At 35.9% G+C, this 144179-nt stretch overlaps 13 protein-coding genes across 13 annotated transcripts; 7 read left to right on the top strand and 6 right to left on the bottom strand.

Annotated features, from left to right (window-relative positions):
• Positions 1–4160: 4160 nt before the first annotated feature.
• K441DRAFT_554176 (uncharacterized protein) lies at positions 4161–4412 on the top strand (the record flags this gene model as incomplete). Its single annotated transcript, XM_067643217.1, has 2 exons — positions 4161–4268; positions 4302–4412. Coding segments are annotated over 2 exons (219 nt in total), but the record flags the coding sequence as incomplete, so codon positions are not given.
• A 70225-nt stretch (positions 4413–74637) lies between these two features.
• Positions 74638–74874, bottom strand: K441DRAFT_554812 (uncharacterized protein; the record flags this gene model as incomplete). The annotated part of the gene is given in 2 exon segments (XM_067643248.1): positions 74638–74775; positions 74794–74874. Coding segments are annotated over 2 exon segments (219 nt in total), but the record flags the coding sequence as incomplete, so codon positions are not given.
• A 3873-nt stretch (positions 74875–78747) lies between these two features.
• K441DRAFT_608429 (uncharacterized protein) lies at positions 78748–81049 on the top strand (the record flags this gene model as incomplete). Its single annotated transcript, XM_067645469.1, is given in 2 exon segments — positions 78748–80131; positions 80148–81049. The coding sequence occupies 2 exon segments, from the start codon at positions 78748–78750 to the stop codon at positions 81047–81049; spliced, it is 2286 nt and encodes a 761-aa protein (XP_067505393.1).
• A 21792-nt stretch (positions 81050–102841) lies between these two features.
• On the top strand, positions 102842–107522 carry K441DRAFT_554305 (Clavaminate synthase-like protein; the record flags this gene model as incomplete). Its single annotated transcript, XM_067643223.1, has 5 exons — positions 102842–103088; positions 103145–103385; positions 106685–106760; positions 106812–106975; positions 107024–107522. The coding sequence occupies 5 exons, from the start codon at positions 102842–102844 to the stop codon at positions 107520–107522; spliced, it is 1227 nt and encodes a 408-aa protein (XP_067505392.1).
• A 165-nt stretch (positions 107523–107687) lies between these two features.
• Positions 107688–108426, bottom strand: K441DRAFT_608423 (uncharacterized protein; the record flags this gene model as incomplete). The annotated part of the gene is made up of 2 exons (XM_067645468.1): positions 107688–108131; positions 108207–108426. 2 exons carry the CDS (start codon positions 108424–108426, stop codon positions 107719–107721), a joined length of 633 nt encoding a protein of 210 aa, XP_067505391.1. The 3' UTR covers positions 107688–107718.
• Positions 108427–108778: 352 nt separating this feature from the next.
• Positions 108779–110769, bottom strand: K441DRAFT_61762 (uncharacterized protein). The gene is made up of 5 exons (XM_067645806.1): positions 110260–110769; positions 109859–110208; positions 109428–109796; positions 109161–109368; positions 108779–109091 (listed from the first exon to the last, which is right to left on the bottom strand). The coding sequence occupies exons 1-5, from the start codon at positions 110306–110308 to the stop codon at positions 109000–109002; spliced, it is 1068 nt and encodes a 355-aa protein (XP_067505390.1). The 5' UTR covers positions 110309–110769; the 3' UTR covers positions 108779–108999.
• A 1255-nt stretch (positions 110770–112024) lies between these two features.
• Positions 112025–115167, top strand: K441DRAFT_657878 (MFS general substrate transporter). The gene is made up of 12 exons (XM_067648255.1): positions 112025–112463; positions 112518–112573; positions 112628–112707; positions 112985–113067; positions 113133–113230; positions 113281–113401; positions 113452–113848; positions 113914–114127; positions 114183–114290; positions 114343–114485; positions 114536–114641; positions 114691–115167. Exons 1-12 carry the CDS (start codon positions 112282–112284, stop codon positions 114795–114797), a joined length of 1695 nt encoding a protein of 564 aa, XP_067505389.1. The 5' UTR covers positions 112025–112281; the 3' UTR covers positions 114798–115167.
• Positions 115168–115523: 356 nt separating this feature from the next.
• K441DRAFT_61694 (acyl-CoA N-acyltransferase) lies at positions 115524–116817 on the top strand. The gene is made up of 3 exons (XM_067645773.1): positions 115524–115550; positions 115750–116205; positions 116307–116817. The coding sequence occupies exons 2-3, from the start codon at positions 115872–115874 to the stop codon at positions 116717–116719; spliced, it is 747 nt and encodes a 248-aa protein (XP_067505388.1). The 5' UTR covers positions 115524–115550; positions 115750–115871; the 3' UTR covers positions 116720–116817.
• A 97-nt stretch (positions 116818–116914) lies between these two features.
• K441DRAFT_695332 (uncharacterized protein) lies at positions 116915–117851 on the bottom strand (the record flags this gene model as incomplete). Its single annotated transcript, XM_067652803.1, has 3 exons — positions 117553–117851; positions 117312–117498; positions 116915–117261 (listed from the first exon to the last, which is right to left on the bottom strand). Exons 1-3 carry the CDS (start codon positions 117661–117663, stop codon positions 116915–116917), a joined length of 645 nt encoding a protein of 214 aa, XP_067505387.1. The 5' UTR covers positions 117664–117851.
• Positions 117852–121093: 3242 nt separating this feature from the next.
• On the bottom strand, positions 121094–121706 carry K441DRAFT_61687 (uncharacterized protein). Its single transcript, XM_067645765.1, has one exon. The coding sequence runs from the start codon at positions 121638–121640 to the stop codon at positions 121323–121325; it is 318 nt and encodes a 105-aa protein (XP_067505386.1). The 5' UTR covers positions 121641–121706; the 3' UTR covers positions 121094–121322.
• A 9545-nt stretch (positions 121707–131251) lies between these two features.
• On the top strand, positions 131252–134285 carry K441DRAFT_704722 (uncharacterized protein; the record flags this gene model as incomplete). Its single annotated transcript, XM_067653547.1, has 5 exons — positions 131252–131344; positions 131512–131529; positions 132660–132819; positions 132888–133321; positions 133391–134285. The coding sequence occupies 5 exons, from the start codon at positions 131252–131254 to the stop codon at positions 134060–134062; spliced, it is 1377 nt and encodes a 458-aa protein (XP_067505385.1). The 3' UTR covers positions 134063–134285.
• Positions 134286–134617: 332 nt separating this feature from the next.
• Positions 134618–137001, top strand: K441DRAFT_657872 (uncharacterized protein). The gene is made up of 5 exons (XM_067648254.1): positions 134618–135218; positions 135276–136169; positions 136221–136386; positions 136446–136562; positions 136610–137001. The coding sequence occupies exons 1-5, from the start codon at positions 134706–134708 to the stop codon at positions 136720–136722; spliced, it is 1803 nt and encodes a 600-aa protein (XP_067505384.1). The 5' UTR covers positions 134618–134705; the 3' UTR covers positions 136723–137001.
• A 321-nt stretch (positions 137002–137322) lies between these two features.
• On the bottom strand, positions 137323–137976 carry K441DRAFT_686260 (uncharacterized protein; the record flags this gene model as incomplete). The annotated part of the gene is made up of 2 exons (XM_067651976.1): positions 137323–137694; positions 137803–137976. The coding sequence occupies 2 exons, from the start codon at positions 137974–137976 to the stop codon at positions 137323–137325; spliced, it is 546 nt and encodes a 181-aa protein (XP_067505383.1).
• Between the last annotated feature and the right edge of the window lie 6203 nt (positions 137977–144179).

Raw genomic sequence — 144179 nt, 5'->3', positions numbered from 1 at the left:
TAGGAAGCTATATACAGCACGTCTTGTTTTCTACGGCTAGTAGATAATAGGGTCTATTTTAGCTGCCGCTTTTACGCTATATAAGGACTTTAGAGTTAAGTGGGAGGTTGTATACTAAGGTTGTATTAGGTCCGTTACGGTAGTATAGGGCGTTATTAACAGTTTGTTTGGCCCGTAGCTTAACTATCTCGGCTATTACCTTCCGTATTACAGCTGCTCGTTCCGTAATAGATGGGGTAGGAGGGCCTAGGTTGTTTATTTTTAGGTAAGCTCTATAAACTAAAAGGGTGGGTACTAGTCCGTTAGGGCTAGCGGTGTCGTTAATAGCTTTTACGGCTATCTGTAGAGCCAGTTCCTTTTAAATGTCCTTATATTTGTCTATAATAATCTAGTAAGCTCTTTATAGGGCTGAGTAAGCTCGCTTAATAAGCCTAATAGACCAATATGCCTTAACTAGGACAGCTTTTATTAATATAGCCATGGCCGTAGTATACTGCTAGAATTCCTTACTGATAAAGTTCCTACTGGCGTTGTGGGTAATATATTTAGGGGGTCCAACGTATATATTAATCTAGTAAGTCTATAAAATATCCTAAGTATGTTTTGCGGATATATTTTACAGCTAACGGGCGGCTTAATAGCGGGTTGCCTCGTTAATTATATATAATACTAGGCTGCCGTTAATGTATATAATGTCTACGTACACTAAGTGGTTGAAATTAAGGTCTTTATAAAGAGTAAACTTAAATCGGCCTGGGGAACGTCCGTATTTCTAGCAGAAGGAGTAGTATTTAGTTAGGTGGTTAACTGCCTTCCTATTAACGTTGTTATGTCTAGAGCGTTTAAGGACTCTATATAGCTTTTTAGCTAATAAGTAGCCGAAACGGCGGTGCAGGCGGTGGATTTCCGTACTGGTAAGGTAGCACGGGTTATAGTCGAAAGATTCCTAAATGTAGGTCCGTAAAGTCTCTCCCTATATAAGGAACGGGAGTCTAAATTGTTATGTAATTAGTAAGGTAATATACTTACTTTCTAGGGTAGTTATAGAGCCAATTAGGGTGTCCGTAATATTATTGTAGTATACCTATAACCTGTCTATATCTATAAGACAGAGTAGGAAGGGGGTGTCCGCTTTTACTACGTGGAAGTTAACTAGGCTAATTAAAGTCTTAACTTTAACTAATCTAATTAATACGGTTAAGCCAATGCCGAATTAGACGTTTACGGCCCTAGTTTACGTAATATTAATGTCCGTATTGTTATTTATAGTAGTCCTATATACGAGGTATTATCCGTAGCCTACGGTAGACTTCTTAAAGGCACCTGTGTTAATTATAACACCGTAGAATTCCTTAGGGGTATAGCGCTCTGTGGTAATATATGCAAATAGGTCCTGCTTATAATCTATAACGTCCGTAATAGGGGTGCTTATAGAATGGTTTTTGGGCGCAACTAAATATATAAAGGAATGGTCGGCTAATATAGTTATAATATTGAAGGCTTAGCTGTCTGTAAAAGGTCTAAAAATGGTTAAGAATGTCTCTAAGGTCTTTTATTCCTAAGCGTTTAAGTTAAAGTTAATTATAAGGGCTTCTATTAACTTATTAGGGGGCTCTTCTACTTCCTTTCCTTTGTATTCTAAAATAAACTAGTTAATATAGCTATTAAGTCTCTTCCTAGACTTGTTACGTTCTTCCTAGATATACCTTATAGACTAATATCCTTCCTTACCGCACACGAAGCACTTCTAGCTGGTTCGTCTATGGGGGTATATTTTCGTGCGGGGGTTGCTATAGGGATTACGGGTAAGACTTAGTTGGTATAGGTGCTGCTGGCGGTAGCGGCGGTCCGTAAAGTAGACGTTTAAGTCTATTTATGGATATTAAATATCCGTAATAAAGGCTTAAGTGCTGCCTGGTGGGTTTAAGACTTTGTATATTATAATAGAGGAGCGTAAATTATTAATAAGGCCAGCTAAGGTATCTATAGGCTTATAGTAGGCATACTTATAGGGCTCTACTTCCTGGCAGGCTATAATAAGTTTATTGTACAGGAAGTCGTCTGTTTAAAGCTTAACGTTAAGGCCGTACTATAGGTGCCGGAGGTCTTTAATAAGAATTTGCAGGCACTCTATAGTCGATTTTTTAGTGTTCTTGTCAATTATGGTCCGTAGCTTAGTTGCATTCTATTAGGTAAGGATATTACGCTTATATTCCGGTCCTTTAAAATAGTTACGGGTAGCTTTATATAGCTTATTAAAGGGAACACTAAGGGGGTTGCTCTTAAGGTTAGTATAATAGTGGTTAAGTGCTAGGCCGCGCAGTATGGTAGAGTAGGCTTAGCTGAATTTCTGTTTAGGAATATTAGCCTTCTGGCAGAGGTCCGTAAAGATAGTTAGTTTGAAGTTAAAATTGTTATTTTTACCGCTATACTTGGATTCGTCGGTGTAGAGCTTAGCTAGGTTAGCTAGCTCCTTGCCGTAGGTCTTTACTTAGGTAGTTTACGGATTTATAACTTAGGTAACGGAAGGGGTTTGGTCCATATTTTGGTTTATAGGGGTATTATAGTCCGTGATTTAGGTTACAGTGGTATTATAGTCTATAACTTAAGTATTAGGTATACTTTGGCCAGTAAGATCAATTCTAATACCACTTAGGTTTGTGGAACGAATTTAGTTAAATGGGTTAGCTATAAGGCTAGAGATTCTATTAAGTTTAAAGGAGGTAAAGAGGTCGCTGGTTTTAATGTGATCTAAGATCTACTCTTTAGTTCATTCCGTTTAGTCCTCCTTATATAGTATATCGTATAGAGACCGTGTAATAGTAACTCGTTTATCCCTTTTAACCTATACGCCTTAGTAACGTAAAAGGGTTTATAGGTTACGGATAGCAGTAGGGTTATAAGCCTTAAAAATAGCTTCCGTAAAGTCCGTAAAGTCTTCCTTATATTGCTCCTACAGGTCGTTATTTATAAGCTTAAAATGTCCGTATTTAAGGATTTTGTATTTAATATAGTTGTTAACGTTAGTTATAAACATAAGGTCGACTCCTTAGCTCCATTTCTCTTAACCTTTATTAATCTGCTTGCTTGTGTCTGCTATACTATATAGTATAGTACGTAGCGGGTAGAAAAGGTCTTGTAGTAGTCTGTAAAAGCGGTTAGCGGGTCTATAGTAGTTCGCGAGAGGGTAGGGGGTTCCGTAAAGGTCTATATTCGCGTTTATAAACTTCTAGTAAACCGTACTAAGACTTAAATAAGTATACAGAGTTGGTAATAGGTCTGTAATCCCCGACTTCCAACCTTCTAGCAGGTTGTACTAGGAGTTTAAATAGGTGGTCGCTGTCGTATATCGCTTAGGGGGAGGTATTAAGTAATTGCTGATCTGTGCGCGCTTACTAATTAGTGTTTGTACTAATTTAGTGGCACGAGTGAGTTAGATCTAGGGGCATGAAATACGTATAGTATTATATGCTCGTTTAGATAATAATGACTATTGATTATATAAAGCAGACTACGTGGTCTATATACTAATACACCTCCCCTCTAATTAGTTTGTACTTTATAAGTGCACCAAACGCGTAAGCGAGTGGTTAGTACACTAAACGCGTAAACGCGTACCTAGTATACCGAACACGTAAGCACGCAGTTGGTATAATAGGTGCTATAATTATATAGTAGTGTTTAATATACTTCTACCTTACTAACTATATAACTATAAGATTAAGATTTAGTAGATTAAGGAAAACACCCTTAGCTTTAGCCCCCTTTATAAGCAGTTTATTACTAAATTATAAGCTATAAAGTAGTATCTTATTAATAACCTAAATAAGGGCTTTATTAAGCCTAGCTAAGCCCCTTTTACCTTACCTATTCTCTTTATTAAAAAGCTAAATAAAGGACTCCGCTTCTATATTAATTACTATAAGCTAAATAATATAACCTATAAGGACCGCTATCCACTACCCCTACTTAATAAAACTCTAGCTTAAATAAGTAGAGCTAAGGTTTTTATAAAGCTTAATATTTGCTAAGCCTTCTACTAAATTAGAATAAACCCTAGGTTTAAGAATCTTATTATATTTTAGACCTATTACAGAATATATAAATATAAGGTACTCCCTTTTAGACTAACTAATAGACTAGCTATATACTAGCGGTATATAAATAATATACTTTTTAACTACCTTAATAACTTCTATATAGCCTATTTAAATAATATTATAATCTACTTTAAGAATAAGCTAAAATATAAGGAGTATATCTATAAAGTCCTGTAATAGCTTTATAAGGCTAGCCTCTAGGTTAATATTAAGAAGTTAGAGTTTAGTGTTAAGCGTATAAAGTACCTAGGTTTTATTATTAGTATAAATAGAACTAAAGCCAGCCTAGAGAAAACGGCTATAATTAACTAGTAGGCACCCCTACGGACTATAAAGGGGTATAATTATTTTTAGGTTTTTATATCTTCTACTAATACTTTATTAAAAACTATAGTAAAATTATCCGGCCTTTTAACCGTTTTACTAAAAAAGACCAGCCTTTTTACTTTAATGCTATATATAGGCAGGCCTTTAATAGGCTTAAAAAACAGTTAGTATCGGCTCCCCTACTTACCTATTTTAACCTAAAACGGCCCTTAGTACTAAAAACTAATACCTTAAACGGCGTAATAGCTAGTAATTTTTTCTAAAAGTAACTGGATAGAGAATAGCACCCTATTATATATTATTTAAAGACTATAATAAATGCTAAGCTAAACTACTATATCTATAATAAAGAAATGCTAGCTATTATCTCTAGCTTTTAGCACTAGTGTATATAGCTAGAGGGGACCCCTAAGCCTATTAAGGTAGTTTTAAATTATAAGGCCCTAGAATACTTTATAGTAACTAAGGCCCTTATAGCCTAATAGGTACGCTAAGTAGATATCCTATCTTAGTTTAACTTCTTAATTATATATAGACTAGGCACTATAAACTATATAAACGCTCTTATAATGCGTAAATAAAACCTAGATAACTAGATGGCTATAAAGATCTTATTATAGACCTAGACGCTATTATAACTAAAATACCTTAACCCTTAAATATAAGTAGTATAACGGAACCTTATAGTAAGTACTATGATAGGCTTGTTAATAGGCTAGGTATATAGTTAATGCAAATTAAAGTTAACAACGTAATAATAACTAGTGGAGTAGTTGCCTAATAGATTAACTCTAATTATATTCTAAGAATTACTATAAGGAAGAAACTACCTAGGTAGGGACTAAGGGTCCTTAAATACACAACCGTACTCCTATAAAATCCTTCTTATATATAACGTATATATGCTCTATCTACTCTATTATAGATTATATAAATCTTATAGATTATCTAAATCTTATTATATAACCTTAGTTACTATTTTTTGTTATATAGCTCTATTAACTGTATTTTAGACTATACTTATATTAACTAACTAGCTTCTTCTAACTCTTCCCTAAGTAGTCGTAATATTATACTTAAAGCGTCCGTAATACTATCTCCCTTCTTTTTATCTTTATCCTTAAAGATTTTAAATATCTCTAAGTCGTTTACTAGAGATATAATATCCGTTTAATTAATTTGGTTAATATCGTTACTTATTATACCTAAAGCCATTTCTTCTTCTTTAACCGTTTATTATATTCGCACTATCGCTATAATATTATCTCTTAGTAAGATTATACTATCTCTATATTTTTGCTATTTAAAAGAGGGGTTAGTTTATATTATATTAGTAAACCCATCTTTATAATAACCGTCCTTTTACTTAAAGTATACTAAAGCAAATATTCGTTTGTCCTATAACGTTCGCTTTATTTCTAACGCTAAATATATATAACTTATTACTCTTAATAGTTGTCTAGTTCCCTAATTAATTTATCTTAGGGTTTTATATTTAATCTGCTATTACACGGCTAGATAATAAACTATCTATTACCCTAGTAGAGTTGCGCCGTTCTTGCGACACTAAGTAGGAGGCTGCTAATGCTTAGCAACGGGCCCTTAAGTCTTGTCTTACGGCGTCTACTTAGCTAATTTATCTTAAGAAGGTTTGTAAAAAGGTTTATTTTAAGGAGTAGAAACTTATAGAATAAGGTTTATAAAAACTTAGTAATAAAAAAACGGACCCTCTTTTAACTAAGAAGGAAATAGATTTAAGTAATTTAGTAACTACTCTTCCTAGGTCCCCCTTAGGTGACTTATTTTTTAATAATCCTTTTTTATTAATACTACCTAACCTAATTTCTTCTAATACTTCTGTACCTTTTTTATAGCGTTCTTTAGGTTCTTTAGTAGTTTTTAGGTAGTCTTATTATAGCCTATCTACTTTACCTTATATTATATTTTATTATTAATATCCTTATAACTAATAATTCTTAAAACTTACTATTTGTCTTCCTTTTATCCTCTATATATATCTACCTTATAGATTAGTAGTTTAGTATTCCTATATACTAGCTCTAGCATTATAATATACTATATAAGGTAGATTTTTATTTTAGCTAATAGGTTTAACTTAAACGTAACCGGTAAAATCCTTTATTTAATTTTAAAAGGTCCTAGTCTAATATAGTCTAACTTCTTACTTAGCCGTTAACTTTTAAAATTTTTATATAGTAGCTATACTTTATCTCCCTCCTTAAGATCTAGTTCCTTAGATCTCTTAGCATTATAGTACCTTTTTATTCTTTATTATACTGTTTTTACTAACTCTATAAGGTCTGCATAAAGATTTATTAGTATTTTTATTTTTTCTTTAGCTATACTACTTATCTTCTTTACTTAGTATAGCGATAGTAATGTCCTTAGCTTATACCTATAATTTGCCTTAAATAGTAATATACCTATCCCTTCTTATAGTGTTATATTATATATAAACTATATAACTAATAATAATAATACCTAATTATTCTATACGTAATTAATATAATGCCTTAGATACTACTTTAGTATCTAATTTAATCTTTTTATTTAACCGTCTATTTGCGGATAATATGCGGTAAAAGTTACTACTTTAACTCCTTATTCCGCTAAAAATACCTCTTAAAATACTACTATAAATCTTAGATCTCTATCTAATATAATTTTACTTAATACTCCGTATCTTATAAACACTTCTTTAATATAGATTCTAGCGACATCTTCTACTAATATTTCTTCTATATATGCTATAAAGTATCCTTACTTTAGAAGCTTATCTACTATTACTAAAATCGTGTTATAATCTTATCTAGTAATAGGGTCTCTTAATTTTAGTAGCTTTATAATAAAGTCCTATAATATAACCTCCTATAGTCTCTTTGGTATTTTAATAGGTTATAGCCCTCCGTACGGCTTATACCTTATTAGTTTATTTCTTTAGTAATCTAGATATTCTTTTATAACTTTTTACGCTAAGCCCTAGATTTCATTAATAATATACTCCTCTTAAAGTCTTATTACTAAGCCTATAGCTCTATTATATCCTTAAGTTATTCCCTTATAGAAATCTTCTATAAATTGCTTCGCTATGCTTCTTAGGATATACTTTACCTCTCTATACTTATATAGTATTTCTTCTCTTAAATATTCTAACTATTCTTTTAGTTATACCTTAAAGATCCTTTATATCTAAAAGCTTTCTAATAAATTATAAACTCTATCTAGTTTTTCTTAAGTTATTATAATCTTTAGATAATTATATCTAATTAGTCTATTTATATTTTTTTCGCAGTAAAGCCCCTAATGGCTTTTTATTATTTTATAGTTTAGCCTTTTAACTTAAAGTATCTGCTTATATATTACCTATTCCCTTAGTATACTAAATCTTAAAATAGTATTTTATAAGCATCTCTACCTATCTAACCTATCTTTAATTAAGTTCCTTTATTATTAGGAATCCTATTAGGTTTTTATAATCTATCTTAACTATAAATAGTTTCTTTATACCTTATAAGAATGCTCTCTATTTTTTTAATACTATAACTATACCTAATAACTCCTTATTATAGATGTTATAGTTTAACTCTAGTAGTATCCTCTTCTAACTATAGTATACTACTAGGTGCTATCTATCTTAATATTTTTATATAAAGTACGCCCCTAGTATAAAGTCTAATATATCTATTTCTATAACTATTTTTAATCCTAGTTAATAGATTTTAAGAATTAGCTCCTAGGTAAATAACTCTTTAATCTTCTTAAATAATTTTCGCTAGTTTTTTTCTATACCTATGGTTTTTTTTTGTTAGTCGCGTAAATAGTTTAATATCCTTTAACTATTACGCTATAAACCTCCTATAGTAATTGCAGAACCCTAAGAATAATCTTAGCTATATAATATTCTTTAGTTTTTACTAATTTACTATAGCCTTAATCTTCTTTAAATTTATACTAAGTTGGCCTAGTTTAATAATATAATGGAACCTTGTAGTAAGAACTACGATAGGCTCGTTATTAGGCTAGGTGTATAGGTGATGTAAATTAAAGTTAACAACGTAATAATAACTGGTGGAGTGGTTGCCTAATAGATTAACTCTAATTATATTCTAAGAATTACTATAAGGAAGGAACTATCTAGGTAGGGACTAAGGGTCCTTAAATACACAACCGTACTCCTATAAAATCCTTCTTATACGTAATATACGTGCGCTCTATCTACTCTGTTATAGATCCTACGGATTGTATAGATTATATAGATTACATTATATGACCTTAGCTACTATTCCTTGTTACATAGTTCTATCGGCTCTATTCTAGACCGTGCCTAAATTAACTAACTAGCTTCTTCTAACTTTTCCTTAAGTAGTCGTAATATTGTACTTAAAGCGTCCGTAATACTATCTCCCTCCTTTTTATCTTCGTCCTTAAAGATTCTAAGCATCTCTAGGTTATTTATTAGAGGTGTAATATCCGTCTAATTAATTTAGTTAATATTATTACTTATTATACCTAAAGCAATTTCTTCTTCCTTAACTGCTTGTCATATTTGCACTATTACTGCGATATTATCCCTTTGTGAGATTATACCGTCTCCATGTTCTCGCTGTTTAAAAAAGGGGTTAGTTTATGTTATATTGGTGAACCCATCTTCGCGATAACCGTTCTCTTACTTAGAGTGCACTAAAGCGAATATTCGTTCGTCCTGTAACGTTTACTCTATCTCTAATACTAAATATACGCGACCTATTACTCTTAATAGTCGTCTAGTTCCCTAATTAATTTATCTTAGGGTCTTGTGTTTAATCTACTGCTATATAGCTAGATAATAAACTATCTGTTACTTTTACTAAATTACGCTGTTTTTAGGATGCTAAACGGGAGGCTGCCAATGCTTAGTAACGGGCCCTTAAGTCTTATCTTGCGGCGTCCGCTCAGTTAATCCGTCTTAAGAAGGTTTATAAGAAGGTCCGTTCTAAGGAGTAGAAACTTATAGAATAAGGTTTATAGAAACTTAGTAATGAAAGAACGGATTTTCTTCTAATAGAGAAGGAAATAGATCTAAGTAATTTAGTAACTGCTCTTCTTAGGTCCCCCTTAGGTAACTCATTCTTTAGCGATCCTTTTTTATTAATACTGCCTAACCTAATCTCTTCTAATACTCCTATACCTTTCCTATAGCGTTTTTTAAATTCTCTAGTGGTTTCTAGGTAGTCTTAGTATAGCCTATCTACTTTACCTTATATTATATTTTATCGTTGACGTTCTTATAGCTAACGATCCTTAAAACTTACTATTTGTTTTCTTTTTGCCCTCTATATATGTCTGCTTTATAGACCGGTGGCTTAATATTCCTATATACTAGCTCTAGTATTACAATATACTATATAGGGTAGATCTTTATTTTAACTAGTAGGTTTAACTTAAATATAACCGGTGAAATCCTTTCTATAATTTCAAAAGGTCCTAGTCTAATATAGTCTAACTTCTTACTTAGTTATTAACTCTTAAAATTTTTATATAGTAGCTATACTTTATCTCCCTCCTTAAGATCTAGTCCCTTAGATCTCTTAGCATTATAGTAGTTTTTTATTTTTTCTTATACTTTCTTTACTAATTCCATAAGGTCTATATAGAGATTTATTAATATCTTTATTCTTTCTTTAGCTGTACTACTCGTTTTCTTCACTTATTATAGCGATAGCAATATCCTCGGCTTATATCCGTAATTCGCCTTAAATAGTAATATGCCTATTCCTTTTTAAGGTGTTATATTATATGCGAACTATATAACTAGTAATAGCATAACCTAATTATTCTATACGTAATTAATATAGTGCCTTAGATACTGCTCTAGTGTCTAATTTAATCTTTTTATTTAACTATCTGTCTGCGGATAATATACGGTAGAAGTTGCTGCTTAAACTCCTTACTCTGCTAAGAATACTTCCTAGAATACTGCTATAAATCTTAGATCTCTATTTAATATAATTTTGCTTAGTGCTCTATGCCTTATAAATACTTCTTTAATATAAATTCTAGCGATATCTTCTACCGATATTCCTTCTGTATACGCTATAAAGTATCCCCACTTTATAAGCTTATCTACTATCACTAAAATCGCGTCGTAATCTTGTCCGGTAATAGGATCTCTTAACTTTAATAACTTAATAATAAAGTCCCATAATATGACTTCCCATAGTCTCTCTAGTATTTTAATAGGTTGTAGCCCTCCATATAGCTTATACCTCGTTAGTTTATTCCTTTAGCAATCTAAATATTCTTTTATAACTTTTCGCGCTAAGCCCTAGATTCCATTAATAATATACTCCTCTTAGAGTCTTAACACTAAGCCCATGGCCCTATTATGTTCTTAAGTTAATCCCTTATAGAACTCTTTTATAAATTGCTCTGTTATGCTTTTTAGGATATATATTGCTTCTTAACTCTTATATATATCCATCTATAGATCTTCTAGTTATGCTTCTAGAATTCTTTATGCCTAAAAGCTTTTTAATATCTTATAAACTTTATCTGGCTCCTCTTAAGTTACTATAATTTTTGGATAATTATACCTAATTAATCCGTCTATATCTTTTTGCAGTAAAGCCCCTAATGGCTTTTCGTTATTTTATAGTTTAGCTTTTTAACTTAGAGCATCTGCTTATATATTGTCTATACCCTTAATATACTAAATCTTAAAATAGTATTCCGTAAGTATCTCTACCCATCTAACCTATTTTTAGTTAAGTTCCTTTATTATTAGGAATCCTATTAGGTTCTTATAATCTATCTTAACTATAAATAGTTTTTCTATACCTTATAAGAATGCTCTTTATTTCTTTAGTGCTATAACTATACCTAACAACTCCTTATTATAAATGTTATAGTTTAACTCTAGTAGTGTTATCTTCCGACTATAATATGCCACTAGGTGCTATCTATCTTAATATCTCTATATAAAGTACGCCCCTAGTATATAGTCTAATGCATTTATTTCTATAACCGTCTCTAGTCTTAGTTAATAGATCTTAAGAACTAGCTCTTAGGTAAACAACTCTTTAATTTTCTTAAAAAGTTCTCTTTATTCCTCTCCCTATACCTATAGTTCCTCTTTCTTTATTAATCGTATAAATAGTTTAATATTCTTTAACCATTACGCTATAAACCTTTTATAGTAATTATAAAACCCTAGAAATAATCTTAACTATATAACGTTCTCTAGTTCTTACTAATTTACTATAGCCTTAATCTTCTTTAAATCTATACTAAGTTAGCCTAGTTTAATAATAAATCCTATAAAATTGGTCTTCCTAGTAAAGAACTCGCATTTCTTAATTGCTACTAACATCTGTTCTTCTTATAGTCTCCTTAAAACCCATTTAATATATTCCCCGTATTCTTCCTTAGTTATTAAGTAGATAATAATATTATTAAGGTATACCATAATAAATTTATCTAAGTATTCTTCTAATATATTATTAATACGCTTCTAAAACGTCGTTAGTACATTTATAAGCCTAAATTGTATAACTAATAGTTTATATAGTCCTTCCTTTAACCTAAAGGCTGCCTTCTATTTNTTNCCTTCCTTAATNCTAATCTAATNGTACGCCTATNTTAGATCTATCTTTATAAAGATTTATATATTACCTATCCTATCTTAGATTTCGCTAATTAAGGGTAAAGGATATCTATCCTTCCTAGTAATACTGTTTAACTATCTATAGTTAATATATAGCCTTAGTTTGCTATTTTTCTTTAGTACAAATAGTACTGGATAACCCACTAATAATTACAATAGTCTAATGTATCCTTTTTATAGATTTTCCTAAATAAACTCTTTTAATACTCTACCTTCTTCTTTAATAAGCTTATAGATTAAAAAGAACTTTAGACTTATTCCTAGTTCCAATTCTATTTTATAGTCCCATGCTATATATTTTAACAGCTTTTTACTTTCTGGTAACCATAGTTTCTTACTATACTTATGGTATCTTTTTGGTATATAACTTAGTCCTTTCTCTGTTTCTTTATAGGTTACTCCTACTTAGTACTATACTATCTTAGCTTATTATTATATCTTGCGGCGTTAAATATCCTTAATATCGACCTAACCTATAACCTAATCGATCTTTAGATTATATTCCTATAACTAAGGCATTCCTAATACTGCCTTATTATTCCCTAATAGTAATATATTAAAAGACATCTTAATTTATCTCCCTTTAATAGTTAACTAAATAGGTCCTATTTTAAGATTAATAATCCCTCCTCTATAGGTTATTAGATCTCCTAAAATTGTAACTAATAGGTAAGGTTCCTTCTTTTGCCTATAAGGTAATCCCATTCTTTTAACTACTACTAGCGAGATATAGTTCCTTATTACTCCACTATCTATTAATGCCTTAAACTGTTAATCTTACTACTTAACTTATAAATTTAGGTGTTGTCCTTAAATTCCTTTAAGGGTCTAAGGCTCTACTACTAGCTCCCTCTAGTCCTATAGGCCTCTACTTTTCCTAACTATTAGCTACTTAATCCTGTTTATACTTAGTCCAACTTAGGCTAATACTTAGTTTACTTTTTATCCTTAATATACTATAGATACGTATTCTTTAGGTATTCCCACCATTATCATCCATCTAAGTATTCTTCCGTAAGGAATCTCCCTGGTTAAAGTATTAAATCTCCTTTCTCTTAGACTTCTGCTAGATGCCATCTGTGTATATATTTAGCATTTCTATACTATTACTTGTCTATTATCTAGTACATCCTTATAGGGTATTTCCGATTCTTTTCTTTCGGATTCTTATATATCTCGTATATATTGTCTATACACGCAATCCATAATAACGTGTGGTGTGCTAGGTGCTTTGGGTTAACTCTTAACTCGTCCTTATCCTTAAGTTTAAACCTTTATCGTGCTAATTTAAACGTTATAACTTTATTCGCAGGTACTAAGATACGTCTCTCGCTTCTTTAGTCCTCTAAACATTCCTCTAGATCCTTTAATGTTATAATTAAGGCTCCTTTAATGTAACTTATAGCCTTTTCTGTAATTAGGTGGTCCTAAATAACTTTTTTATCTAACTATATATAGAAAATTTCCTATTTATCGTTATGCCTTTGCCTATACTACTTTTGGTATAGCTACTAGAGTGTATACGGCTTGTTTATAAGGAAGTATCTTCTTATTACTGCATCGTAACAGCCTTTAGTATGTCATTCCTTAAACCTAGTAAGAATCCCTAAATCCTCTTCGTTTTCTAGTTTAGTAAGCCACTTAGCCCTTAGTATGCCTATTCCCGGCCTATTAGTAATTCTTTATACTAGTACTCTATCCCTTATACGTCCCACTATACTAGATCTCTTATCTAGTTTCTGTTCTTACTATACAATAATTCTTTATCTAAATTTTTCTATAGTTTCCTTCAGTTTGCGTCTTGCGCCCTAATCCTTAAAGTCTTCTTACTTCTTAATCTTATTATTAACTTTTCAATTTTTAGTCTAAACACTATATTCTACTAGTAAGTCCTCTAGGTCTATATATCTATCTCCTAGTCTAGTTACTATTTATACTATAGATTCTCTAATCTATAAAAAGGCTCTTTACTTCTTCTTTATAGGTGTCCTTATTTATTCTTCGAATTTTTAGTCCCTTAGATTCTTTAATCTTAAGCTTACTTCTAACTTAAGCTTTACTCTAGCCTTAGTCCAACTAGGCTTACTTAGTGTTCTTATCTTATCTTAAGAGTCTTAAATCTTACTTATCTTATCTTAAGAATCTTATACCTATAGGAAACTCTATCCCGAGCTTATTTGTATATCCTTAAACTAAGCTACTACTCTACTCCATCGGTTTTTATTTATTATAGGTCCTTAAGCATACCTTATCTCGTCTTAAGAATCTTAGTCGTCTCTTATCTTATCTTAAGAATCTTAAGCCTTTAGCCTTTTGCCTTTATCGAGTGCCGAAGTAGTTCACTGTCCTACTTTTCTTACGTCTTATAAAGCGATAGACATCATGTCTAGTAGGGTCTTAATCCCTACTAATATTCCCTGCTTTATAGTAGAATTATCCTCTGCCTCTAGTATAATATCTTTAATAGCTACATGTTCCTAGTAAACCGCTTCTATTGCCTTATCGTTACAAAATATTTTACCTGCGTTAAATTTATTGTCCTTAATATCCGATCTACGAACTAGTTTATTAGTTCCTCTATACTATGTAGATTTTAGCTCCTATAGCCAATAGCTTACGCCATACTTAGCGTCTTTATAAATTTGGTATGCGTTATTATAACAAAACGTAAAACTTTTAATTAAACACTCTTTTGTTCCTCGCAGTATACTATTATCCCTCTATATATATATATCTTCTACTAGTCGGGTTCCCTTTATTATATAGTAACTCTAACTATCTTTATAATCCCTCGCGAAATAACCTTATTTCCTATAATTTATATAAGCTCCATCTTTAAACCATTAACTTTGCTATAGAGTCCGCCTAAACGTCTTCTGCTACTAAGATCCCTAATTTAGCCTTTACTCCTTAGTCTTATAATTACTAAATCCTTAACCTTTAAATTTCTATAGTTTTTTACTCCATCTCTTATAGGCTTCTTTGGTACTACTTAGGTCCATTAGCTCTACGCTATACCATATTTTCTAATTTAGCCTTTATCGTTGCGTATTCTGCGCCTTATATAACTATAAAACTCTATCCTAACCTCTTTTAGTCTGTTCCCTTTAGTAGATCCTATTATTAATCTTTATTACTTAATCTATTAGTTCCCTTAGGGTATCCGCATCTTCTATTAGAATAATCACGTCCTAGACTTTAGCCTTAAGTCTCTACTTATACTATGCTATAAGCGCCCTATTATTTCACTCTACTTATATTGCTAGCGTCTAGAACTACGTTATATACTTAATTGCTAAGGTCCGCTATGTAATATCTTAGAGTTTTCTTTCCGCTATAGTTATTAATTCCAGGTCTCCAAATATTTGCGTAAGTTACTCTATAAACCCTTCCTAGCTTAAGAATATAAATCGCACATCTTGGTTAGTAGTCGTTATTCCGTTTATTTATATTTTTATAAAATAAGGTTTAAACTACTCTAGTGCTCTTCCTAACAAAAATAATCCTATATAGGCTATTCAATCTATAGGTGTTAGTAGCTTAGCTCCTTCCTATAAAACCTTAAAGTGCATTTGCGTAAGGAATCCCTTAAGCTTTAATTTTTCTCCTAAAAATCTTTTAATTAATAGTAACTTAACCTTTACTGCTCTAATCCCGTTAACCCTTTCCTCTAACACTGCATTATTAGCTATTAATTGGTTAATTACCTCTTATAACTGTCCAACCGTCACAGGTTGCTGTAAGTTAGTATCTGCTATACTAGTGTCACCTAACCTTAAAGTAGTTGCCGCCGTTAATAGCGTTATGGTGGCTGCTTTTAGTAGTATATTATTCAACTTTTTATATTTAATACTGTAACTAGGTAGTAATTATATAACGGAACCTTATAGTAAGAACTACAATGGGCTTATTATTGGGCTAGGTGTATAGGTAATATAAATTAAAGTTAACAACGTAATAACAACTGGTAGAGTAGTTGCCCAATAGATTAACTCTAATTATATTCTAAGAATTACTATAAGGAAGGAACTATCTAGGTAGGGACTAAGGGTCCTTAAATACACAACCGTACTCTTATAAAATCCTTCTTATACGTAATATACGTGCGCTCTATTTACTTTGTTATAGATTCTACGGATTATATAGATTATATAGATTATATTATATAACCTCAGCTACTATTCCTCATCACATAGTTCTATCGGCTCCATTCTAGACCGTGCCTAAATTAACCAACTAGCTTCTTCTGACTCTTCCTTAAGTAGTTATAACATTGTACTTAAAGCGTCCGTAACAAATAATAAATTTAATAAAATTGGTCTTTCTAATAAAGAACTCGCATTTCTTAATTACGACTAGCATTTATTCTTCTTATAGTCTCTTTAAGACCTATTTAATATACTCTCTATATTTTTCCTTGGTTATTAAGTAAATAATAATATTATTAAAATATGCTATAATAAATTTATCTAAGTATTCTCCTAATATATTATTAATACGCTTTTAAAATATTATTAGTGCGTTTATAAGCCTAAATTGCATAACTAATGGTTTATATAGTCCTTCCTTTAACCTAAAGACTGCCTTTTACTTATTGCCTTCCTTAATTCTAATCTAATAGTACGCCTATCTTAGATCTATCTTTATAAAGATTTACGTATTACCTATCCTCTCTAGTAATGCTGTTTAACTATCTATAGTTAATATACAGCCTTAGTTTACTATTTTTCTTTAGTATAAATAGTACTAGATAACCTACTAATAACTATAATAGTCTAATATATCCCTTTTATAAGTTTTTCTAAATAAACTCTTTTAATTCTTTACCTTCTTTTTTAGTAAGCTTATAGATTAGAAAGAACCTTAAACTTATTTCTAGTTCTAATTCTATTTTATAGTCCTATACTCTATACTCTAATAGCTTTTTACTTTCTGGTAACTATAGTTTCTTACTATACTTATAGTATCTCTTTAGTATATAGCTTAATCCCTTTTCTATTTCCTTATTAGTTGCTCCTATTTAGTACTTTACTAGCTTAGCTTAATATTATATCTTATATTATTAAGTATCTCTAATATTAACCTAACCTATAATCTAGTTAATCCTTAGATTATATTTCTATAACTAAGGCATTCCTAATACTACCTTATTATTTCCTAATAGTAATATATTAAAAGACATCTTAATTTATCTTCCTTTAATAGTTAACTAGATAGGTCCTATTTTAAGGTTAATAATACTCCCTCTATAGGCTATTAGATCTCCTAAAATTGTTACTAATAGGTAAAAATATTCCTTTTTCCTATGTAGTAATCCTATTCTTTTAACTGCTATTAGTAAGATATAGTTCCTTATTACTCTACTATTTATTAATACTTTAAACCATTAATCTTACTATTTAACTTATAAATTTAGGTGTTATCCTTAAATTCCTTTAAGGGTTTAAGGCTCTATTACTAGTTCCCTCTAATTTTATAGGCCTCTACTTTTCCTAACTATTAGCTACTTAATCCTATTTATACTTAGTCTACTTTTAGCTAATACTTAGTTTACTTTTTATCTTTAATATACTATAGATATATATTCTTTAGGCATTTCTACTACTACTATTTATTTAGGCATTTTTCCGTAAGGAATCTTCCTAGCTAAAGTATTAAGTCCCCTTAGCTTATACTTTTACTAGGTGCCAACTATATATATACTTAGTATTTCTATATTTTATCTTATCTAGTGCCTAATATATCCTTATTAGGTACTTCTAGTTTTTATCCTTAGGTACTCTATGCATATTATATATATTATCTACGTATATAACCTATACCAGTATATAAGATACTTAGTGTCTTAGGTTAACTCTTAGCTTATTTTTATTCTTAAGTTTAAACCTTTCTTATATTAATCTAAGTGTTATAACTTTACTTACAGATACTAAAATTTACCTCTAGCTTCTTTAATCCTCTAATTACTCCTCTAGATCTTTTAACGTTATAATTAAAGCTCCTTTAATATAACTTATAGCCTTTTCTATAATCGGGTGGTCTTAAATAACTTTTTTATTTAGCTATATATAGAAATCTTCCCACTTATTATTATATCGTTGCCTATACTACTTTTAGTACAGCTCCTTAAGCGTATATAGCTTATCTAAAAGGAAGTATCTTCTTATTACTATGTTATAATAGCCCTTTATATATTATTCTTTAAACCTAGTTAAAATTTCTAGATCCTCTTTTTATTCCAATTTAATAAGCTACTTAGCTCTTAGTGTGCCTATTTTAGGCCTATTAGTAATTCTTTATATAGATACTCTATCCCTTATACGTCCTAGTATACTAAATCTCTTATCTAGTTTTTAATTTTGCTATAAGGTAATTTTTACCCTAAACTCCTCTATAATTTCTTTCTTTTCGTCTTATAAGTAGGTCCTTAAAGTCTTCTTACTTCTTAATCCCTTTAATAGCCCTTATTTATACGTTAAAATCTTAGTCCTATAGGATTTTTAATCCTAAGCTTGCTTCCTTTTTAAGCTTTACTCCTACCTTAGTCCAACTAGGTTTAGGTATTCTTATCTTATCTTAAAAGTCTTAAATCTTACTTATCTTATCTTAAGAATCTTATATCTATAAGAAACTCTATCCTAAGCTTATTTATATATTTTTAAACTAAGCTATTACCTTACTCTATCGGTTTCTATCTATTATAGGTCCTTAGGTATACCTTATCTTATCTTAAGAATTTTAGTCGTCTTTTATTTCGTCTTAAGAATTATAAGCCTTTAGCCTTTTGCCTTTATTAAGCGATAAATTAGCACTAGTAGTTATCTACTTACTTAATCTCTATAAAATACTCTTCCTTTTATCTTATAAAGCAATAGATACCGTATCTAACGGTGTTATAATTTCTATTACTAAGCCTTACTCTATAGCGGTCTTAGTCTCTACTTCTAATATAACTTCTTTAAGGTTTATACACTTCTAGTAAGCTGCCCTTATTACCTCGTCGTCTGTAAATGTTTCGCCTATATTAAACTCGTCGTCTTTAATGTCCAATCTACGTAATAGTTCGTTAGTTCCCCTATATTCTAAGGATTTTAGCTCCTATAGCTAATAGCTTATACTATATTTAGCGTCTTTATAAATTCGGCATATGTTATTATAATAAAACGCAAAACTTTTAATTAAACATTCCCCTGTTCCTTATAGTATACTATTATCCCTCTATATATATATATATCTTCTACCAGTCTAGTTCCCTTTATTATATAGTAACTCTAGCCATCCTTATAATCCCTTATAAAGTAACCCTATTTTTTGCAATTTATATAAGCTCTATTTTTAAACTACTAACTTTACTATAAAGTCCGCCTAAACATCTTCTGCTGCTAAGATCCCTAGTTTAGCCTCTACTTCTTAGTCCTATAATTACTAAATCCTTAATTTCTAGGTTTTTATAGTTTTTTACTCCATCTCTTATAGGCTTCTTTAGTACTACTTAGGTCCATTAGCTCTGCGCTATACTATAGTTTCTAATTTAGCTTTAGTTATTATGTACTCTGCGTCTTATATAACTATAAAACCCTATCTTAACCTTTCTTAGCCTATTCCCTTTAGTAGATCTAATTATTAATCTTAATTACTTAATCTATTAACTTCTATAAGGTGTCCGTATCTTCTATTAGGATAATTACGTCCTAAACTTTAGCCTCAAGTCCCTATTTATACTATACTATAAACGCCTTATTATTTTACTTAACTTATATAGCTAACGTCTAGAACTACGTTATATACTTAATTACTAAGGTTTATTACATAATATTTTAAAGTTTTCTTTCTGCTATAGTTACTGCCTTTAGGTCTCCAAATATTTATATAAGTCGCTCTATAAACTTTTCTTAGCTTAGAAATATAAACCATACCTCCTAGTTAGTAGTTGTTATTCTATTAGCTTATATTTCTATAAGATAAGGCTTAAACTACTTAAGTGCCCTTTTTAATAGGAATAGCCCCGTATATGCTATTCGATTTATAGGTATTAGTAGCTTTACCCCTTCCCATATAACTTTAAAGTGCATTTATATAAGAAATCCTTTAAGCTTTAATCTTTCTCCTAAGTATCTCTTAATTAATAGTAGCTTAATCTTTACTGCTTCTATCCTATTAACCCTTTCTTCCAGCGCCACATTATTTATTATTAGTTAGTTAACTATCTCTTATAATTATCTAACCGTTATAGGTTGCTATAAGTTAGTATCTGCTATATTAGTGTCACCTCCTAACCTTAAAGTAGTTGCCGCCGTTAATGGCGTTATAATGGCTACTTTTAGTGGCATATTATTTAACTTTCTATATTTAATACCATAACTAGGTAGTAATTATATAATGGAACCTTATAGCAAATACTATAATAGGCTTATTAATAGGCTAGGTATATAGGTAATATAAATTAAAGTTAACAACGTAATAATAACTAGTGGAGTAATTGCCTAATAAATTAACTTTAATTATATTCTAAGAATTACTATAAGGAAGGAACTATCTAGGTAAGGACTAAAGGTCCTTAAATATATAACCGTACTCCTATAAAATCCTTCTTATACGTAATATACGTATGCTCTATTTACTCTATTACGGATTATATAGATCCTATAGATTATCTAGATCTTATTATGTAACTTTAGTTACCATTCTTCGTTATATAGCTCTATTGGCTCCATTTTAGACCATACTTGTATTAACCAACTAGCTTCTTTTAACTCTTCCCCAAGTAGTTATAACATTGTACTTAAAGCGTCTGTAATAAGTAGAACTAAGTACAGACTCTTTAAGCGCTAAGATATATCCTATTAACTCCTCTAAATTTAACCTTATTAATAAACTACTATAAGCTAACTAAACAACCCCCTCTCTATAGGAGTACCGCGAAAAGGCAAAGAATATTACTAGCCTATAGTCCCTTAAAAATGGACTACTTAAGCACTACGAACGGCTAGTAGTAGCTAAGGAATAAAACTTATAGACCTAGCTTATTACCAAAGCTTATGCCTAGGTCTCTATAGCTTACCCTAGAAAAAATAAGACCTATAAGATTATTAGTAACCGCTACTATTAGCCTAGAATAGTTATAAATATTAACCGCTATATACGGAACTGTAACAACTAGTATAGATCTATAATTCCATGAGATAAAACCCTAGGACTATTAAAGCTACTCCTAATACTAGAACGCCCCCAGTAGTATACCTCTATAGACTTCTATAAACTACCTATAGACTATTATAGATACGATATAGTTATAATCCTAGTGAACTGCTTTAGTAAGCGCCTGTTTTTAATCCCCTATTATAAGAATATTAATACTAAAGAGGCGGCCTAACTATATATCTACTACGTTTACCAAATCTATGGACTACTAGATACTATTATATCTAATTATAGGCCGTAATTTATATTAGCTTTCTAGAATAAGTTTACCTAAATCTTAGGTATTAAGCTAAAGCTTTTTATAGTATGCCACCCCTAGATAAATAGTTAGATAGAAATTATACATTAATACTTAGACTAAAGACTTTAGCCCTTTATTAACTACTTCTAAGATAACTAGGCTAGACTATTACCTATAATAGACTACGCCTAAGCAACCCTACCCTATAACTTTATAGGATTTGCTCCTATCTAACTAGAAATAGGCTACTTACCCTATATAAGCTTTAACTAGGAAAAACTAAAAGGACCCTAGGCTATACGCGAGAAACTATCTTATAAGAAAGCCTAGTAATGCGCTAAGCGCTTAAAATAAGCCTAGATGGTAGCCCGTATAAATCTAAAAAGGGCCTAAAATTAATATAATAGTAGGCGAATAAGTGTAGGTAAGAGCCTAACTTTACTATAGGAGATATAGTCTAGGTTATAATAAAGAACTAGAAAATAGAATGACCTAGCTATAAGCTAGACTATTAAATAGCAGGACTATATAAGGTTTTTAAGAAAATAAGTAACTTATACAAAGTAAAGCTCCTATATTTAATTAAGGTTTACCCTATTTTCTTTCTAGATAAGCTATAAAAAGCTATAAATAACCTATTACCTAGATAAATAAATAAACCTCTACTAACAATTTAAGTTAAGGGCGATAATAAATAGGAAATTAAAGAAATACTAGCCTGTAAGCTTATAAGGGGAATATTAAAATATTGTGTTAGTTAGAAAGAATATAACTTAAACCCTACTTAGTACCCTATATAGAACTTTATAGGTAGCCCCTATAAGCTTTAGGAGTTTTATAGCTATTACCCTAATAAACCCAAACCCCTAAAGTACCTTAATAAATAAATAGAGTGCTAAAATAGCGAAGATAATAAGCTGCCTATTAAGTATAAAGATAAGAACACCCTACGGATATATAAAGCCTAAGGGCAGGCTTTTTTAGAGGGGGGAGTAATATTACGGCGCTGGTGGAAACTGGTAGATTATAGCTAGTAAGTATTAGTAGATTATAGCGGATAATTATAAACAGTTTTAGACAGTTTTAAATAATTGCCGTTATATAACTAGAGGATTATATATAACGTCAAGCGGCGCCGCCCTCTGTCTCCCTTTCTTTCTCTAGCTTTAGATTCTCGTTTATAGACAATCTAATTGTATAGGCTTACGCGACCCTTTTGCCGTACTTGTACCTTAATTAACTAAGTCGCTAACATAGGAAAAGTATAAGAGTATTAGAAGAAAATAGATTAGGTAATATTAAGAAGGAGCTAAAAATAATGGAATTAATTAAAGGTAATAGATAAGCTAAATTATTTAAGGGATCTACCACTAGCGTATAAATTATTTCCACCTCTTCTTAATTAGAATCCTTTTTAGCCTCTTTAGCTTTAAGCTTAGCTAAACCTTATTTAGTAAGACGCAACTTCTTTAAGTATACTTTTTTATAAACCTTTAAGAGATAGGTTAATTAAGTATAGGTATTTAACTAAGCCTTTAGAGCCTAAGATGCTTTATTAAAGCGACGTTAAACCTTAATAAGGGCTAGAGATAGTTTACTCTTTAGTTTTTTAGCCGCTTTTAATATATAAAACCCTATACTAAATTAAATAAGGTATAAGATAATTATAGAAAATTATAAGACGTATATACTTAGCGTTAGAAATAGATTAAATATTATAGGATAATTATATATTCGCTTGCGTATACTTAGTATAAAAAAATTAGTAATTAGATGGAGCCGCGATTATAATATATACTAACTTCTTCTCTATATAGCGAGAATAAGATAGTATAACTTTATTAAGTAAAAGAATTATAGTTATTAGCTAGTTATAATAATTAAATACTAAGGATCTAATAGGAGGTATTAGAAATAATAAGGATTATTAAATTAAAGACGGGGATACTATACCTTTAATAAATAACTTAAAAATAGAAGATATTTTTAAAGATAAAGATAAAAAGGAGGGGGATAGTATTACGGACCTTATATTAGTAGTAATAGCACTACTAAGGAGAGATATAAATAGGTTAGTTAAAATAGTATAAAAGGCGCTAAAACTAATTAAGCTATAAAATAAGAGGTAGCTAAGTTATAGGGCGAATTATATTATAAGTTTAGAATATAGGAACGTGGGAATATAGTAACGTAATATACTAACATACTAACGTACTAATATACTTAGCATATTTCTTAGGCGTAGTATTATATAGTTAAAGGACCTTAATCTCTACCTAAATAGTTCTCTTCTTTATAATAAATCTTAGAATATAATTAGAGTTAATCTATTAGGCCTACTTTACTAGTTATATTTATATTATTAACTTAACTTATACCTATATACCTAGCCTATTAATAAGTCTACTGCAGTATTTCCTATAAGGCTTTATTATAGTAGAATTACCTACCCTATCGCACTAATACACTTAATAATTATAACTTATTTACAATTTCCTAGTTATATAGTTCTAGGCTAGCTAGCGTAATTAGTTCCTATAATAGCTTATATAGTTATAATAATACCTATTTAAAAGCCGGTTTTATTAAAATTCTAAATATCCTTATTTAGAATTCTATATTATATCTCCATATCCTATATATGTTTAAACTAGGCCCAAATCAGTATAGGATCTTCGCATTTAGTACGCTAGTAGTTGTATTTTCTGTTAAATTTGGCCTACTAATTATAATTAATATAATTACCTAAGGTAAAAACAGGTAGGAATAGAATAAAGCTTTTATGTTAAGAAAGTTATTTATTAATTATCCTACTATAGTCGGCGCTAACTAAAAAGCGCTAAGTCAGCTGTTTTATATATAAAAAACGTCCGTATAGGCTCTCTTTAAAAAAGTTAATATATATGTGCCTTTGCGTCACCGTATATATTAACTAGAGTTCTACTCTAATTACTATTTACTTATATTTACACCTACTTACCTAATTAGGATATTAGTATATAATTAATATAATTAATATAATTAATTAGAATTATATACGGTGGTTTTATAATAATTAAAATTAATAGACTAATTACGATTATATTAATTATATACATCTCTGCTAGGCGGCATACTATATTAATCTATTTATAAGGGTTATTTTAGCCCTTAGCTGCATTGCCTAAGGGCTCTTAGGGGTCGCCAAGGCTAGCCTTCGGCTAGCCCTTAGCACCTCCTTATAAGCACCTTAGGCTTACAGCCCTTCCCTCCTTATTAGTTCGTCTCTCTCCATACAAGGCTATTGCCTACTCTTTACTATATCGTCCTCTTCCATCAACTCCCTATGTAACTCATGCTCGGCTTACCTACTCCCTACTATACACTCTAGCAATACTGCCTTATATTTAAACCGATCCTATACCCTTATAAATAGTAGCCTATAGTAAGCCGAGGGCTTCGCCCTTAAGCAATTTTATAATCCTCCATTTTTACCTAAAACGATCGCGTTTACTATAACATAGTAGGTACACTAGTAGACGCCTGGCAGATCGTATCCGTATAACGGTATTAGAATACGGATTAGGTCCTCTACCTTTACCTAAGACGATCGCGTATACTGCAAAGCAGCTATACTAGCAAGACGTCTAGCAGATCGTATTTGCTTATAGTAGTAGATACGGATTAAAAGATAAGGGAGACGGTAGCTACCTAGCCAAGAGTTAGGGGCTATCCGAATCGTATACAATTATCTCTTAACGCGATTGGTATACCTGTATACAATTAGCAGTGCAGCGGTGTAGCTCTACCCTAACGGCAACCTAAAGGCAATTTAATTGCTATTTAAAAGCTTTCTAGCAAAAGTTAAGGGGGATTCTACGCGATTAAGCTTGTAAATACTTAATAGGCTAACTACGGTTTACTTATAACAGAGGTCCCACTAATAAAGATTAGAAGGTTAAACATCCTTAAAGAGATATAGCTACCCTAGAGGCTATCTAATTGCTATTTAATGGCTATCCAAAGAACTAACGGCTAGTTTTTAAAGCTATAGCTACTACCCTCTCTTCCAGATTAAATGTAATTAAGGGCTACTGCCTAATTAGCTAAAGAGCTGCCGAGACTAAACTATAGGCGGTTGTCTTTTATTAAGCTACAGCTTACCTCAAAAGCTTTGGCTTAGAGATCCTATATAATCTCATAAGCTACTGCTTACTTTAAGAGCTACGGCTTATTAAGATCGTAGGTGGTCTCGCAAGCTACAGCTTGCTTTAAGAGCTACGGCTTAAAAATTATACGCGATTATCTTTCTATAAGGTTTCGGTCGCTCTAAGAGCTCTAGCTTATATTAAGAGCTACAGCTTGCCTAAGAGAATGGCGGCGGCTTAAAGATCCTACGTAATCAACCTAGAGACTCTGGTTATTAGCTAAGGGGCTACCAAGACTTAACTATACGGTTGTCTCTTCCTAAGCTACTACTTAGACTTGCTAATACAACTCCGTTATAACAGTGTAATTCAGAAAAAAGAAAACACGCGTATAGCTATTTGGCCATCACTTTCTTATAAAAACTGGTTATGCGGGCGGGGGAAGGCAATTAAGACGTCAAAGACGCATAAAAGAGCTATAGCTTGCCCAAAAGATATAGCAGCAGCTTAAAGATCCTACGCAATTATCTTTGTAAAGCTTTGGTTGCTCTAAGAGCTCCAGCTTACTTTAAAAGCTTATAAGATCCTATTGCGGTTAAATGCCGACATCTCTCCGAACCCCTTCCGAGACGAGCCCTTTATAATCTCCCGCTACTATAAGGTAATAAAGGGGGCTAACCGAAAAAAAGGGGGGGGGAATATAAGAGATATTCTTGCGGCTATTAGCCATAGAGCTATTAAGACTTAATCGCAGGCGATTGTCTCCAAGACTGATCGTATACAATTAAGTCTTACCCCACTAGTAGACGCTCTTTTCCTACCTAAAATAGGCCCTTTTTCCCACTGAGTTTTAGCCATAGGTTAAGGTTTTTATTAAGGCTGCTTAGCTTTCTATTCCCTATTTTCCTATATAAGCAAGGCTTTGGCACTGCTTACCTTTTTATATATAGAAATTAATTCATTTGGGTATATAGGCTGGGGGCTAGCCCTAACAAAGGGGGGGGCAATGTAAGGGTTATTTTGGCCCTTACTTGGCTGCATCGCCTAGGGGCTCTTAGGGGTCGCCAAGGCTAGCTTTCGGCTAGCTCTTAGCACCTCCTTATTAGTTCGTCTCTCTCCGTACAAGGCTATTGCCTACTCTTTACTATATCGTCCTCTTCTATTAACTCTCTATATAACTTATGCTTGGCTTACCTGCTCCCTACTATATACCCTAGCAATACTACCTTACACTATTAATATAATCCACTGCTTAAGGCTTTTTTTCTTAGGTAGCTGTTAGACGGCGATTTAATATAATAAAACCGCGTTTTAGCTAGATACCCTTAATGCGTCACTATGCTATCGTTCTAGCTACGCTATATATACTAGTGGCCTTCTAAAAACTTGGAAATTTGCTCTACTTATAGGTATTAATAGATAGAAGAAGTCTGCCCTCTTAAAATCGAGAGTTCTGTTATTATGGTGTAGCTATTAAGGTTATAGTTATATAGTACGGCGCGTGTTTTGTATACTTGGCGAGGTAGCCTATATATATATATATTAGCTATATACTTACCAAGTACGTTATAAGGTAGTAATCTCTATACTACTTAACTAACTAAATAAACTAAAAAGGTAAGTATAAGGGATTTTTTATTTATATACTTAGGCTAGCCCGTAGCACCTCCTTATAAGCTCTTTAGGCTTATAGCCCTCCTTTCCTTCTTATTAGTCCGTCTCTATACTAGGGTATTACTATACCTACTCTTTACCATATTGTCCTCTTCTATTAACTCTTTTATAACCTATACCTAGCTTATTTACTCCCTACTATATACTTAGGTAATATACCTTTTAGTAAGCAAGTATCTAATATACTAGTTAGGTACGCTGTATAAAATAATATATAAACTTAGTAATACGTTACCTAATACTATTAATTAATTCAGTACTATTTTTAAGGGTATAGGTATTATAGGTAGATAGATTAACCTTATTAAAGTTAGTAACTACGCGTTATAGAAAGCTAGTCGGGCTGCTAAAATCGGGCTCAATACCTATACGATGTGACTTAGCCTATAGACCCGCTAGTCTATTAGCGACTTAGTTAATTAAGGCATAAGTATAGCAAATAGGACGTATACAAACCTATAAAATTGGATTGTTTATTAATAAAGACCTAAGCTGGAGAAAGGAAAGGAAAAGAGAAGAAAACTAGCGCCGATTATAGATTTATACAATTCTTTAGTTATATAATTATAACTATTTACCTTTTTAGCTATCTTTCACCAGTACTATAATATAGTTTTTGGATTTAGTAGGGTGTATGGGTAAGAGCTAATGGCTATTAAGACGTTTTAAGTAGTAAAGGTTTTTATATAGAGCTATAAGATCTTAAAAGCTACTACTAACAGTACCCCTTTATAGTTAACAACTACTAGCTCTTATCCTAAGCCTATCTATACATAATCCTTATAAATATAAGTTAAATTTAATAACCCCTAATCCCCTAAGCGAAGATATTAATAACCCCTTATAATTAATAAATAAATAAGTATATATACCTCTTCCTAACTTAAAGCGATACGCGTCTACGGAGTATATAACGACTTATTATTAATTATACTATACTACCTAGTAGCTTAGATAACGGCTATATGGTTTTTCTTATCTCCTCTTTATAGACTAATCTCCTTTAAAAAAGGCTTAGTAACTAGGGCCTAAGAGTAAAAGATACCTAGAATATATAATATCCCACTCGCGTTTTAGTATTGCAGTTATAGGTAAATCCCCTTTATGTCTTTAATAAGCTCTAAAAGAGAATAGGGGATAGATAATAGTAATTTATAGCAGATAGTATATAATAGAAGACGGTTAAAATATAGAAAAATACTAGTATTAGTAATTAACGGCTAGGCCTAGTTAGGACGTAATAAACCCTAGCTCTAAATAAGTTTTAAAAAAAAGGGTATAGTAATTACTAAGGAGATTTAATATCTAACGGAGATCTGGAAGTAGTTAATACGGCACTAGTAGATTGCCGGCAAATTGCTATTATATAATGGCAAAGTGCGGTTATATAACCAGAGGATTATATATAACTTCAAACGGTACTTCTATTTTTCCCCTTTTCTTTCTTTAGCTTTAGATCCTCGTTTATAGACAGTTTAGTTATATAGGCTTACGTGAACCTTTTGCCGTACTCGTGCCTTAATTAAATAAGTCGCTAATATTATCTAAAGCTTATCTACTCTTCTTTCTAAGAAGGAACTTAAATATATCTACGGACTATAAATAGGGACAAAACATAGAAGTAGACCTAAAGACTATTACTAAAACTTAAAGAACAGAATAGAACTAAAATAATAGAAAAGAATAATAAGATCTATAGAATATATATAGACTAGAGCCCCTATAGAATCCTACTAGAAGTTACTCTAATAATTACCGTAGAATCTTGCGAAACTCATTGAACGCTAGTAAGGGTAGTCGCGGCATCTAGCCATATTTGGAAGGCGGTCAGATTCTGCCTATATCAATATTAGGACCGTCAACCCCTTTATTAAATGCGTCTTATTAAATGCGTCTTATTAAATGCGTCTTATTAAATACGTCTTATTAAATGCTTTAAATGCCTCTCTAAATCCAGCGGCTATACTATATTTGGCTTATTCTTATATTTAGCATCTTCCTACTTAAGACGCTTAATAAGAACCTTCTTTGCTCTAGAAACTATAAGGCCTCGTTGCTTGCAAAGGTCCTTTAGCTGCTTAACTAACAGTATTCTGTAGTTATTCCTTGGTAGATATTCTTCCTATTTAAGGATAAATTTATTAACTATATCGCCTACTACTAATAGCTCCTTAAAATCCTCTTCTTGTTTAATTACTGGATCTTCCTGTGCCTTCTATCTAGTAAAATTAATATCTAAGCTTAATATATCCTTAATTCGGATAAGATAATCCCAACTACTATTAGCATAGATACTGATTCCACACTTAATAAAGGCCTTGCTTATAAGGTCTGCTTTCTAACTAAGCTTTTGTGCTGTAGCAGCAACTACATATGTAGTTATTACCCGCCGATCTAACACAGTTTATTTAGTAATATCTCCTTTAGACAGACCCTTAAGATACTCCTTAGTAGCCTCTCGTAGCCAGCCTTTAAAAGGCTTATTAACTGTAGTATCAAGTGGCTGTAGAAGGCTTGTATAGCCGCTTAGAATTAGCGCTGTAGTAATATAGCTATTGCGTAGCTTCTATAGAATTGCTTATATCTTATGGAATAAGGCAACATCCATAATAAGAAGATTATTAAGCCTATTAAGCCTATTAAGTAATGGGCAGAGTTCTTTAGTAATCCACTTATCAAACAGCTCTTTATTATTGTAAGCTGTTTTATTATAGGTGACTGTAACTTCCTTACTGTAGCGGTGGCCCTCCTACTTATAAATTTGTCTAGAGGGGCTAGCAGTACCGTAAAAGATAAGCTTCGGCCGTATTCTTTATATACTATTTATAAAGATATAAAGAATAAGTGTTGCTTGCCTCTTATTCCACCCACTCCGATTACTTTTACTAGAAATAGTTTTTGCTCTATAGAAATTATAGGTATAGCCATCTAGATATTTAAATGGGATTGGGGTCTCATTAAGGTTAAGAATAGTTGATAAATCAAAGCAATTTGGATGCATTATTTGGTGTAGTAATTGAGGCCCATAAGGTTGTGAATTCCGGCGAATAAACCGTAAGAAGGAGTTAATAACTTTGATATATTCTTCTGGAAGCTTTAAGGCTTGTTTAGTAACCCTCCGCCGTAAAATTCCATATCTCTTTATAAAATTGTTGAACCAGCTATATAAGAACATAAATAACTGTCCATAGTCTAGGTAATAGCGCTAAAAGAGCTCTCTTAATATTTGTTGGAACTAGCTCCGCTAAATAAGCTGGCTAGCTAATCTGCATGCACAGAATGTATTAAATAACTCTTGCTCTATTTCTGGCCATTAGCAGGTCCAACCTTATCTAGGTAGAGCTCTACTCCTAGCCTTTAACTCTACAATTTTATCCCTTTGTCGCCACTAGCCTTTTATTATTGGTTCCGGTATCTTCCAGTAGGCTAACGCCTCGGCAGCAGTAGGAGGGCAATAGACAGTGCCGTCAGGTAATTCGGTTTCAGCTTTAGTGCAGCTAGCTCGTACTTAACGTCTCTAATTATCCTTAACTTAATGGTAAATAAGGAATAGAAGAACTTATATTTTACGCTTGCGGGAATAGCTTCGCTGGATACGGGATATAGGCTTATGTTGCTTGTAGGGACGGGCTTCTAATGGCGTAGGTTTTGGCCCAGGGCGCTTCTTCGGGGGCGGAGCATGTTAGATATTACCGCTGATTTCTTGGAGAGGCATTTAAAGAATTTAATAAGACGCATTTAATATAGGGGTTAAATAAGTTCGTAAGAAGCCCTGAGACAGGCCTTCGGTTTATTGATATAGGCAGAATCTGACCGCCTTCCAAATATGGCTAGATGCCGCGACCACCCTTGCTAGCGTTCGATGAGTTTCGCAAGATTCTACGGTATACTACTATGCTAAGAAATATAGCAGCCGGTAAAGCAGCTGCGAAACCCTTAAATACCTCTAATAGTAAAACAGCAACTAACTTAGACTCCTAGGTAGAGCTTATAGCAGCTAATACCAAAATTAAATAACTTTAAGAGCTGCTTAAAGCTAGAGAACCCCCTATACCTAGTAAAAAGTTATTAGATACCTAGAGACTTACTATAATCCTTAAGGCTCTAGCCTAACGTATAGCATTAGCATTATTGCGGTCCGTAAAGGTTATAAACCCTTTATTGCTTACTAATAGAACCAATCCTATATTTAATAATTGGAAGCTTTAATTATAGGATAAGCTCGAAGTTAATGCGGACTACTTCCCTACTACTTAAGCTAAAATGGCCTACGTTTTTAGCCGTACCGGCGGAGATATATAAATGCATTTACGTCTATAATACGCACAGGACTTAGTAAATCCCTTCCTCTCTAGAGAAGAGATAATTAACTACCAATCTTCTATCTATAAGGACCTCTTTAAGGTATAAAACGCCCGCCCTAATTATAAAAGCCTAAATACAAAAACAATGGAGACCTTTTTAGTCTTTTAGACCCACTTTTTATACCTAGCTGGCTAAGCTTAAATTTCCTAGAAAGATCTAATACTAGACCTATTTAATAAGCTTACCCTAGACCTATAGCAAGCTATACTACCGGTTTTTACTACTATATAGACGCTAAAGAAACTTATAGACTAGCCCTTAGCTATTAACTAAAGCCTCTATTAAATTAAGGTATAAGCTAAACAGTATAAAGCCTAAAACTCTCTAAACTAAACCATTATAAAAACGGCCTATAGTACCCTAGTATAATTAGTAACTCTTATAGCACCTACTATACAGCTCGCCATTAATTTAATAGCTAGCTATACGGCCAGTCCTACTATAGGTCCGGTATATACTCGGCTTATATAGCGACCCCTAAAAATAGGCTCTTAGCGATTAAGGAGCTTACTTCTTATATGGTTAGAAAGGCTACTATATAAAGGACTGCCTAATAAATATAAAAATAGATAAGGTCTTATTAATCTAAGGGTATATATAACCAACTACTGACACTATACTAAGACACAAGGTTGCAGCCTAGAAGGCAGCATTAATACTACCCTTATATATCTCGCATACCTTATATATAGCTTAAATAAGTTATAAATTAAGTTATAGACCCTACGGTCAGAACTCTATATTTGTGTATCTATTTCACCTGATTTCTATAGATTTAGAATTAAGTTATTTATTTAATTCTCCTATACTGCAAAGCTTATAGTTATAAGCCCAGATTGCACTACCTGCTAAGCAATTAATCTATTACCTTATTTAAGATGTTACTACTTCTATTACCTTTGCAAGTATCTTAAGCTTCTTTACCTATTAAATAAACGGACGATTAACCCTAGTTAATGGCCGTATAACTAACTAATAAATAAACGGATGAATTAAATTAAGAGTTCGGAACGTTAAAATAAGGTTTTCGCTAAACCACTAATTAGACCCTACCTAACCCTATAAATTCTAAAAATAACAATCACTAATAAATTAAAAATTAACGTTATCCTTAACTAGCCATCTGATTGGATTTAATGGTTCTTTATTATCTAAGATACAGCTAAAACTAATAAGGTATAGCAGTATTTCGACCTATCTAAAAAGAAAGATAAGCTTTTAAAGCTAGAACTACCGCATTAACCTATACTAGCGGACGTACTTCCTAATGCTATATTAATAGCTTAACTGGACTAAATTAAGCTTACTGCCTATAATTAGCTCTATGCTAAATATAAGGATAACCTCTAAGTATATTAGAAACAAGAACAGGCTATAAGGGACATTAGTAACTATATTATTTAATTAACATCGGTAGCCTACCTTCCACTTATTAACGACCTTAACACGGTACACAAACGGCTTCAAGTATTAAAGACTACACTTGCCCCTACCTCCTTAGGTTAAAAGCATGACGTCCTTAATCAATATATGGTTTTAAGAGCCTATAATAAAAAGCAGAGTATTAATAAATGGTTAAACAACTAGCAGAACGTCTACAAGCTTGTAGAGCAATTAGAGCTACCGGATGTGCAGGGATTTAGGCCACACTATGATTTTATTTAAGTAATTAAACCCATCTCTTCTAGTTTTGTAGGGGTACTAGAAGTAGACCTTAGTAGGAAAAAACAGAAGGATAAAAACGCCCTATTTATTATCAATCTTATTAAGGAATTTAAGGAGTACTACCATATATAGCAAGTATCCTCTACCTCTACTGCTAATAGCTCTGCATTTATAACCCTATAAGGCAACTCCAATTCCAATTTAAAATGGTATAAGGAATACGTATACGGCCTCGTATATTAATTCGGCGACTGCTACTATATTACTAAGCAGAAGCGCCCTTAAGGATAAAAGCCAAACCTAGACGTCTAAAAGGAAGTAGATAAAAAGATCTTATCTATACCTTGGATTAAACACATCGTTAATTAAATCTAGAAAAGCGTAAAAGAAGAATAGGGAGTAAGGAAGAATATAGAATCTATAATTAATTTTAACTCTAAAACCCTACCTTCTACAACACCGACTAGCTATACTGCCGTGTTTAGTACTGGTTAAATACTATTTAAACTCTAGAACACCTGGATACTTAACCCTAGCGTAGATACACACGTCTGCAATAATAAGGAAGACTTTACCTTTTTATACCTAGTAGCAGAAGACGACTACCTAATTGCTAGCGGAAATTTTAAAAAGATTTAAGCATACGGAACAGTAACTATTACTATTAACACACCTACCGGGAAGTTAAAAATAAAGCTATCCTATATAGCACTAGCACCTACCTTTTTTACAAATATTGTAGCACTCTTAAGAGCTACTAATGATAATATTCATTTTAACTTAGGACGAAATTTGCTATACTATCTAGCTACTAAAGAAACAGTCTGCTATGCAAAACAACTAGGGGGCCACTAGGCACTAATGCACAGACAGGCTACCCTAGATTTAACAATTTAATCGACCTTCTTAACAAGAAGACATTAACTAAGCAGAATAGCCTATAAACTAGTCGGAGCTATAGCTACAAAATGGTATAAAATACTTGGCTATGTAGGACCTAATACTATTAAGCAGCTTCCTAAGCACGTTAATAGCGCAGAGCTCGAAGAGCTAATTAACGAACAAGCACCGCTTAAAGTCGAATATAAAGTTTGCTTATTAGAAAAGCATACGTAGCAGATCTCTTAAAGACAAGAATATAAATTTCCAGCCACTTAACCATTTAAACGGCTCGCATTTAATATTATTAGCCTTAGAGAACCAAGCTATAACGGCGATAGATATATTATGTATTTCTATTACACGTATTCTAAATTTTATTTTATTTTTATATCTAAGAACAAGGATAAAGCTACCGTCCTACCTACTATTTATAAGACATATTAATTAATTAAATTATAATTCTATTAAGACGTTATCTTTTTCTAACGCAATAATAAACAAGCTTTTAAATAGACGGGAGACACCTTATAGATATAGTGCGCAGACAAAGGCATTACCTTTGAATATTAAGCACCGTATACTAAAGAACAAAATAGTAGAGCTAAATAATCTAGACGAACCCTTATAGAACGATTAAGGGCTATATAGCTGGAAGCGTCCTTACCCCCGTCTCTAGGACCAGAAGCCTTCCTTACTGCTAGCTACACACTTAATTAAACCCCAAATAAGCAACTAAGGTAGAAAACTCCGTATAAGATCGCCTACGGCAAGACGCTATCTCTTACCTATATATATGTATACGGTTATAAGACCTATACGCTAGATAAAAGAGCTAAAAGGGGAGACAAGCTAGCTCCTTATATATTAATTGGACACCTAGTCGGCTATAATTTAACTAATATCTACTATATTTAGATTCTAAGTCTCTATAAGGTTACCCAAACTAGAGATATTATATTTAACAAGACCTCGTTTTATAACCCTAAGGGTTAAGATATTAACTACTTACTAAGGGAAGTATTAGAAGATACCCTTTAGATAATTAGTCTACTAGAACCTCTCTATAAGGATAAATCTAGGGATAAATCTATTCTATATAGACCTACCTTAAATACAGATTAAACAACTATACCTAAATTAAACGATTCGGCAGAGTCTCCTATAAAGGGTACTAAGCAGTTACTAACTCCTAGTAAAACGGTATCTCTAGATTTACTAGCAACAAACACTACACCGGAAAGACTTTATGACGATATCCTAGATATAATTAAAGCAATTCCTACCTAGTTAAGCTCTCTAGAACTATCTAATAAAGTAACTAATATAACTTTATAAGCTAATGAAGTCTCAGCTAAACCTTCTGCCGATCTTGTCCTACTAAAAGAATTAAAACAAATTTAACGTTAAGCGTATATAACAGCACTAGTCAATCTATCTACCCTATTTAGTTACTACGCTGGATTTGCTATAGGACTAGTAAAGGACATCGACCAAACTAGATCCTTATCTCTATATCGGGACAATCTTCTTCCTAAACTAAAGAACCTTAAGGAGCTAAGAAAGCATCTATTAACTACTAGCTTCTAAAAGGCTATAGAAAAAGAATACAACAACCTAAAACGCCGAGGGATATTTAAAACTGTACTAAAAGCAGAAGTATACAACGAGTAGATCCTTTTACTAAAATAGGTCTTTAAATATAAGCTTAATAGCAACGGCTACTTACAAAAGCTTAAAGCTTAACTGTGTGTCCGTGGAGACCTATAGATTACCAAAGAAGAGACCTATACAGCAACCCTAGCTGCTTAAATATTCCGTGCCCTTATGGCTATAGCAGCCGTATTTAATTTAGAAATTTAATAGTATAACGCCGTAAACGCATTTATAAATGCTAAGCTTAGTAAACCAGTATACTGCTACTACCTAGAAGGATTTAATTAAAATGGATATATCTTAGAGCTACTTATAGCGCTATACGGACTAAAAATATTACCGCTACTGTGGTATAGAGAGCTTACTAGTACCCTAGCCGAATTTGGATTAAAACCTATCCTAGGTACTAACTGCCTATTTACCAATAGATGACTTATTATCTTCTTCTACGTAGATAATATTACCGCTCTATTTACTAAAGAGGACCTCCTAAAACTGGAAGAGTTTAAAACCAAGCTACTACATTAATACGAGATCTGTGCACTAGGAGACCTATAGTAGTTCCTAGGAATTTAAATTAAGCAAGATTAAGTAAGTAGAAAGCTCTAGCTCTGCTAAAACTCTTATATTAAAAAGATAGCCAAACGATTTAATATTTAACTAGGCAAATTTCCTAAGTTACTACTTCCTACTAAAGAACTAATTCCATCTAACTAGCAGACGAGCCCTTAAAGGACACTAGCCTACTAGTAGCGGGTTAGTTCTCTTACACGCCTAGCTATATTTAGAAGACCTAATATTATAAAGACGCATTTTAAGCTAGCTAAATTCCTTACTAATCTAAATTAGGGACACCTTAACGCAGCGAACTAAGCTATTACCTACTGCCTCGGAATAAAATCTATAGCTATTAAATACTTAAGGGAAGCTTTTAGAGCATACGTCTACTTTAGAGACCCTAAAGAAGAAGATATTACCTTTTATAGAGCATCTAATACAGCATTTATAGACTATAAAGAGACTAGACGGAGCTCTTAAGGATACCTATTTATACTATTTAGAGGGCTAATTAATTAGAAGGCGACCCTATAGTAATTAGTAACTTATTCGGCTACTAAAGTAAAACTTCTCTCCCTATCTACTGCTGCTGTTAAAATTATCTAGTGGTAACAATTCTTTAAGGCAATGTAACGGCGCTATCGTACATTACCTACCAAATTCTGCCATATTCTGCCGACCTGCGATTGGCCCGCCCAAAGCTAGCGCCTTAGCGGCTTACCCTATATATTTGTTCACATCGGTCTTAGTAACCCCTTTTCCTTCTCTTTAGCTTAGTATCTTCGTAATATAGCATTCTATAAGCTTTGGTTTAGAAGCATTTATATAAGCCGTAATATTATACTAAGCTCTCCCTATATTGCCTAGGAAGGCCTTAATAATATCCCACCCTAAAAGAAAAAACTTTGTCTGTAATGACGCGTCAACACGCTATACTTAGACACTAAAACAACTCTATATTACCTGGGAAGGCCTAAATAATATTTTACCTTATAAGCTAAATAGGACTAGACCTATACCCCCGGAATTAAAACTAAAGTATATATACTAATAAACTCTAGGAAGCTAATAATGGCACCTAAAGTAAGCTTATTTAAGAGAGTTGCCTCTGCCTAAGAGGAACCTAAGATCCAATTAGGATTAGAAATTGAAGATAATAATAACATTATAGACGTACGTAAGTAGATTTGCGCCCTTATAGCTAGCTAGAAAGCTAATTGTCTTAAAGTAAGGAATATATAAGAGACTCTATAAAAGATCCTAGAAAGCCTTATAGCCCTATAAAATAGCCCGGCTTCCCCTTCTTAAAGCCTTAACTAATATACTTACTCTATTAAATGCGATATACTAGGGAGTATAGATATAATAATAAAGTAAGTAAAGTCTGTTAAGCTCCCTAACCCCTAACTACTATCTGACAGAATAGACCCTACCTTTAAGAATTAGAGGATTTAAGTATGAGGGAAGCTCCGTGTTAACTATAACTATTTCCTTTCTAAAGAAGTTAAAATACTCTACCTTTTTAGTCGAACTACTAGGGACGCCTAACGGCACCTTTAAGCCAAGTTTGAGGATAATTCCCCTATCTGATTTATATCTGTTAACGAGATAATACGGCACCTAGCGGCTATTTATATTAACCTAAATAAAGTATAGGACGCCTAGTATAATTATAATCGCCTAATAATAAAACCGAACTAAACCTTTGCTAAATTCTAGACTTAATTCCTACACCTTATAGGAGAAGGCTAGGTTCCCCTTAAGAACTACTAATTAGACTTATATAATAAGCTAATAATTCGGCTATAAGAGAAGATTGCTATAACCTTAAACGGCCTTTTAACGTATTATAGACTTATAACTTATTACCTATTATTAGATTTAAAACTAAAGCAAATTAACGCCCGCCCTAATTGGCAGAAGTAATCCCGGAATAATTAAAACTTATTAGCTATACTTATAGGAGCTAGAGTAGGAAGATAAGCTATAACTGCCCTTATACTAAAAGCGGTTATATTTACGCACTGGCGGGCCTTGCCTAACTAGCTACGTACTACACCCCTAACTAGTACTTATTGTAATACCCTAATTAACCCTACCTCGGCCACTTACTATAACTATAATAAGGAGGGTTACTTTGCCTTATCTTGCCTAGAGCTAAAGGATATAGGCAATATTAAGGAAATAGAGGAAGGAGAAATGTCCAATAAGTTAGGAAAAGAAGAGCCCTAGGGAAAGACTCCCCCCTAGGGTACCCTATTAATCTTAAAAAGATTAATTTTAGTTAGTTAATGGGTAAAAAGCATTTTACCATTCTATATATAGTATCTTAAAATAAATATAGAGTAAATATAACTGCCCTTATTAATACTAGAGTAAATAGCTTTGCCTTTATAAATACTGCCTATGCAAATAATATTGCCAAATTTCTAAATATAGAAACTATCCGACTAGAGAAGCCTATTTAGGTAAAAGGTTATAACAGCTAAGCTAGTTAGCCGGTTACCTACATTTTAAAGTTATATATTACTTTTAATGGATAACGCTAATATAGTATCCCTTTTTATATCCTAGACCTAGTGTCCTATAATATAATCCTTAGATAAAAATATATATCCTATTTTAATATTTGGCTAAATATATAATAAAGATAGTTTATCTAGCCGGAGGATAAACTAAAGTTGCCCTCTTTTATTAGGGAAATTTAAACTAACCGTAAGGTACTAGCCGTAAGGGCTAACCCTATTTACTAATAGGATGTCCAGGCCTATAACCTAGCCTTTACTTAAGAAGACGCCTACTACAAAGCTAGAAAGAACTCTATACTAATAAAGATACTCTCCTAAAGCATTATATTTAAAGAAGACTCTATATATAGAAGCGGGATAGATAGTAACATAGATAATATCTAAATCGCGTAGATTTAACCGGTATGGAAAAGAACGTATTAATAGGATATAAGGGATAACCTTTAAAAGATGCAATAGGAGCTAAAAGGAGTAATAATAATACTAATACCCTAGAAGTATATAAAGTTATATACGCCCCTATTATTATATAACCCCCCTACCGTAAATATTACTATAATTAGCGTAGTAGTATTCTACTTTAATATATACTAGAAGGATAATAAGGTCTTTATAATAAGCCTATATAAAATTAACCAAATCACTAATAATAGGGAGAAAGAGCTAGCTAAGGAGACCGACGAGGAACTAGTTAAATGCCTTTTTCCTACTATTTATACAAATTACAAGGATATATTCTTAAAGGCGACTTTAGATAAATTACCCCCTTACTAGATATATAATTATAAGATTTAATTAAAAGCTAATAACTCGCTAAGTTATAGCCCCCTCTACTAATAATTAACGGATAAGCTAAAAGTAATAAAGTAGTACTTAATTAATAACTTAGATAAAGGGTTTATTAGCTAAGTTAAGCCCCTTTTACTTCTCCTATTCTATTTATAAAAAAGCCTAATAAAGGCCTTTACTTTTATATTAACTATTAGAAACTAAACGCTATTACTTAAAAGAATTAGTATCCTATTTCTTTAATTAATAAGACCTTTATATATCTAAGCTAGGTAAAGATTTTTACTAAACTTAATATCCGCTAAGCTTTTTACCGAATTAGAATAGACCCCGTATTTAAAGATTTAACAATATTTTATACCCGTTATAGTTCCTATAAATATAAAGTTTTTCCTTTTAGACTAATAAACGGACCGGCTATATACTAAAGGTATATAAATAACGTTCTTTTTGATTACCTTAATAAGTTCTATACAGCATACCTAGACGACATTTCTATATACTCGGATAATAAACTTAAGTATTAAGTTTATATTAAAAAGGTCTTAGAGAGACTATAAAACGCGGGCTTATAAGTTAATATTAAGAAATATAAGTTTAGGGTAAAACGTATAAAATACCTCGGGTTTATTATAACTATAAAAGGAATTAAGGTTAACCCTAAGAAGGTAAAGATAATCTGTAACTAGAAGCCCCCTTATATAGTAAAAGGAATCTAATCCTTTTTTAGTTTTTATAACTTCTATCACTAGTTTATCCGCGACTACGGAATTATAGCAAAACCTCTTATATAACTAATTAGGAAGGATACGCTTTTTATCTTTAATAATAGCTATATAGAGGCCTTTAAAGAGATAAAGGATTGGCTTATTTCTTCCCTAATTCTTTATTACTATAACCTAGACCTTAAATTAATACTAGAAACGGACGCCTCTAATAAGGTCGTAGCGGGAATCCTATTATAGTTACATCTAGACGGTAAATAGTACCCTATTACTTTCTTTTTAAAAATAATGGACTTAGCTAAGTGTAACTATAAAGTATATAATAAAGAAATGCTAGCTATTATTTAATTACTCTCTTAATAGCGTGTAGAGCTTAAAGGTACAAACTTCTAGATTAGGATATATATAGATTATAAAGCCCTAGAGTACTTTATAACTATTAAGCAGCTTATTAGATAATAAGCCTAGTAGGCTAAAATACTCTCCTAATTCTTCTTTACAATTATATATTATTCTAGTAAGTAAAACTTTAAGGCTAATACCTTAACCCAAAGAGAATAAGATATAAAACCTTAGGATAAGCTAAAGACCTAATATTAAACACGCGCCCTCCTCTATTTAGAATAGCTTAACTTACGGATCCTTAAGGAGCTAGACTCTTAGTAAAATAAGCTAGTACTAATAGAGGAGTCCTTAGATAAGCTAATAGGGCTAATTAACCACCTCCTAACTGTAAACCGTACGGCTAATACCCTAAGGGCCCTCCGCGAATAAGCCGTAAAGGGAAACCCCAATTTTAAAATAGAGGAAGGATTGCCTCTATACTAGGAGCAGCTTATAGTCCCTAACGTTAATAATCTATGGACTAAACTAATCCGTAAAGCTTATTGCTAAGTCTCTATAGTACACCCTAGTAAGAATAAGACCCGTAAAATTATTAACTGCTGCTACTATTAGCTAAGAATAGTTATAGATATTAATTAATATATATAGAACTGCGAAGACTGCTAGAGAGCTATAATCCTATAGGATAAGACCCTAGGATTACTTAAGTTACTCCCGATATTAGAGCGCCCTTAGTAGTATATTTTTATAGACTTTTATAAACTACCTAGGGACCGTAACGGATATAATATAGTTATAGTTAACCGCTTTAGTAAACGCCTATTTTTAATTCCCTGTTATAAGAATATTAATACTAAAGAGGTAGCCCGGCTATATATCTATTATGTCTACTAAATCTATAAACTACTAGATACTATTATGTCTAATTATAGGCTATAGTTTATATTGGTCTTCTGGAATAAGTTTACCTAGATTTTAGGTATTAAGCTAAAGCTTTCTACGGCTTATTACCCCTAGATAAATGGTTAGACGGAGATTATAAATTAGTACCTGGACTAGAGGCTTAGGCCCTTTATTAACTATTTCTAGGATAACTAGTCTAAACTACTACCCTTAATAGACTACGCGCAAGTAACCCTACCCTATAACTCTATAGGGTTTGCCCTAATTTAGCTAGAAATAGGATACTTACCCTATATAAGCTTTAACTGGAAAAGGCTAGAAGAACCCTAAACTATATAAGAGAAGCTATCCTATGCTAAGGCCTAATAGTACGCTAAATAATTAAAGGAAGCCTAAATGGTAGCCTGTAAGAACCTAAAAAAAGCTTAAAGGTTAATAGAACAGTAGGCAAATAAATACCGTTAAGAGCCTAATTTTATCTCTAGTAATATGGTCTAGGTTATAATAAGAAATTAAAAAACCAAATAACCTAGCTATAAGCTAGACTGCTAGATAGTAGGACTGTATAAGGTTCTAAAGAAGATAGGTAACTTATATAAGATAAAGCTCCCAGATTTAATTAGGGTTTACCTTATTTTCTTACTAGATAAGTTATAGAAAGCTATAAATAACCTATTACCTAAATAAAAGAACAAGCCTCCCCTACTAGTTTAAGTAAACGGTAATAATGAATAGGAGGTTAATAAAATACTGGCCTATAAGATAGTATGGGGAATACTAAAATACTATATTAAATAGAAGGGCTATAATCCTAACCTAACCTAGTACCCTATATAGAACTTTATAGGCTGCCCCTAGAAGCTTAAAGAGTTTTATAATTAATACTCTAATATGCCTAAACCCCTAAAGTACCTAGATAAATAGATAAAATGCTAGTATAATAAAGATAATAAGTTACCGGAAGAATATAGGGATAAAAACGCCCTAAAGCCCTAATATAGCTATCTGCCAAATTTTGCTATATTCTGCCGTTTTTTGCAAGTACTATAAAATTTTAGATATCTAGGAACTTTAACCGGCGGTTAAAGTTATCTAATTAGTTAGATCTGTGCTAAGACTTTTAGCGGCTACTCTTTCTAGCCTAGTGCTTTTACTTAGCCTATAATTGCCTTTTATACTTAGTCTGGACGTACTTATATCCCCTTTTATTTCCTTATCTTATATTTTATAATCCTATATTTATAAGCCTAGTACTACCCTATTTCTAACTAAGCCTAAGGGCAGGCTTTTTTTTAAAGAGGGGGGTAATGTAATGGCGCTATTGCACGTTACCTGCTAAATTCTGCTATATTCTGCTAACCTATAATTGGCCCGCCTAAAGCTAGCGCCTTGGCGGCTTACTTTATATATTAATTTACATCAGTCCTAGTGACCCCTTTTCCTTCTCTTTAGCTTAGTATCTTCGTAATATAGCATTCTATAAGCTTTGGTTTAGAAGCATTTATACGAGCCATAATAGGCAATTGGCTTTAATTTAGAATGCGAATTTACCTTACTATGCGACAATATGTAGACTATACGCCTACTTAGACAGGACACACTAAAACTTAACACAAAGCTTCAATATATCGACGTCTATTAGCACTGGCTTAGACAGGAAGTCTAAGACAAAAAGATTAACGTATAATGGGTTCCTATAGATAAAATGCCTGCTAACGGCCTTACTAAAATCTTACCTTATTAAAAGCACAAAGTATAGATACAGCGGCTGAATCTGGTAGATATTCAACATTAGATTAACTAAATCTATTCGCAATATCCGTTATAGTTACCCTATCCTTTTACTACTCCTAAATTATATCTAAATTTCCTATTTTAGTATAGTCTCTGCCTTCATTTTTGTTTTCTACAGCTTTAACTACACCGTTAAATCTAGGGGGGTGTATAACCGACTACCGACACTATGCTGAGACACAAGGTTGTAGCCTGGAAGGTAGCATTAATACTACCCTTATATATCTCGCATACCTTATATATAGCTTAAATAAGTTATGGATTAAGTTATAGACCCTACGGCTAGGACTCTACATTTGTGTATATATTTCACCTAATTTCCATAGATTTAGAATTAAGTCGTTTACTTAATTCTCCTATACTGCAAAGCTTATAGGATAGCATAAAGTTAAAAAAAAAAAAGAGGAACCCTAGAGAAAGACTCCTTTTTAGGGTTAAAAGGGATTAATATATTATATATTAATCTAGGTTAGCTAGTTAGTAGAAGAAGCTACACTATCTCTTATACTTTATTCCGTAATAAATATTAAGTTTTAACCTCTGCTTTAGCTAACTCTAGAGTAAATACCTTTACTTTAATAAACACCTATTATATTGTAAAGCTAGCCAACTTTTTAAATATATCTATTAAAGAACTACCTAAACTAATTCCTATTTATAGGTATAATGGATAAATAGGGCTATTTATTATAACTATCTTGCGAATTTACCTCTATATTAATAGATAAAGGTAATATAATATCCCCTTTCTTACTACGGACCTAAAAAGCTACAATATAATTTTAGGGAGAAAATAGCTAACCTATTTAGGCCGATAGCTTAACATATAGAGTAGACGGCTTATCTAGCCTAAAACTCTACCCCAAACTCCTTCCTTTATAAAAGAAATTAGTATTATAATAGAAAATCTTATACGGCCCTAGGTTAATACTATTTATTAGGCTAATACTATATATAGGGACCAGGCCTTTAAGGAAAATATATAGCTTAACCTATAATAAATCTATATACTATACCGCCCCCAGACTATATATACTACGCTACCCGCGCTAAAGACTTAGAAAGTTAGTAGTAACCTAGCTAAGCCCCTTATAGAAAACTTAGGACCTATATAGCTATAAAGGAAAGTTAGGGATATTAGACGTTATACGGAACTAATAGATAAGAAGGATAACTTACGGAAAATAGAATATAAGCTAAAAAAGACTATAAACTCTATATTACAAAATACGGCCTAATAAAAGTTTGTAGAAAAACCTACGGACCTCTTACTAGTTAATATCTGCTATATTAGCGCTATAGTATTCTACTTAAACTTAGTCTAACCTAATCCTATTACCTTTACTACTAGCTTATATAAAATTAATTAAATAATTAAAGAAAAGAAAAGTAAGCTTAGTGGAGTAAAGAATAAACTTATAGATAAAGAGTTAGTAGAGCAAAAACTGCCCTATTAGTGCTTAGAGCTTAAGGGAGTATTCTTTAAAGTAGTATCTAATATACTCTTACCTTACCAACTATATAACCATAAGATTAAAATCAAGCCAGATAAGGAAACTACCCTCAGCTATAGCCCCCTTTATTAGCAGTCTACTACTAAATTATAAGCCACTAAATAGTACCTTATTAATAACCTAAATAAGGGCTTTATTAAGCCTAGCTAAGTCTCTTTCGCCTTACTAATTCTCTTTATTAAAAAGCTAAATGGAGGACTTTCCTTCTATATTAACTACTATAAGCTAAATAATATAATCCGTAAAGACCGTTATCTCCTACCCCTACTTAAGAATATATTAGCCTAAATAAGTAGAGCTAAAGTTTTTATAAAGCTTAATATCCAATAGGCCTTCTACTAAATTAAGATAAATCCCAGATCTAAGGACCTTACTATATTTTAGACCTATTATAAATTATATAAATATAAAGTACTCTTTTTTAGACTAACTAACGGACCGGCTATATATTAGCGGTATATAAATAATATACTCTTTAACTACCTTAATAACTTCTATATAGCTTACCTAGATAATATTATAATTTATTTTAAGAATAAGCTTAAATATAAGAAACATATCCGTAAAATTTTATAACGGCTCCGTAAGGCTAGGCTCTAGGTTAATATTAAAAAGTTAAAGTTTAGCGTTAAGCGTATAAAATACTTAAATTTTATTATTAATATAAACGGAATCAAAGCCAACCTAAAAAAACGGTAGTAATTAACTAATAGGAACCCCATGGACTGTAAAGGAAGTGCAATTATTTTTAGGCTTTTGTAACTTTTACTAATACTTTATTAAGAACTATAGTAGGATTACCTAACCTCTTAACCGCCTTACTAGAAAGAACTAGCCCTTTAATTTTAATGCCGTATATAGGAAGGCTTTTAACAAGCTTAAAGAACGGCTAATTTTAGCCTCCTTGCTCGCCTATTTCCGCCTAAAATGACCTTTAATACTAGAAACCAATGCCCCAAATAGTACTATAGCTAGCGCCTTTTCCTAGAAGTAACCGGACGGAAAATAGCACCCTATTATATACTATTTAAAGACTATAGTAAATACTAAGCTAAATTACCCTATATATAATAAAGAAATACTAGCTATTATTTTTAGCTTTTAGTACTAGCGTATATAGCTAAAGGGGGCTCCTAAGCCTATCTAGGTAGTTTTAAATCATAAGGCCCTAAAATACTTTATAATAACTAAGGCCCTTATAGCTTAGTAAGTACGCTAGATAGATATTCTATCCTAGTTTAATTTCCTAATTATATATAGGCTAGACGCTACTAACTATGTAGACGCTCTTATAAGACGTAAATAGGACCTAAATAACTAAATAGCCGCGAAGATCTTATTATAGACCTAGATGCTACTATAACTAGAGTACCTTAACCCTTAGATATAGGAAGAGCTAAGTACTAAATCTTTAAGCGCTAAGATATATTCTATTAACCCTATAGAATTTAACCTAATTAGTAAACTACTATAAGTAAACCGTACAGCCCCTTCTCTATAGGAGTCCCGCAAAAAGGTAAAGGATATTACTAGTATATAGTCTCTTAAAAGTAGACTACTTAAATACTGGGAACGGCTGGTAGTAGTAGACGAATAGAACTTATAGACTTAGCTTATTACTAAAGCATATACCTAGGTCTCTACGGCTTACCCTAAAAAAATAAGACCTGTAAGATTATTAATAACCGCTATTATTAGCCTGGAATAGTTATAGATATTAACCGTTATATACAGAATTATAATAACTATTATAGGTCTATAATTTCACGAGATAAAACCCTAGGACTATTAAAGCTACTTTTAATACTAAAACGCCCCTAGCAGTATATCTTTATAGACTTTTATAAACTACTAGTAGACCGTAATAAGTACGATATAGTTATAGTCCTAGTTAACTGTTTTAGTAAATGCCCTTTTTTAATTCCCTATTACAAGAATATTGATGCTAAAAAGGCAGCCTAACTATATATCTACTATATCTATTAAATTTATGGACTACTAGATACTATTATATCTAACTATAAGCCGCAGTTTATATCGGCTTTCTAAAATAAGTTTATCTAGATTTTGGGAATTAGGCTAAAGCTTTCTATAGCGTACTACCCCTAAATAGATAGCTAGACGGAGATTATAAATTAATACTTAGACCAGAGACTTCGGCCCTTTATTAACTACTTTTAGAATAACTAGGGTAAACTGCTACCCCTAATAAACTATACCTAGGCAACTCTACCCTATAACTCTATAGAATTTATACCTATCTAACTAGAAATAGGGTATTTACCCTAAATAAGCTTTAACTAGGATAAGCTAGAAGAACTATAGACTATACGTAAGAAACTATCTTATAAGAAAGCCTGGTAGTATACTAAGCGCTTAAAAAAAGCCTAGACGGTAGCCTATCTCTTGGCCCGTCAGCGTCCAACGAGTAAGTGGTCCGTGCGCGAACACCAGTTTTGAAATAACGCGTGCACCTACCTATTATAATGCAAAATACAGTTCTGCAGGAAAGATAAATGCTAGTACTTTATATCGAGCGACTTAACTCCTAAAACCAGGCGCGTATATTAAATTACTACAAAACCAAGGCCCTATATCCCCTGGTACAGGCGTTAAATCTAGTACAATTGATTGGCTAGTTCTTATCAATAACCGTTAGACGCGAATTGACGGGCCAAGGGATACTAATCTAAAAAAGGCCTAAAGATTAATAAAATAGTAGGTAAATAAATATAGGCGTAAGCCTAACTTTACTATAGGTAATATAGTCTAGGTTATAATAAAGAACTAAAAGATAGAACGACCTAGTTATAAGCTAGACTATTAGATAGCAGAACTATATAGGGTTCTTAAGAGAATAGGCAACTTATATAGGGTAAAGCTCTTAAATTTAATTAAGGTTTACCCTTTTTTTTTTTACCGGATAAGCTATAAAAGGCCATAAACGATTTATTACCTAGATAAAAGAATAAACCTTCCCTACTAATTTAAGTTAATAACAACAATAAATAGGAAATCAAAGAAGTACTAGCCTATAAACTAGTAAGGAAAACGCTAAAGTACTATATTAGTTAAAAAGGCTATAACCTAGATCCTACCTAGTACCCTATATAGAACTTTATTAGCAGTCCCTATAAGCTTTAAAAATTCTATAGCTATTACCCTAATAAATTAGGACCTCTAAAGTACCTAGATAAGTAAATAGAGTACTAATATAGCAAAGATAATAAGCTACTAAAAGAATATAAAGATAAGAACGCCCTATAGGTATAATATAGATATATAAAGCCTAAGGGCAGGCTTTTACAGAAGGGGTGGTAATATTATAGCACTAGCAGATTGCCGGCAAATTGCCGTTACGTAATAGTAAAGTGTGGTTACGTGACCGGAGGATTGTATATAACTTTAAGCGGTGCTTCTGTTCTTCCCTTTCCTTTCTTTAGCTTTAGATCCTCGTTTATAGACAATCCAATCGTATAGGCTTGTGCGACCCTTTTGCCGTGCTCATGCCTCGATTGACTAAGTCGCTAACAGTAGTTACTAAACTGCGTATAAAAGCGGTTAAACCGAGGTTTTTTTATCCTACTAAGACGGCTTATAGGGTTTTTCTCTCCCTAATACTAGAGACCTTTTTTCCTGTATAAGATATAGTTTTCCCCTATATGCGGAGAAATCTACGTGGGCCTAAATGGGATCTGTAGTATATTATAAAGCCAGTTAATAAGCTTAATAAAATAAGCGAAAGTCCCTTAGACTAAGGAATTAACCCTCTATTTAAAATAGTTTAGTAGACGTTAAATTATCTGCAAAACAAATAGGGGGTACCAATCCCTTAGTCTGAGCCGGTTGCCCCACTTTAGGCAGTAGCATAGCCCTTATATCCGATACCCCAAATCCTAAAAGGTATCGCACATCGCATCCTTAGGTCTTTTGTGGTTATAGGTCGGCTAGGCCACACTAAAGGGTGGGTCTACCATAAGCGCTAATGCACAATCCCTGTACGGGGCAGCCTTAGCTAAAAATATAAGATTACGTAGTCAACCGAGCCCAAATTGCTCATCCTACTATATAACTTACCTCCCGGCTCTAAAACAGAACCAACTATTATGGGTAACTAGTTATAACGTATTTATAACGTGTTTGGAATATATTCTAATTTAAATAAATCTATCTAATAATTACTAGCTACTGGATTTCTCTAGTAATAATAAAAATAAGTTTAAAATTAATTCGGAAGATAGTGTTCTTAGGTTAAAAGATTATATACTAGAAGAGAGTTAAACACAGCCGTAAGATTAGATTAAGGTAAGTTTTTAATATATTCTAAATACGTTCTGGTCTAGTTCTAAACATATTTAGCCTAAAGTTCCTTATATTACATTTCTTACTAAGGCATCTACTAATCCTCTTACTATACTTATAATTAAGGATTGTTTAAGCCTTTTAGAGTACCTATAGACGCTAAATAAAGGTTATACTTACTGTATTAACTTAAGAGGCATAGATACATAAAAAGCTATATAGGTAAGTTAATAAAAATCTAAATTATACTCTAACTATATTTATAACTAGTTTATAATATGTTTAGATCTAATACAGAACTAGATAAGTGTATACTCCTAAGCCTATAATATCCGCTCTCTTAAATGCAAGAGGTAAAAAATATATAATGTGTTATTTAGGAGTAAAATAATGCGAATATCTTTAGAATTCGTTATAATCTTTAAAATATACTATAGTTTCTAAAGAGACGTAGGGTCTAATATAGAGAGAGCGGGTAGCCCTAGATAGAAGTAACCCGGATATTTATAAATATAATATAAATAGGTACGGAACTGGTTCCAAATTTATTTAGTACTTAAGTTAATATATATAAGCTTGTTTTTAGCAGCCTAAAGATAATTTTAAGCTAGAAATGTATATAGCTCTTAAATAGAGGCTTATATACTAACAATTAAGCAATAAAGATACTCTATATATAATTACCTTACCTAAATATATTTAGAACCCAACCAAATTACGTTTAGAACTAATTATATTAGGATATTGCTAATATTTGGCACTTATTTCTTACCTATATATAGGCTACTATAGAAATATATTTAGAGTACTTCTAAAAAGTATTACTAGCGAATAAGAAATATAATACTGCGTATTTAATATCTCTTATTTAACTAGGTAATATAGGTAATAAAGTAACGGAGTAATGCGGAGTTATTAAATTAAATCTCTATAGAAGGGTAGACTGTGGTAAGAAAAATATAACCTACTTAAAACGCGTTCTAACTACGTTTATAATATATCTATAACGTATTCCTAGGAATTAACTACCCCTAGGGACTAGGGAAACTTATCCATTAGAACTGCAAGGTTACTTTTTACGTTTTTATTCTAGATAACTTAGAAGAAACTCCTTATATTTATTTTACCTTATATAGGGTATATAGTTATATACTACCCCCCCTAAATAAACCGCCTCTAGAGATACTAAATAAGGTAATTAAGTTAGTTCGTTAAATGCGTAATCTAGATCTTACCCTTAGTAAATATATTCTGAACTAATTACGAATAAATACCTAACGTTTTTATAGGAAAGTTTCTTTAAAGTCCTACCCTTAAATAGTTTTGCATGGAGTATAGAAAGGCCTTTTTAGCATAGATCTATATAAGCTTTATTACTATAAATTGTATTACTAGATTAATTTAAAAAAAGAAGCTTATTTTATACCTAGAAGGAAAAGGACTAGTAGGGGTAGTATATAAGTTTGATTAAAAGTATTAAAATCCTAAAATAGTATATAAATATATTACGAACGCGTTTTAATAGGCTTGCTAATATATTATAGGCTTATATCTAATAGATCTATAATAATTAAAATGGAGTTATAATAATCTGCTTTCTATAAGAGTAAGCTAAGATCTTCTTAGCCTAAACTATATTTAAAGTTAATATATCTTTTAAACGTATCGTTAAAAGAAATATAAACGAGATTATATTCGCTATTTAGCTTAAAGAGTATAGTAAAAGTATTATTATATAATATAAACCCGTTTGGAACGCGATACTAATATATTCTAATAGTTTTTACGCTTATACGTATTATTACTAATACGGAAATAAGGCGTATTTACTAATTATACTTTAAGCGAGTCTTTTAATTACTTTCTAAATATCTTTAAAAGCAGATTCGTTAGAAATATATTTATGGTAATAAGGGAGGCTTTAAAGCTGTTATATCTAATATAGATAGTAAGTAAATGGCTAGTAGGATACCTAGAACGCAATTAAAACGCCTTCCTAACGTGTTATAAAAGGGTTTAGGCGGTATCTACAGTATATTAATCCTTAGAGGCGCGATTAGATATAGCATTTTAGGAAAACACTAGTTTTCTACTAAGTATACTTCCTATAAAGTATCTTAAGAGCCGCGGGTAACTATAAAACGGCCTACTCTGTATATAAACGGATAAAAGCTCTTCTTATATATAGGAGCCAGTTAGAATATAAAGAACTCTATAATTTACTAATTGGTAAGCTATTCTAAACCCATTTATAATGCGTTTAGAAGGTATTAATAGTATAGTATACAAATTCTAATTAGTTGCTAACTGGGCAAGATATAAGAGATACTTAGTTATCGCCTTAGGGTTAAATAAGTACTGCTCTCTAATTAATCACGAGCTATTTAATAGATTAAGACACTATATAAATGCAGTAGAATAAATAGCAAATAAATTATATGCATTTAGTATACGTTGGTTTCTTCTTTTTGCTATTATAAGGTATTAATACGTTCCTAACCCGTTTATAATATACTTATATTATATTTAGCGCACAAAAACTAGATTAATGGGACGTTAATTAGTATTTTGCTTAGAGCTAGTTTGGAATATAATATATATAAAGAAATATATTAATATTGGCCTAGTATACAAACTATATGGGTAGAGAGAGTATGTATTTATTATTGTCGGGAATGAGGCAATTTGCCATTACGTACGGCAAACTGCCGTCACGTGATGGCAAGTTGCCATCACGTGTCGCCGCGGCACTAGCGTGGCGAGGAGCCTTAAGCTCCTTGCCCTTCCTCATTCTAATTAAAAAGCTTTATTAACCAACATCACTGTAACCTACTCGAGTAGTTATTATTAGTGAGTTACCCTATGTGACTAATACTGATTAGTAGTTAAATATATAGTCAACTATAGAGCAGCTAGGTCTTCGAATAGAAGAGACAGTCTTATATAGGGGTGCTATATGCGCTTATATGGAATGGATCCTAGCAATACTATACTACCTTAGACTTACGGAAAACTAGTAACAGAAGTGTTATTAAGTACTAGAAGATACCAAGTTACGTCTATTATATAGAATAACCGCGTTTATAAAGATTTGGTCGAGTACTTTAGGTTAAAAGTGTTACTAAACCTAAGGTCCTAAGTTAACGTCCAAAACGCGTTAAATAATATCTTAAATTGCCTACCTCTTAACAGCAAACCTATGAGATCCTATAAAACCGAAAATCCTACCTACCTTTAATGTACGACACCCCATTAATTCTATATCTACTATGGCGTTAACCTACCTAAAGAAGTATAAGGAAGATATTAACCTAAAGATATAGAATAAAGCTATAATTAACCTTACAAACGCTAATAAACAAGACTTAAATAGATTTTTATTATACCGTATAGTATATTATAAGGATAGTAAATATAATAATACCGCGCTATGGGAATGTATAAAGGAGGACTTTATTAGATAGATAAAGGAAATATAGGCCCCTATAAACAAGGATATTATATAGGACTTTTATAACTTCCTTTAGGAGAATAAAGTATTTGTCCCTAAGGATGGGGGTACTATTAGAGATAATATTTAGGAGCAGGTTCTTAACGTAAAAGAAGAGCACGAATAGACTATATAAGAGATTAAGCACTAACTACGCACTATAAGGAAGTTTAACTTATAATGGAATCTAAGTAATATACTATAAGAGACGCGTTCTAATTCCATTACTCTAGGCATAAGTTCTTCCGTTCTATATCTATCGCCTCTACCTCTATCTTTAGTTCCCTAGAATCCACTAATTTAACCTATAACTTTAACTACTACCTCTTAACATAAGTAAGTATAAGATCCCCTTGCTTCGCGATCTACTAACCTTTAGACTCTACTAACCAGACCTACATCCTTACTATAGCCTACAATGTAACTCCTACCTCCTCTATCTTAATCTTAAATCAGAGGTAGTTTAAAATTGCTTATAGAGCTTGCGAAGCTCTATTCGGATTAGGAGAAGAAGTTTAGTAGGGAATTATACGATGTTCTTAATTTAAAACTATATATCTTCTATAACTATTACTAGAAGGTAGAAATAGAGTCTAATTAATACTATAACGCCTATTTTGTTATACTTAAGGGCTAAGCTAGTACCTTCTATTATAATCATTTAGTAGGAAAAGGATATAATTTTAACCGCATAATATATAAGTTAAGATGCCACTTTAAAATAGAAGAGAATAAGTAGCAGTATATATCAGAATGGAGAGAGACTACCTTTCTAAGGATTATTGCTATAAACCTAGGTGTCCCTCGGCTTAATTATCTTTAAAAGCTCTTTAATTAACTTTAGATGATTTAGTATAGTTTATCTAAATTATATTAAGAGGACTTTAGCCTATATAATTAAGTTATTAGCGTATATTAAGGTGTTAAAGAATATAACCTTACTCTCTTTAATCCTGCAAATACTTATAAAGGAGTATATACTTAATTAAGATCTTTTATTAGCACCGCTTTACGCTCTTAAAAAGTATAGTAATTTAACGCCTAACTTTAACCTACTTTAATTAACCCGCCCGACTAATATAATTATAACTGGACTAATTAAATATATAGTGGCCGGGGTAGGTAATATGGTAGAGGGTATAATTAATAATTATAAGGTAAAGGTAGAGGTCCTTATAGAGGTTTATTTTAAAGTAATTACTAAAAGAAGTACTACGTTTATAAGAAACCAAATTGCTAGTTAACTAGGCATTCTCTTAATAAACGAAAGGAGGTATATAATAAGTTCCGCCAAAGTATAAAAAATATTAAAAATTGTAAAGTTACTATAGCCTACTTTTAAAGCTTTCTGGTTTAATATAAAGGCGTAAAAGATCTTAAGGGTAAGGTTAATGAGGCTAAATAGCTCCTTATGGATATAGAAATTAAGGAGTATTTACTTAACTAATACTTTACTAAGTATAGTAAGGTAGATGGTATATAAACCGTTACTATTCTTAATAACTAATCTACGCTCCATTTTACTATAAAGTTAGATATCTTTAATAAGCTAAGGGAGAGTTCCGCGTTCTCCTTTAATAATAGATACTTAGCGAACATCTTTTATGGTATTATACTAGATACTAAAGCCGTAGGAGTATCTATAGTAGGAAAACCTTAAGTTCAAGCCCTTTAGTAGCTTAATAGCTCTGTTTAGATTAACTATTTAACGGCAGGCTAATACATAATTTATTTTAGCAAGGGTACTTATAACGTGGCCCGCCTCCACGTCGCCATACGGCTAAAAAGACTGAGAGTGCTTGCGAACTTGTCGCAAGCGCGGCGGGACCTAATATATATACTCTTACAGTACTGCGATCTTTATTAGCACAATTAGGGTCTAAACCCCCTTAGGGTATATCACCTTTTACGTCGTTCCTACGAACACCCTATTTCTATTTTGCATTAGAGATATAGATAAATTAGGCGTTAAGCTTAATAACCTTAAGAATGTACTTATTTAGGGAGATAATTAGGTGCCTATTATACGTAAATAGGGTCACCCCTAGTTACTCCTTTATTAACTAGAAAAGAGTATTACTTAAAGCCATTTAACTAAGTTAGAGTTACGTTAACTATACCGTTATTTTGGCTACCCATCCGTTTACTAATTGCTTAGGGTTCTTTAGCGGGTAGGCTATAAAGTTAAGGTTAAGGCAATTAAGTATCTTATAAAGTACTATTATTAATACTAAATAAACTAGAAGTCCCCTAGCCGATTTAAGTTTACCCTTAAAGATAACTATAACTTTAACTTCTATATTATTGTTAACGTTATATATCTTAGCGGCAAGCCAGTACTCTAAGTTATTAACTTCTTAACCTCCTTCTAAGCCGTATAATTTTTAAAGGATATATTAGCTAGGAATGTATAGGATACCCTTTAATTATACTAGATTAATATCTACCTAGAATCCCCTAATTAAATCGTCTATAATATAGGAAAGAACTTCTTATTTATAGAGTTTTAATAATAGATAAAGGCAATGGCAATTAAGGTTAAGGAAGTCCCTATTAAGGCATATAATAGTATTAGAAAAGTAAAACGCTATTACGCGCTATTACGCTATGTATATAAGATTATCTCTTTAAAACTAGAGGACGCTAGTAAAAAACTTACCTTATAAATAGCTGTTAAAGCTATTAATAATTCCGCTGGCCCGGATAGACTTATACCTATATTACTAGTCTTTAGCGCCTACCCTTAAATAACTAACGATTCTCTACTATCTCCCTCCATTATATAATAAGCTAAGGCTATTTATAAGGTAACAAAAAAGGTATAACGTCTTTACGCTATACGCTAGGTTAACGATGTACTAGGAATAAGAAATGGCCTAAATACCTTAACTACGCTTAATCTGCTACTTTAGTCTAAGGTACGCGTATAGCGTAAAAAGGGAGGNTAGTTAGGCCNANATTAACTNATTATAATTAATNNTTAAACTTATACTATTTANATGCCTTATANACCNACTTAATTCNATTTAACTNTTATTAAGCCTTACTATAAAGATAATAGTTCTAAGCCTTTACAGGATACTATAGAAGATACCCTAAAGGAGAGCTATAATTAACGTGCTTTAGAAGGCGACCACAATCCTAATATAATTGTAGTAGATACGCTATAACTATAACGCGGTAGAGGTCGCCCAAAGGGATCACGAAATCGCTAATATCTTATTAATTTCAAAAAGCAATTTATTACCGCTATTAAGAATAGAGTTAAGCTATTAATGGCCTTTATAACAGCTAAGGAGAAGGCTAACTTTAAACTTACAAAATAGCTTTAAAAGGAAGGTCGTATTATAACTCTAGGAGCTCCTTTCTAAGCATCTAATAAGTAGGAGATTAATAGTCTCATTATAAGAGGGGTCTTTAAATTTAAGAAGTATAACCCTACTAAGTTTAATAAAGTTCGCATCTTTAAGTTAAGAATAGTTAATGAGATTAAACGTAAAGCTACTAACGCCCTATTTAAGAAATTAAGGCTTATTATTTAAGGCTATAACGATAATAGTAAGGAGGTAATTCTTATACAATCTCCTACGATTTAACGAGCTAGTTAGCGAGTTATTATTATACTAGCTCCCTCCCTAATAAAGAATAGAATAGTAGTCTATTTATAAGATATTACTTAGGCCTATACCTAATTAGAGACGCACCTTTAGCGCTTAATATTAGCATACCTTTTAGAGCAAATTTGCTACTAATACTCTAAAGATATAATTATAGTTATGCTTAAGCTATTATATAGAATTGCAGAGGTAGGAACTTACTAGTGGGCTACCTACAGCAAGCACTATAAAGAGAAGCTTTTGATAACTACTTCTATATTTAATCTATACTTCCTTATTATAACTACGGGAACTTTATTTAGAATTGTTGGCATATAAACTAACGATATAATTATCTTAGGAGATAACCGATTCTTAGCTCTTAAAGAAGACGAGCTAGTAAAGGCAAATCTTATAGTAAAGCTAAAGGAAAAGCTTAATTTAATAATACCATTACTCTTTAATGGATGTGTCCTCTCCCTAAACGAGGATTTTATTACTTTATGCTAGAAGGGTTAAGGTAAAAAGATTAATATTATTAACGTTAATTCTCTAAAATAAGGATACGTAGAGTAACGCGCTTATAGAGTTTATATCGCTTCTATCTATTAACCTAAGGCTTTATTTAATCTCTCTGTTGCCGCTTAACACTAAAAACTAACTAAGGATAACGTCCTTGCCCTAAATAAGCGTCTCTTTTAGTAAATAAACCATCTTGACCGGGGACTACTCTATGTGCCTATTAATCTTCCTACTACCAAGCTCTTTGTATTTGTTAATAGATTATTTATAAATAATAAAGATTTTAGCTCCAAGCTAGGATATAAGATTATTATTATAAACGAATTTACTAGAGAGAATAACTTTATAATTTATAGCAATCTTATCCATTAGAGCTTAACTAAGAGTAAGCGCGTTACTTAAAGCGTTCTAGCGTTAGAGATATATAGAATGGTTAGCGGAGTTAATATAGTAATTGCAATTGGAACTACCCTAAAGATAATTATAGATTGACTCGAACTTTTTGTTATCCCTATAATTGTATGTACCGACTTATACTCCCTCTATAAGTGCTTAGTTAAGCTTAGTACTATAAAGAAAAAGCGCCTTATAATTGATATTATGGCACTTCGTTAATCCTATAAATAGCGAGAACTCTTTAAGATTTAATAGATTAACGGTTAAGATAACCTAGTAGATATAATAATGAAGGCAAACCCAAATAAGGCTCTAGAAATGTTTATTAATATAAATACTTTACGTATATAAGTTAAAGGTTAGGTTAAAAGGGAGTAAGAGTATAACGCTCTATAGACCCTAATTTTAACCAGCTAATTAGGATTTTCTATACCCGGTATAGAAAATCGCTATTAGCTTGCTTATAGCTAGCGCCTTAGCGGCCCTGACGGCCCTAATATAATGTCTACCCACGACTCCTTAGCAAGAAAGCATTACGTACTAAGAGGCAAATTTTGGGACAGCAAGACTTATATTACAATAGTAATAGTAAGTAAGGAGGATTTATATTTATTATGATAGTTAAGTAGTATTTATATATAGAGGGCAACTATAAAAGAAGAGTTGCTAGTGTCGGGAATAAGGCAATTTGCCGTTACGTACGGTAAACTGCCTTACGTAATAGCAAGTTGCCATTATGTGTTGCCGCGGCACTAGCGTGGCGAGGAGCCTTAAGCTCCTCGCCCTTCCTTATTCTAATTAAAAAGCTTTATTAACCAATATCACTATAACCTACTCGAGTAGTCGTTATTGGTGAGTCACCCTGTGTGACTAATAATTATAAACCTCTTCTAAACTGGTTCCTAACACGTTTAGAATAAAAACATTAATAACTTTAAGAGGAATTAGAGTAGGCCGCTACTAATAATAGCGGGGATAATATTTTATTTTGTGCATTATTATTAGGTATAGTAAGGTTATAATCTAGTTCTGCTTAATGTTTAAGGGGGCCAAGATCTAGATCTATATTGTGTTTTAGGTTATCCTCTATAGCATCTAAGGAATTATAAGGTATATTTATATTCTAATATATACGTAACCGGTTACTAATACGTTCTAGGCGTATTAGCACTAGTCTCTTATAGTTACTAAAGCGTTAGGCCTTAAGTAATAACTAGGATATTTAGGAAAGACGCTAAAGGCTTAAACTTTATAAAATGGAGATTAAATTAGAGGTAAAGGAGCTAGAGAATATGGAAAAAAGAATTTAACTAGAGGTAATAAAGGCTCGTATATAAAAATAAGTATACTAAATATAAAATACGTTCTAAATATATTTCTATTATATTCCTATTAAAATATACTTATATTTAGGCCTTTTCTTATACTTGTTTAATTATATAATGTCTAATACTATATATAATACTATATACATAGCCTCTAGACTATAGCGCTATAGTTCTATATATATATATATATATATATATCTATTTTAAGCAACTTAATATATATCTATTTTAAGCAACTTAATATATATCTATTTTAAGCAACTTAATATATATTAGTAATTATATATTAATAATTTATAAATCTTTTAATTAGGAATTTATAGTTATTTAATAAAATACTAAGATACTAATAACTATTAAATAGTAAAAAAATAAAAAAAAGACTATAAGAAATGTTAATACCTCTTTATTCTATTTAATAAAAATCTATTATTTTACTTTTTACTATTTACTATTTATATATTTAAGCCTTATTTATATATATAAATAGAGTTACCTATAGAAAGTTATTAGTTAATACTTAATTTAAAATATATTAAATAAAATAATAAGTTTTATATTAACTAATTTTATAATAAATTTTATATATTATTTAAATAACTATTTTCAAAAAAAATTTATAATTATTATATTAGCTTAAAATTTATATACTTTAAAAAATTAGTAATATTTATTTAAAATTATATAATACAATATAATTTAGAAGGGGTTTTTTAACTATATAATTATACTATTTTTAAAAATAAAGATTTTTATTTTATTAGAATTTAAGTAATAATTAATTTATAATTAATTTATTATAATTATAAAATATATAAAGGGAGTTATTAAAAAGAGCTAAAGTTAGTAAAATTTAATAGATATTATAATTTAACTAATGACTTTTATTTTCGCTACTTAATGTATTATAAACACGTTCTAAAGTGGTATAGAACCCTATTAAAATTTAAGTCTAAATTCCATCTATAAAATTCTATTTATAACGTATTATAAATATATTATAAACTAGATTTTAGGTTATCTATAGAAATATAGCTGCTGTAATATCCTCCTCCCTAATTCTAGTAGGTTTAGCAGCCTTTTTCTTTATAGCCTTTAAACCTTTTAAACCTGACTTCTTTAAACCCTTTTTAGAAGTCTTAGTAGGAGCTAGAGTAGGAGTTTTAGTATTATCTAACCTATTATTAAGGAAGCAGCTTTAATTAAGATAACCCTTAAATAAGTAAGCTGTAATAAATTTAGAATATATTCTTAACTGGTTTAAAACGGGTTCTAAATTAACTTATAATTAGAAGTTGTATCTAAACACTTAGTATATAGAACCTTAGCACCTAAATCTTTAAGCAGAGTAACTATTCTAGGAAAGTTGTACTAGGAAATAAATTAGAATATATTATAAATATATTAGGAATATCTTACTTCGCCTTTTTAAGGCCTACTTTTAAATCTAATAGGTATAACTTTCTTTTAAACGGGAGCTGTTAATTATAGGGCAGTAGTCTTAGAAGGGTGGCTAGGGGGAGCCAGGGTAGGGGTATAGGGGGGTTAGGTAGAAGTAGAGCGGCCTAGACTAGTGGGATTATATTTAAAAGCGGTTCCTAATATGTTTTAATTATATATAGCTATAATCGTAGAATAGAATGCTATAATAGGTTAGTAACTAGTTATAAATATATTAAGAACACGTTTAGAATATATACCTATTATTTCTTCTTACTTCTTAATAGAAGGAGCTCCTCCCTTTTTAACATTCTTAGTTTTAATACTATGTTTCTTTATATAGTTTCTAAGGGCGCTACAGTCTCTAACCTTTTTCTAAATGCGTTATAAATATATTAGTAATATATTACAAACCTAATATACTTATCTACTTACCCTATATAGTACCGGATTCTCTAGATTAGGCGAGATATTATACTAATAGAAAACCTCCCCCATAGTTAAATCTACCTTATTATCGCGCTAGTATTATATTAGGAATATGTTCTAAATATATTTAGAACTACTTACTATAATAAAAGTATTAACTCCCTTAGGGAGCCTCTCTATTTCTAGGTAGGCTTTATAGGTAGCCTAAACCGTTAAAATATATTTAGAATGGGTTACAGATAGCTTATATAGCTCTTTAAAGTGCTAGACATTGTGTTTTAAATAGATTTTAAATAGATTTAATAGATTTATAATAGAAGGTAAGGTAGAAGATAAGGTTAAAGTAAGAGAGGGAAGGTTAGATTTAGTGTAGTAGGCGGAGGTTTCGCTTATTAGGCCGACTTTTTAGCGTAGTCTAGCTAACCTATATGCACCTAATGTATAATCCCTATACGGGGCAGCCCTAGCTTAAAATACTAAGTTATATAGTTAACCAAGCCTAAATTACTTATTTTACCACACAACTTACCTCCTAATTAAAATTAATTATTATAAGTAACTGGTTATAATATATTTAGAACGTATTTAGAACATATTTAGAATATATTTAGAATATATTTATATATAATTACAGCACCTGTACCGACCGCGTACTCACGCATTCGGTATACCAGGTACGCGTTTACGCGTTTAATGCACTAACCACTCGCTTACGCGTCTAGTGCACTTCTAAAGCACTGACTAATTAGGGGGGAGGCGTATCAGTATATAGACTACGTAGTTTGCTTTATACAATTGATAGTTACCACTATCCTAAAGAGCATACGATACTATACGTATTTCGTGCCCCGGGATATAACTCACTTATACTATTAAATTAGTACGAACACTAATCAGTAAGCGCGCACAGATTAGCAATCACTTAATACCTCCCCCGAGCGATATATACGACAGCAACCACCTATTTAAACTCCTAGTATGACCTACTAAAAGGTCAAAAGTCAGGGATTACGGACTATTACCAACTCTGTATACTTATTTAAGTCTTAGTACGGTTTACTAAAAGTTATAAACGCGAATATAAACCTTTACAGAACCCCCTATTCTTAACCCCCTTAAACCCCAAACCTCTTCGGACCTTACGGAAACCCCTTACCCTTCTATAAACCGTTACGGACCCGTTAATCGCCTTTACGGACTACTATAAGACCCCTTAAACTGTTATAGACCCGCTAATCGATTTTACGGACCGTTATAAGACCTCCTCCACCTGCTATAAGCTACTATAACCCGCCATAGCTTATATAGATATACAACACTATATAATATAGCAGATATAAGTAAGTAAATCAGCAAAGGTTAAAAGAAGTAGAGCTAAGGAGTCGACCTTACGTCTATAGACGACGTTAACGACTATATTAATTTCAAAATCCTTAAATACGGATACTATAAGCTTTTAAACGACAACCTATAGAAGTAATATAAGGAAGACTTTACGGACTTTACGGAAGCTATTCTTAAGACTTATAACCCTACTACTATCCGTAACCTACGAACCCTTTTATATTACCAAGGTATATAAGTTAAAAAGAATAAATAAGTTACTATTACACAGTCCTTATACAATATAATATAGGAGGAGGACTAAACGGAATAGACTAAAGAGAAAATCCTAGACTAGGTTAAAGCCACTAATAACCTCTCTGCTTCTCCTAAACTTAATAGCATTATTAGCCTTATACCTAACCTACTTAACCAAATTCGTCCTATAAACCTAAGCGATTTTAGAATTAATTTTACGGGCTAAAGCACACCTAGTACCTAAGTTACGGACTATAATACCCCCGTAAACTAAAATACGGACCAAAACCCTTCTATTAATAAAGCCACAGATCTATAACCTGCCTAAGTTATAGATCCGCAAGCCATATATTTATAAACCATATATCCGCAAGCCATATATCCGCAAGCTATAGATCCGTAAGTTATAGATCTATAACGTACCTAAGTAAAGACCTACGGTAAGGAACTAGCTAACCTAGCTAAGCTCTATACCAACAAATTTAAGTATAGCGGTAAAAACGACAATTTTAACTTTAAACTAACTATCTTTACGGACCTTTGCCAAAAGGCTAATATTCCTAAATAAGAGTTTAGCTAAGCCTACTCTACTATACTGCGCGGCCTAGTACTTAACCACTACTACACTAACCTTAAGAGCAACCCCCTTAGTGTTCCCTTTAATAAGCTATATAAAGCTACCCGTAACTACTTTAAAGGACTAAAATATAAGTATAATATCCTTACCTAATGGAATGCGACTAAGCTACGGACCGTAATTAACAAGAACACTAAAAAATCGACTATAGAGTGCCTGCAAATTCTCATTAAAGACCTCTAGCACCTATAGCACGGCCTTAACGCTAAACTTTAAACAAACGACTTCCTGTATAACAAACTTATTACAGCCTACTAAGAAATAGAGCCCTATAAGTACGCCTATTATAAGCCTACAGACACCTTAGCTAGCCTTATTAATAATCTACGCTCCTCTATTATAATGTATAAAGTCTTAAACCCACCAGGCAGCACTTAAGCCTTTATTACAGATATTTAATATCCGTAAACAGACTTAGACGTCTACTTTACGGACCGCCGCTACCGCTAGCAGTACCCGCACCGACTAGGCCCTACCCGCAACCCCTATAATAACTCCCGTATAAAAACATACCCCCGTAAACAGACTAGCCAGAAGTGCTTCGTATGCGGTAAGGAAGGATATTAGTTTATAAGGCATACCTAGGAAGAACATAATAAGTCTAGGAAGAGACTTAATAGCCATATTAGCCTGTTCATTTTGGAATATAAAGGAGAGGAAGTAGAAGAGCCCCTTAATAAGTTAATAGAAGCCCTTATAATTAACTTTAACTTAAACGCTTAAAAATAAGAGACCTTAGAGATATTCCTAACCACTTTTAAACCTTTTACGGATAGCCAAGCCTTTAATATCACAACTATATTAGCCAACCGTTCCTTTATACACTCAGTTACGCCCAAAAACCATTCTATAAGTACCTCTGTTATAAACGTTACAGATTATAAGCAGGACTCATTTGCATATATTACCACAAAACACTATACCCCTAAGAAATTCTACAGTGTTATAATTAACATAGGTACCTCTAAGAAGTCTACTATAGGCTATAAACAATACCTCGTATATAGGACCACCATAAATAACAATACGGATATTAATATTACGCAAACTGGGGCCGTAACCATCTAATTCGGCATTAGCTTAACTATATTAATCGGATTAGTAGCAGTTAAGACTCCAATTAGCCTAATTAACTTCCATGTAGTAAAAGCGGACACCCCTTTCCTACTCTGCCTTATAGATATAAACAGGTTATAGGTATACTATAATAACGTTACGGACACCCTAATTAGCCCTACAACTACCCTAGGAAGTAAGCATATTACCCTACCAATTATATAACAATTTAGACACCCGTTCCTTATATAGGGAGAGACCTTACGGACGTACATTTAGAAATCTTTTAACTATAACCCGTGCTACCTCACCAGTACGGAAATCCACCGCCTATACCGCCGTTTCAGCTACCTATTAGCTAAAAAGCTATATAGAGTCCTTAAACGCTCTAGACATAACAACGTTAATAGGAAGGCAATTAACCACCTAACTAAATACTACTCCTACTGCTAGAAATACGGACGTTCTCCAAGCCAATTTAAGTTTACCCTTTATAAGGATCTTAACTTTAACTACTTAGTGTATGTAGACATTATATACATTAACGGCAGCCTAGTACTATATATAATTAATAAGGCAACCCATTATCAAGCCGCCTGTTAGTTATAAAATATATCTATAAAGCACACCTAGGATATTTTACGGACCTACTAGATCGATATATACGTTAGACCCCTACAGTATATTACCCACGACGCTAATAGGAACTTTATTAGCAAGGAATTCCAGTAGTATGCTACGGCCATAGCTATATCAACAAAAGCCGTTCTAGTTAAGGCGCATTAGTCTATTAGGCTTATTAAGTGAGCTTACCTAGCCTTATAGAGAGCTTACCAGATTATTACGGATAAATGTAAGGACATCTAAAAGGAACTAGCTCTACAGATGGCCGTAAAAGCCGTTAATAACACCGCTAGCCCTAACGGACTAGTACCTACCCTCTTAGTCTATGGAGCCTACCCAAGGATAAGCAAACTAGATCCTCCTACCCCATCTATTATAGAACAAGCAGCCGCAATATAGAAGGCAATAGCCGAGATAGTTAAGCTACGGGCCAAACAAACTGTTAATAACGCCCTACACTACCGCAACGGACCTAATACAACCCCAGTACACGACCTCCCGCTTAACTCTAAAGTCCTTATATAGCGTAAAAGCGGCAATTAGAATGGACCTTATCGCCTACTAGCTATAGAAAACGAGACGTGCTGCGTATAACTCCCTAGTGGGCCAACTAGCTTTAGAAGCACGTCCGTAAAACCCTACTTTCGGCCCAAAGACAACCATAATATTAAGCCAGACGAACTGGAAACACCTATTAAACCAGATAAACCGGAAGCACCCGCCAAACTAGATAGACTAGAAGTACCCCTACCTTTAAATAAACTAGAAGCACCTATACCTACTACAAAAGTCCCCTATAAACCTACCGTAAAACGTGGTTAAGAACGCCCCTAAAAGCACCCTATAACTAAAAACCCTATAACAGAGAATTACCTAACCTCCGCAGGAATATCCGCAAGGCAATCTCCGCCTGTGGATATATTAGTTCTAGTATAGGAAACCCCGTTTACGGACTTACAATATAAAGAAATTAACAGACTACTTAAAAAGGGTGTCTTTGCGATTATAATAGAAAGAGATATTCCGTAAGGCGCCCGTATATTTAACTTACGCTTTATTAACAAAATTAAGCACCCTAGTACTAATAAAGCTTTTAAAAAGTTAAGGCTTATTATATAAGCCTATAACGACTAGAGAAAAGACTTAGTCCTTATATAATCGCCTATAATTTAATGGGTTAGCCAACGGATTATACTTGCACTTACGCCTAGACTATAGCAAACTAGACCTATAGCCCTTTACTTATGGGACATCTTACAAGCCTACGTGCAGTCTAATACCTACCTAAGTAGGGATATCTTTATACGACCACCGCTCGAGCTTAATCTATAACTAGGAATAATTTTATAGGTTATAAAACCTCTTTACGGAGTACCAGAAGCCAGAAACCATTGGTTTAAGATATACTACTAATACCACGTTAGTAAACTCAAAATGGAACAGTTAACCTACAACCCCTACCTCCTATACACCCCATTAAACGGCCTTAGTATTATTAGACTCCAAATAGATAATACTCTCTTTTTAGCGGACTAGACTTTTACGGACGCTAAAGAGACTAAACTCCAAAAAGCTAAGTTCCTAGTAAAGCCGTAAGAGCAGTTAACTAAGTAAACTCCAATTAAGTTTAACGGAGGCTTAATTATACAAAAGGGCAATTTAATCTAGCTAACTTAAAACGCCAAGCTTAAAACCTAAAGCCTGTTATAGCAAAGCCTACAGACCTTACTAGTTCTTGCGAAGAGACCTATAAGACCGTAAATATAAAGGACTAATACGCTATATAGCGTGCAAGAGGCGCCTATATTGCTATAGTCTGCTAACCCAAATCTGCCTACAACTTATCCTTTACGGCCCAGGCAACAGACCTATAAGAAGAAAATGTCAAGTAGCTTAATAAGCGCATTTAGTAGCAAATTAACAATATAATAAGGGGACTTACCTTTATACCACTAGACCTAAACTCCCTTAGCCTACTAGTATTTATAGACGCCTCCTTTACCAATAACAAAGACCTATTATTACAAATTGGCTTTATAATTGTACTTACAAACCGCAATTAGGACGCAAATATACTGCACTAGTCTTTAATTAAGTGCAAACGAGTAACCTAAAGTGTACTAGCTTCTAAACTATATACACTAGCCTATAGCTTTAATATAGCAGCCGCAATTAAATTAACGGTCTAGAAGATTCTATAACTGGAGCAGTTACCCCTAGTTTTATACACTAATTTAAAGTCCCTCTATAACTGCCTAGTCAAACTAGGTATAATATAAGAGAAGAGGCTTATAGTCGACCTAATATGCTTACGTTAGGCCTATAAACAACGCGAGATTACAGAGGTTAAATAGATCAGCGGCGGAAACAACCTAGCAGACGCCATGACTAAGGTAAAGCTGTGTTAAGCCCTTAAGACCCTAATTAACACAAATAGGCTTAACCTAAAAGTTATTGTTGGTATCACCCGGGGGGGTACTGCAATTGCAATATAAGGTAACAGGTTCTTAATTCATTCGTATCTTTCCTTCGCAGAGGATTGTAAGGATCGCAGTGCCTAAATAGGGGGGGGTTAATGAGTCACCATAAGGATGACTAATTAGGGACACACAACTACGCAACCTGTCCATACATTCCAATATATACATTCCAACACTAGCGACATTTACAAAAAGGGAAAGAAGGTAAGAAAGTATAAAGGAGAAGTATATAGGTCAACAGGTACTTAGGGCAGGAATCGCGGATATCTTGGGTGTTGTAGGCGTTGCGGATATTATTACGGATATTGCGGATATTGTTACGGATATTGCGGATATCGCTACGGATATTACGGATATTGCGGATATCGTGAATATTGCGGAAGGTGTTGTAGGAGTATCTAAGTATCTATAGTCCTATCCGTCGTCGTTGAAATAATAGTTGAGGAAGTCGATATTAAGAGTAAGGTTCTTAGATTTCGTACTACTAGGTTCCGTACCACCAGGTTCTATACTACTAGTAAGGCTATGGGCAAAGGCATTATTGTTTATAGACATAACCATATTCTTAGCGGTTTCAATTAGTATTGGTCCATTTAAAGTCATAAAGTGTTTAACACCATAGTCGTCGTAGAAGAAATTGCCGCTAGTAATAGTTGGAACTATATCCTTATTAAAGTCGTCGTTGATATCATTGTCCGTGAGGTACTGGTAGACATATCTCTTAAATCCTTCTCTTGCTTTATCACGTTCTTCCTTAGTATACTTAGTTAACTAATAGTCTCCTTTCTTACACATGAAGCACGTCCTAGTATTATTGCCGTAACAATTATTTAATAAACTTGGTTGGGATATTGGTCGGTAGTAGCGACGGTTAGTAAAGAACACATCCGTAGGCTGTTCTGTAGGCTATAAGAACACATTAGTAGGTTGTCCTATAGTACCATTAATCTTCTCATAAGTAACGATTGATGATTGTAGGCTGTTTATAAGGCCAGTAAGTGTGGTAGGCGGGTTTAAGCAAGCTGCCTAGCAAGTAGCGACGTCTTAACAAGCGACGATGAGCTTATTATATAGGAAATCGTTATTACGGAGGTTAGCGTTAAGACCATACTGTAAATGACGGAGGTCGTTAAGCAGTAGCTGTAGGCAGTCCTCTGTAGACTTGCCCTCGCTCTTTATCATTACTGTCTTAAAAGTTATAGCGTTCCACTTTATCAGAACTCCACGCTTGTATTCTAGTCCTTTAAAGTAGTTGCGTATAGCGTTACAGATGCTATTAAAGGTGGTATAGGTTGCCTTATTCTTATAGTAGAAGTCAAAAGTAATACCACGTAGCATTATCGGAAAGCCTTTAATCTTTACCTCTTGCGGTATACCAACTCTGTCACAAAGGTCGTTAAAAATTGTAAGCTTACGGTCGAAGTTATCATCCTCTCTACTGTATTTGCTTTCCTCTATATACATCTTTACCAGGGTTACTAAGTCTCTGCTGTAGTTAATAGTGGCTATAACTTTTATAGAAGGAGCTGCGGCGTTCGTAGGGGAAGCTGTAACATTTATAGAGAGAGCCGTGGCGTTTATAGGGGGAGCCGTGACGTTCGTTAGGGGAGCCGTGACGTTCGTAGGTAAGGGGGGCTCGGCCATAGGGAGGTTATTTAAGACAGCTGGGGTTAGGGTAGGTGACGTTAAGGGGGTTAATAAACGTAATTTAAGACGGCGGTTAATAACGTACGAATTAAAGGGTCCTTCATTATTAATATATAGCTTAATTTCTTTATCTAACCATTCCGTAGGGTCGTCCTCGTGGGTGACATCGTACAGTGCTTATAGTACTAACTTGCTCTTTTTGTCAAAGACCTATACTCTATTACATCAGAGTAGTTGTTTAAGTTCCTTAATTACGGACCTGTAAGCGTCCTTAAATGTCTATACCTTAAAATTGTTAAAGTCCTCTTAGTATAATTCCTATAAGCTTTTGTCCTTAAAGTTACGCTTAGTATACTCATTAATTTTAAAGTTAATGTAGTTAGTAATATCTTTTACGGTAGTCTTATTGGTTAGGGTAATCCCGTTACCCCAGTCCGGACATTAAATTCCTGTATCGGACATAATTAACTAGTATAGATTGTGGTGTTCGTAGCTTGTAAAGGCCGTAGGAAGGAAGGGGATACGCTAGCGTTTAGGGCGTGCTGTTGACGTGATTTTCGACATGGCAGATCTGCAAGGTAGCAGACGGTGTCGGGATTATAGGTAGGTGGGTGCTGCTGACGCTGCTAGGTTACTATGGTGTACTAGCGCTCAGTAAAGAGGTCGTACTGGGTATTAATTTGCGTGGTGGACGCGAACCGGACGAAGCCTTAGTAGGAGCTAGTTCTTTAAGTTCCCAGGGCCTTGGTAGGAAGGGTTCTCCTTATTAAGTGGTTAATTTGCGTAATGGACGCGAACCGAATGAAGCCTTGGTAGGAGTCGGTTCTTTGAGTTCCCAGGGCCTTGGTAGGAAGGGTTCTCCTTAGTAAACGCGACGAGATCGACGGGCCTTAGTAGGAGCGATCGCGTGTTGTCTCTCGAGTAGTTGTTTTGCGTAATGGACGCGAACCNAACGAAGCCTTGGTAGGAGTCGGTTCTTTAAGTTCCCAGGGCCTTNGTAGGAAGGGTTCTCCTTAGCAAACGCGACGAGATCGACGGGCCTTNGTAGGAGCGATCGCGTGTTGTCTCTCTTCGTAATAACACCTAGCTGATCTGTAATATCAACTGATCAGTGTCGGTATCACCCGGGGGGGTACTGCAATTGCAATATAAGGTAACAGGTTCTTTGATTTATTCGTGTCTTTTCTTCGCAGAGGATTGTAAGGATCGCAGTGCCTAAATAGGGGGGGGTTGATGAGTCACCATAAGGATGACTAATTAGGGACACACAACTACGCAACCTGTCCATACATTCCAATATATACATTCCAACAGTTATAGAATGGGTAAAACGGGACTAATAGAGCACCTACGGTACGTCTACGGCCCGTTGGAAGGCCGTACGGCTTGTTATACGGTATAGGTAGAAAACAGTAGAAAGCTACGGTGGAACTTGGTGGACTTACGTAACCTACCAAATTTTATAGGGTAGTTGAATTAACTAATTACAATTTTCTATCCCCGGGATAGAAAATCGCCATTAGCTCGCTTAGCACTAGCGCCTTAGCGGCCCTTAAGATCTAACTTATAACCAGTTTAGAGCACCGTCTAGAAGGCAGTCTAGATAGCACCTTAGGGGGAGATTTCCTATATACTTCCTTCGCATCTTATAGTTCTATTTCTTATATATTTCTTCTATATTTTATAGTTCTATTAAAGCAATTACGGAGGCTATATATAGGTGGTTTCATTTTTTAAGTACCGCTAGTGTATAATTATAGCACCTATACCAACCGCGTGCTTACGCGTTCGGTATACCAGGTACGCGTTTACGCGTTTAATACACTAACCACTTGCTTACGCGTTTAGTGCACTTATAAAGCAATAACTAATTAGGGGGAGGCGCATTAGTATATAGACCACGTAGTCTGCTTTATATAATTAACAAGTCACCATTATCCAAAAGAGCATACGATATTATACGTATTTCGTGCCCCTGGATCTAACTCACTCGTGCTATTAAGTTAGTACGAACAATTTAGAATATATTTAGAACGTATTTAGAACATATTTAGAATATATTTAGAATATATTTAATATATATTCTAATTTAAATAATTTTTTAAACCTATAAAATAGTATCTTAGAGTTAAATATAGCTATAAAATTTAATTAAATTTTTAATATATTTTAATCTAATTTTAGGTACTTTTTAATTTAGTTTTAAATATATATAATCTAAAGTTCTTTTATTATATTTATAACTAAAAATTATTTAAACTCTTTAGGTACTAAATAAAAGTTATATTTATTATATTTATTTAAAAAGTATATATAAATAAGTTTATAATATTTAAATATAATATAAACTAGCTAAATATATATTCCTAAGCTAATAATACTAGTTCTTTAAATATAAAGGGCAAAAAATAAAAATTTATAAATACCCTTAAATTTTTTAAATTTTTTTTAAAAAATATAAGGTCTAATATAAAGTAAGTAAATAGCATGGTTTAAATCAGCTAGACTATACTAAAAGGTTAGCCTACTATAAGCGCTAATATATAATCCCTATATAGGGTAGCTTTAACTTAATATAAAGTTATATAGTTAACTAAGCCTAAATCGCTTATTCTACTATATAACTTACTTCTTAATTAAAATTAATTATTATAAATAACTAGCTAGAATATGTTTAGAATATATTTACTATATATTCTAATTTAAAATACTTCCTTTTAGTAATAATTAAAATTAAAAAAATTTAAGCTATAAAATAGTATATTAGAGTTAAATATAGCTATAAAAGTAAATTAAGTTCCTAATATATTNTAATNTANTTNNAANNNNATTCTAATCTAGTTNTAATNTANTTCTAATNTAGTTCTAATCTAGTTCTAATTTAGTTTTAAATATATTCTAATNTATTTTTAAATATATATAATTTAAAGTTCCTTTTATTATATTTATAATTAAGAATTATTTAAGCTCTTTAGGTACTAAATAAAAGTTATATTTATTATATTAATTTAATAAGTATAAATATATATATTTAAGCTAATAATATTAGTTTTTTTAAATATAAAGGGTAAAAAATATTATAAATACCCTTAGAATTTATAATAGTTTTTATAAAATATAAAATCTAATATAAAGAGAGTAAATAGCTTTTAATAAAAGTAAAATAGTTTTAATATATATATATATTGTCACGGGACAGGGGCAGTGGCTATAAAGCGTATGTATTTAAGGAGTCTACAAGACGTTACGCGATCGATCGTAAGGGTCGAGGGCGTAAGGAGGTGATATACCTACGCGTAGCTGATATAAGCTGTACGCGAGGTGTATGCAAGAGCACGGGGCTCTCCTATAGAGGCCCCTACGGTAGGGTTCTGTAATACTACTCCCCCTTTTATAGAGGCGGAGCTCTAGTAACGCTATGGTTACTATATATATATAAAAGGGACACTTAAGGTATAAAAAAGAAGAAAAGGGGGGTATTGCTAAAGGCTTAAAACAACGTTATATAATAGGGCTTAGCATCTAAAAATCTAACTAATTAGATAACTTTAACCGCCGGTCGAAGTTCCTAGACATCTTAACAATATTCCAGTCACGTAATCGCACTTTACCGTAATCTAACGGCAATCTAACGGCAATTTGCCCTTATGTAGTAATGTATAACGGTTTAACTCTATAAGGGTTCCTATAGAGGATTAGGTATAAAGTCTCTGCTTAGGCCCAGTTTTTGTGGGTTCGCGTAGTAAAAGTTACTAATTAGATCCTTTATATTTTCGAAGTCTTCCTATAATTGCTATTCTGGCTAATCTATATTAAATCCTGTATATATAGCTCTGTAGTAGGGCCGTTATCCTCTGCCTTTGCTAAAGTATTTAGAGTTAATAATTTGTTTAACGGTCTACTCTTTATAGTTCTCGTCTTCGTTCTCGTCTCGGATTAGTACTAGTAGGGGTTTAGGCTATATCTGCCCTGGTAAGGGGTTAGGCTAATAGAGGTGTAGTAGCTATAGGTAAAATACGGGCTATATCCCACGGGTGGCTAGGGTAGGCGGGAGTTCTAGCTTATATACGGCTCCCCTATTAATAACTTATTTAATTAAATAGGGGCCAAGGTTCTTATAATTAAGTGACTTTATAGGCCTTTACGTAGAGATATTGCGTGTATTTAGCTATACCTAGTTGCCAACACATATCTCCGGTGGTGGCATTTTATAATAGTCGGCGAAGTAGGCCTACTTTGCTTAAGCCTAGGCCATTTCTCCCTTATAGTAGTTGAGTAGATTTTTTATACGGTTTGCATGCTAGTCGGTAAGTAATATCTTAAGGCGTTTTCTATATGGCAGTTTCTTATTAATAGGTTCTAGTAGCTCTATACCGGATTAGGGGTAATAACCTTTATTCGCGAAGAATGGGGTAAGTCCTATAGTGGTTAAGACGTAGTTATTCACTATAAATTCACCTAGTAGGAGGTAATCTACCTAGTTATCTTAACTATAGGCAACTACCTGTCGTAGGTATGCTTTTATACTAGCATTAGCGTTTTCCGGTTACCTAGTAGTTTTATAGTAGAAGGATATAGATATCTTAACGGAGATGCTAAGGCGTTAGCAGATTCGTCTCTATATATTAGAGTTAAATTATATGCCTCGGTCGGACGTAATCGAGTTAAGTAACCTATGTAGTCGGTAAACTTCGCGGAAAAAGGCGTTAGTAACGTTGCTAACGGCTACGCCTTTAGTTAGGACGTAGTGGCGCTCTTTTATAAGTTGGTATATTATTATAAGGATGTTCTTATAGGTACGGCCGTATCGTTTATAGGGTGGTAGGTTAATAACGAAATCTATGGCGATATCTGCCCATCGTTATATAGGTACTAGTAGAGGGTGTAGTAGTCCTTAGTACTTTGTATTAAAGGCCTTAGTGCGCTTATAACTATAGTAGGCGCCTATAAAGCGTTTAACTAAGTCTATTATTTTTAGCCAGAAGTAGTATCGGCTAAGAAGCTTATAGGTTCCTTCTTTACCTAGGTAGCCGCTTAATCGGAGGTCGTAGGCCATTTAGATTAGTTACTGTTGTAGATTTTCTAAGTTAGGGATAAATAGGCGGCCTCTATAATAGAGCCTGTTCTCTTTTACTTCTAAAGCTGCTATATTAATCTGGCCTAAGCTTTAGAGGTTAATAGGTAGTGTATGGGCGCTAGCGGTCTTTACGGTAATAAGTTAATGCAGTAATAGGTTAACAGAGGCGTTATATGCCGTAGTAATAAGCTTGTTAATTTCGGGAGGTAACTTTAGTTCTATAGTATAAAGCTAGGGTACGGTTAGCTCTATTATAGGTAGTATACCTAGGGCCAAATTTCGTGCTTTTAGGATTGTCTATTATTGGAACTAATTATAGGGGTTATCTTTAGACTAAGGAAGGTCTTGCGAGCGGCGTGTTAGGCTATTAGGTTTAGTACCTTATACTCCTAGTTTATATATAATTTTGAAGTTAAAACTAGAGAGAAACTTGTTCTAACGTGCTTAGTATCAGTTTAGCTACTTTATAGTTATAAAGTACTTAAGGTTGCGATGGTCCGTAAGGACTTTAGTTAGCTAGTTAGGCTCTACTAAGGAGAGTTCTAGTTAGAATTCTTTAAATGCTTATACAATTGTAAGGAGTTCTTTATTATAGATCTTATAGTTACACTCTTATAGTATAAGCTTAGACGAGTAGAATACGACTAGGTAAAGGAGGCCGTTATCGCCTATCTAGGAGAGGACGCCTACGTTAACGTAGTCTGAGGAGTCGGTTTTAAGGTAGAGTTGTCGTCCTAGTATAAAGTGAGCTAGGATAGGTGCTTTAGTAAAGACATTTTTAAGGTCTTGGAACGCCTTCTCGCATTTAGGCGTCTAGGTAAAGCGTAGGTGCGTTTTTCTTCCTTTTATAAAAAGGCCCTTTATTCGCATTATTACTATAAGTGGTGCTACTACGCCTAAGAAGTTATATATAAATTTCTAATAGAAGTTGGCGAAACTAAGGAAGGCTTATACGTCCTTAATGCAGTTAAGGGCTTACTATTTAGTAATTATATATACCTTCTTAGGGTCCATACGGACACCCTTAATAATGACAATTAGTCTAAGGTATTTTACTTCTGTGACTAAAAATTTGTATTTCTTTAAATTAATATAAAGTCCTACGTCCCTAAGGCGCTATAGGACCTTTTAAACGTATTCGGTATGCTTAGAGGGGTTATTGCTATAAATAAGTATGTCGTCTAGGTACGCAGAGTAGAAGTTATTAAAGTAGTCCTATAAGGCGTTATTAATATAGCTTTAGAAGGTGCCTGGGCCGTTATATACACTAAAGGGTATAACGGTATATTTAAATTGGCTAAAGCGTAATGCGAATACGGTTTTCTATTTATTACCTTCCCGTATTTAGAGATAGTTAAAGGCGGCGATAATGTTAAGCTTAGTATAGATTTTAGCTTAACTAAGCCGCTTAAGGGTCTCACGTATAAGCGGTACTAGGTATTAGTTTTTAATTGTAATAGCGTTAAGTCCTCTATAGTTAACGTAGAATTAAATACCTCCTCCTAGCTTCTTAGTAAGAAGAATAGGGGCGGCTGCTGGTGATATGCTAGGACGAATAAATCCTTTATTAAGGTGCTCGTTAATATACTTTTTTATAACTAGAAGTTCGTCTTTTAATATTAAGTAGGGTCTCTTATAAGGTGGCATTTTTCCTTATTTAATATTAATGGTATAGTTATTAGGTTAATATGGGGGGAGTATATCTACGCTCTTTTGTAAGCATATATCGGTAAAGTTATAGTACCTCTTAGGGAGGAGCTTATAGAGTTCTTCGTTGGTAAGTCCTTTTTTAAGCTTTATAAACTTCTTAAAGTCTAAAGGTAAAAGTCTATAGAGTTCCGTAGGGGCGTCGTTTTCTAAAAGGTTAACTATATCTATCCTATTACTGTAGATGACGTAGTCCTATTCTTTATTAAGCTTATATAGTTATAATTAAGAAGCTATAGCAACGGTTTAGCCTTTCTTATATACTATACGGTAGAAGGCCGGGGCACTTATATAGTAGTAGTTAGTTATAGGTGGGATAATAAGGGGTTCCTTAGGTTAATATCCTAGGGAGTAAATAGAGGCGGCTAGGCTATGCCCTAGGCAAGTCTCTTTGCAGTATTTAGAGTTAAAGGTTACTTCTCTCTTCTTCTAGTTAATGGCGGGGTTGTATTATTTAAGCTAGTTTATTCCGAGGATAATAGGGTAGTTAGTAAGTAGTATAATATAGGCCCAGAGTTCTTCCTGGTGCCTATTTATATCTAGGTAGAGTTATACCATGTAGGTAATCTTCTGTGCGGTATAATTACTATTAGCGAGTTATAGGGCGCGGGCTTTGGTAAGGGGTAAGGTAAGTAGGTTATAAGTGCGTATAAATTAGGTATCTATAAATTTATTAGTAGCTCTACAATTAATTATAGAACGGCTTTTATATTATCTTTTGGCAGTAGTTCCTATTACAGGTAAAACTATCTATTTCCGTCTATTTATCTTTATAGAGTTATCTATTAAGTAAGCCGATATATAGATCCCTCTATTATTAGGGCGTCCTAACCTATAACTTAGGGCTAGGACTTGGCGTTTTCCGTTTCTATATCCGACTCTACTGCTATTACTACGTCTTTATTTTATACAGTAATGGTATATAGCAACGTATTTAGTATTTAGGGTATTAGGTTAGGTGTTAGGCGGCGGCTACTAAACCTAGCTATTAGGCAGTTTAGGTTATCGCGATAATAGCCTTCTTAATAGTATCTATAGCAGTATCCTAGTTTCTAGAGTAGCTTACGCTCTCTATCTAGGAGTTTTTAGGAAGGTTAGTATAGAGAAATTAATATTGGTTCTGGTAGTACTTAAGGTAATAAGCGTTGGTGGCTTAGTATATATGGGTTTAGTAGGCCTAGGGGGCTTCTGTAGAGAGGTCTTTAGGTAAGAGTTAGTAGTAGCAATCTAATTTAGTCATTGTTTAATCTTCCGTAGAGCTGTTACTATATTATAAACATCGTTGTAATTATAGCTGGCGGCTGCGTAACTAAGGCAATAAGTAACTTTTTTAAGGAGGTCCTCTTAGTCTTTAGTATTGTCTTAGGTAAGGGCTCCGGTGTATTCCTAGAATTTAATATAGAATTTATTAAATAATTCAGTAGGGCTTATCTTTAGGGCATGTAGTTTAGCTTAGTTAGTGGCTAGTAGGTTATAGTCGCGGTATATTAGGTTAAGATTATTAAGGACTTCTTAGTAGGACTGCTACTTCTAGGGGCTACTAGTCTCCTATTAGGCAAAGAGTCTATTAAATAGTATACCCTTTATTTGCCTAATAATATAGCCGATCTTAATGTCTTCTATAGGAAAAAGGCAAGCGCTTTAAGTTAGTTTCTTATGGATTTATATCTTTTAGTGGCTGTATTCCTTACGGTCTCCCTAGAAGACTAGGGGATTAAGGTAGTATATATTAAACCCTACGGTAGCAGTTTAGGTCTAATTATTATAGCTTTTATTATCGCTACTTTGGTAGGGGTTCCTATTAGGTAAAGCTGCTTAGCGCTAGCCCTCCGTTAAGTATTAAGTAGGTAAAGTTACTAGGGGCGTAGAGACTTAGGTGGCGTTATATATAGTAGAGAGGTATCTAGCGTTATTACGAATATGCTTATTAAGCTAAGATTATAGGTATTTAATTATGCCTTCTCTTTTAGTGACTATAGCAATTAGTGCAATCTTAGCCTTCTTTAACTATTGGATGTCGCGTTTAGACACGCGGAGGTTATCTTCGGTTTCTTAACGTGTGTTATTAGCGAGCGCCTTACAAGCTTATAGGTCTTAGATAATATCGCGATCTTAGGTAGTATGTATCTCGGCTTGTATAAGCTTTAGGTGGTAGTTCTATAGAAGGCGGTAGTATTTATTGGGGTCTCGTGCTACTATTTTTGCAAACGTCTCGGCGTCTTATATTTCGATTTTAATAGGTAGTAGCCCTTCTATTTGCTTGTCCGTAGTTATATAGTTAATAAAAGATAAGATATTATTAGTGTCCGTCTCCTTAGGGGTTAAGGCTAGGGCTAATAAATTAAATTCTCCTGGGATTAATTGGCGTCGTAGGTTAAGTATAGGTATTAGATTATTCTTTAGGTTTAATATAGTAGCTAATAAGGGATATTGTCTTACTATCGTGGGTTCCTTAGAAGTATAAAGTAAGGTAATTTATAGACACGTTGCTTTTAGCAGTGCCTATAGTATTACAGAGACATAGAATTGGTTATAGGCTGAGCGTTAGTAGTAAAAAAGGCGCAACGTAATGTTATAGGACGGGGGCAGTGACTATAAAGCGTATGTATTCGAGGAGTTTATAAGACGTTGCGCGATCGATTGTAAGGGTCGAGGGCGTAAGGAGGTAATATACCTACGTGTAGCTGACATAAGCTGTACGCGAGGTGTACGCGAGAGCATGGGGCTCTCCTATAGAGGCCCCTGCGGTGGGGTTCCGTGATATATATATTATTATTATTATTAAAAGTAATAAAAGCTAGTATATAATAATAAGTATATAAAATATATTTATATTTATATTTAAGCNTTATTTATATATATATAGATATATAGTTTTTAGTTATAATAAAGTAGCTTAAACTACTAAAATTATATTTAATAATAATTCTTAATATATTTTAATTATATATAGCTAGAATAGGTTTATAACTAGTTATAAATATATTCTAAACGTATTAGAAACATATTTTAAATATATTAGAAAAAACTTATTATTTATCTTTATAGGATTTTATTTTAGTTTAGATAGGCTTTATAAATAGCTTAAACTATTAAAATTACTATAAACTAAGCTATAAATAGCTTATATAGCTCTTTAAGGTAATAATTATTATATAAAAAATATTTTTATAATAGATTTAAGATAGATATATAAGAAAAGATAGGGTGGATGGTAGGGTCAGGTTGGGAGGGGAAGGGTGGGGTTTGGTGTGGCGGGCGGAGGTTTCGCCTATCGGGCCGACCTTTTAGCGTGGTCTGGCCGACCTGTACGCACAGGCCTTTTAAGGACCTCAGATATTGAGTCGATTGCCGCTCCCTCCCGCTAACCGCCTTTACTATATGGCGCTGCAAGTCAGCACCGGCTACGGCTCACTCCTTGCCGGAGGTCTTGGAGCAGGCGATATGGCAACCATCTATTCATTAGGCCGTCGTGTTGGAAATTGGTGGACCGCCTCTTCTGGCGATGAAGAGTTCCTCCGTCTCCTTGACGAGGACGAATCGAATTTGCTAGCACGACGTGGCGTTCTGGACGCGGCGCGCTTCAACAAGACCTGGAATAGCTGTATGACATTGCTCGCAAACGGCAAGAAGATGAACATAGAGGGTGAGCAAGCGCAAAAGGCCCTTGGCCAACTCTCACGCTTCACTGCATGTATGGTGTGCATAATTGCTTCTCTTGATGCATTTGCCGAATTCACTGCTGTCCGAACAATGCTTAGGAAACTGTTGTTAGAGCTACTTAAGACGACAGAGCATGGTGAGGACCTGCTAGCTTCAGAACTTTCGAATAGGATCAACGCCTGGCGTTCTGCTGCCTGTATTCGCGGCATCTATAAGCAGGTCCGGGAGGTCCGACTGTCGCTAGTCAAATCCAAGAGGATCCTCAGTGGCACAATCCCTCTGCGAGATACAAAAGAAGTAGTGGATTTCCTATACTGGCTGCTTGCAGAAAATACGACTCAATTTTACACATCATGTTCAGATCTGGCAGGCATAGCGCATTGTCTTTCACAAACTGGATTCGATCTACTCAGTGTGGACGGCCTCGGCTATCCCACAGAAACGTCTTGCCGATTGGTATACGATGTTTCCCAGGCCCTAAAACCCCAAAACTACTTAACGCACCAAGAGGACTGGTTCGTCAACAATCCTCGGGGCCTCTGTACCACCGTTTCCCTCATTCACCCAGAGGAGTCAATGAGTGTGTTCCCAATAGGCCAGGATGTGGCTTACCGCTGCCGATATGCGTGGAAGAGAGGATGTCATGCTGCGCAAGCAGTAAGGTTACATCTGACAAAGAAGGAATCCGATGATGAACTCATAAATTCGGAACTTAGGTACGCGGCGGTAGATCGGGGAGAAATATATGATCGGATCGATGATGGCATCTTCCAGTTGGCCTCGGCCTTCGGCTTTGTGCTAAACAAAGAGCTGTGTGACGCCTTACAACAGGTGCTTGGGGATGAGCCTGCAGGAATCGCGGACTGGCTGTTGGAACAGACTGCTTCAACGAAATCTGAGAACAGCCTAAATGCCCTGAAAAGCCCCATTCAGGCCAGTGCAGAAAATATCAATGCGTTCACGGTCTTCCAAGCTTTCCTTATGGGCTATTACTACGATGTGTGTCTCCGCCTAGTGGATACTAGCAAACTAGAGTTGCAGATTGTGGACGGCGCCTGGGGCTTCCGCTCCCTCCAATTTCTTGTTGATATGAGAGCACGGGGTGCTAAAGCCGCAAGAACGAAAGAAGGGATCCCCAGACGAGTCATGTTCGAGCTCCTCTGCTCCTCTGCTCTGCTCTAAACGTGTTACAGTCGAGAATGTCGGTCGAGGTCGCGATTGCATCGGTATTGTGGGGAAACGAACTCTGCTATGCAACAGCCTTCTGAATCCTTGCTCTAGGCCCGACGAGGTCGGTCAATTCGTGCTCCTCGATATTGACGTTGGGAGTATTCCGACAGATATTCATGGCCTGATCCGTCCCGGTGTGCCACAACAGCCTCATCCCACGACTTTAGCCCGAAATTCTATGGCTTCGATGATAGAAACAGGACCCGACGAGGATTGTACTAGGCATATTGAAGCAGATTGGGATATCAATCCAGAAACAGCACTGCTATGTATCCGTTACAAGGGCCGCCGGCTTGCCTCTCTGAACGTTGCGGAAGCAGATGCAGCCTTCTGTTGGCGCTATGTGAAGCCAGTGCAGGAGCCTTGCACCTCTAAGGCTTCGCACGATCTACCAGTCAGTGTCAATATCAATGATCTGATAAATGGCACGCTGCCAGACCCCTCTTCACGACCGGTTTTCATACAGGCATATGGCGCTCCTTGTCTCATATATACTTTTGCTGCGATCTACCAACATTGGCCCATGGCAATAGCTAGTAACTGTATCCATACTGCTTGGCAGCAAGCTGCGCGAAATAAAGAGTCCACTATATACTTCAGACACAATGATGTACGCCCAGTCGTTATTGCTAGGGCAGGCCCAGAGAAAGATATCACTTACATGTTAGTAGAGAATGACGAGGATGTGGAACAACTCAAGCCTTTTGCAGGCCTTTTAAAAGAGACACTTGGCCCATCAAAGGTAAAGGAAATTGAGGAATATCTTAGGGCGAGTTCAAAAAGTAGATAACTGAAAAATAAATACAATTCATTGCTTAATAACGATATATTCATTTATAAGGAGTGGTAATTAGATAATCTAAAAGTTCTTAATAAAAGGATACTAAGGTATAAACATGATACTAATTTTATACCGTACGTTCTTTTTTTATATTAATTTTATCTATATCTATTGTATCGTACGTTACCTGCCAAATTCTGCCATATTCCGCCGACCTACAATTAGCCCGCCCAAAGCTAGCGCCTTAGCGGCTTACCCTATACATTTGTTTACATCGGTCCTAGCAACCCCTTTTTTCCTTCTCCCTAGCTTAGTATCTTTGTAAGATAGCATTCTATAAGCTTTAGTTTAGAGGCATTTATATAAGCCGTTATATTATACTACGTATAATACTATATATACAGCCTCTAGGCTATAGCGCTATAGTTCTGTATATATAAATCCTTTCTAGGCAGCTTAATATATACTAGTAGCTATATCCTAGTAGTTTATAAACCCCTAAATTAGGGGTTTATAGCTTTTTAGTAAATACTAGGTTGCTAATAACTATTAGGTGGTAAGAAAACGGTAGGAAAAAAACGAGATAAAATAAAATAATAAGTAATCCTAACGCCTATCCCTGTCCTATTTGTAGTTTCTTTCTATTTTATTGCTCTCTAAGTCTACCAATAAATCCTTTTTAGCTTAAGAATATATACCGCACTTCTAAATTAGTAGTTGCTAACCTATTAGCTTATATCTCCATAAGATAGGGTTTAAACTACTTTAATACCTAACTCGTTAAGAACAGTCCTATATACACTACTTAATTACTTATATATATTAGCTTCGATCTCTTATATTAAATCTTTAGCTTTATTTATATAAGGAATCCTTTAAACTTATATATTTCTCTTATAAATCTTTTAATTAATAGTATCTTAATCTTTTCTCTCTTTATATCTTATAACTATCAAAGTAACGCTAGATTATTAGTATTATTTTATTCTACAATACTCCTAAGCTAGTTTATCGTAACTACTTATAAGTCATTATCTCTTATACTAGTATCGCCTCTAAATCCTAAAGTAGTTGCTACTGTTAATAGCGTTATAACTAGTGCTTTAAGTAGTATATTATTCAACTTTATTAATACTATAACTAGGTAGTAAATGTATAATAAAACCTTATGAAAATACTATAGTAAACTTACTAATGGGCTAGGTATATAGGTAAATAAAAGGTTAATAATATAAATATAACTTAGTGAAGTAGGTTGCCTAATAGATTAACTCTAATTATATTCTAAGATTTACTATAAGGAGGAGAACTATCTAGATAAAAACTGTAGTCCTTTAAGTATATAATACTGCGCCTAAGAAATATACTAAGTACGTTAGTACGTTAGTATGTTAGTTCCCATATTTCTATATTCCTACATTCTAAACTTATAACGTAACTAGCTATATAACTTAGCTACCCCTTACCCTATAGCTCAATCGGTTTTAGCGCCTTCCGTACTATTTTAACCAACCCATTTATATCTCTTCTTAGTAGTCGTACTACTGCTAATATAAGGTCCGTAATATAGCGCGTAATATTCTTCTATAGGCCCCTATAGTTCTATATAGGCATTAGTTTTATAGGGATTAGGTATTTATAGCTTAGGCTTATAGAATTTGGGATTAGTTCTAATATATAGTAGCAATTAAAGATCTTAATTAGTGCTTAGAAAGGCTTTTAGAAAGAGTTTAAAATCCTATAAAATAGTGTTCAAAGTATAGATTAATTAATATAAATACAATTTTAGCAAAATGCCCTATTAATTCTATATATATATATAAAGAGGCTAAGGGCGTATCTTAATTTAGGCCATAGCCCCTAATCCTTATAGTTTCCGGACTATATCCGCTCTATATCCAATTTACTACTTTATAGTAGCTACCTATTTCTTACTCTCTAAAGCCTTTCGCGGCCTACTATAAGTTTTTTTTTAGTTGCAATAATACCATAGTATTAGAACGCTTTCTACGCTTAAGAGATTATAGACCTTAGTCCTAGTATTCTTTTAAAATATCTTTATAATAATTAAAGTAAACCTCTAGTTCCTATATAAAGTTCTTAGCGGGCTAGCCTAGCTATTTAAATTTATACTAAAGCTTATTCTTAATAGGCTTAAAGTATAATATAGCTTTAACCTTATACCACTCGTCTACTACTTTAGGGCGTTTAATTAGGCCTAAACGGAGGTACTTTTCCAGTAGTAGTCTATACTATAGCTCTAGTAAGTTTATATAAAATACTAAATATATATGGGCTATAAATAGGAGTAGTTAGAGATAGTAGGCTAGCTTATTAATTTATTCCTTAATTTAAAAGAGAGCTAAGTATCTTATATTAAGCTCCTTTAATAGTTAATAAGTCTTAATATTTATTAAATATAATAGAACCTTATCGCTTACTCTAGAATGCTTATCTTAGTATTTATAGTTATACTAAAGTCTTTACTATTCTTAAGCATCTTATAGGCTTTACTATATATATTTCTATTACTCCTTCTATACCTTAAAACACCCTTATACTCTTTAGTAGATATTTTTAGACTTCCTTGTAGGGTTTTGTAATTAATTATATGGCCTTAGCTAGTAATTATTAGGTATGCTATTAAATTCAAATAGTTAAATACTATAGGCAATTTAGATTAGTATATACTAATGTAATTATTAGTTACACAGGGTGACTCACCAATAACGACTACTCGAGTAGGTTACAGTGATGTTGGTTAATAAAGCTTATTAATTGGAATGAGGAAGGGTAAGGAGCCTAAGACTCCTCGCCACGCTAGTGCCGCGGCGTCACGTGACGACCGCTTGCCTCATTCCCGACACTAGCAACTCTTCTTTTGTGGTTGCCATCTATATACAAATACTGCTTAACTAGCGTAACAAATATAAATCCTCCTTACTTACTATTGCCATTGCAATATAAGTCTCGCTATCCTAAAATTTGCCTCTTAGCACGTGGTACTCTCTTACTAAGGGGTCGTAGGTAGACGTCGTGTCAGGGCCGCTAAGGCGCTAGTCGTAAGCGAGCCAATAGCGATTTTCCATCCCAGGGATAGAAAATCCTAATTGGCTAGGTTAAGTCAGGGTCTATAGAATGTTATACCCCCTCCTTTAAAAAAGTCTTAGCAAGAGAATCTAACCAATTAAATAACTTTAACCGCCGGTTAAAGTTCCTGAACATCTTAAGACCTTATATAACTAAGAAATTTCTAGGGACTCCCTTTTAACCTAACCTTTAACTCGTATATATAGAGTATTTGTGTTAACAAACGTCTCTAGTGCCTTGTTTGGGTTCACCTTTATTATTATATCTACTGGGTTATTTTAGCTATTAATCTATTAAATCTTAAAGAGTTCTTAATATTTGTAGGATTGCTAAAGTGCCATAATATTAATTATAAGGCACTTCTTCTTTGTAGTACCGAGCTTAACTAAATATTTATAGAGGGAATATAAGTTGGTGTATACAATTATAGGGATAATAGGAAGTTTAAGTCGATCTATAATTATCTTTAGGGTAGTTCCAATTACAATTGCTATATTAACTCCGCTAACTATTCCATATATTTCTAACGCTAAAACACTTTAGGTAACGCGCTTACTCTTAGTTAAGCTCTAATAAATAAGATTACTATGGATTATAAAGTTATTCTCTCTAGTAAATTTGTTTGCGATAATAATCTTATATCCTAACTAGGAGCTAAAATCTTTATTATTTATAAACGATCCATTAACAAATATAAAGAGCTTAGCGGTAGGAAGATTAATAGGCACGTAGAGTAGTCCCTAATTAAGATGGTTCATTTGCTAGGAAAGACGTTTATTTAGGGTAAGAACGTTATCCTTAGTTGGTTCCTAGTGTTAGGCGGTAACAGAGAGATTAAATAAAGCCTTGGGTTGATAGATAAAAGCAATATAAGCTCTATAAGCACGTTGCTCTATATATTCTTGCTTTAGAGAATTAACGTTAATAACGTTAATCTTTTTGCCTTAACCCTTTTAGCGCAAAGCAATAGAATCCTTATTTAGGGAGAGGATATATTTATTAAAAAGTAATAGTGTTATTAAATTAAGCTTTTCTTTTAGCTTTGCTATAAGATTTGCCTTTACTAGCTTATCTTCTTTAAGAGCTAAGAATCGGTCGTCTCCTAAGATAATTATATTATTAGTTTATATGCTAACGATTCTAAATAGAGTTCCTATGGTTATAATAAGGAAGTAGGGATTAAATGTAGATGTAGTTATTAAAAGCTTCTCTTTGTAGTATTTGCTATAAGTAGCCTACTAGTAAGTTCCTGCCTCTATAATTCCGTATAATGGCTTAAGCACAACCATAATCATATCTTTGGGATATTGGTGGCGAATTTGCTCTAAAAGGTGCGCCAATATTAAGCGCTAAAGGTGCGTCTCTGATTAGGTGTAGGCCTAAGTAATATCTCGTAAATAAACCGCCATTCTATTCTTTATTAAGGAGGGAGCTAGCATAATAATAACTCGCTAACTAGCTTATTAAATTATAAAAGATTACGTAAAAATCACCTCCTTACCATTATTATTGTAACCTTAGATAATAAGCCTTAATTTCTTAAATAGGGTGTTAGTAGCTTTACCTTTAATCTTATTAACTATTCTTAACTTAAAGATGCGAACTTTATTAAACTTAGTAGGGTTATACTTCTTAAATTTAAAGACTCCTCTTATAATAAGACTATTAATCTCCTACTTATTAGATGCTTAGAAAGGAGCTCTAGAAGTTATAATACAACCTTCCTTTTAGAGCTATTTTACGAGCTTAAAGTCAGCCTTCTCCTTAGCTGTTATAAAGGCCATTAATAACTTAACTCCATTCTCAATGGCGGCAATAAATTGCTCTTTAAAATTAATAAGATATTAGCAATTTTATAATCCCTTTAGGCAACCTCTACCGCGTTATAGTTGCGGCGTATCTATTACAATTATATTAGAATTATGGTCGCCTTCTAGAGCACGTTAATTATGGCTCTCCTTTAGGGCATTTTTTATAGCATCCTGTAAAGGCTCGGAGCTATTATCTTTATAGTAAGGCTTAATAACAGTTAAACGGAATTAAGTGGGTCCGTAAGGTATCTAAATAGTATAAGTCTAACTATTAATTATAATAAGTTAATGTGGGCCTAACTATCCTCCCTTTTTACGCTATACGCGTACCTTAGACTAGAGTAGCAGATTAAGTGTAGTTAAGGTATTTAGGCTATTTCTTATTTCTAGTACGTTGTTGACCTAGCGTATAGCGTAGAGATATTATACCTCCTTTATTGCCTTATAAATAGCCTCAGCTTATTATATAATAGAGGGAGACAGTAAAGAATCATTAGTTATTTAAGGGTAGGCGCTAAAGACTAGTAATATAGGTACAAGTCTATCTAGGCTAGCGGAATTGTTAATGGCTTTAACGGCTATTTATAAGGTAAGTTCTTTGCTAGCGTCCTTTAGTTTTAAAGAAATAATCTTATATATATGGCGTAATGGCGCGTAATATTACTCTACTTTTTTAATACTATTATGTGCCTTAATGGGGACTTCCTTAACCTCAATTGCTATTGCCTTTATCTATTATTAAAACTCTATAGATAAGAAGTTCTTTCCTATATTATAGACGATTTAATTAGGGGGTTCTAGGTAGATATTAATTTAATATAATTAAAGGGTATCCTATATATTTCTAGCTAATATATCCTTTAAGAAACGTGCGGCTTAAAAGGAGGTTAAGAAGTTAATAACTTGGAGTACTGGCTTGCCGCTAAAATATATAACGTTAACAATAATATAGAAGTTAAAGTTGTAGTTATTTTTAAGGGTGAACTTAAATCGGCTAGGGGACTTCTAGTTTATTTAGTAGTAATAGTAGTACTTTATAAGATACTTAATTGCCTTAACCTTAACTTTATAGCCTACTTGCTGAAGAACCCTAAGCAATTAATAGATGGATAGGTGGCTAAAATAACGGTGTAGTTAACGTAACTCTAACTTAGTTAGGTGGCTTTAAGTAATACTCTTTTCTAGTTAATAAAGGAGCAACTAAGGGTAACCCCACTTGCGTATAATAGGTACCCAACTATCTCCCTATATAAGCATATTCTTAAGGTTGTTAAGCTTAACGCCTAATTTATTTATATCTCCGATGTAAAATAGAAATAGAGTATTTGTAGGAATAACGTGGAAAGTGATACACCCTAAGGGGGTTTAGACCCTAATTATGCTAAGAGAGATTATAGTACCCTTGCTAAAACAAATTATATATTAGCCTGCCGTTAAATAGTTAATCTAAATAGAGTTATTAAGCTACTAAAGGGCTTAAACTTGAGGTTCTCCTACTATAGATACTCCTGCGGCTCTAGTATCTGGCATAATACTATAGAAGATATTCGCTAAGTATCTATTGTTAAAGGAGAACGCGAAGCTCTCCTTTGGCTTATTAAAGATATTTAACTTTATAATAGAATGGAGCGTAGATTAGTTATTAAAAACAGTAACGGTTTATATACTATCTACCTTACTATACTTAGTGAAGTATTGGTTAGGTAAGTAGTCCTTAATTTCTATATCTATAAGGAGCTGTTCAACCTTATTAACCTTACCCTTAAGATCTTCTACACCTTTATATTAAACTAGGAAGCTTTAGAAGTAGGCTATAGTAACCTTATAATTTTTAATATTTCTTATACTCTGGCGAAACTTATTATATACCTCCTTTTATTTATTAAGAGAATGCCTAGTTAACCAGTAATTTGGTTTCTTATAAACGTAGCACTTTTTTTAGTAATTACTTCGAAATAAACCTTTATAAGGACCTCTACCTTTACCTTATAGTCGTTAATTATACCCTCTGCCGTATTGCCTACTATAGCTACTATATGTTTAATTAGTCCAGTTGTGGTTATATTGGTTAGGCGGGTCGATTAAAGTAGGTTAGAGTTAGGTGTTAAATTGCTATACTTTTTAAGAGCGTAGAGCGGTGCTAATAAAAGATCTTAATTAAGTACACACTCCTTTATAAGTATTTGCAGGATTAAAGAGAGCAAGGTTATATTCTTTAACGCCTTAATATATGCTAATAACTTAATTATATAGGCTGAAATCCTCTTAATATAATTTGGATAAACCACGCTAAATTATCTAAAGTTAATTAAAGAGCTTTTAAAGATAATTAAGCCGAGGGATACCTAGGTTTATAGCAATAATCCTTAGGAAGGTAGTCTCTCTCTATTCTAATATATACTGCTACTTATTCTCTTTTATTTTAAAGTAGTATCTTAATATATATATTATGTGGTTAAAATTATATCCTTTTCTTGCCAAATGATTATAATAGAAGGTACTAGCTTGGCCCTTAAGTATAATAGAATAGGCGTTATAGTATTAATTAGACTCTATTCCTACCTTCTAGTAATAGTTATAGAAGATACGTAGTTTTAAATTAAGAATATTATATAATTCCCTACTAAACTTCTTCTTCTAATCTAAGTAGAGCTTCGTAAGCTCTATAAGCAATTTTAAACTACCTCCGATTTAAGATTAAGATAGAGGAGGTAGGAGTTACATTGTAGGCTGTAGTAGGGACGTAGGTCTAGTCGGTGGAGTCTAAAGGTCGTTAAATCGCGAAGTAATGGGATCCTGCGCTTGCTCTCATTAGGGTGTAGTATCTGACGTTAAGGTTATGGGTTAAATTGGATATAGAGGAGTTAAAGGCAGAGGTAGGTTTGTCTTTAGAGGTATATTACTTAGGTTTTATTATAAGTTAAGCTTCCTTATAGTGCGTAGTTGGTGCTTAATTTCTTGTAAAGTCTATTCGTGCTCTTCTTTTACGTTAATAACCTGCTCCTAAATATTATCTCTAATAGTACCCCTATCTATAGGTATAAATACTCTATACTCCCGCAAGAAGTTACGGAAGTCTTATATAATATCCTTCTTTACAGGAGCCTATATTTCCTTTATCTATTTAATAAAGTCCTCCCTTATATAGTACCATAGTATAGTGTCGTTGTATTCGCTGTCTTTATAGTATACTATACAGTATAATAAGAATCCGTTTAGGTCCTATTGCTTAGCGTTTGCAAAGTCAATTATATTAGTATTCTATGTTTCTAGGTTAATATCCTTCTCGTACTTCTTTAAATAGGTTAACGCTATAATAGTAGACGTGCGTAGGTGGAATTGGGTATTAATTGTAATCCTAAAATCTGCGAAAGTATACGGAGGGTGTTAAGGTAGTTATTTAACGCGTTTTAGACGTTAACTTAGGACCCTAGGTTTAGTAACACTTCTAACCTAAAGTACTTAACCAAATCTTCGTAAACGCGGTTGTTTTGCGTAATAAACGCAACTTAGTATCTTCTAGTACTTAGTAACACTTCTGTTACTAGTTTTCCGCAAGTCTAAGGTAGTACAGTATCGCCAGAATCCATTCTATATAAGCGTATATAGCACCCCTATACGAGACTATCTCTTCTATTCGAAAACCTAGCTGCTCTATAGTTAACTGTGTATTTAACCACTAATTAGTGTTAGTCACATAGGGTGACTCACCAATAATAACTACTCGAGTAGGTTATAGTGATGTTAGTTAATAAAGCTTATTAATTGGAATGAGGAAGGGCGAGGAGCCTAAGACTCCTCGCCACGCTAGTGCCGCGGCGTTACGTAACGACCGCTTGCCTCATTCCCGACAGTAATAAATATTACTTTAAGTTATAAGCGTATTCCATTTATAGAAGTAACTTATACTAATTATCTTACTAGTAGTTAAAATATATTTATAGGTAAGACTCTAGTTCCTAGTTCTGGCGTTTTATTTATCTATCTATAAATGGAAAACTATAGTATAATAGTAGTTTCTCTTTAAATAAAGTATAGGTTTAATTAGTATTAGCTTATAAAGACGCTACCCCTATAAGTAATAATAGAATATAGTTAATCTACTTTAAGAAAGTATTTAATTATCTTACTAATAGGAAGGTATTAGATATACTTAAAAAAAACCCTATTAATAAGTATAAGCACTAAATATATATTTATCCTTACTTATCCTTAAATTATAGAAGATCTATAATAAAATCTATACTATAATAATACTATAATTCGCTAGTAGGGGGAACTAATTTAAGTAAATACTATAGCTTATGTCCTTAGATTTTATATACTTAACACTTTTTATAATAGCTAATATACTCCTTTACTTTCTACTTAAGCTTTAGCCAATAATATTTACGTTAAAGTAGTTTTACTATTTTATCTTAACAATAATAGCCGCTTAAAGGATTATTATAATTCTTTATAAGGATTTCCTATTATAAATTTGCTTCTTATAGCACCTAAACCTTACTATATTTATAGAGTAGGCCTATTAGGTCTAGTTCCTAATATTAGCGCCTAGTAGCTTCCTTTCTATTATGCTTCTAATTTACTTTTACATTAAAGATAGTATAGAAGGTGTTCCTTTGTTATACCTTATAGATAAAATCTATTAACTTTTTTAATGGTTTTTAAGTAAAAGATATTTTATCTTATACTGCTCTAAATATTAACTAGATAGTGCTATAGATCTTATAACTTTTTAATGTATATATATTAGAAAGGCCGCTATAAGGTTTTAGTTATTATAGGGATCTAAGTTCTAATCACTTTACACTTCGCTATTAGTTTAAAGAGATAGCTTAGTAATTAAAGGTAATATATTATTAGGTTCCAAAGTTATATTAGGGATATCTTATCTAGGTATATTTAGACCCTTATTAGTAATAGACTAGGTACTAGCTAAAATATTAGTAAAAGCTAATAGGGCTTATATTACCTAAGACTTAGTATATAAAGCTATAGATGCTTAAGAATTTTATACCTAAAGCTTATTCTATAATATAGGGAGTAAGATATTTATTATCCGCTTTCCGCCTCTTATTTTAAAGTCTTTAATATAATTTAGCTATTATAACGGTTTATTAAAAGGGTTATTTTCCCCTAGTTTATGTCACAGCGACTTAGTTAATCGAGGTATAAGCGCCGTAAAGAACGTATGCAAGCCTGTATAATTGGTAGTCTATAGACCTAGATATCAAGATAAGGAGCAGAAGGTAGAAAAGGACACGTCTATATACATATGCCAAGGCTTAAGCGAGCCCCCTGACTAGATCCGTTACGGTGCCGTAACAGTTTATATTTAATCTTAAAATTAAATTACGTAAACTTCTTTACCTATTTAGCTTATTAAGGTATAAGCTCCTTTATAGTTATAAAATAGCATAAATTGTAATAATTTAAGAGTATATAAGTAGTATAGCTCGCATATTTAAGGTAGTATTATTACTATTTAAAGTAGTTAACTATAGCTAGTAGTTCCTTATTATAGGTATAATATTTAACTTTAAGTCCCTAGAATTTTTCGCTATAAAATACCACCAGTCTCTATCAAAGTTAGGTAGTATTTAGATCCTTATTAGGTTATAGTAGAATACTAATAAGAGTAAAATTTAATATATTAGTAATTATTATTAATAACTAATTTAGGTTAAAATTGTAGTAATAGAGCTTTTATAAACTTTATATATAATTCTTAAAAGGCTTTCTAAACCTTTCTGGGCTATATCTATAGTTTATACTATTTAGTTAGTCCCTTTTTAGTTTTCTTCCTTTTTACTCTTTAAGCTAGGTTTTAGAAAGCTTTAATAATAGAGTTAGATAGATACTAGGTAATATCTAAGTAACTATAAATAAAGCGCCTACCCCTTAACTCGTTAACTTAGGCACGCAGGTTATCGATAAGAGCCCACCAATTAGATTAGTGGGATTTGGTAGCCGTGCTCTAGAATATAAAATTCGGAGAGTGGCCAAGGCTTTGGGGGGTTTTTTTTCGCCATCTTATTTAGGGGAATCTTACATTAAGTCTTCCGAATAAGGTCTGTATCAAGTCTAGCGTAATTAGAAGGCATGGTGGTGGTATATTTAATGGTTAAATTCTATACGTTGTTCTGATTCTGGTGTTCGCGCATAGGCCTTCCCTTTGCTCGCCCTAACGGATCAAGGGATAGAAATTAGTAAAGTCTAAAAATATTTAAATATCCTAGTAACTCTTTAGCTCTAGCTACTCTTAGATTATCTATACCTATTAATATTATAATATAGCCTAGAAACTTAACCTACTTACTATTAAAGATATACTTTAATGCCTTAGCATAAAGGCCCTTATTTATCTAAACATTCTAATACTTTTGTCAGGAAAACGGGAGGGTGGTAGGGGCTAGCTAGGGGCTAGCCCGGGGCTGGCCCGGGGTCATTTCAGCTGGATCCGCTGATCTGCTCATGTACACTTTATTACGCTAGCCCGGGGCTAGCCCGGGGCCATATTAGCAACATTAGCACATTTATACGTTTTATACGTTTTATACATTTATACGTTTATATATTTTATATAATATTTCCTATAGCTGCAATATGTATAATTATAATAAAATCAAATTCAAAATTCAAAATTTTAAATTAAAATTAATAGTAGCTATAAGGGATATCTCTCGCAGAGTCTCAAATCGTCAATGGCGGCGTTCCCGATGATCCGCCGGCCATGTACTGATTTCCTAACTAGGCCTAGTGCCTGTCCTACCTGTCCTGCCTGTCCTACCTGTCCTACCTGTCCTACCTGTCCTACCTGTCCTACCTGTCCTACCTGTCCTACCTGTCCTACCTGTCCTACCTGTCCTACCGTCTGACCGTCCTACTTGTTCGTGCCTACCTGTCTGTGCCTGCCCGGTCGTGCCTACTTGTCTATGCCTACCTGTCTGTATCTGTAATTCGGGGGAGAGGTCGGCCCGATCGAAGGCTCTGCTTAATTGATTGCGATTATATTATATTGATTCGAATCGTTCTCTCTGGGGCGTTCGCTGGCTGTACGTTTGAACGGTGGTCGTCTGGGGTGCCTCCCTAAGAGGCCCTTGATTCGATTGATTTGGTAATGGATGATATCGAGGCCTTCTAGTTCGATTCGATCGATCGATTGAATTGATCGTGGTGTTTGCTGGCTGGTCGTTTAAACGATTATCGTCTGGCTCTGGCGGCGGTCGTCTGGTTCTGGCGACGGTCGTCTGGTTCTGGCGACGGTCGTCTGGTTCTGTCACAGTCCTCTAGCTACCGTTCTGGTGCCTCCCTAAGTAGGGAGAGATGTAAGGAAGGAGGAAGGGTAAAGGTGGCATTTAGGTGTACAAGGGGTATACAAAGGCACGTGTAGAGGCTGTCGGGAAATAGCGGGACCCGATGGTACTTCGGACGATTTAGATGATAAGGAAAATTAAAGTCCTGCTAGGAGCTGCTAGGAAGCCTGCTAGGAGCCTGCCCGGGAGGCCTTTAGGATTTTAATACCCTAATAGCAATAAATACAATAATAGTAATAATATTTATTTATAGCTATAGCTAGCATAGTGCTAGCGTATAGCTCTAAGGCTTAGCTAATATGGCTAAAAGCTAGCCCTAGGCTAGGGGGGGTCAGCGGAAAGCTAGCCCCGGGCCCTAAAAACACTTTTAGCGAAACCAAATTTCCTGCGCCACTTCCCGTTTTCCTGACGTTGTAAATATATTATTTATACTAATCCTTATTTTCTAGGTAGATTAGGATATTATCTAAATAGATAATATATATACAATTATTATTTATTCTTAATTAATGCCTAATACGGTTATAAATTACAGTTTATACAAATAAATACTAATAAGTTAGGTATAAAAAATATCACAGTGCTGCAATAAAGTAGACTAAATAACTACGTTATAGTATAAAGAGGGGAAGAAGGTAGAAAGGGGGTATTGTATATAAATAGTAGGGCTAGCCGCTAAGTCACTAGTGGTAGGCTAGCTAATAGTAGGAAATAGTACAAGACAGTATAAAACAGTATGCGTTAGGTTAGTGCTGTAACAGTACTCCTTTCCCCTAGATAGTTTAGTCCCTAAACTAAATAGATAACTTAAAAATAGGCAGTATATGGGGTTGCCTATTTTTTTACCGTAAAGATATTAGGTCTACTTACTGCCCTTAACTAAGCTAATAGCGATTTTCTATGCCGGGCATAGAAAATCCTAATTAGTTAGTTTAGTAAGTAAGGTCGGTAGAACTCTATACTACTACCCAAATTAATCCGCATAGCGTTTCTTAGTAAGAATTTAGCTAATTAGATAACTTTAACCGCTAGTTAAAGTTCTATAACATTTTAACCACCACAAATTTTAATATAGTGGTCGGCCGTAACCTTAGCGTAACTTTTCCTTATTTTATGCCTAGTCTAGGGGTTCTAGCTTCTTAGGGTATTACTTATAGAAGTACTATATAGCTTATTTATAACCCTTTAGGTCTTCCTCTAGCTGCTAGGTTATGTCCTTATAATATTTCCATTTAATCTTATAAGTTAGGCCCTAGGGGTCTTCGTTGTGTATATTAAGGATTTTTTTTAAACTCCCATTTATCTTCTATATTGCCGTTATTATCTCTCTCTGCTATTTATCCTTGTATATTACGGCGCTTTATAGTATTAATATTTGCTTAGCTAGGGATCTCTTTAGTAGCCTAAAGGCGGACCTTAGATATATAAAAGGATTTATTTACTTAGATATAGTTTAGGAGGTCTACTATAACTGCCCTTTAGTATACTGCGAGTACGGGTTATAGGCTGTCCTATTTATCGTCCCATTTCTTTTTAGGTCTATTTATCTTTATATTTTCTAAACTAACTATAACTATATCGCCTTCGTAGAATAACGCGCTCTTATCCCTATAGGTATTAGCATTATCTTTATAGTATTACTATAAAATCCGGGCTAGGGCTTTAAGCTGTATTAATATCTACTTAAAGCGGTTGGCTACAGAGTCTGCGCAGAAGAACTCTTTCTTTACTTATACTAATAGTGTTAGTAGGTAGGGGCTAGTAGGCTTAATTCCGAGGTAAGGGTTAAAGCTATAGTTTATAAAAAACGGGGAGATACGTATACTCTTATTAACTTAGTTATTTATAGCAAACTTAGTAAGTAGTAGGTAGTTAACCTAGTTGTCCTATATAAAGCTAATAAAAGTATAAAGGTATTTATTTACGGCAGCGTTAATAATTTTAGTTTAGCTGTCTATTTCTAGATGCTAGGCTAAGCTTAGTTATAAGGTTGTTTTAAGGCGTTTACTTAGTTATTACTAAAAGTCGCTAATAAATTATATGCCGCGATTAGAGATAATTATGCTTAGTATACTATAGAGCTTATATATATTATTAATAAAGCTATTAACTAGCTTCTTTATTAAGAGTCCTATTACTAGAATAAGGTATTATATTTTAGTTAGGCGGTCTATAATAATAAGAATATATTTATATGCCTTACTATAACATTAGTATACTAGTAGTGTTATAATATAGTTAATTAAGATATTAGTCTACGGGTAGGCGGGTAATTTTAGTAGCTTTAAAAAACTGGGTGGGGTAGAACAGGGGGTCTTAGTATAAAAGTATAGGGTATAGTCTTTAATAAAGGTAGCTATAAACTAGGGGATTTCTAGCTATTAATATATTTAGTTTAAGAGGTTAAGAGTTTTAACCTGGCTAGGGTAACTAGCGGGGCCGCTACTATAAGAGTAATAGGTAACTTTTAGGTGGAGGTTTAGGGCGTTAGGGATAAAGAGGTGTTAGTAGAAGTAGATCTATCTATTAATAATACTATATTCTAAGTTATCGCAACGGAGTAATTTCCTAATCTTCTTTGGCTAATGGCGAGCTTTTTAATTATATAGGGCCGCCACTATATCTCTTATAAGTTTGTTCTCCTAGTATCTTAGCTAAATTAACTTATCTAGTAATTTTTCGGCTATTTTAGGGTCTAGAGCGGCTATAAACTCCGCGTTATTAGAATTACAGGACTTATATAGTAATTCTTTTAAGATTATAGGGTTAACTTTTTAGGGCAGTATAATAACTTAGGCTTAGTAGCGGAGGTATTTATTGTTAGTATCCTTAGGCCTTATTCCTAGTAGCCGGCTTAGGGCATTAGGGAGTGTAGCTTTACTACTAGGTCTGTATATAATTATAAAGTTAAACTATAAGAGGAACTCTGCCTACTAGACTTAGTGCTAATTTAGCTGTTTAGTAGTTATAAACGTCTATAGGTTTTTATAGTTGGTAATAATTTTAAATAGCTCCTTAGTCCCTTATAACTTATAACGCTATTCCTTTAAAGCCTTAATAATAGCTAAGAGTTCTTTATTATAGATCTCGTAGTTATACTTTAGCGTAAAGTGCTTTATAGAGAAGAATGCAATTAGTCTTAATTTTCCGTTATTATTATACTAGAAAAGGACTCCGCCGGAAGCCTAATTTAATACATCTATCTCTACCACTATTTTCTTCATATAGTTATAGTATGCTAGTACTAGTGCTAAAGTAAAGGCTCCCTTAAGGGCCTTAAATAATTTAGCTTATTCTAGTTCCTATAGCCATCCGATATCCTTCTTTAGGAGTTTTATTATAGGTATAGCGATAGTAGAGTAGCCTTAGATAAATTATTAGTAGAAGTTTGCGAAGCCGAGAAATTATTATAGTTCTTTAATTAATATTAGGTCCTTTTATTTCTATAAGGCTATACCTTCTTAGGGTCCATAGTTATACTATTAGTTAAGATAATTAAGCCAAGGTATTTTATTTTAGTGGAGTAGAACTTAGACTTATTAATATTAATCTAAAGTCTAGCATTACCAAGTTTTTAGATAACTTTATTTATATACTTAGTGTACTTAGCGCGTGTTTTAGAAAAGATAAAAATCTTATTAAGGTAGGTAGTGTAGTAGTCGTTTAGAGCGTTATATAAAATATAGTTAATATAGTTTTAGAATATAGTGGGTATATTATAGAGGCTAAATAGTATAACTAGTATCTTATAAAGTCTAAACCGGGTAATAAATACTATAAGCTACTTATAGCCCTTTGCAATCTAGATCCGGTTAAATGCAGCAATTATATTAAGTTTAGTAAAGTATTTGGTATTATAAAGTGCGTTAAGTGTTTCGTAGATTAGTGGCAGTAGGTACCAATTCTTAATAGTAACTATATTTAGGCCTTAATAGTTATAGTAGATTTATATACTACTACCGGGCTTAGTAGTAAGGAGGAGTGGTACGGTAGCTAGTAAGGTTAATTCGCGGATAAAACCCTTATTTAGTATCTTATTAATCCACTTCTTTATACACCTAAGTTTAGCAGGTAAGAGTGGTCTATTTTTATAGTACGGGGCCTAGTTTCTAGGGATAATCTTAATTTTATAGTCCTATAGTTAGTAAGGGGGCAGCTTATCTACGTTTTTAGGGAGAAAGTGCTTAATATATTTACGAAACTCCTTTAATAGGCGTTATAGAATGTCTTTGCAGGTTAATCCTAGTTTGCTTTTTAGAAATTTTTTAATATTAGTATTAACTATCTTCCAACATAGAAGCTTGGGTTTAGTTTTTAGATTTATCTTAAGGAAGTTGTAAAAATAAGGGGGGAGTACTTTACAGGCTTCCTTTATTGTATAGTTGCCTTCTACTAGCCGGCAGAAAGACCTTTTTAATAGGTTTAGTACTTCTATTAAGCCTATAGGCAGCTATTAGTGCTTATCTTACTTAACTAGTTCTACTAGCTTTGCTATATAAATCCTTATTACCTTTACGTCTTTTTATTTACAGAACTAGGTAAAATTAATAGCATAAGTGTATTTAATATTGTCTATGTTAGGGCATATTTAGTTCTCCGGTGCTATGGCTAGGCTAGTATAGCTTAGTCGGCCTAGGGGGGTAGAAATAAGGCGGTAGCCCTATACGGTACGCGTGGGAGATAGGTATAAGGTTAGGTATTACAGTAGTGCGGTTTCTATTATCTGGGTCTTAGTATTTTTATAGCTAGTCCTTACTATAACGCGAGCTATAGTATACGTATATAGTATATAGCTTAGTTTTAGGTATTGGGCTAGGCGGCTAGGGTTTAAATAATAGCTAGGTTAAAGTTGGATTCTTAATAGTAGTAGCGCAAAGCGGACCTTCTTTCTAGGTCTCGGTAGGGCTAGCTAGCCTATTGTTTTAGTCTTAAGTGCTAGGGTAATTTAGTCTTCCACTATTTTATTTCTTTATAGCTATATAGGCTCCCCTTTATTATGAACGTTTTTTACTATTAGGGCTTTATATATAGTCCTAGGTACTAGGCTTAGTAGTGCTAAGTATCTATATAGGGCGTCCCTACTACCGTTGGTTATCCCCTACGGGAGGTAGTACCTAGAGTAGTAGTCTAAGTTAAAGCGAATTTTAAGTTTCCTAAAGCTAGAACGGGGCTTATACTTCTAAAGCTAAGGTATATCTAGAATAATTGGGGTAGTAAGTAAGAGTTTAGTAATAAAAAAGAGTATGGCTTTAGTATAGAGGCCAATTAATATTTAGGCGGTAAAGTAGTCCGTAATAAGTAAAGTTAGAATACTATTTACAAGGCGCAGTAGCCTAGATACTAGCAGCTTCTTAATTATAATATTATACTTTCTTATAATAGACTCTGCATTAGTAAATACTATTATAGTACTACTAGAGTCTACTAGGCTTACTATATTAATATAAACTTAGGGGTATAGGTTATATAATAAGGAGAGTTAGGTTTAAATAAGGATTAATTTNTTATTACTNTTTNCTAATNTAAGATTAAGTNGNANNTTACTAATANAAAGGACTAATTAATCTAGTAATAGGGACCTAATCTTCTCGTCTTCCTCCTTATATAGTTTAGACCCTTAAACGCGACTTAGTCTAAAAGTCTACCTTTTAATAACTAGGGTATAGGGCTGTCTTAGTAGGGCGGTCTAGTGTCCGCCTAGCTAGCAGTATTAGTTTTAGTCTTAGTTAGGGTATAGGAAGACAATACCTCGCTAATAACGTGGCTGTGTTTATATTTACTAGCGCAGAGTCGCTAATACTAGGCGTTATTAATGGGTTAGGCTCCTATATAGGGTATAGTTTAGAGTAACTAAGCTATAGGGTTAAAGGGGGGGGTTATCCGCTACGGCTATAATAGGCTCTATGGTTACCGCGTTTATAATAGACTCTATAGTCGCCGCGTCTACGGTTATTAGTTCGCGTCGTTTAATAGGGTGGTATTAGGACTAGGTTTACTATCTTAGCGGGGTTATAGGCGTCCTTCTAGTGGCTAGGTAGGCTATAGGTAAGGTATAGTCTATTATTAACGTGGCGCTTACGCTCTATATCTAAGATTTTATTAAGATCTATAGGTTTTTTAGTTATTATTAGGGTTAAGGTTAATATAGAGGTAGAGGCTTAGGTAGGTAGGGAGTAGTTAGCGTTCTTTTTAAGGTTGGCTTAGTATATATAGTTTACAAGGTTCTTAGCAAATATATCTATCTACTTACTCTAACCTATATAGTCACTATTATTAATTTTATAGGCAAGTTTAAGTACTAGCTCTTCTATCTTTAAAGAGATAAACTTTTAGAGTAGGTCTACCTTCTATTTATCTATCTTCTTGGCGCAGACTATTAGCTTATTAAGCTCTCCCTTTTAGGACTAGTAATTACGCTCGCCCTAGGGGAAATAGTTAAGCTTATTTTTTATAACCTAGGTCATGTTAAGGACCTTATAGTAGGCAGTAAGGTCTTTAAGCATATCTTCCTTAGTAGGCCATTTCCACGTAGATGTGTTATTTAGGTTCTTATATATAAGCTCTAGGCCCTACTTAATAAACTTATAGGCCTTATCCTCTAGTATATCCAAGATGTAAAGGATCTAGGACTAAACTGTGTTAAAGTAGTCCTAGTCCCAGTTAAAGACTCCCTTAATCTTAATATACTAGGTCTTAAAATTAGCTTATTATTTTAGCGGGGTGCCTTTTCCACTAAATATTAGCGGGTCTTTAGATCTCCATTTTTTCTACTAGGTTACTACCGTTATTATAGGGGTTAATTGTTTTAAAACGGCGATAGTCTCTACTTGGGAGTTAATAGTTCCTATTTAGGAAGCGATAAGGGCACTAAGGTTTTTATTAGCTTTCTTATTAGCGGTGTTTGTGTTATATATATACTATAGTCCTACTTTAATATTATTAAGAAACTCGTTGGTATAGTTAATAAGGGTAAGGTAAGCTTTACTAGGCTTAAAGGTCTTAGGGTATAGTAGGGAGCGGCGGATTATCTATGTAATATTAGGGTATATCTCTATCAAGAGGTCTACAAAAACGTCGTAGGGGTTCTAGGTTTTGGCCATTTTAGCGTCATTAGTGTCGCCTATTTAGGCGCTAGGTAAAAACTAAGGATCGTTTTAAGACTGTATTAGGGACGTATTAGTTTTAGCAGGGGCGTGCGTAGGTCGCGATTGCTCTAGGGCGGAGGTTAATTGGCTAGGGTATAAGAAATTAATAATCGTAATAGGGCGTAAATTAAAGATACCACAAACTATTATAGTGCTGTAATAAAGTAAACTAAATAACTACGTTGTGGTATAAAGAGGGGAAGAAGGTGGAAAGGGGGTATTGTATATAAATAGTAGGGCTGGCCGCCAAGTCACTAGTGGTGGGCCAGCCAATAGTAGGAAATAGTACGAGACAGTATGAAACAGTATGCGTTAGGTCAGTGCCGTGACAAAAAACCTCTAAAGGAGATGTAAGAAGTAATATAGTATACACCCCCCTAGGTATACCTGTACTACATTAATGGGAGGAAAAATACCGTTAGGTTAACTGCTCTAAGACTTAGTAGTCCCTAATTGCCTATCTTACCTTATCTACGGCTCGTACTATACTTCCATAATTTTATAGATTGCTATAAGATTGCTATATACCTTCCTTTCCTGCACTATATACGTATACACGTCCTTAATATCGTGTAGTATTTAAAGGAATTAAAATTAGAGATATTTTAGCTAAGTTTAACGGCTTAGAGGTATATACTAAGATCTTATATAGAGCTTTAGTATTAAAGTTTAAGTTTAGATTTTATTTATAATGTTAAAAGATAAGGGTTTAAGTAGCTTAGTCTTAGATTATTAATTTACTAAAGAAAAATTAAAATAATCTTACCCTTATTTAAATATTTAAATAGCTTTATAAAATTAATACTAATACCTACTAGCTTATTTAAAATAATTAAATATATTAGAATTCCTTATTCTTAGCTATCTCTTACTTAATTATAGAGAATATATTATAAAGTTCCACTAAGAGTATGTATTAGGCATAGGCGTAAAAGTACTTAGTAAAGATAACCTACCTCTATACGCTATTAGCAAGAGCTTAAGTATCTATATAACTACTTTAAAGTTTTTTTATAAAGCTACTATTATAGTAAAAAGTAAGTATATAGGCGTTATAGATTACTTCTAAACCCCTAATTAGCTTCTATTAAAGGTTATTAAGCCTACTACCTAAAGATATTAAACTATAGAGTTATAAAACTATAAGTATTTAGCTAATTACTTAGAGGCTACTTGTAGAAGTATAAGAAGTACTACTATAGGGTAAATAATACTAGCACCTATTATATAGCAATTTTTCTTAATATAATATTTAAGATATAGTGGTTTTAGAATAACTAGAGGGAGTATAAAGGTAAGCTATAAGGCGCGCCCTTAGTAAATATATAAGATTCTATATAGCCGCTTCTAAAGCGCCTTAAAACGGTATACTCTAATAATATTACTACTACACTTATTAATATCGCCGATCACCTTTAGGAATGTTTAGAAACGAACTACCTCCACGTGGGCGACTCTGACAATTTTAACGTTATATAATATTAGCTAGATCACTATCTAGGCTAGCCCGATCTTACTTAGTTTACCCTTAATATACTTATAATACCGCCTATGTTAGATAAGTACAAGCAGCTCTTTAGCAGCTGTAAGATTCTCTTAGAGGACCATCGCTCTCACTTATAAATGGATATTATTGCGGCCAACAAGTGCCTATACGGGGCATAGGGCCTTCCTCGAACTGCGCCTCAATTGCTGCGCCATCGTATATTCCAGCTTTGATATGCATCTTCACAACTTCGACGGATGCTTCCGTAAGCTGTTTGCCCTTATCTCTGTCAGAATTTCAGGTGGCATGGAAAGAATGGATGGCTTCAGTCAAGGGGGGCTGTCGATCCCTATCCCTGGCCTTCGTCGATACACCTCGTTGGGTTCATATCTCGTGCGGATGGACTGTACAGCCGGCCTTTCCGGGCGCATTCGCTCCAACCTCTGAGAGATTTTAATGGGTTCGCGTTGTGGTCCCTGCTACTTTCTTTCTAGGATGTGGTTTACGGTGCGCAACAACTCGTATCGGCAACCCGCGGGTCGACACTTTATAGAGATAGAGATCCCGCGATATGCTGATATGAAGTTCCAATAGCTAATATCAATAACGGCAGCTTAAAGGATACCTTCCGCCCATTGGCTTACAATGATCAAACCCGCGTAATCTCCACGACTCCACACTCCTGGTTGTCCATGGATGCTGTACAAAAGGAACTCTCCGATGCAATACCCCACACTGATTATGGAGCCAGACTGGCACGAGACTAGATTACTTGCAGGCCACGCAAACAGGTGGGGGGTCGGTAGCAGAGCCGCAACAAGGCTGGAATCTGGGATTCTGGTAGATATTTAAAGTCAACAAGATATGTCTGAGTTCATAGAGCAGAGTTAAACTGACTATACCTTATTTCCTAAAATCCTGTTATAGTAGTCACCAAACTTTCAAATAACATGGCCGCTGCGGCTGTCTTAGCTCAGCCGTCCTACTATCCCGCTGCCAACGAACGTATCAGGATTGACGGGCCAGACCATGAACCCTATTTCCCCCGAGTCGATGGCGTTCCAGCTGGATTCCCTCGTCAACTTCACTCCCCTTTGGTCTGGGATGCCAAAGAAATGGGCAGTAAAAATGACTGGATCATACATCTAACAGATGAAGATACAATGGCTCTTGAACTAGCACTTCGGACCTTCCAGAGTATGTATACCTTATTTCCACACCTACGCCGTTACGTGTAATAATAGTCATTGTAGAATCCGGCCTACACGTGTCTCAGATCAGCAAAGAGAACTTTCCTTTGCCAGAAGAGCTTGCAACACTCTTGGACGACGTTTCAGAGCAGTGTTACAGTGGTAGAGGATTCTGTGTTCTGCGTGGACTAGATCCGAGAAGATTTACGGAAGAAGAGCATGGGGTTTTGTACGGTGGAATATCCGCCCATGTGGCCCCGGAGCGTGGCTTCCAGGATTTTGAGAAGGAGCAAGTTTTATGTTCGTCATTGTGTTCACCTTCCGAATGGATGCATCTTTCGACTGACACAACCTTACCAGGTCATCTGAAGAATTCAGCGCCCTATGTCAGTGATCTGCTTGGACTGGACTGGACTGGATTTAGGCTCAAATCCAGTCCACTCCGGTTCTATCGCGATTTGGCTCCAGGAGCGCCATACAATCCATATACCATTTATAATAAGTCTTGGCATCCTTTGGTGTTGCAGTAGGAAGCTGTGCAGACTATTAAATTCGGCCTAAATTGTTTATATTACTCCTTATATATTACTCCTTAAAGGCCTTAAACGTCTTAAATACGTCCTTATCGTTGCCCTTATCCTTATTATTGCCCCCACCTTACCGCTAGCACGCTCTATCATCGCCAGAACCTCCTTATTATCCTCCTCCGTATCCTCTTCCTCTACCTAGGTAGTGGCGGCGGCAGCTACATCCGCAGCTTGGCGCTCCTTAATGTACTCCCTAAGCTGCTCCGGTATAGGGTTATATAGAGGTAACGGCTAAGGCTCTTCTTCTACTAATCTAACGCCCTTATTATTAAATGTATTACTTCTTAGGGGCCCATAGCTATGGCGAAGCCACTTATTTGCCTTAATTATATCTATCTTTAGGCGCGAGCGTTGGTCCTTAAGGAGTATCTTATAACTGCTAAACAGGCGTTTATATTTATTGCTTATAGGCGGAGGAGCGAGTACGTTAAGGGCGAAGCGGGCGAGGTTAGGTTAACTATAATAGAGCCTTTACCAATAGTTAATTATATTAAAATCTTTATTATCGGCGACTTTAAGAGGGCCCTCTTTTAGATATTTATTTAAAGCACTATCCTTCTTTACTACGGAGGTTTAGTGGGTACGTTTAATGCGCTTATAATTATAAGTAGAGGTATAGTCCTTTTCCTTTTATAGCTTCTTAATAGAATAAATTAATAGATCTTAAGGCTGTAATCCAAAGCTTTTACCTTTATAGTCTTTAAACATGTTCTAAACCTTCTTTTTAACCTTATTAATCTAGGCCTTCTTATTCTTATCCGACCCCTATTTCTAGTAAAACTATTCTATCTTAAGCGTCGGATTCATTATAATGGCGGCGTAGTAGGTAGGTGTCTTATTAGCCTTCTTAAAGTACTTCTCGTACTTCTTCTATGTAGCGCTTGCGCAGCTAGATAGCAGCTTATAATTTTAATTATTAGGTTAATATAGAGCCGCGAGCTTAAGGAACCAATCTTTAGTAGTATAGAGTTCATTAATAAGCTAATCTAGCGTCTGGAAATAATTAGTAAGGCCTATACAATTACTCTCTACTATAATAGTCGCCTTGTAAAAAGATTCTAGGTGCGTATAAAGGTACTTAAGCTCTTTCTATTAGTGGGGCTTAAGGTAGTCCTCCTTAGTAAGAGGCTTTAAGTTAGTAGATGGAACGTAGTTATTATAGAACCGAGTTATATATTTATAGTAATTTAGAAACTAAGTAATTGCTATAAAAAGTAAGTTTTAGTAAGTTTAATTATTTTAAATAAGCTGGTGAATTATTAGTATCGCTTTTAGTAGAGTAGAAGATTACAACTGTAGGTAAGTCTTACAACCGTAAAGGCGGCTAGATACGGCAGAACTAAATCCTAATAATCTAATTAGTCCGCTAACGGACTAGGTGGCAAATATTACTACTTTTAAAAATATTACTTACCTTTAAGCAGTTATATTTTGCTAAATCCCCTCCAATTTTAATACTCTTAAAGAACCTACACCTTTAGGGAGTTATTTAAATATATTAAATAAGATTATAAGGTAATTTAATAGACCCCCGCTTCTTCTAGAGCTCCTAAACCCTCTTAAAGTCTATCTTACGGTATATAGAGGCCATTTCCTTATAAATCTTCTTAGCGTTCTTTCTAATTATAAAGGCTTATATATAGAGGTTAATAATATAGCTAAAGCAGCGTAGCTAATAAGCTTTTTATTTCTTTGCTAATATCTTTAGGTATAGAACTTAAAGTACCGCATTAACGTATATATTATTTAACTCTACATTATCGCCTATAAAATAGCTAATATTACCTTTAAATCTATACTCCTTAATTAGCTTTAGTAAAATGGCCGCTATATTCTTACTAAAGTATTTACTAATAACCTTACGAAGCCCTAAAACTACGTGCCGTCGCCTTCTATATTAGTTAATAAAATAACTAATAATACTAAGAATTGTGTAGAAGTTTAGTAATATCTATAAATTAAAGGATATAGATATAGAGCTATAAGCAGAGGCCAGCTCCTTCTTTAGGTTATCCTTCTTCCGCTTAAACTCTACTATAACCTAGCCCTAGATTATCTTTCTAGCTTTTAGTAGGAATTTTAGAAGGGCCGGATAGAGGTAATAAAGAAGGCTTTAGAAGTACTTATTTTTAAACTAAAAGAAGGCAATATAACAGTAGACGATCCACCTAATTAATAGCTACTTAAACGCCTTAAAGTTTAACCTCTGCTTAAGCACTCACTGCTTAGAATAGTCCTTAATTATTAGCTGGTTGGAGTTACTTAGTTTAGGAGGCTTAAGAAAGCTAGTATATTGGTTTATCTAGTAATCGTTAACGAGGTAATCTAAAGCAGTAGTATATTCTAATAAGATTATTATAAGCTCCTACTAACGCCTCGCCCTCTTATAGATGTAGCAGTAGTAGTATACCTTCTTCCTATCGCCAACCGCGCCCTTAAGCTAAACGTCCTCCCCCCATTTCCATATTAGTAACGTGCGAAGCTTAGTATTTTTAATACTAAGTATAAGGGACTTGCACCAGATATACTGCCTACCGCTATATTTAAACTCCTCCACCTCTAGGCGGCCTTTAGCTACAGAGTTAATATATTTTAAGGCAAAAATAACGTTATTAGACGGGGGTATAGCTGAGTAATTAGGCAAGAAGCGCGTAATACTAGATTAATTTATTACTGGTGGGCGAGTTTATTTAGCGGCTATAGTGGAATAAAACACTAAATTAATAAGTAGTATACGCAGTAGAAGTGATAGGAGGGTAACTCCTTAATTCTACGGCAAAATTCTACGGGTAATTAACCGTCTTTTGAGACGGTGTAATACTACAAAAGTCACTAATTGGCCGCCACCACCTGCACTAACTCCTCAGCGTCCTGTCCTCATCAGCCTCACGTCTAAATAAGGAACGGAACTGGAGCGCCAGGAGCCTCCACAAGCCTAGATCCAGTCCAGTCCACCAATAAAATCAAGGGATCCAGCTCCAGAAGTTTAGGCGATCCATATGGCGCTCCAAGATAGCTCCAGTCCAAGTAGATCACTGCCCTATGTCAAGAAGGAAACAATCGTTTCGCCTGGGTTCACTGACGGTGCAATGGTAATTATACTTTAAGCTTATGGTGAAGAAAGGTTATAATGACATGCATAGGCATTCCACACTGATCTAGGGGATATTCTTTCTCTCTATATAGTGGACGTTTCGGCCCAGGGTGGCCGGTCCCTGATCGCGAGCTCCTGGAAGGTTTACAATGACCTAGCCTTAGAGAAGCCAGAAGTGCTGCATACGTTGGCTGAAAACTGGACCTTTGACACGTGAGTGATATCTGTATACTTCCTTTGGCTGTGACTTAAAAGGTGTAGCTTCCGTGATAAGGACAAGTACCCTCCGTTCACCCGCCCATTGCTCCATTGCGCGGACGGCAAAGTCATCTTCCAGTGCTCTCGGCGTCCGTTTACCGGCTTCAGGCCTCTCAAGCGTGACCCAAGCTTGCCCCCGATCACACGCCGTCAGATCGATGCTTTGGATAGCATTCATTATTATGCAGCGAGAAATGCCATCACGCTTGATATTCAGCGGGGCGACGTAATCTACATGAATAACATGAGTATTCTGCACGGTAGAGAATCCTATGAGAAGCCCGCAAACGAGAATCAAACTGCGCCGGATACATCGGCCCAGGACAGACATCTTCTCAAATTCTTCTTGAGGGATCCGAAGAGAGCTTGGAAGATGCCACCGGCGTTAGAGAAACTTTGGCATTCAATTTACGGGCCAAATCGGCCTGATGGCTCTCGCGAAGAGGTCTGGGTCTTGGTCAAAGAGAAAGGTGTGCCTGATCGATGGCAAGTGAATGGATAGTCTCTAGTTTTCTGGCGGCTATTATTGAACGGTTTTCAGGATTACTTTATAACTACTGCACAAGGAAATACCTCGGGACTTCGCATCTCCATTGTTATGAATTGCAAGTTAATTACTTCGACAATTTGATAGGCCGTGCACAATTACAAAATAGTATGAATTTCTGCGTTCATCGACTTATCTCATGCCCTCCTTGTCATGATCCGCCCTCACGATCAACGTCTGCTCCCCATACCATTACCCAGGTCTTAACCTGAACAGCATCCATCTCGTCCCTGAGCTCCTCATAACCAATCGTCTGAAAGCCTAGTTTGCTATAGAGACCTTTTGCCATCTCGCTTGACTCTACCCCGGCTACCAAGCCGGTTGTGCGTGAGCGTTGCAGACCCCATTCAATCAAAGCCGTAGCGATGCCTTTCTGCCGGAACTCGGGTTTTGTAGCTAAGGCGCGCAAGTGAAGGCTTTCGCGATATTGCGTCTGCCAGTATTTTTCTTCGATGACGTCTAAAGAAGCGCGAAAATTTGCAATGTGCGAAGGTGATGAATGCCGGTTAATGGACTTTGGGTACAATTTGGCTATGAGCCATGAGCAAGATCGTACTCGAAGATCTGTGGATATCCATCAGCTCAAAGCTTACCCCAAGCGGCCGTGCTTAGCATGTCCAGTGTCACGCACACGCTAACCAAGTCGACCAGGAATCAGGGATAGTGTTCGCGGGATGTAGAGCCAACTCTCAAAAATCCTATACCACGCAAGATGGCAGTCATCTGGAAACTCTTTTCGATGAGGGAAATTGTAGTTGAAGAGATCATCCGAGTCCAAACCTTCGATTGCAAGTGCAGTGACCTGCTGAATGTCTGATGATTTAGCAGGCCTGATATGATAACGGAAAGAATCAGGCATGTCGCGGGTGCACATTGGGGACAAACTACAAATCTTTGTCAAATTTCGTATCGCACGAAGTTCATCTGCCTGCTGAAATATTGTCGGGTCGGAATGAGGCTCGCTTGGTGCGGCAACAATCCACGGGTGCATTGCCTGTCATTCGTGCAGCTTCCCCGCAGGTGTTATTGGCCGGCTATCCCGGGCTTCAATCACCTTTCGCGGATAGAAGTAGGCATAGAGCGAATTTGCTTTCTTTACAAGAAATCTGATCAACTATCAATTCAGTCGAAGTCATTGTAAGGTGCATGGCAATAAGACCCAGTACTTGTGGAAGAAACCAAGAACAGATTCTACCAGAATGTAGTTCCAAGAACGAAGCGTCATTGTCCAAGAGAGAGACCTAGGGATTGTGGGACGACAAGACTGTCTAGTTGCTGTGCAACAACGATGAAAATTTCTGGGATCATTGATAAGTGATCTCATAATTGTATCTCTTCATAACGCGGAGAAAAGGATGTTCCGACACTCTGTTGTGTTTGCACTGAACGATAACCGAACAACCCAAGGCCAAGTTTAAGTCCAACCTCATGGTCAGCCCGGGATAAACAGTTCCCGGCACCACACCATTTCGTAGTTACAATCAGTCACATCAGACACTTTTCGAGCAGAAGCTTTTATGTCGGCTGTCGAATAGTCAGCTCGAATCATTAGTAAAGTGTGAGAGGCGATGTCAATGAATGTGATGAACTTACGGAGAACGCGCTTCACTTCCGCAACATAATCTTGACCGCTCTTATCTAGGTTACCTTCTGCGATAGCAGAATCGACAGTGTCTAAACTGAATGGTGCACCGGTGTTCTTGAAGAAGGCATTGTACATAAATAATATGTTCTCCGCAGACCAGATCCATTTATCAATATATTTCTCAGACGTCCTCTTAACGTGAGAGCCGAACTTGTCCTAAATGTGTCAGCTACCATGTAGATTCGCGGCCATACTTAGATAGAAGTGGGACAAACCGTGGATCCAAGGTATTTCTGGAAGGTTTTCTGGATGCCATACACATATTCAAGATTGTTTAAAAGAATAAATATAGTGAGAAAAACTTCAAACCAATCATTCCGACAACGTCTTCCTGCCTGGATCTTCCGACTAATGGCACTCAGCAGCGAGGCTGTAAGCTCCTTCATGTATTCGATGGCCATTGAATCACATTGATGATCAAGTACAGGTGGTATGGGCACATGGCCGAACAGATGGGACTCGGGATCATCGATGCTAGTCATTCCAAGAAGCTCCAGTCCGGTAAGGGACCGTTCAGTTGAGCATAGCTTGCTGCCCACCCAGACTTGTAAGGCTTGAGTTACTAGCGTCGTCTCATTCTTTGACTAAAAAAAATTAGAAGAGTGATATTTATGCTTATAGGACTAAGGTTTAAAATCTGGCTTACAGAGAAATGCAGTGCCATTGCGATAGTCTTCGTTACTACTGGAGTCGATTTAGGTTGGATAGATTCTTTGAAGAACGCTTCGCAGTAGTGGCGGAGATTCATCATGAGTTGTTTCTTCACTTCTCCTAAATCTATCGCGGCATAGGCGGGGATCGTGATGGCCCGATTGGCATCACGACCTCCAACGTGTTTTATTACGATCTCATGTGCGCGTGGCAGGAAATGTCGGCACCGTATCTCGAGCGGCCTACTATTCCAGGATGGTGGGACGACGTGGAATTGTAACGTAACTACCGATGATGTGATCCAAACCATATCCTGAGACACCGGCTGGCTATGGACTGTAGAGGCTATCGTATGTTTAGTTCTTTCATGCTAGAAAGCTTGAGTAATACACATACCCTCACGGAAAAATCCGCAGTCAGACACATTAGGTCGGAAACATATCATAGATGCATCACTACCCGCAGAAGTCGCCTTTTGGAAGCAGTTCTGACATGGGTGGTCGGTATTGCACTATTCCTCTCAGTACCTCCGTTCCTACTACGATCAGGCTCATTTACAGGGTTTCTCCACAATTTGCACCGGAAGCAAGCCCCAGAACGCCGTACTGCTTCAACCTCCTGCCTCCGTTCATTCTTAAACGCACGCCTCGGTCTAGCAGTTGCAAATGTGGATAATCGCTGATCGGCACCTACAAATGTGCAAGTAAACGTCGCTAACGCAGTATCTGCTCTCGCAGATGAAGCTTTCTTTCTTATGCCACATTGTTGAGATTTGCGCTGGGCTGGAGCCTTAGCGGTGATAGTCGCTTTGGATCCGACTTCCTTTTTATGGTTAATACCGGTCACAGGGGCCTGATCTATCGGCTTGATTAATCCGGCCTTAGGCTCTTCAGTCTCGTGTGCATGACCGGTCACAGGGGCCTGATCTATCGGCTTGATTAATCCGGCCTTAGGCTCTTCAGTCTCGTGTGCATGTTCATATGCCGGTTGTACGGAGAACGACGTGGAGGAATGCCCCTGCTGATTCGGATCTAATATTGTATGGAGGAGCTCTGGGTTCAATGTTAAGGCCGGCAGCACCTCTGATGCGTCAGTGGCTAATACACTAATGTTGTGAGACTGCGGTTCCAAAAGCCAGGCTTGATCTGATATACCGCGTGTGAGGAGTCCGTGCGTCAACTCTGCTGATTCGAGACAAGCGGCGTGATTCTGCTCAAGGGTCTGAGCGTTGCCGTCTAAGAAAGCTTCTGCGGATGTGTTCGGCCAGAAGTTCTGGCCGCCTGGCCCTTGATTCATGATAAAGGACTCATGAGCTAGATAGGCATCCGCAAAGGGGACATAGGCAAGTGCTGATGATCCTAGGGAAAGATGATCCCACTCTGTGAGGGTCGCTTCGTCACTGATCGTAGCACAGCTTATAGATTCATTAACAGCATTTGAAAGGAGCCCATCATCAAAACTGTAGTACCCTTGGACGGGCGGAAATGCGAATGTAGCTGGAGGAAACATTTGACCCTCCATTTCTGGTAAAAGGGCCATCCCGTTCCAGGAAAATCCTTGGGCGGTGTCTGTGGCAGTCTGTCTCAATGCTAAGTCGTATTCATCTACATACTGCTTGTCGAGTAAAGGTGGGAAGATGGTCCCAGTAGGCTCGTTCTGATGAGCATTGGTCGCACGATCGATCTGTTGCACAGTGTCGTTCGACTCGTAATGCTGATTACGCTCCTTTTGGCCAAATGCTAGAACTAACTGAGCCGACATAGTGGAGTGGGGATAGCATGCTAAGGCAAGAGTGGCGGGGTGGGTTCTTAATTAGCTAAAGCGTTCGGTGGCATAACTTTCGCGTTCACCCATGGAGGACGTTTCGGGGTTCCGGCAGGTCACCAGATTCGCGTTAGACGTCAGCCTCATTCTTAGCTGTAGCAGCCCTGTTGTAAATCGATTCGCTCAGCGGATGCTTTCGAAAAGGATACTTTGTGCCTCTGTAGGGTTACGAGTAGCCAATACGAGGGGACAGTGGGGGACGATGGGGACGAAGGGCTCTGTCACGAACCACGTTCCAAAGTCTTTCGCCTCACCGTTTCCGTATGAGTCCCGCCTAATTGGGCCTAGCGTAGAAAACGCCCGTGACACCTAACCAACTTCCACACCAACGCGATTTCTTGAAGCTCTTCTTATTCTATCAACAGAGCATATTTCTATGTGTCAATACTATCGTTAACTCTAGGAGGTCCATATATCCTACCAAATCAACTCTTTGCTCCACAACCAAGGGCCTTCGCTCTGGTATCCGAGCTCCTGTTCCTGTAATCTTGCTATCAAAGCAACATATACATTCGTGCCAAGAACGACAACTGTGTTCCGATACACTTACAGCTCGCTTCGGGTTGATAGTGTACTGAAACTAGGCGGATCAGTATGGCCAACCTTTCTCAAGGTCAAGCTTCCGACCTACGGGAAAGTGAGCCGTTGCTGGAGAGCAACGGTTCAGGATCAAGCCGCAATGATGACCGTGCTTTGGAGGATTCAGAAGATATTCCGAGCAAGCACCCTCAAATATCGCGCTTGGCCTTTATCATTGCTCCAGCTTTGCTCTTTGGGTAAGAATTTGCTTAGCCCAACGGTGTGCTACGGTAGAGTAATGTTTTATATAGCTGCTTCAATACAGCCTTCGACTTGTCGTTCCTGATGACCAATTACATCCGAATCGGTAAATCTAAACCAAATAATTTCTTAAAGGTTCGGTTGGCTCATTTTATTCTAGCGTCGAACTTGAACAGCCTCAAAGATGCTGTATGGATTGTATTGACAGGGTCCATCAGCTTTGCTGCATTCCAGCCACTGGTGAGTACCCTCCACATCAAAAGATAGAAAAATACATCTCTTTCCGCAGCTACGATTAGGCACCCTACTACGGATCTCATGTGGCCTGGGCCATAAGATATCAAAGGAGTTTTCATAGTTCTACTTACTATCATTCCCAACTGTATGAACAATTCCGATATCATTCTGTTCAATGATGGCCGGACAATTGTCCTCCACACAGACCACAAGCCAATCATTAAGCACAATGAAATGATATGGTACAGCTCATTGAACTTGCCTGCTAAAGTCACATTAGTACGGTCACTTCTCCAATTTGTACGGACGAGAGCATGCTATCTTATTTGCTTTTTCCGCCTATGGCCTTGGAGTATTGCTATGGTGTGTTAAATCTCGCTGCATCTGTCTTGGCAACACAAACACAGTTGCTGACAAAGGCCGGATAGCGGATTCAGCGTCAGACTCTGGCAACTGTCATTCTCGAGAATAATAGTAAACTTAGGGTCATCGGGCACATCACTCTTGACGATAGTTATTATTAACGGTCAGTCACCGGACGTGTACTTTGATCTTCCCACCGCTGATTGCTCAAAGATCTCGTTTCCTTAACTGACATTGCCTTGTGGCAAAGCGCTGTCACCTGTGTCGAGACTGTAGCTCTCATGGCAGGTGGGCCGCTGGGATCGACCATCTCAAAAGCCCTGAATTGGCACTGGTTCGCAATTTCCTGCTGCCGCAGCCCCTAGAAAACTGACGGTACTGCAGGGTCTTCCGATTTGAAGTCATCTCAATCGCAGTTGCAACGGTGTTCCTCTACTTCTCTTTCCGCCTTGTCCGCAATCGTCCCAACGGAGCAGGAGCACCAGGTTTGCCGGCCGCGATTCATCCAACATTTTCCCAGCTCGACGTAACTGGGGGGATATTCCTTGTTGCGTGCATTGCGGTGCCTCTCTTCGCGCTTACTCTCGGGGACAACGTTATGCCATGGAACCATCCCGCAGAAATAACCCTCCTAGTTGCAACGCCGCTCTTAATCGGAGCTTTCATCTACTTTGAGACAAAGTTTCCAAAACGGCCCATCATTCCTGTCAAGCATCTTAAAGATCTCTCTGTGGTCAAGGTTTTAGTTTGTGTCTTCGGGGTCGTTTTCTCCTTCAACGCGGTATGAGACAGAAGCGTACTATGCTTGCTAGAAAAATTGAGCTCAGCTAATGCCTACAAACCTAGATTTTGTTCAACCTTCCTCTGTACATCGAGATACGAGCATTTGATGGGTCCGCGTTCCATGATTGGGCTCTTACCTGCGTTTATCTCGGTCAACCGGCGGGTGCAGTCTTTGGGGGATGGGTCATTAGAAAGAGACGCCAGGTCAAGGATTTAATGATCATCAATGCAGCTTTTACGGAACTTTTGTACATCTTGTATGCCACAGGGGCGATGAGTAAGACTATTCTCGTGATACGAATCTAACCAGTCACTAATACTATGAGGATCAGAACCAGAACTTGTCGGCTACTCACCATTTTTGGTAGCTTTAGGATTTTGCACAGGGGTGTGGCAGAGCTGTTTGTTGGTTGCGCTCCTTGCAGTCATCGAAAGAAAATGTGATCGCATGAACCAAACCTCTTCGAAACCCAGCGCTTACAGCTTTTCCAGACCAGCCACAGATGATTGCCATATATGATCTTACGCTTACTCTTGGGGGTGACCTTGTGATCGCCATCTCTTCATCGATGGCACGATCCCTATTCAAGACCAAGACCCGGCATCAGTTGGGGGAATCACCCGATACAGAAAAGGTCTGTAGCATTTCCTATTCACTCTCGAGGTAAGATCTAATAGACATCAGATTATCCGTGAAGCGCTGCAAAATCTAGGGAACCTGCGAGAGTACAGTTTGGAGATCCAAGAGATCGTCCTCAAATGCTTCGAGTCCGCTGTTCGAAGCACGTTCGGTGAGTCTCTATTTAGTTCGGATGTCATTGTGGAAACTAACGGACATAGTGCTGCCGTGTGTGATGATGGGTCTAGTACTGTTGGCGGTAGCATCAATGGAAAGAGTAGATTCCGCACTGGAGAGCCATACACCAACACGTAGAGAGGACGATTGAAATTAATAGCACTAGGCACATGCCCTGTGGCTCTCAACATCTATGCTCTAGGTCTCAGGCATGAGAGGACTGGCTGTGAGACCGATTAAACAATTGGCTAAATTGAATACCTGGCCTCTGGCTTGATTAGTTGAACATTTAAAAAGATGCTTGCGACTCGTTTATGTTTGTCTGTCAATTTGTTTACTTGTATTGGACCATCCTTGGACCGTCCTTGATAGAGTGCGTCTGACATTCTGGTGTTTGGAAAATGAACCTTGACGCTCTGCTGCATCTAAGCGAAAGAGTGTATTGCAGAGTCTGTGCGCGACGGTTAAAGGTACCATCCTAGAGAGTCTGAATATCCGAGGGCGAATCTCGTCTTTCTCACGTCAAAGTGCCCATGCACCTTCGATAACAGTGCAAAATAGCGCAGCCCATATCAATATTTGACCGCAAAGGGTAACCGGTGTGCGAGGAGAGGCAAGGAGAGGCATGAGAGGCGAGTCGTGACGAGCAAAGTGTGATTTGCGTGTGCAGGTGCACAGGCCAAGTCCGAATAAGGTAACCGGTGGGAGTTGAATTCGATTTTGCGAGTCTTGGCTTTTTGATCTTCGGGCCGCAGCAACACGCATAAGAAGGGCTTACGATGGCGGGCTTGCCGTGAACAAAGCTTGTTCGTCGTTCGTCGCCTCGGTTTTCCGTAGGCCCCCAAAATCCCCCAACTGAAATCATTCCCGGGCCCCAGGTGGTGTGGCTTCCTTTGATACCTAGGTAGTCCAACTTTCACGCATTTCCCAAAAGGCGAGTGATCTGCCGCCGAAAATTCACATGGCACGTCCGGAGTTGTTCATTCACTCGATGAAGTAATGCTAGAGATTTTATCCCTTCTAACCATCTAGAGGAACCATATGCGGCCGTCGCGTGTTGCACGCTTCGAACGCCCTGCTCTGAAATCTAACTAGACGTATAGGAAAACATCGAACCTAAGCTTTAAACAGCCTTAACAGTCTTATCAGCCTTGCAGCCTTAACGGCCATCCATTGGGGTCCGGGCATCGAGAAACGCCCGCTAGCATCAGCCCGTTTTGCAAATATGCACATTCGCTTGGCAACACCCCGAGACCTGCACCGTCTGGCAGAGATCACAGTCACTAGCCTGGAAGACGATCCCACCTTCCCCTACATGTGGCGCTATCGGCACGAATACCCCGAAGACAACTTTTTCTGGTGGCAGCTCCAGCTTACCGATGACCTCTGCAACAAGAAGTACACTTTTCTTGTCACAGTCACCGATAACGATGACGACTTTGCCCAAGACGTCCCAACCGACACCATCGTAGCGTGGGCCATATGGGAACGGCTTGGGAATTCGGCCGCTGCCAGGGCCCGATGGGCGCGCAAGAATACCTGGCACAATGCTTTTGACAGTAAGCATCCTGTGCAGCTGTGCTCACGAGCGGATACCCTGCAATTATCCTGCGTAATCTTCCATTCCATGCCATGTACCTCTGGCTAAGCAACCCGCTAGTTCTTGTAATCAAAGCAACAGCCTGGTCTATCTCAAAACGATACTCTCGCCGCGATGCCGACCCGGCACGCGTCGGAGCCTTCATAGAGGAAGAAGCCCGCGTCCGCGCGACCTTCTTCACTCCGGACTATCCCGAAATGTGGTACATGCAACTTCTAGTCACCCATCGAGATTTCCGGCGCCACGGTGCTGCCTCACGGCTCGTAGCATGGGGCACCACCGAGGCGGACTCTGAGGGCATCCACTGCGGGACCGAGAGTAGTCCTATGGGTGAGCCAGTTTACAAGTCTTTCGGGTTTCGGGAGATTGGGAGAATGACGGTGCAGGTCGAGGGTGACCAGGAGACATTGGACTTTCCGGTTATGTTACGAGCACCTAGAACTAAGGCTGCGAGAGACGAGAAGATGAGCTGATAGGGGTCCATACTGTTACCAAGGTTGCACAATAAGCGGATGATGGTAAATTAAACAATTGAAGATGAAGTACAGCCTTATAATTTCAAACGGAAACCCTACAGAAACCTTCAAACCCACGTGGACAGTTTAGCACCACAATCAATACTACAATCAACACAACTCAACCAACACATAAGTAGTAAGTCAAGAGTTTTACTTCAATTTATGCTCTTTCGCCCAGTAGTTGGGGTTTAGTGAGCATTGGAGCTCGCTCCACGTCACCTCGTGTGGCTCTTCGCTCAACCAGCGCGACATCGGATCATAACGGTCCTCAATACCTTGAAAGGCCTGAATAGACCCAGGAGCTTCAGCCTCAATAGTCGAATCCCAGCTGGCCATCGATAATTCCGGCGTGATCATTTGACTTGCTTTGGTTCTTGTCGCAGGATTAAAAGCGGAGTGGCTTGCTTGACGTTGGCCGTCTTCGTTTGAGTTCAATGTGGTATTTAGTAGGTCGGCGAGGATATTTATTTGGTCGTGTTGGTCATTTTCAGTACCGGCTGTATTTTCAGCCTGCATCCTATTTTGCCTGCACATAACAATCACTTACGCTTTTGAAAGCCCCACGTTTCATAGTTGTTCCTACCAGCGCCAATGATGGGGTAGCTGTGAGGTTCCCGCATCGCTCTTTGAAACTCGTTTCTGCCAAATCTGTTCTCCGCTAAAGCGCTATAGGGTTCTTCCTTGAGAGGTATCGGCTCAGTTTTTGAATCATCCGACCAGCAACAAGGATAAGACTGCGGTTATAGTCAGTAGGAGCCTTTAGTTACACGGGGAATATTTCAACAAACCCTTTGGTCGACAAGTTGACATTTGATATTGTCACAGTCAATAGATATACATCTGTCTTGCTTCTGCTCAACCCTCATCTCGGGGACTTGTAGTTCGGACCGCCTTCGCATAACTTCTCTTCCTCGGTTAGCTGGACTTAAGACTCAATGACTAGCCTGCGGAGTTCGTGCCGGCGCTGAGTGGTAATCTGCAGGGAGCAGGTTGGTGGAAGAGATGGATGTCCTCCCAGTTATAGATAAACTATTAGGAAGATCAGCTAGTATAAAATCCCACGGCTTCAGAGGCGACGAGTATAGCCATAGCCGCCGTAGTTTTAAAAGTCGGTTCTGGGCAGTGCCAGAAGCCACAAAAAAGGTCATTGACATATTTTCCGCTTTGTGTCTGGATAATCAGATCTGCCTCACTCTTTATGTGGTTCTTGAGGCGATTTGTGCTTTTGAAGCTAACTATGGTGCGATAGAACAGAGTCTTCTCCACCGGCTACTGTATTCGGAAGGGGGCGCAATCAAGATGGCTTAGGAAGCTCGTATCAGGCACACATTCAGGCACATGGCAGGTACTTTTTATTGTCCTTTGAAACCCTTGTTGGTAATCAAGTCCCTATGAAATAGCTCTTGAAAATGTAGAGAAGTCGTTTCGCTGCTCATACACCGGTTACCATTTTGAGCTCTCCTCGCTTAAATATATTAATGACCAATCAAAGAATGATGTTCAAAAGCCTAACACGTGATATATATACGAAAGCAATAGGTACAAATACGTAATTTTGGACATTCAGACCCCTAGGAGTGGTGCATTCGCAAGGTTGTTTTTTCCATTGGTAGAGAGATTGTCTAATGGTATTTCGATCCTCAAATCTCCAGAGCTATTTTTTTCTCAACGCCAATCCACCTAACCAGATAGCACCCAATCGATTTCCTCATTGAGTAATTTACGGAGGTGCTGTTTGTAAAGCGTCGGCTGAACTATCTCTGCTACTAGGACCGTTCCTTACGGGGAAAGAATGATGGGAAAGTGGTCTAGCCAAGTAGAATCACTGTTGCCCATTTATAATGTTGACCGGAAATACCAGGTCAGGAACTCGTGTCGATTGATCTATGAAGAAAAAGAGACTATATATACATGAGGTAGGTGCAGGCAACAAATGGGGGTAGGTAACAAGGTGATAGGCAGCAGGGTGGTAAGCAGTCCGAATTTAGTCGACATATAAATTCCTGTAGTTTCCCAGCCAGTCCTTCTGCCCAACTTAAATACGGCGAATGGCTAGCAGAGCAGTAATACGTGGCGAACTGGTTTCCGCTCTTCTGGCTTTGTGCTGCAGTCACCCCTTCCCGGACTGCCTAGGAATTACCCGGTCCTCTTCCAACATCAAATACATGCAAGGCGAGGTGGTATCCTTCCGCCGGTAGTGTCCTAAGAGAGGCGGACCGTGCGCGAACACCGGAATCAAAAGTACGCGTTTAAGTTACCTCAGCAGGCTCAGACGTGATTAGGCATGTTTCTCAAATTTCCTTACACTAGTTGGAGCTAATTTAGGAGGCCTGTAGGGAGTTCGAATACAGCTTAGAGGATACTAATTTCGGCAAGAGACTCTACAAGGGAGCTATGCTTAGCTTCCTGCACAAGCTGGCGCCGAGCCTTGTATTTTTTAAGGTTTCAAAATCGTATAATAAGCCTATCTTACGTTAAGCTTCTTGTGGTAATAAAACGACAATTATAACATTGTGCGGTTTAGATCTTAGTTAAGCTAAACACGTACTTAAAGCCCGCTTAGCTTCTTATCCTTATTATCTGCCTATTTCTTATATTAATTAACTATAGCTACTAAGTCGTCTCGTAAAGCTTTTATAGCTCTACTAGTTGGCGCTGCTACCGTTACTATAGCTACCTCCTCCACTACTACTTTAACTATACTTTTATTAAGCGAATTTAATAACGCTAAGTTTAAAGATAAGGATCTTAAGGAGGTACAGTCAAAACTGGTTAGTACGATACGGTTTGTACAGCCAAGCGTATCGTTATACCAATGGTATTGTTATACAAAGAGTTACGTGTTAGGTTAATAAGCAATAAAAGGGGGGGCTTTCTACTTAAAAAGGCTTAAGGCGTCCACCTTACCGGCTAAATTAGGCTCCCTCCCATACAAAAATCTCTACTGTTTATACCGATTTTGGTGTAGAGAACTTAACGATATCGTAAAATACACCTAAAAAATTTTGATTAAGGCTTGTAGATCGTAATATAGAGTATATCGTTGTAACCAGGTATCGTACTAAAGAGTTTTAACTATAATAAATTACTTTATTATTTTATACCACGCCTATACTTAGCTCTGCCTTACTACTAATATAACTTCTTACTATACTTTTGCGAGGAGCTTACTAAAATTAGGTGTTAATTTAATATATAATTTAGTAAGGCTAAGGTTATATAGCTTATAGAGTCGGTAAAGCTTAATATCGACCTTAATTGGACTTCCCTACCACTATCGAACTACTGTCTGACGACCTAGGTCGTCTATACGAACTATATCTCATCGAATGTCTTATCGAACGTCTTATCGAACGTCTCATTACCTATTTCCATTAACTATGACCTACTGAATGACGTCGTCGTCATTCTATTTGTCACCTATCTGATGTATAACGTGGGTGACAGGGTTTTGACGGTGTGATGGGTTTTGACGGTTTTGAACATCAAAACTTTAAGCGAGAGGACACAGACAAAGTTTGTATGGGAAACCTTAAAACCGTCAAAACTCATCACACCGTCAAAACCCTGTCACCCACGTTATAGAGAGCTTCTAGAGCCCTCTTTAATAGACAGAGTCCTTATCCTAATTTTACGTTTAACACTTAAGGATATTACCTTTAGTAATTGCTAATTTACGCCTCTAATTACTGCCCTCTATATAGTCCTCTAGCGGCTAGTAACGCCTTATTAACTTAGTAATATTTTTAAAGATACTATTCTGTTTCTAACTACTTAATAAAAGGAGCGCCTTTTTTAGGACTTAAAGCAGTTAACCTTTTAGAGGCTATAAGAGTACGCTTATGCTACTAAGGAGTGCCTTAGTATAAAGTATAGGGATATATTAACGGAACTTATTGCCTAGTTACTTAGCTAGTAGATAATTGTCTATAGAGTATCCTCTACTTTAGCTATATTAAGTATTACTATATTAAGTTCTAATTAGTAGTTATATTTAGTAGTAGATTCAATTTACCGTCCGACCCGGTCCCCCTAATGGGTCCACGCAGACTAATTCCTATGGGAAAAGCTTATATTACACTGAGAAAACCCATTTTTTAGGTAAACAAAAACCTCCAAGGGAAACGTGAGAGGTAATACTTCCAGATAACATCCGTACTACGTTAACGGGAGGAAAAAAACACCATTAGGTTACTGCTTTGAGACTCCCCTTGCGCGGGAGTGTCTAAAATGCCTGTCTTGCCCTTGTCTGCCATGTGAACCATTTTTGCCACGTCTGTGTATTGCCTGTATAAAGTCGTATACCTGTCTCTAGCTCCTTTTCTAAGTCTCCTATAAATATCTCCTAATAATAATAACGCTTGCGCTCCGCCTGGGCCTATATACTAAGGTCTCTTATCCATTCCTTTATTAAAAGGTTTCTATAACGGGGTGTATATGACTTGGTATCGCTTTTACCCTAAGTCCTAACCCCAGGCCCTTACACCTATTTATAAGGTGTAGGAGGACGCTCTAGTATTTAATAGGGGTGACCAGTCCCTATAACTAGATACCTAGGTTACCAGGTAATGTTAAAATAGGGGGCTTCTGCTACGCTTAGGGCGCGGATTATTTGCGTATATATGTGGTTGCTGTGCGGTGTATGTAGTATTCGTAGGAGGGAGGGGGTACGCCGGAGGGGTGATTGCTTGTCGATTCGAATGACCGAACGTGTACAATAGACGTAGTAGCTGTGTTCAAACTTTTTGCTGGGGCTCACCCCCCAGTGAAAAATTTTCACACCACCACCACCACGTCGCTGCGCAGGCGCTGCGCAGCCGTACACACGTCTCTGCGTTTGCTCTGGTAGTCTATTGACACGATCCAACCGGAACATCAATAGTAGCTGCCAGGTTCCCGGGCTCCACCGCGTGGAGGTGCAGAGGCCGATTTCATCGAGCCCAGTAGTTATATTTAATAGAGTAATTTAATCGCTAGCTGGATTATTTTCTGGCTTTACTAGCGATATAAAGATAGTAGCTAACTTAGGCCTTAGTAATAAGTTAGTTAAGCTTATAGACAAGTTACCCGCTAAGGATCTACTTTATCCATCGGTAACCCCGTTCAGCTTTCGCCGACCCCCATCGGTGACCCTGTTCAACTTTTCCGTGACCCTGCTCAGCTTGCCCGATAACCAACCTAATTATAATCGCACCTGCTGATTATGTTACGTAGATATAACTATATAATAATCGGAATCATGGGGCTGATTAGTTATATAGTTATTGCCATCACTATTTACAATTGAAGATTTGCTTTCCAATGAAATATTAGGACTCCTTCATGAAAGCCTAAGCGAGACAGTCGTGAGGGCCTTGAAAAGAGAGTAAATAGTTCGCTGCAGGTGAAAGAAGTACGTCCTGAAGCAGCTCAAACATCATTACAAACCGGAAGCCATTACTCCACAAAACCAACCGTCGAGCTTAAACTCCCCCCAACCTCCTAAAATCTAACTCAAACCACAGAAAACCCCTTCGCCTCAACTCTACTCTGTGCAAATGGCCGGACCGGATGCATCGGCCGCTTAAACCCAATCTTAACTCTAGGAACCCTGCTCATTAATTCTATAGCCGGCGTTTCGAGCCTCAGCACCGTCTCGCGATATAGCGTTGCGGTGGTCCAATCGTACGAGCAGCCGATGGTGCGCTGCATGCCGCCTTCCGAGCCTGCGATCAAGAAGGCGACGGGAGGGCGGGCAGCGGTAAATAGGGTGGCGGTCATTGTCGCCGTGTCGACTAGTGTGAAGACCTAGAATGCATTAGCCAGTTACTGCTTACGCCAGTCGAGGACGAACACGACGCAGAGAATGGACATATTGGGAACGGGATAGGTTAAGGGATAATACGGCGAAATACCTTCTGCTCTCCCGGTGCACTCCACTTTGCCCTCTCGACCAGTGCTCTCGTCTCCGGATCCACCAGCGGGTCGTCAGCGACGCACTCGCCGTATTCATTCTTATGGTGCCTGCTCAGAGTACTTCCAAATGCTGTCCAGTTCATTCTGCCCAGTCTGCCGCCAAAAATCTGGCGCTCGATAGTCTCGATATCCATATATCCCTCGAAGCCAAAAAACCACGCCTGCGTTTCCCAAAACTTGCCCAGATAGAGCACTCTAAGCAGATAAGGACTTAGCCCCATCAGCGCTAGGGAATACAACATCAGAATCGCGCCGATGAGTGTTTTGCCGGGGATTTTTAGCAGTATACAGGAGATAAAGAAGACGTAGCCGCCCGTGTGCAGGAACTTCTTGGCGAAAAAGCGCTTCCAGCTGTCAATGCGGTTGTAGGCAACGGGGGCAAAGGATTTCCACCGCACATTGGCCGCACGGCACCCGTCGAGGATGATTGTGTCGTCATGCCCGATGCCCGCGATGCTGCAGTCCTGCGGTAGAATGTCCCATAGCTTGGCTTTGTACGCGTCATCCATGCTATGCCACGGCTGACTGCGAGAGGTGGGGAGCACGCAGATGAGTCGTTCCAAAAGCTGGTCGCTATCATTCGCGAGGGATAGGCTGTGTATGTGGTTAGTACGAGATTTAGGGCAAGTCAGAATGGAAAAGGTGGCTTCGAAGAGTGACCTTACCGGGCAAATGCTTGGAACGCGCTGTCCGTACCATCGACCTTAGGCCGGATACGTAGAAGGCCCATTAGGGCATAGGAGTGGTCGCCGGGAAAATACTGGGTAGTCTCTCGCTTTTGAAGGCATTCTAAGGCAAGTGTCACTAGCTCAAGGCGATTGAGTATGAGACTACCCTCGTAGTGATCGACCAACTGTCGAGCAATCAATGCATCATTTTTCCAAACCCGTGCGGCGAACTGGTTCTTAGCAAGCGGTATCGGACTCATTAGGTCAGTGCCTCGTGTGTAGACTTTAATATCTTTCCCTGCGGGGCTAAGGAGGACTTCTGGGAACGTCCAGACGCGTTTGCCCCATTGCTGTAGCATCTCATCGGTAGTAGTAATAGCACCCAATCCGTTGGACGGACGGCCGACAGCGATGATCATTGAGTGAGCGCCCCGAATGACGTCGCCGATGCGGTAGACCTTTAATAGCGTTAGCAAATTAAGACTATGCCAAGATTCTTCGTAAAATAAGGGCAAGCAAGTCAGGGGATTTACATCCTCTTCCATGTTCTCCGGCTCAGGCATACAGCTGCACCCTACCCAGTACGCTGGCACACCCGCATTACGAGCTGCAGCTTCTGCAATCTGATGCAAAGCCAGCATATCTTCTCTGGTTTTAAATTGCTCCGCCGTGTACGCCACAAATATGTAGGCGAGCGTCTTCTCGGACTTATATTGGGTGATCCACCTATGCTAAGTCAGCAGCCTTATCACCATAGAACCCCATATAATGTAAAACTGAGTGGCTCACTCATCGACGTTCATGATCATCGCCGGCTGAGGATGCCCTCTCAAGAAGCAGAGATATCGGGGCCGGAGGACACGTTCGGCAATAGGGTTAATATCAGCTCCGAAGCGTCTACTTGTGGAAAAATCATTTTCCAGAGGGCTGCGAGCAACTTTTGGGTAGCCGCAGTACCGATAAGGGAATACGTCGTAGTTGCCGTTGTTCCTGGTTTGGCCTTCAGCGGGTGTAGGGGTGCCGATCTACAGTGTGTTTAGTCTTTCTTCAACGACAACAGATTTTCTAGAGCCAATCGAGATTCCCTCACCACGAAAGTAATAGTGTCGACCTGAATCGAAGTTCCTTACTACCATCGTAATACTGTCTGACGACCTAGATCGTCTATACGAACTATGTCTCAGTTGTCTCGTATCTTNAGCTCGTATGTCTCATCNAACGTCTCATTACCTGTTTCTCTTAACTATNACCTACTACATGACGACGTCGTCGTCATTGTATTTGGGACCTACCTGATGTATATAAGAGAGCTTCTAGAGCCCTCTTTAATAAAACAGAGTTCTTATTCCTGATCGTCCATTTAACAGTTATAAGCCTAGGCCGTTTACTGCATCATCTTTAATTCCAAAGCCTTTATTCCCATTGATTTTAATTATTATCTTAATTGTAGACAACTACCTACAATGACTTCTTAATAAGAAACCCCTCCCGTTATTATATTATCTGTTATCCTTATAAGCCTAAACAATTAGGATAAATGGATTAAGGTTATTAAGTTAAAAGCGAATAACAATTGTCTCTAGAAGTATGTTAACCTATTAACACCTAAGACCAATCTGCCACAGCTTAAAGAACCTATTCATACCTCACCTAAGGATGCCAATAGCTGGGGGAAGACGAAGCTCGCGGACCTAGATAAGGAGAAGAAGGAGGAGCTCCGTACGCTTAAAGCCGACCATAGAAATAATATAAAGCTATATAGAAAACAGTTATTAGCTCTTAATATATTACGCAGCCACATCCTAAGCTTTATCTCACGTACCTACCTTATCTATACATTTAAATGCACCACCACCTATAACGTCTTAGTATCTCTTAAGAAGAGAATTGCTCTAACTAACCACGCCTAAAAGCTTTAAATAGCCACTTAATATATAAGGCTTAAGAAGGCGCCTTAGAACTAGAACTTTAAGATCTAGTTATAAGAGTAGGAGAAGGTATACACTAAGTGTAAGGAGTAAGCTCTACCTAAGGTAGATAGTAATCATTTAGTGAAAGACTTCGCGTATATAGTTGAATTAATTATACTAAGCTAGTTAGAATATTAGAAGAATAAGCTTAATAAACGTAAGTGGGAGAAGAAGACGCTTCCTACTTTCTTTAAACTAGTTAAAATATACTAAAACCACCGTTATACAGACCTCGCCTAAAAGGGTAAAACCCCATAAAGAGGATTATTTGGAGTCACCTTTAAAGATAACTTACTAAATTTAAAGCCTAAATTAAAGCCTTAACCATTAGCAGATAAGTAGAAGAAGGAGAGGCAACCACCGCTAGAGTGCCTATACGGAAAACGTTACTACTTTAATAAGTGCTAGTACATCGTAGAGTTAATTCCTCGCCTATTATAGTTTAAACCAAGTAACGAAATTTAAAAGAAGGTGGATAAGAAGATTACTAATACAACGCCCGAAATTAAGGCTTATATTAAGTAAATTAAAAAGGACAATTAAGCTAATAAGGATAATCAAGCTAATAAAAAGCTAAAGGAAGGCAACAATCAGAACTTATAAGGGCTTACTAAAAACTTTATAGTTTATTATATAGGATCTAATAACATAACTTCTAATTATAAGCTTCGCGATAGTATAATTCTTAACTTAGGAACTAGCCTATACGTCTTTAACGATAAAGCTAGGTTTATTAGCGATATTAAGCCTACATTAGAACGCGTCTACATAGGCTCGCATATAGAAGAAATCGTAGGCTATAGTATAGCTATAGTTATAATTAATAACCTAAAAGGGAAGAGATAGATACAGCTCTTAGGAGTAGCCTTTATACTAGGCTTTTATACTAACTTAGTATATCTTAATAAGCTTAATAATAAGGGAGTCTACTAAAATAATAAAGAGAATACTCTCTTCTATAGCGACGATAAGACGTACGCCTATTATAGCCGCCACTATAGTTAAAACACTATTGAATATAATAAGCCAAAAAGTAACTTATTTAAGGCTTTATTTGCGACTTAATTAAAGCTAATAAAGCATTTATTAAAGCCTCTGCTAAATTAGGCAGAAGGCTATATATAGCACTAGTAAATAGGCTATATAGGAAAAGACGCGATTAAGTAACTACCTTAGTTAGTAACAGGCGCGATTATAAAAGGCCTAATAATAGTAGAATGTAAATTTTATAGAGTAAGTAAAGCTTATAAGGTAGTATTTAGAAGACCTCTAACTTAGTCGCTAGTTCCTTTCTATAGAATCTACCTTAATTTAATACCTGGAATAGTTGCATTTAATAGCAATAAGTATATGGTATACTTCCTTAACAACGCGACGCGAATAAATAAGGTAGAGACGATGGCTAAGAAGTCGTCCCTTACCTAAATTATTATTAAATATTGCAATATTATTAAATGACGATATGGCTTTAAGGTAGCTATTATCTATATAAATAGAGAGATATCTCTTATAGGCGAATTTAAGGAATGGGTAGCTAAATAAGGAATTAGTATTAAAAGATTAGCACCTAATACTTAATTATAAAACGGTCCAGCGGAATGATTTAAGGGGGTGATTATATAGAAGGCTCGGTGTATAAGAATTAAGGCTTATTTACTAAAGGAGCTATATTCTAAAGTTTATAAAGTAGCTACCTATCTACTCAATCAAACGCCCAGTAGAAGACTTAGGTAAAAGATACCGTTTAAGAGAATCTAGTTAGCTATAGGTATATTACCACTAAAACCAAATATAGGCTATTTACGAGTCTACGGCTATAGGGCCTACCCTCTTAAGTATAATATTCTATGCCTAAACAAGCTCGCGCTAAGGGCCTATATAGGATATCTGGTAGGATATAATTTAATGAATATATTCCAAATCTATATTTCTAGTTAAAAAAAGGTTATAAGAACTAGAGACGTAAAGTTTAATAAGTAGTTACTTTATAATAACTTACAGCTAAATCTAGCGGATGTACTCTAAGTTAGAACTAACCAAATATTAGAAGTTATTAATGTCTATTAAATATAGGATCTCTAAAATAAATTGGAATTGTTATCTAATAAAAGTAATAAGACTTAAGATAAGATTTAAGTTAATACTAAAGGGAGATAATAGGTGGAATCTGGTGGAAATAAGGAAGAGCCTAATATTAAGAGTAGTAAGTAATAAGATTTAAGCTCTAAAGATAACTTAGCTCTAGGGCTTTTTACTCTAAATAAGATACTAAAACCTAACTTACTAGAGCCTCTACTACCGTCCTTAAATACCTTAGTAAAGAAGCCGTACTATATCCTAGTTCTAACCAATAAAGCTAAGCTAAAGAAGAAGATTAATAGCAATATAGGAGAGTAAAATATAGTTAAAGGAAAGAGACTTAAAGGATAATTAAAGATCTATATAGGCTTTCTTACTAACGTTACCAACTAGAGCCTTCTAGCTTAAAGATTAGCCTTTAATATAGGGCTTATATTTCACAAAAAGCTACACTATAATTAGCTCCTACCACCGCCTAGGAATTAGAAGGAGCTTTAAAGATATTAATATAAGGAAGAGTTCGCGGCTACTGCCTAAAAGGAATATATAGACCTTTAAAATTAAGGAACGTTTTAAGTTGTTAATAAGATAATCTATACTAAAATAGTGCCTATTATCTGGGTATTTATATATAAGACTAATATTAATAGATATCTAATAAGGTTTAAAGCTTATCTTTATGCATAAGGTAATTTATAAGAGTTAGTTTATAAGGACACCTATACTATAACTTTGGCAGTAAGATCATTTAGAGCCTTAATGGCTATTATCGTAATATTTAACCTAGACTGCTAGCAAGGCAATGCTGTTAATATATTTACAAATAGCGTAATTAATAAGGTCGTATATATTAAGTATTTAGATAGATTTCTAATTAAGGGTAAGTGCCTACTTCTTTAAAGAGCCCTTTACGGATTAAGGCGATTACCTCTACTATAGTACGGTAACTTAATAATAACGCTAAAAAAGGAAAGCTTAAAGCTAGTGGTGGAGAAGCCTTACCTATATTATAACGATTAGCTAATAGTCTTCTTCTACGTTAATAATATTACAGCTATATTTAGGAAGAAAAACCTACTTAAGCTTTAAACCTTTAAGGAGCACCTTATAAGAAAGTACGAGATAAAGGACCTAGGTAACCTTACCTAGTTCTTAAAAATTTAAATTATCCGCAATAGAAAGAATAGGAAGCTCTAGCTTAGCTAGGATTCCTATATTAATAAAATTGCGATAAGCTTTAAAGTTAAAGATTATTACAAGATATATACACTAATAGGTATTAAGGAACTTAAGCTTAATCTAGAGTAAGCCTCTAAGCAGAATACCTACGCCTATTAGAGGAAAGTCGGATCTATACTCTATATAGCTAATATCACTTATCTAAATATAGCAAGAATAGCAAGCAAGCTATTAGAATTCTCATAAAATCCATTACTAATTCACGACGCAGCTACTATAAGGGTAATTACCTACCTTAATTAAACCAAGACTCTTATAATTAAGTACTTAAAGGAGAATATAATAAACCAGATCTTTATAAGGGCTAGTAATATATTATTTAGCAACAACCTAGTAAGCAGAAAGAGTACAGAAGGTTATCTATTTACCTTATTTAGAGGGCCAATTAACTAGTAATCTATAAAGTAGAAGTTAGTAATAAAATTAAGTATAAAAGTAGAGCTTTTAGCCCTATCACATACAGCTACCAAGTTAATTTAGTGGCAGCAATTCTTTAAAAAAATCGGATTTAACCCTAATAAGAAATAAACGATATATTGCGATAACCTATAGATAATTTAACTACTTACTAAAAGTAACGCGGAGCTTAACACTAAGCTTTAATATATTAATATCTATCACTACTAGCTCCGCCAGGAAGTTTATAAAGAAAGTATTAATATTAAATAGGTGCCTACTACGGACATAATAGCAGATGGCCTAATAAAGGCTCTACCTTGTTAAAAGTATAAGACGTTTATTCAGTAATTAAACCTCATTAATATTAAGGATCTAATTTAATTTAATTTAAATGATATTTAGGCAAGGTAAATATATAGAGGATTTCCTTTAACTTAACACCAAATTGCTATTATAACTTTTTAGTATTTTCTACAGCAGCCCAGAAGGCTCTATGCAGCTAGGGGGGTGTGTCAACCTAAATTAAAGTTCCTTACTACCATCGTAATACTATCTAACAACCTAGATCGTCTATACAAACTATGTCTCAGTTGTCTCGTATCTTAAGCTCGTATGTCTTATTAAACGTCTCATTACCTGTTTCTCTTAACTATGACCTACTATATAACGACGTCGTCGTCATTATATTTGGGACCTACCTAATGTATATAAGAGAGCTTCTAGAGCCCTCTTTAATAAAACAGAGTTCTTATTCCTGATCGTCCGTTCAACAGATAGCAATTGAAGCGACAGCCCACTTGAAAACAATCATAGGCCAATCCTCGCCAGTAGGGCCACCATTCCTAGTATAGTCAACGTGATTCAACGGCCAATTCGCCAGTCGTAAATAGAAGGGGCTAATGTTGCGGATAAAGGTCCGACGCCAAGTGCCATTTTCATAATTGTCGTAGATATCGTCAGCCGATTGCACGACCAGCCTTTTGATCTTCCCGTCCCACGGACTAAGGTATCGATCATCGTAATCACCTACATACTCCCTTCCAAATACATCACTGTGGCGGTATTTTTCCAAGGACTCGTAGCTGTATCCGGCTTTACGATAAAAGTTTGGAAACTCCCAACGGAAAACAGTATAAGGTTCGAAGATATGCCGGTACCCCTTCAGACTAGTGGGCCCAGGACGCTTCAGATACGGTTAGATTGATATAAATTGCAGCCCTAACATAAATGGACGCTTGTTCCACGTACAGTAGTCTTGCCGTTATACTCGTCCACGTCAGCTGTCGTATGTACAGGAAAATTGCCGCGGTATTCAGCATAGCCGAACCCATTTGCAGACCCAGAAACCTCGCGTACAGATCTTTCAGTTTCCATTCCCAACCTGCTCAATGGCAAAATATACGCAATATTTGCCTTACGATGCCGGGTTGGCTTCCGCTCTGTTGATGTGGGCTAGGTGGAATGCCCGTATGACCTGGTAGTTGATTTATCTGCCCGAAAACGTCAATGCTTGCTTAGGAGGGGGTATGAGAGCACTCACAGGTTGTTGATATCCCGGGTGAAAGTATTGTGTTGGAGCAGTCTGCTGGGGATACGCTGGGTATTGATGGTACTGTGGACCCGTCGAATATTCGCCAGTATACGATTGAGATGGATCAAAGCCACCACCTCCGCAATGTGGTTCGTGACTCTACAAAATTCAATCAGTCTTAGTCCACAACGAAAACTTGCATGCTCTCAAAAGCCCTGAATGCTTACAGGGTTGTGCTGGGGGGATGTATAATTGGGATCCATTCCACCACCATGCTTTGGGGGAGGGTACGCCTACAGTATTTTTTAGTGATCTCCTGGGTGTGTATGTTTATAAAGAGCGTACCATTCAGATGAAACTGTAGAGAAAAGAGTGGATTGATAAAGCGAATGATTCCAAGACTCAGTTGATTTCTAGGAAAATAATTGGTGGCCATAGGCGACCTTTATATCCGCTTTGGAAAGCGCTTCGAGGCTGAAGTTCCCCTGAAAAGACAGCACCTACCTCTCCTGACCAGCATCTGCTGTATTGCCGCGAGCTGAGAATCCCACATTTGGGTGGGCGGAGCGCCCTAGAGTGGCCTCGGCTGGCTAGAACCGTATTTGGTATTTATTTTTGATGGAGGGGGGCCTGATGCGATGCCAATATGAAGGCGCTTAGGACACGCAACATGTCGATATCAATTGGGAGGCACAGAAAGGCAAGATACGGCCTAATCCAGTCGTGTTCCTTCCAAGAAGTTTGCCATGCTTAGACGGTGGAATTAATTTAGGAAACATAGCGTCGGGATCCTTAGGGAAATCGCAAGGTCTGAAAAATGAGCACTAGGAAGGGCAATTGAGCCAAGAGTGCAACTTCCCCTGTGCTAATATTAGGTTAGATTCGTGGACATGTGCGGCTGTCCAGCGTTTGGAGTGTCTCCTGGTTATAGTCTCATGGGGTGTTACTTCTCGAGCCGTGTTGACAGAATGGTTGTGATTACAGTTGCAGTTGACATGGAGGAGCATTCTAGGGCTTTGGGTGGGCCTTGGCACAAGCCACAAACGCCGGGGCTTATTGGATAAAGATGGCTCCCGTGATTAGGGGCAGGTGGCATATGCCAGATCGCTGGCGTCGCACTGAAGAGAATTCATTAATAATAACAACTACCTAACCAAGTTCACGAATTTCTCAAACGCAAGCTAATCGCCTCAAAGTAGTGTTGACGTGAACTTCACTGGCGATTGTGGTTTTTGCCATAGCGACTTGCTGCACGCGACCAGGATAACACCATCTATGCTAAAATTGCGCAGATACAGTATGGGCCTTGCCGCTGAGGCGCGGTAACTTTACATTTGATTTACGCAAGAACATAATCGCGCAGTAATTAGTAGCGATGAGGTGCTCGATAGGTTCTCATATTGTCTCAGCCTTGCGCCATCACTTTGCGCGAGGCGTCTTGTGTACGGGTGATTGCCTTATCGGTGCATAGTCAATACCCAAGCGTTACCTGGTCCTTGGCCGTGATCATGGCCAGACTTCGATGAGAAGAGTCTCCTTGGGCTTGCAGATGAAAGGCTTTTGGCGTCGAACTAGCTACCTATCGAGAATAATTTGACACATGCAAAGGTACCGACTACTTCCGGGGCAATTCCAGGCTCTTTCATATGTTATAATCATTGATATCGCTGAGATATATGAGTGAAAGTTAGCAATGGATCCTGCAGCAATCCCATTGATAAATATGTCCACACCAATCACTATGAAAATAACGTCGAATCCGCAACTCGGCTGCCCAGGGTTTGGCTATGACCCAAAACCACTACAGATATTCAAAAAAAAAGCGCAAGATCCTGAGGGGGAGCAGTTAAAGATGCGGGTCTTCGAATGGAATCAGGGTCTATCCTCCAATTATTTCCCATATTGTGAACATCTTGACTGACTAAAGGTTACAGGGGATACTAAAGGCCAGACTGAGACGTTGGATAGCGTTGCAGAGCTCAGAAATCGAGAACCTTGTAATGTCCGCGTGATGTAAGCCAGCCGGGAACGGCTAATACAAACAACACTAAAAGCATATCAGCTTCGCTCCACTGGACATTCCCCACCCTAAAACTGTAGATGGTCTCACAGCCCTCTTTGAGGAGTATAATTTCCCAAGCGATTTCGTATCAGAAAGGATACAGTCGGTGACTCAATCGTTTGGTACTCGGATGGATGAAAATGGGACGCAGTGTAAGCTACCTCCAAGCCATCGGAAGATACCTTCACGGGGCTTACTATGATCGCTAATAACGATCTAGGCTCCTGGCTCCACTTCCTTTGCAAAAATATCAACACTATCTACGAAAATGGAGTGCTAAAGATTCAGAATCCACCACCGAGCCTAGAACAATCCGGTAAAATTCCGCAACAGAGTCAAGCGGACTTCAGCTGGATCAGAGCAGGCTTTATGCTAAAATCCGAACAGCTCAAGAGGCAGCCGAATCCTGGAAATAAGTCCACGTCGAGTAGCAGCAGCTCGACAAGGACTCACGTTAACAACTCCGTAACGTTGATATGTTTTGGCGCGCCACGTAGCCTCGTCGATCGATTTGAGAATCTCGCGGAAGATTCCGGATGTGAAGATGCACTACAGGACCCATATGTGTTGTTTGACTTGGTCCTGGATGAGCTGTATAAATTGGTGGACGACATCGCGTGGCGGTTGTCTGAGATCTTCGGTAAAATTGAGAGCGTTAGTAATCCCCGTAATCCTCTACCTTGAAATAGTAGACAGATGTCCCGTCACTAATTTTCTGATCAGAATACCTTGTACATAGCCGACATTCTTAGCAAAAGCGCGGGCCAAACCGCTTACGAATCCGACTTCGCCGGGCTCCACAACGTCGCCAAGCATGTCATATACCTGCTTGAAACATCCGAATCCGCCCTCTTAACTGCCGAAAGTTTGTGCGCAAGCCACAAACAGTTAATTGGAGACAATCCCAATGCGCCAAGCGCATCAACTCAGAGCTCACTTTTATATCGGAAGGGCCTATTCCAATCAACCCAGCGAAGATTGGTGAGCCTGGATAGAAGGATGGAGAACATTATCGGTTTAAGCTTTAATCTGGTGACGCTGCTAGACTCCCGGGCCATACAAAAGGATAGTAAGAGTATGAAGACCATTGCGTTCATGACCATGTTTTTTCTTCCCGTAAGTACGGTTGCTACAATCTTCGGGGCTCAGTTCTTTACGGTCGGTTCGGAGGCTCCTTCCCACTTGCAGATATCGCCCGATTTCTGGATTCTCTGGGCCATTGCTGCACCTTTTACCCTTGTGGTGGTTATTGTATGGCGACTGTGGCATTTGAAAGCAACAAACAACTTGGTGAAGGGACAACAACCTCACAGAGGCGCCGGGGCAGTGGTCCTAGGGTGGAAGGCATGGCTAGAGAAAATGGGTAAGAGAAAGAAGTATGAGCATATCCCTTAACCCGTCAAAATTGGCCGTACGGTTATCGATAAGGGCTAGCCAATTGGATCAAGTAGATCAAGGCCCCGCGCCAAACAACACGTAATGTTCGTGCACGGGACCTTCCTCAATTCGGTCCTGACGGGTTAAGGGATAGTGTAATATCTAGATTTGGTTGGATGTTTGGAGGATGCTCTTGGAGTAGTACATTATAGACATAAATTCTCACTTGGTGTAAGTGCACTTCCGCATAAAGAGGTACCTGTAGATAAGTTGATTCCTCCCCTCACCCCCATGGGAGGAGATTTTGGCTCCATTAGATATTGACGATTCGTCGACTTCGGAAGTCATCCGGTGGGTTGCCCGCATTACCCCCGCCAGGGGCGCTCCATGTTTCCATTGCTTGAATTTTTTCGCCTCAATCTTAGGAGAAATGCCGGTCTACGGCCCATTGGGATTGGAGCTACTTCGGCTTTGGGAATCCGCAAACTTTAGGCCGCAGTTGTTCCGGTGTTCCAATGCAAAACCCGATCTAGCCGCGCTTGATCTCCTTGCACAGTTCAGCTCTTTGCTTGGCTTTGCTCTAAACCAACGGTCATCAAGTTGTGCTCAAACTTACATCATATCTTCTCATTATTTCTTATCTGATCTCTCAACTTTAATTATGATCCAGCAAGTGGACGTCCTAATATGTGGTAGCGGGTCCGCCGGTCTTTGTGCTGCGACATGGCTCTCCCGTTATGGTATCCGTGCGAAGGTCCTCGAACAGCGCTCAGGGCCGATGAAGAATGGCCAAGCTGATGGAGTGCAATGCCGCACAGTAGAGGTTTTCGAGAGTTTTGGACTATCTGAAGACATGCTTCGTGAAGCGTATCATGTGCTGGAAGTTAACTTCTGGTCGAAGGATGGCAAAGGAGGTATTCACCGAGCAAGTAGGACAGCAGATACACCACCGGGCTTATCTCATCAACCTCATGTGATACTCAACCAAGCACGATTGAACGATTTACTTATTGAAGCTATGCACCGCTTTAATGATCAAGAAATCGATTATGGCTACACAGTTCGAAGTGTCCGTGTTAATAGCGCCGAAGCCAAAGATTCAAAGTCCTATCCGGTGACTGTTGTAGCGGAAAAAAAAGGCCTAGAGGAGCAATTCCAGGCCAAATATGTGCTGGCACGTAGTAGCCAACCCTGGCTAGCGATTGACTTAGTCATTCTAACCATTAGATAGGGGTGTGATGGAGCACACAGTATTGTGCGCAAGTCACTCGGCTTCAAGATGGTTGGTGACAGTTCCGATGCACTCTGGGGTGTTATGGATGTATATCCCAGGACAAACTTTCCCGATATTAGAAAAAAAACCACTCTGCATTCAGATTCCGGCAGTCTATTGATCATCCCTCGAGAAGGTGGTTCCCTGGTCCGATTTTACATTGAGCTATCTCACGGGGCGGTGGCGAAAAATGTCAAACTGGAGGATCTCCAAGAACAAGCGCGCCGTATCTTTAAACCATACACAATGGATATTACAGAAACAGCATGGTGGTCAGCTTATGCGATTGGGCAACGCCGTGCTGACTTCTTCACAAAAGACTATCGCGTCTTCCTGACTGGCGATGCTTGCCATACACACTCTCCAAAAGCGGGACAAGGCATGAACGTCAGTCTTCAAGACGGTTACAACATCGGGTGGAAACTAGGGGCTGTCCTCACCGGCCAAGCTAGTCCAGAGCTTCTCGAAACGTATGTTCTTGAGAGAGAAAAAGTTGCAACCGACCTGATAGAATTCGATCGGCACTTTATGCGGTTGTTCTCTTCCAAATATCGGGAAGAGAATAACATCACGGAGAAGCATTTTAGCGAGCAATTCACCAAAGCTCTTCGTTACACAGCTGGGTTAACCGCAAGATATGGCGACTCTCTAATCACGTCGAGTAAAAGTAGCACACCAGATGTCACCAAAAATTTGACTGTTGGTATGAGGTTCCCAAGTACGCAGGTTATTCGCTTCTGTGACGCACGCCCTATGCAGCTTGTTAGAGCATTACCTGCAGACGGCAGATGGAGGGTAGTCATTTTCGCCGGCGATATTCGGATGTCCAATGCTGCTAGTAGGTTACGAAAGGTGAGCAACCAATATCCGTTTTAATCTTGTTGGCTGACGATTATCTCCTAGCTTGGTGGGTTCCTTGAAGATCTTGTAGAAGTCTTCAACCCACCAGGCTCCGATATCGATAGCTTCATTGAGCCTATTCTTGTATTAGCAGGGAAACGTGTCGAGATTGAACAGGAGCAGCTACCTACATATTTCTGGCCGGTTACTGGCAAGTGGCAAATGAGAGGTGAAATTATAGCCATTCCGCTGGGAAGATTATTCAGAGTCCTTACAAAGTGTGCGCAGATTTACACAAGGTTTATGTCGACGATGAGGCATATAACTTGTCTCACGGACAGGCTTATGAATTCTACGGAGTTGATAGAGACCACGGGGCGATGGTCATTGTGAGGCCGGATCAACGTATGTTTCGCGATTGTTCTTATTTTGTAAATGCTGACAAATAATAGATATTTCGAAGATAAGCAGCGCTGAGGATCTTGAATCTATTGGGGCCTTCTTCAAAGGGTTTGCTCTACCTAGAAAGTCAAAGAATAGCTTGGTCTCAAGTCCGCGGCTGTAAGTTGTCGCGGTGTATATCTGCAGCAGTCATAGGGAGAAGTTTAATGTAATCTCCCAACCTGGACATGACTGAAATGTAAGGAATAAGCGGTAACAGCAGCTTTGTATCGTGGATCTGTTGCAGCTATTATGAGAGTGACTGGCCCGTATAAGGTGGCCAATCACCATCAAAATCGCGAGAGACTTAATGAAGTCAAAGAGCCGAGTAGAGGGATTAGAATGGGCCGGACGTCTTGTGCTAAGGTTCATGGGTGGCCCGTTTCTGGGGGTTTCACGAGCTGCCGATAGGAATGTTAGTCTAGTGGAACGCTGGTCTTGGACCAAGATGTCGGAGCTTACTGGGTATTGAGCGCGGCCTAATCAAGTCAAGTTTATTGATAGTGTGTCTATGGCGGTTCCACGGTAGCTACGATCTGACTATCATAGGTCATATGTCCAGGAAATTCTGAAGGAAAATAATTTCAAGGGTGTAAAAAGAATTCTAACCGAAGGTATCGAAAACCCAGTGATCATAACTGGTTCCATTAACTCACCTCTCTTTCTGATGAATTCACGCCCCTAACAACCCCCAGAGAATCATGCGCACCAAACCCGGCCCATTTCATGAACTCAGCCAGCCCAGTGTTATCCGATGCCCTTCGTCGCCATTATTATCTCTCAGGTCGACAATCTCAACGTTGCTCCAGCCAGGGAAATAAAGATAATCAGCCACCATATTCAGTCTTTCCTCTTCTCCAATTTTTAGCCACCTTGCAATTGTCTTGGTCGGAAAACAGGGATTGCTAACGACTACATTCACGGTAGCACCCTCCTTGACAACTCTTCTCAAGCTCCCCAGTACTTCCCTCGGTTGTGTGAGATAGTCGATGCTGACGACGCATGTCGCCGCATCGAACAAGCTATTTGTGACCGCGCTGAAGTCTGGCTCCTTATTCAAATCGGTCACAAACCTCCCTTCAGCCCCGTCACTCAACTCAATATTTGCATCCAATTCCATTCTTATTCATGCCTGGGCCTATCACTTTCAGCCCGCCCCTCTGAGCCGCTTCTTCGACCTTTGGAGGATAATGGCTTATCCAACTGGAGCAGAAATCCAATATTCGGCCTTTCGGGGGAGCACGGCAGCGTAGTAACGCCTTATCGTAGCAATAGCGCGGTCGTCGATATGTGTAACGAATCGTGGGTTACTGTAGAAGCAAGAATCGGATGTAGATTCCTGCCTTGCAAAGTCAGCTGCAGTGTAGGGCCAGCGCATATGGCGGGGATATAGGGGATTGTAGGCCGTGGCGCGCTAAATCCGGTGTATCATAAGCCAATTGTTGCAGTAGGGCCATTGTCGTAGTTGGGAGAGGTAGATAAGCTTCTAGCCATGTTGACTAAGACTAAGGATACTGTAATATTTGTCGAGAGGCCTAATATTCGTGCTGTGGACAGCGGTGGGTGTAGGAAGGGCATGCGGTTGGACGTGATTGCATGGAGTTGGAGTAGATAATCTGAAACCATTCATGAAGAACACGGGTGGCTCGACAAAGATGTCCACGGGAGACACTGTGATGGGCGTGTCTAGAGCCGGGCAAGAATATCTTGCAGCGAAAAGGAAGCATTTTGGCAATAAGCATTGGTGCGCGTAGAAAGATGGGTACTGGTGGCGCTGATGGCTAAGTGATGGCGACACCCAAGTTGCATCTTTGACGCCGTGCATTGCAAGTCCTACCGTACCTTATCTCATAAATCAGACCACGGTGGGTCGTTGGTACGTGCACATACTGCTCCTTATCTAATCGAATTCTCCACCGAGGGTCTAAGAGCTTATGGGCGTCAGTTTGGTAGTAGCTCAAAGTTTCAAGTTTTAAAATTATACTTTTCTATCCCTTAACCCGCTGAGGTGCAACGCTTGGGCCGGTTTCGGGGCCGTGCAGGAACACCATGCGTAGTTTTTATCATAAAGACTTAAATAAGAGCCTCTTATTGGCCGAGCCTTATTAATAATATAGCGCCTAAATTAGCGGGTTAAGAGATAAGTTTAACTATTTCTAAAATACTATAAGGTAAAAGCTACTATTTTCTCTATCGCCTCTATATTATTTCTTATCTTATTAATTTATATTTAATAGTTATTAATAAAAACTAGCTAATTAATTAAGCTATATTTAACGCCTATATTAAGGAATTATAATAGGATTACTATTATAAGCGCTACGTGATATATATAGCTGGTTTCCTTTCCTTATTTAGTATTACTTAGTAGATAGTTTATCCGCCCTAACGCCCCTATATAAATTTATAGCTATATTTCTATTAACCTCTTTAGTAATCCTTTTAAGTCTCTATAATAGCTATAATATAGTTAATAAGGTTTTAACTACTCCCCTAGTTATAACTAATTTAAACTTTTATTAGTTATTTACTACTAAATTAGGGGTTATTTAGTTATAATTTAATGTTTTTAAATTTAAACTAAAAGTCTAGTAAAAGAACGCGCTCCTTTTTAATTTAATACGCGTTTATAGCTCTATAGGTTATATAGACGTATATAATCTAAAGGCTTTAGATTATATATATCCGTATAACCTATAAAGCTATAAACGCGTATTAAATTAGGAAGAAGCGCGTTCTTTCTACTAAACTTTTAGTTTAAATTTAAAAACATTAGATTATAACTAAATAACCCCTAATTTAGTAGTAAATAACTAATAAAAGTTTAAATTGGTTATAACTAGGGGAGCGGTTAAAACCCTATTAACTATATTATAGCTATTATAAAAACTTAAAAGAATTACTAGAGAGATTAATAGAAATATAGCTACAAATTTATATAGGGGTATTAGGGTAGATAAACTATCTACTAAGTAATACTAAATAAGAAAAGGAAACTAGCTGTTACGGACGCTTTAAGTACGATGTTATAACTACTAGGAGAGGAGTCGGAAGAAGCTAGTTAGTTAATTTAGGCATAGTCTAGAATAGAGCCGGTAGAACTATATAACGAGGAATGGTAACTAAGGTTATATAACATGCTACGTATTAAATAAGAGAAATAAGAGAAACTTATATACCTTATATATAAGACGTATATTATATATAAAAAGGATTTTATAGGAGTACGGTTATATATTTAAGGACCCTTAGTCCCTACCTAGATAGTTTCTTCCTTATAGTAATTCTTAGAATATAATTGGAGTTAATCTGTTAGGCAACCACTCTACTAGTTGTTATTATGTTATTAACTTCTATACCTACATTTCCTATATATTTAGCCTAATAATAAGCCTACCGTAGTTCCTGCTATAAGGTTCTGTTATATAATTACTACCTAGTTACAGTATTAGTATAGAAGGTTAAATAATATGCCACTAAAAGCAGCTATTACAACGCTATTAACGGCGGCAACTACTTTAAGGTTAAGTAACGACACTAGTATAGCAGACACTAACTTATAATAACCTATAACGGTTAGACAGCTATAAGAGATAGTTAACTAGTTAATAGAAAATAATATAATGTTGGAAAATAGGATTAACGGGATAGGCGTAGTAAAGGTTAAGTTACTATTAATTAAAAGGTACTTAGGAGAGAGATTAAAGCTTAAAGGATTCCTTATATAAATGCACTTTAAGGTAGTATAAGAAGGAGCGAAGCTGGCAATACTTATAGATTAGATAGCGTACGCAGGATTATTCCTAATAGGAAGAGCACTTAAATGGTTTAAGCCTTACCTTACGGAAATTTAGGTAAATAGAATAACGACTATAAACTAAGAGGTATAGTTTATGTTCTTAAGCTAGAATGGATTTATAAAACGACTTATATAAATGTTTAGAGACCTAGAGGCAACAACTATAGTAGAAAGAAAACTTTAAGATATTATGTAATAAACCTTAGTAATTAAGTATATAACGCAGTTCTAGACGTTAGCGATATAAGTAGAGTGGAATAATAGGGCGCTTATGGTATAGTATAAATAAGGACTTAAGGCTAAAGTCTAAGACGTAATTATCCTAATAGAAGATGCGGATACCTTAAGGGAACTAATAAATTAGGTAATAAAGATCAATAATTAGATCTACCAAAGGGAGTAGGCTAAGAAAGGCTAGAATAGAGTTCTATAGTTATATAAGGCGCAAAGTACGTAATAATAAAAGCTAAGTTAAAAACTATGGTATAGCGTAGAGCTAATAGACCTTAGTGGTACTAGAGAAGCCTATAAAAGATAGAGTAAAAAACTATAGAAACCTAGAGGATAAGAATTAAGTAATTAAAGGTCTAAGGAGCAGAGGCTAAACTAGGGATCTTAGCAGCAGAAGACGTTTAGGCGGACTCTATAGTAAGAAAAATGGTTTAAAGAGGGAGCTTGTATAAATTGCGGAAAATAGGGTTATTACGTTAAAGACTATAGAAGTGGGTAGAGTTACTATATAGTAAAAGGTATAAGACTAGTAGATAATATATACGTATAGAGGGACGATAATATACTACGAGGAACAAAAGAGTGTTTAATTAAAAGTTTTGCGTTTTGTTATAATAATATATACCGAATTTATAAGGACGCTAAGTATAGTGTAAGCTATTGGCTATAAGAGCTAGCACCTATAGGATATAGAGGAACTAACGAACTAGCTCGCAGATTAGACATTAAGGACGATAATTTTAACGTAGGTAAAGCATTTTATAATAATAAGGTAATAAGAGCGGCTTACTAGGAGCATGTAGACCTTAGAGATGTTATATTAGAGGTAGAGAATGATTCCACTATAGAATAGGGAATATTAGTTGGGATTAAGACCCTACTAGATATAATATCTATTGCTTTATAAGACGTAAAAGAAGTAGGATAGCGAACTACTTTAGCATTTAATAAAGATAAAAGGCTAAAGGCTTAAAATTCTTAAGATAAGATATAAGACAACCAAGATTCTTAAGACGAGATGAGGTAAGCTTAAGGACCTATAATGGACGATAACCGATAGAGCAAAGTAATGGCTTAGTTTAGTAATATACGAATGAGCTTAGGATGAAGTTTCCTAAGGGTATAAGACTCTTAAGACGAGATAAGTGAGATTTAAGACTCTTAAGACGAGATGAGTGAGATTTAAGACTCTTAAGATAAGATGAGAATACTAAGTAAGCCTAGTTGGACTAAGGCTGGAGTAAAGCTTAAGATAGAAGCAAGCTTAGGATTAAGAATCTAAAGGGGTTAAGAATTTGGAGTATAAATAAGGACACCTATAAATAAGAGGTAAGAGGCTTCTTTATAGATTAGAGAATCTATAGTATAAATAGCAATTAGATTGGGAGACGAATATATAAACCTAGAAGACTTACTAGTAGAATATAGTGTTCGGACTAAAGATTGAAAAGTTAATACTAAGATTAAGAAGTAAGAGAACTTTAAGAATTAGAGCGTAAGATGTAAACTAAAAGAAACTATAGAGGAGTTTAGAGTAAGAATTATTATATAGTAAGAATAGAAACTAGATAAGAGATTTAGTATATTAGGACGTATAAAGGATAGAGCGCTAGTATAAAGAATTACTAATAGGCCTAGGGTAGGTATACTAAGGGCTAAATAGCTTATTAAACTAGAAGATAAAGAGGATCTAAAAATCCTAACTAGGTTTAAAAAACGATATATAAAGGGCTGTTACGACGCAGTAATAAGAAGATACTTCCTTACGGATAAGCTATATATACTCTAGTAGCTATACTAAAGGTAGTATAGGCAAAGGTATAACGATAAGTGGGAAGATTTCTATATGTGGTTAAATAAAAGAGTTATTTAGGACCACCTAATTATAGAAAAGGCCATAACGCATATTAAAGGAGCCTTAATTATAATGTTAAAGGATCTAGAGGAATAATTAGAGGACTAGAAAAGCGAGAGACGCATCTTAGTACCTATAAATAAAGTTATAACGTTTAAATTAGCATAATAAAGGTTTAAACTTAAAGATAAAGATAAGTTAAGAGTTAACCTAAAGCACCTAGCATACTATATACTATTATAGATTGTATATATAGACGATATATACGAGATATATAAGAATCTAAAGAAAAAGAATCGGAAATACTTTATAAGGATATATTGGATAATAGACGAGCGATAGTGTCACGGCTTGAATAAATGCCTCTAAACCGAAGCTTAAACGAATGCTGTATTACGAAGATACTAAGCTAAAAAGAAGGAAAAGGGGTCGCCAGGACCAATGTAAATAAATATATAGGGTGAGCCGCCAAGGCGCTAGCTTTAGGCGGGCCAATCGCAGGTCGGCAGAATATGGTAGAATTTGGTAGGTAACGTGCGATAGCGCCGTTATATTACCCCCCTCTTTAAAAGAAAGCCTGCCCTTAGGCTTAGTTAGAAAAAAATAGGGTAACACTAGGCTTATAAATGTAGGATTATAAAAATATAAGATAAGGAGATAAAGGGGATATAAGTTCGTCCTAACTAAGTATAAAGGGCGATTGTGGGCTAAGTAGAAGCACTAGGCCAGAAAGAGTAGCCGCTAAAAGTCTTAGCACGGATCTAACTAATTAGACAACTTTAACCGGCGGTTAAAGTTTCTGGATATCTGAAATTTTACGGTACTAGCAGAAAACGGCAGAATATAGTAGAATTTAGCAGACAGCTGTATTAGGGCTTTAGGGCGTTTTTGTCCCTATATTCTTCTGGTAACTTATTATCTTTATTATACTAGCATTCTATCTATTCGTCTAGGTACTTCGGGGGTCTAGGCGTATTAGGGTATTAGTTATAGAATTCTTTAAGCTTTTGGGGGCAGCCTATAAAGTTCTATATAGGGTACTAGGTTGGGTTAGGATTGTAGCCCTTCTATTAGATATGGTATTTTAGCGCTTCCCGTACTATCTTATAGGCCAGTATTTTATTAACCTCCTATTTATTGTCACCGTTTACTTAAACTAGTAGGGGAGGCTCGTTCTTTTATCTAGGTAATAGGTCGTTTATAGCTTTCTGTAACTTATCTGGCGAGAAAATAGGGTAAACCCTAATTGAGTCTGGGAGCTTTATCTTATACAAGTTACCTATCTTCTTAAGAACCTTATACGGTCCTGCTATCTGGTAGTCCAGCCTATAGCTAGGTCGTTCGGTCCTCTAATTCCTTATTATAACCTAGATTATATCACCAGGGGCAAAATCGGGCTCTTAACGGTGTTTGTTTACCTACTATTCCATTAACCTCTAAGCTTTTTCTAGGTTCTTACGGGCTACCGTCTAGGCCTCCTCTAATTATTTGGCGTACTGTTAGGCCTTAGTATAGAATAGCTTCTTTTATATAGTCTAGGGTTCTTCTAGCCTTTTCTAGTCAAAGCTTGTGTAGGGTAAGTATTCTATTTCTAGCTAAATCGGGGCAAACCCTGTAGAGTTGTGGGGTAGAGTTACTTACGCGTAGTTTATTAAGGGTAGTAATTTAAACTAGTTATCTTAGAAATAGTTAATAA

The sequence above is a fragment of the Cenococcum geophilum genome, assembly GCF_001692895.1.
Source record: "Cenococcum geophilum 1.58 unplaced genomic scaffold K441scaffold_15, whole genome shotgun sequence".
Lineage (NCBI taxonomy): Eukaryota > Fungi > Ascomycota > Dothideomycetes > Gloniales > Gloniaceae > Cenococcum > Cenococcum geophilum.
This window is presented reverse-complemented; position numbering and strand designations above follow the sequence as displayed.

Bases quoted from the DNA above. Each gene is read 5' to 3' on its own strand.
- K441DRAFT_61762 (XM_067645806.1), bottom strand. From the start codon at position 110,308: ATGATATGTTTCCGACCTAATGTGTCTGACTGCGGATTTTTCCGTGAG. The intron at 110,209-110,259 runs GTATGTGTATTA...AACATACGATAG, and splicing joins CTGCGGATTTTTCCGTGAGG to CCTCTACAGTCCATAGCCAG. The intron at 109,092-109,160 runs GTAAGTTCATCA...ACTATTCGACAG, and splicing joins GGAAGTGAAGCGCGTTCTCC to CCGACATAAAAGCTTCTGCT.
- K441DRAFT_657878 (XM_067648255.1), top strand. From the start codon at position 112,282: ATGGCCAACCTTTCTCAAGGTCAAGCTTCCGACCTACGGGAAAGTGAG. The intron at 112,464-112,517 runs GTAAGAATTTGC...TGTTTTATATAG, and splicing joins GCTCCAGCTTTGCTCTTTGG to CTGCTTCAATACAGCCTTCG. The intron at 113,402-113,451 runs GTTCGCAATTTC...ACGGTACTGCAG, and splicing joins AAAGCCCTGAATTGGCACTG to GGTCTTCCGATTTGAAGTCA.
- K441DRAFT_61694 (XM_067645773.1), top strand. From the start codon at position 115,872: ATGCACATTCGCTTGGCAACACCCCGAGACCTGCACCGTCTGGCAGAG. The intron at 116,206-116,306 runs GTAAGCATCCTG...GCAACCCGCTAG, and splicing joins CTGGCACAATGCTTTTGACA to TTCTTGTAATCAAAGCAACA.
- K441DRAFT_61687 (XM_067645765.1), bottom strand. From the start codon at position 121,640: ATGTTCCGGTTGGATCGTGTCAATAGACTACCAGAGCAAACGCAGAGA.
- K441DRAFT_657872 (XM_067648254.1), top strand. From the start codon at position 134,706: ATGATCCAGCAAGTGGACGTCCTAATATGTGGTAGCGGGTCCGCCGGT. The intron at 135,219-135,275 runs GCACGTAGTAGC...ACCATTAGATAG, and splicing joins TCCAGGCCAAATATGTGCTG to GGGTGTGATGGAGCACACAG. The intron at 136,387-136,445 runs GTGAAATTATAG...AAGTGTGCGCAG, and splicing joins TGGCAAGTGGCAAATGAGAG to ATTTACACAAGGTTTATGTC.